Genomic DNA, 144,179 nt, shown 5'->3' on the forward strand with positions numbered 1-144,179 from the left:
TTACAGACCACCGTCATATAGCTGTAATAATGTAAGTGGGGCCTGTCCGGTCTGTTACATTTGACCACTTCCTAAATGGCATTGTGTGTTCATAGCTTTCTGCCATGGGAGCTGTGCCACTTTACACTTGTCAGGGGGGTACACAAAGTACGTAATCTAGACTACCAGTTGTCGGACTTTCATTTTTGTGGAAGCCTCGGTGGCCGAGTGGGTTAGATCGCTGACTTTGTATGCTGGCGATTAGGTGCCTCAATCTGGCAGTGTGTGTTCGAATCCCGATCTGTTTCATTTGACCACTTTCTAAATGATACCCATCTTCCCGAGGCAAGAGAGATAACTGACTTTCAAAGTCCAGTTTCCACCCTTGCCGAACTAGGCTGGATTTACTTGGCTCGATCGCTGCTCCGCCAGTGGCTATTACGAGTTATGTTTCTTCAAAGCCTCTCCTATGAACCAATCAGATTCCACCTCTCGTATCACTAGCGTTTGCTTCACACAAAATGGTGGCGCCCAGTCAGGACGATCTGATCGATAATCAAGATCTATATTGTGATAAAAGGGGTCTTACATCGCGAAATGCATCACATCACGTGAGCAACTTGATTAAAAACATGAAAAGATTCGGAAAATATCTGCTGACAACGAGTTGGCGATGCACATGCTTTGCAAATCTTGCAATCGACCGAAATCTGCACGACAGTTTACGAACCGGATTTCGATTTCGATGTGCGATTTTGATTGGACTATGCGTAGACTCGTTAGTCCAGCCAAAATGTAACTCCATAATACCAGCCTAGTTCTGCAAGGGTGAAAACTGAACTTTTATAGTCAGTTAACTCTCTTGCCTCGGGAAGATGAATGGCACCATACCCATGCACAATTGTCTCACCAAAGTGATAAAAGTCTTAGACCTGCATCACTTCAGGTTTTCCCCACATTAACGTGTATGAATATTTACATGACTGGTGTCTTCCTAGAATAAGTACAATGTGTGAAGCATTTCTGGTGTCCCCCGTCGTGATATTGCCAAAAGCAGGGTAAAACCATACTCACTCACAAGTAGATCGTATTATTTACCCAGTAGGAGTAAAGTTGGGCCATTATTTCAGTTAATGGTTTCCAAAAACACGTTCCACGGTCGAAGTTAAAATTAATAACTATATTGAATTTCTTTTTCAACACTGAATTTACTTAACAGAGGATTTTCTTTTACATCTGTGAGTAGTTGTAAGTGAAAAACGCCTTGAAAGGGATGGCTGTCCTGGCATCACCAGTGACGTATATTCTAGAAGACGACGTACGCCGTTGCGAGTTGGAGGCCAGCTGCGTTAGAGGCGTCGTACTGTTTTATCCTGAACTGGTTGCCATTGAGACTGAAGTCACACTCCGAATTGGGTTGGGTGAGGAAGCACACGGTGCCTAGAGCCATGTCGAACACCGGACTGGAGCCAACGATGAAGGAGTTGGTGTCTTTGTAGTGGCCGTTCCAGGTGAATGGGAATTTTACCATTTGTTGCTGCAAAGGTATAATCAATGGGATGAGTGAGTGATAGAGTGAGGGATAGAGTGAGTGAGTGGAGGCTCTCGGGTTATCGTATTCCACAGCTAAATTACCAGTAGTCTAAGGCGCCGCGATTCGCTGTGCAGAGTTGCGTCCCTTGGGCGCGCCAGAAACCTATGATTGTGGGTTCGAATCCCGGTTCGCCCCGATTATGTTTCGAGGTTTGGCAGCACCATACCCGTGCTCTTGGGTTTCACCGAAGTGGTAAACGTCTGAGACCTGCATCACTTCGGGCTTTCTTCCCACATTAAGCTGACACGCCGCGATATAACTGGAATACTGTTAAAAGCGGCGTTAAACCCAACTCACTCACTCACAGCTAGATTAATGTTTATATGAATTACATGTATATGTTAAAAGTGTTTATGTCTGAGCTGGTGTTGAATCAAATCTGTCTCTCGATCCATCACTGTGACTGAGTGGGTTTAACACGGCTTTGGAAAATACGTCAGCTATAACACCGCGTGTCAGCTTCCTATAGGAAGACACCCGAAGTGATGCAGGTCTTAGACGTTTACCATTTTGTCGATACCCACAGGCAGCGTTATGGTGCTGACAAACCTAGAAACATAACCGGGGCCCACGATCATAGGTTTCTGGCATCTTTAGTAAGTGAATATGGTTTCACGCAATATTAGCAATATTCCAGCAATATTACGGCAGGGGAACCAGAAACGGGCTTCACATATTGTACCCATGTGGGAACCGAACCCGGACGTTCAGCGAACGCTCTAACCACCAGACTACCCAACCATCCCCTGGCATGCTTAAGGGACGCTTGCATCGGAGTAATATTTGTTCGTTTCATGATGACCATAGCAATAACAAATGTGACCAAAATGTCCCCTTCCCCGTTTAAATTAATTCACTAATCAAACAAGAACCGGCCAACCGATGCATCAGAAGTACTTACCCCCCTATATTTGCTATACCCGAGGTAGTTGATATGGCCAGCCTTCTCCTCAGAGTAGAAGCGCACCCAGCTGTGGAGCCCCTCGGTTTTCGTGCCCTTATATTCTCCTATAAAGACGTGTTCAAAGGCGCTGCTGTCGCGGGGTTTTCCTTTAGACCTCGAATAGGGTTCGAACCACAGTGAAAATATCTTCTTCCTGAAGGCTGCCATGTCACCAGTATATAGCCCTAGAATAAAGATAGGGCATTATTAACAAGCAGTAACTGTATATCGGATAGTATCTATCAAAGACAGCTAGCATCGCCTGTGGGGATTCCGGGTAAGACCGTATATATTATGTTTCTGGTAAGAGGCGATTGAATGGAGGTAGTAAGGTTATGTAAGTTGGTTTACTGCACTCACGATGGTTGATGTCAACCACGGAAAATTGTAGAATTCATCGTTTGTTGGATTTCCAGCAGGATAACCCTTCCAGCAGATAACAGTTCTTCAGCAACCCATGCTTGTCGTCAGGCGACTATGCTTGTCGTAAGAGGCGACTTACGGGATCGGGTGGTCAGGATCGCTGACTTGGTTGATGCATGTCATCGTATCCAAATTGTGTGGATCGATGCTCATCATACTCATGGTGTCAATCACTGGATTGTCTGGTCCAGACTAGATTATTTACAGACCGCTGTCATATAGCTGGAATATTGCTGAGTGTAGCGTCAAACAACAAACAAACAAACAAACACAACTGTGAAAATTGGAACATCCATGCAGCTATTTGTAAATGTCATGAATTCAACTTGCCATGGTCCACGAGGTACGTGTGCGTCTCCTTTATCACCGGAGAGGCCATGACGACATCCAGAAAGTGACCGATCTCCACCTTGTCCGACGCACCCAGAGGATCAGACACACCCAACTGGGGCTGGTAGTTGTTGTACAGGGCGAACAGAGTCGTGTAAAGCGGCCGAGCCAGCAGGTTGGTGTTCACACTTGTGAACAACCTGGAAGTGAACGATCGACCATAAAATCAGCTGGAGGAATTGATAATAAGATATGTCTTGTCTTTATGTAATGTCTTATGTCTTATGTAACTTAGCAATGTCCGAGTTTGTGAAATTCCGCAGAACACATATGAACAGCACACACACATCATGTCACATTGGTAGGTTATAACATACAGGGGTTACCTTATCCATAAATAATTTAATTTTGGAAACTTTAACACAAATTGAGGTTGATATTTCCAAGTTCTTAGCGGACACTCTTAGTCAGATAGGGGCGGTCGGGTAGCCTAGTGGTTAAAGCGTTCGCTCGTCAGGCCGAAGACCCGGGTTCGATTCCCGACATGGGTACAATGTGTGAAGCCCATTTCCGGTGTCCCCCGCCGTGATATTGCTGGAATATTGCTAAAAGCGGCGTAAAACCATACTCACTCACTCACTCACTTAGTCAGATATGACACTTTCGGTTGTTCAAACGACCATAGGGATATCTCTAAAAGCCATCATCACCACATTTAATTAAGGATTGACTGTGTATATCTTTCGGTTCATTGTGGTATGAATCGAAAAACCGATGTGCAAACTGTCTTAATCCGCGTAATTAATGATCTATCAACCACCATCGCCCACATTAAATGCTTATCCGAAATATCGGGTTTAAGGTATAAAGAAAATTGACATAATATGACTTTTGGAAAACGTCAAATAATCGGGATTTGACAGAGCCTGATGAACGATAGATGGTAATCTGGTTCTATAGTTTTGTCCACTCACGGTAACGGGGATCTGTCTTGGGTGTTACCGGCGTAGGTGTGACCGCCGAGGTTGAGATGGACGTCTTGGGTGTCGAACTTGTCTGGGTCCAGAGTCCACAGTCTGTCCGCCAGGGTGGCCTGGGTGATGGAGGTGTGGGATGTCGAGCTGCCACCTTCATGGTTGTGGATTAAATAATTATCCATGGTGCAATATTTTGTAAAATACATTAAAACTTTGAATTTGATCGCCCAAGGGATGTTGATTCTCAATGACATCAATGACAATGACACCATACACCAGTGACAATGCTCAGCAATACTTACTAAGAACGGCTAAGTGGGTGAGTTGGGTTTAACGCCGATTTGAACATGGTTTCAATTATCGAATAGAGGTGGGTGAAGTGAAATGAGCTTAATGTCACGTTCTAGACTTTTGCATGCACGTGTGTGTGTGGCTACTTGTACTTGTCCCGACTGATGTCGGTTTTATAGTGCTAACCCCATGCCGTAGTTTAACATGGATACCCATTCAGACACATAATATAATTAAAATTCCGAGCCGACCAGAGAAGTATAGTCTAAGTGAGCAGGAACTTTTTTTGGTTGAGGGAGGTTGAGGGAAAAAAGGGAAAATAGGGAAGGTGATTGGCTGATCCAAGTCACGTGATCGGATAGGATGACTCATGCATCAACAGCGCGTCACAGGTGAGGGGGAATGAAAGGTGTGTGTTTATAAGGCAGAAAAGAATTCATAAGAAAACAAAAGTAAAGGGTTATGAATAGAGCTATGTGTATAGCGTGCTGCCCTAAATAGACACACCGTACCCGTCAGCCCAGTTTGAATTGAGCGCGCTTGACAACTCACGTGGCCTCGTCGTTTCAAATAACCCGCGCTCGCTAGAGCGTGCGACCTGGTTTGATGAATTCAGGGTGTGTGTTGAAAGTACATCATACCACAATAGAGACGGGTTGTGTCAACATGATATACGCCGGGTAATGTAGGAATAAAAAATAAATGTACGTCTAGCTGGATCAAATTCATCTTGTACGGTCTACACGTTGTACACAATGAACGTTAGACAACTTATATAGAAATTAAAAAAAAATATAGACAAAATAGATAAGACTACACAATCAGCAAGCTAGCAGTGTAGTTTACATTTAGCGCGCAACAACGAGGTAGTCACGTCACCCTGCATTGACTATAACGCTGAAGGCAGCCGGATTTCGAATCACCCGCGCTGCGTACTATTGTGAACCATTTGTATAGAAGGCGTTGACTTATTCAACCCTATCCTGACTTGCATAGTTGATGTTTCAATGCTAGCTTTTCCATTTAACGCGATGACAAATAAGCCCTACGGTTTGAGTTTTAACCGTGTAACATGATGTGCACAGTTTTACTTCAGAACGTGCTATTTTGAAAATAGATAGAAAACTGATAAGTACGTGTACCAGTGTGACGGCACGAAGCTAGGTTTGTTGGGAAAGTGATGGAAGCAATCTATAGGACATTTTCATGTTTACAATAATCACACTTAATTTCAAGAGAGAACAGAGTTTATCATGGAAAATTGTTTGACGAGGAAAATGTTTTATTGGAAATATATGTCGAAGCTAGGTTTATAAACACACACCTTTCACTCCCCCCCTTTCCCGACGCGCTGTTGATGCATGAGTCATCCTATCCGATCACGTGACTTGGGTCAGGCAGTCACCTTCCCTATTTTCCCACAACCTCCCTCAACCAAAAAAGGTTCCTGCTCACTTAGACTATACTACTGACCAGAACTTGTTTTAGTCCCTCTTAATTAAGGGTTGGTGAAGACCAATTCTGACCCGGACCTTCACCAGGGGAGACAAGCATGGGTTGGTGTAGACCAATTTTAACAGACCAATCTTCAAAGGAGTCACGTCAAGTGAACCATACTGTATAACTTACCCAGGTTATCTATAAAGCCATTAGAAATATATCGTTTCTCTTTCCAGTTCTTGACAAGGCCACATGATAAAATATATGTTTCTCGGTCACATACTTCTCACAAGTTATGAGGGACGAACACTTTTCACTACACCAAGCACACCTAAAATCACATCTGGGCACACAATGAACTCAGCTCTTTGATGAAATGTCAGTTTCCAGCATGGATCACAGTGCTTCATTTAGAAATTCTATTTTTATTTATTTATTTATTTATTTAAAAAAAAAAAAAAAAAAAAAAAATTTGAGGGGGAGATGACACGCCAATAACCGAGACACAATTTCTTATTTTTGTTAGCCTCCTGAGAGTCTGTCTCGTGGTCTACCTCCGCACGCAGTGGAGAAGTCGCTGCAGCAGTTGGAGTAACTGGAGCAGGCGCTGTTACACTGACACGTGGCGCTGGGGTCATAGTTAGACAGACACCGGCTGACACATGACTTGTCGCCACCTGCATAGCAATAATGATGATGATAATGATCGTATTAATAATATAAACAGACACATTGATAATAATAAAAAATAATACTTAACAAAAAGTATGAGGAACTGTCATAGCAGTTATTACCCAGATAGCATTCAGACGTTGGCCCAACGTCGGCAATGGTTGGCAGTATCGCGGTCGGATTTTATACGTTTCCCCAACGTTGTTACAACGTCAGGACGCATTTCGGAAATTATTTCCAAGGGGCGCTACTCTTAATTGACAGTTTCTCATAGAGGGCGCTGCGGGTTTTTTCGCCTCTATACGAGCAGACGACGCGACACAAGCACGATCATCGGAATACATGTACTTTTTCTTCGAATATATATAGAGGTAAGTGTTCAATTAATGTCTTGTTATAATGTTCAAATAGTACCCGAGAAAAAACAACCATTGTTCTTTCAGAAATATCAACACGAGTAATTATTTTCCAGAAATTGAAAACACCACGTTCACTAACGTATGACCGAAGCCGAATAGGAATAGGCCTATGTCACTCCGATTACTTGCAAATATAGCATACTATTACTAGCATACCCAAATAGTCGAGCCGGTCAGTATCATAAAGTGTGTCATGATCGTGAGGACAAGTTAGTGCAAAGAAATGTGCACCGTATCGCGTAAGTTGCAGTGTCGATCTTAGCTAGTTCTATTGGAGGTCACCGGACAGCGAGCGACCACATGACGACCTAAAAAATACTGACTATGGTATTTGTAAATGAATACTGGTTGTTTCTATTCTCGCGTATGTTTAAAAATAACAAGCAAAATCAACTGAAAAGGTCAAATTCGTTCTCGTTTGTTACAACTTTACGGTCAAAAAGATCAATTAAACTGAACAATTGAGAACGAGGCTTCTAAAACTCAAAGCGAACACTTTAACCACTAGGCTACCCGACCGCCCCCTTTATAATACAGATATCTTGCAGCACCCAATTGTTTATGATAACGGTAACCATGGAGCGTTCATTCAAAGCGCTGCTTTATCGATAAACGAGACTTAAATTAATGTGCTCTATAGTGTCATGTGGATGTCGACCCACAAGTCCTTGTTTTACGACATTCGTCACCACTCGCCCCTTTCCGTAACCTGCAAGAAGGCTTATCCCGGAATAACACGAGTTGGTCACGAATGGTTTTACGAGGCACGTTCAATCAAGATGTGATAAAACTAGTGTCGTGTGCACAATGGCGATTCCACTGTGACGTGTTAAGGTCTTCGAATCGCGTCTTTGGGTATAGGTTAGACTAACATTTAGTCTCTGAAATCTTATATTACACAATATCCTTCTTGACTCTAAATAAATTCCCTATGCTGATTTCAGAGCTAGTTTGAGCTGGCTAGACTTGCTTTTGTATGCATTTCTAGATCATTATTTTTTTCATAAAATAAATATCGTATATTCCACGATCCTGGTGCAGGACTAGGTATCGCTCGATGCCTTAAATTCATATTAAACATTTTTGTATGCCAGTTTTGCTACCGAATCAAATTTTATTGATATATTCCATAAAGAAGTGACATTTCACTGTTTGACGGAAATGCCGAAATTTGCTGTGCAGAGTTGCATCCCTTGGGAACCACACCATGATCGTGGGTTCGAATCCCGGTTCGCCCCGATTATATTTCTAGGTTTGTCAGCACCATACCCGTGCTCGTGGGTTTCACCAAAGTGGTAAACCTCTTGACACCTGCGTCACTCCGGGCTTTCCTCCCATATTAAAATGACACGGCGTGATATTACTGGGGAACTGTTCAAAGCGGCGTTTAAGTAACGGACTCCTGACCCAAACACAAACCTTACCCTCACATGCCAGGTGGAAGTCAGGGCAACAGTTGCCGTGCTGGTCGCATTCGACGTTGCACTGGCAGATGAGAGACGGGGTGTACGCCTGGAGGCATCGCTTCTGGCACGACCCTGACACTGAGCAGAGAAACAAATATGTTGATGAAAAACACTTCTCAGTTTTGGTGTGGATTGTGGACCCTCCGTGTCCGGAATCAAAAACGAAATACCGAGGGGAAATTTTTATCAGAGATCCAGGAACGGGTACAATAAGCCATTTTCCAGTTTCGCGAAATGAGTCCATTAAAGCTCTGCACGCTAACGTCGAACCCATTCGACAGAGGTGTCCATCCCCGTGCATCTGATGTCGAACCCATTCGACAGGCGAATAGCATAACAACACCCCAAAATAAAACTCGCTATATCTATTTACCAAGAAGGCTTTGCGTAACATTTAAATTACGTATGACATGCATAAATGCTCAGCTTGCTCAATATCAAAACGTTCAGTCATTTATTTACCTCAAAAAGAAAATATCGCGAGTTAAAAAAGTTTCGGCCAAACTTCTCGGCACACATCTACCAGGAACGGCCATTGTTGACTTTTGGCACTTCACGTTGAGCGGCATGCAGTCCGATATTTTCTTTATAATTTCATCATTTTCCCTATTCGATCATAATTTTTTGTTTGCTGACGAAAGGAAAACACTCATGTTCCTTTATTTCTAAAAATTAGCAACTTTCGGTGTAATTAATTGTAAACAAAAACAATCTGAATCGTAACATCATCGATTGGATGGAACTTGTACGATCATGGCAACGGCGGTAAACAAACAACTCCACATGCATAGTTATCCCGTTAGACTATTACAATCATTTTGTTACATCTAACTTAATTTTCTAGAATTATTGACACGCATGTATAAATCTTTGTAAAAAGAATTTCATTTTTAAAGAGTTTGCAAATGATTTCGTTTGATAAACTTTCCGACACATTGCCAAGCCGACAAACGTCAGTGATACGTTTGGGCGTGGCCTAACTCGCGATTTGTTGAGTCGAACAAAGTCAACAAACACTGCGAAAAATGACAAATATTGGATGACACGCAAAATCTGAACTGATATACATTCTAGGTAAACCATTCAATAGCAAAATAATGCATTTTACGAGAAATAATCAAAATACTTGCAATTTTAGCTATCATTTCTGAAACCGGAAGCACGTACCGCATGTGACACATGGAAGCAAAATATGCAAAAGTTGGTAAGCTATCATAAAGAAATTCCGAAATAGATTCAAATTCAAAAGAAAATACATAATTTACTATTTTTCGTCAACTATTTACTATTTATTGATCTGGAGAGCAGTCTTCACTCTTATTTGTTTCATATTTCTTCGTGATTGTCGCCATAAAATGTGTAAGTCTAAATCCGAAACCGTAATGGATTTCACGCTCGATGATTTTAATTTTAAAATATTTTCTATAAACGAGCGCAACGGAGAGCTATCCAACGTATTGATATGCCATAATAATAACATAATATTGTTATTGGTCTAACATTACAAAAAGAACAATTTAAATATTAAAGATGTTGTTGAAAACTTTCTGAGAACCTCCCGTCCTCTGAACCGATAACATTTTGGTACACAACGAGGTAGAGTAAATATATATAGATTCCAGGCTCCTATTTATATATATGTGTGATTTTGTACCCAAAACAAATTAAATTGTACCCAAAATACTTTGTGAATTTGTACCTAAGAAAATAAGACAATAGATCTATAATTATATTTATGTTTTAATGTAGATGAACAGAACACATAATAAAATATTTCATCAAGTTCCAAATATGATTATGTCTGTGATCCTTGAAATTGATTTTAAATTGTTTAGTTTTGAGAGAAAATTGACGTCTTGTCACTGAAGGAGAGGCCAGTTAAGTTGGTTAAACCTAAGTTAGAATGAATTGTTTTGATAGGAAAGTGATATTATGTTAAGTTTAAGACACCAAATTAATGTATATCTTTGAAATAATTCTAGGTAGATCTACAAAATCACATACCCATTTGGGTAACAAATTACTAGAAATTTTGGGTACAAAAGTCACCACTGTACATTTCAACTGATTTTCGTGAATCAATGGGATAAAAAAAATTCGTCTAAATGATTCCTTTTCTCATTTTTTAAGACAAGAATTTGTTTTACATAACAAAACAGGCAGATCTACACGGATCACGTTTAGTCCTAAAAATGTGAAAAATATGGACACCTCAGAAATGAGGGCTTATAAGGTTATAATTTTACCTAATTTTACCATTTCTGGCACTTAGACAAAGAGTATTCAAGGAAAGACAGATATGTTTTTGAATGAAAATATGACTTTCCTTTATAATTCTTTTTTCATGATGACAGGGGAACTTTTATACACACCAGCTGAGGAAGTTGTGATACTGTGATTGCATACAAAGAAAAAACAGTTTGGAAGCAGTACCTGTATGTATAAAATAGACCACATAAGGTGAACAAAGGTAATGGATTGGCTGACTGGAAAAAATACATCTGGCTAGGGTAAACATGTACATAGGCATGTTTCTTTTCATTCCAACCAGAAGACTGAGATAGCATTTTCTAAGAAACCTATGGCAAACTAACCAGCTTATGTGCCACCATGGTTCTTGTGATTAAACAAACAAAAATGTCATGTACTGTTACAAGTACTGTTACTGTAATTAAATTAAATTAATTCCTATTAAATTTTATTTCAGAATTGTTTTATTTGGAAACAAACCACATAATGCGCAAAATTAATGTCCATATGAGTTTAGTATGTATATGTTAAGGATCTGATTTAATCATTATTCATGGAATACTAAAATTAAAATGATGACATCAGAGAGTTACTTATTCACATAGTTGATTTTCAGAGTGCAAGATAATAATTGTTGAATAAATATGTTTAAACTAAAGATAATAATTGAAGTTTGATCAGTTACACTGTGCTGATGCAAAGACTAATATTTACTGTCCCCACACACCATCATTGTGGGAAAAATAACTATCAAATATAACTTAAAATTTTAAAACCTGTAAAAAGCTGTAAATAATTAAACAATTACAAATCTATCATCAATGCGCAATCATGGTGGTCTTCATATTTTTGGAATAAATTTAGAAATCCTTCGTGAAACTGTTCTAAAATCATGCTAGAATCTATGAATGTATTCCCGAAAGGAAAACTATCCTAAATGTAATGTGGAACTAACACCGAAAATATGTACGTAGAATTTTATTGCTTATATATACCCTATCATTTTCAGCAACGCGGGGATGTTATTTTGAAACACGTTTTGTCAAGCCCATTTTCGCGCACCTGTTGTTGAGGGTGATCTTGCTGATCGACGATATCCATAGACGTATTACGTGGGATACACTTGTTGTAGTGAAACTTATCAGCATGTACATCGCAGAAATATGAATCATGTCCCATTTATATTCACAACATTGAATGGTGATTCTTAAATATCAACAGAAGTTCAAATAAAAGATACCGAGAAACTTGCATGTGGCATGTTGATTTATCGTCTACCGTTTCCGGGTCACGGGAGCATGCAAGGTCAAACGGATTAACTAATACGCGAATTATATCGTCAAAGTCACATTTTTATTTCATGTTAGTGGTGATTACTGATACTGTGTATCGACTTATATTTTTGCTGTATGTGATAGGCGAACTATTTCAAAATTTACTGTAATTGTTTTGTTTCGAAAGCTTATCAGCATACTACCCCTGTCTGTGACATCACATCCGGTGACCTTTGCACTAATTGAAATAGTGCTGTCAGAATTCACGATCTTTATTTCCATTTTTCTCTCGTCATATTTATTGGAATATGACGAATAAAACATTCTTCGATTGAGAAGATCGTCAACTTTCGCAAAGTTATATTTATAAAGGCAATGTAAACTTTGTTGATATTAAAATAGCAATAAGTTATGCGGAGGTCGGGCGAAGCGCGCCATGTTTGATTTTAGGACGTCTGCTAGCATCATGACACGGGTTGTTTATTTTTGTATATCGAAAATATTCAATCAAAACGCTTGAAATTAGGATTGGTGAATATTTATAAGTCATTAATTGTTTCCTGCAAATTTTATAACATGACACGTCAGATTAACCCGAATATTCGTATTTCTGCAACCGACATGATGACCTCGAAAATTTAGTTATTTTTCTGTTTAACGTTTAGATAATAAATTCACTGAAATGGTTCATAATTTACCATTGCGCTGATATATGCCGATTATAAATCCCGAATTTTTACTCAATTAAAATTATGACATCGGAGATATGATTATTGAAATCAATTTGCAAAAATGTTACGATATAAGAGGGTTCCTAGCATGAAATGCAAACCACCTTCAATAACGCAATTCAGGTAAGTTCAAGAAAATTAACAAATTTTGTGTTCGCTTTGGTCTTAACCTTGGTATGATTGAAAACACCAGGATATTTTTATATAGAATTGTGTAGTTTTCTATCAGGAATAAATGTGCAAAATATTTCTTCAATTGGCCCTTGTTTAATGAGGCACCGACTGTTTGAAATCACCCACCCTCTTTAGAGCGCCTTATGCTAAAATTAATCCAGCAGGCAGGGGTAAGAAGTGTGAAAATAATTCAGCAGGCTAAAGGTTAAGAGTGAGGTCTCTTTGCAAAACTATCAGGGGCAGATAACTCTAAAACGGGAAAACGGCTTACCGTATTCGACGTTATCTCAAAATTAGAAATACGGGACTCTTATTAGAATATAATTTTAGTGAAAACAAATCAGATTTGAAAGGTCGTAAATTTCGTGGTTGATGCTGACAGCCTGAAATGATACAAAAGAAAAAATGTCTGTGCGTATTATACACGACAGATATATTTTTCCAGAATTTAATTGCCCGTTATAAAGGGTGCATATAAACACACGAGTGCGTATTATAGTGATAAATAAGTCTTGTGTACATTGATCAATCGGAAGGGATGCTAATTGCAATCGTTTACAAGCCAATGTATTATCAAAAATCGCTGTGGGAGCTTCTTAGAGCGGGGCGCTTATTACGTCGGATATTTAAAGATATGTTAAAGTATATATGACAGGTATAATGGTGGTATACTGATTACCCGAGACCAAGCAGAGAACAGTGAACAGGTTATAGAATGTGTATAATCACCTTTCACCGGACATCAGGATAAGATTTATAAAATTTATAAACTAACAAGGCAAGCGACAATGAAGTACGGTTCAAGTCCCAATCATCATTAATAGAGGTCATCATACGAACATAAGAAACATATGAACATGTTTCTAGATGACGTAACGCAAATGACGTAAGACATGGCACGTGACCAATGGATCCAAAGGTTCTGTGGGGCAGATAGGACAAGACAGAGGCATTTGCAACTGGGTTGATTTGAAATACAAACAACAATGAAACGTTTCCTCATTAGGATCAAAGTTTATTCATGTTTTTTTCACAAGAGGTTGGTACACTGGTTAGTACAAACAGAGATAAAAGTAAATTGATGAGATTGACTAACACATTTTTTATTACCATGGCCATTTTGACTGTTTGGATGTGACCGTTATGTTTTTTTTGTTTGGGCTACAAAACGAATGTTGGTTGTAGCCGTTTTGATTATACCATTCTGACACGAAGCCGTTTTATTCGCTCCCTTGATGAAGCATACATGCCCACTTATATTAATTACGTCTAGCCGCCATAACTGCATCTCTGTTCAAACGATTTTGAATTTGACTTCGCGCTTCACAGATTCCCACTCGGAATTCACTGACAGAAATAGTAAAGTTTGCTGAGTATGAGTAAATTGTCACGAAAACATGTAAGTGGACTTAATTGACCAGTCAGCATATTTTTTTACAAATTAGACTAGTAGATGACCCGTCGTAAATTAGTACAAATTACTAATCAGTTAGTAGAGATTACTATCCGTCCTTCAAAGACTTACTAGTTTAAGTCGTAGATTATTAGGACGATACACTAACTGTGCGATCTGATACGTTTCACGATACTTGCATGTGCTCTTATCTATGATGGGTAAGCCTTCTTTTTCATAAACAGGATGGACAAATACCTGGCACACTAACGATTTACAGTTGGCAGTGTCAAGTATGGTGCAATGGATGAAAAATGTTTACATTTACACTACTCATTTTTATTAGTAATAAGTGTTTGGTGTAACATTTATTAAATAATACATTTAAGGTAAGAATCTATACTTTTGAAAGTGAAAAATTGCAAAGCATCGGTGTATTGTCCCACTATTTTAAATTATATAACTTAATAAGTGCTATTTACTTATCATCTTCACATAATTTACAACCTGCAATAATATATATTTACATATCGTATAGTAAGTTTTACTATACTATCATGAAGGCAGTTGATATCGCCTGAACACAGTGGCAAATAAGTAAATAACAAATGACAAGCAATACAGGTCAAAGATAACATATAATGACTTTCCCTGAAATTTTAAGTTTAATTTCACAATACTACAAAAAGTAATTTACACATCATCATCAAAATATTATTTTTACAAAGCCAGTTCATACCAGTCAGACTCAATCCCCAAGGGATAGCTTTATCTACTTGTGGAAAAGTGAACAAGGTGTGTGTGTGTGTGTGTGTGTGTGTGTGTGTGTGTGTGTGTGTGTGTGTGTGTGTGTGTGTGTGTGTGTTGTTTAACTCCGCACTCAGCAGTATTCCAGCAATATGACGGCGGTCTGTGAATAATCAAATCTGGACCAGACAATCCAGTGATTTACATCATGAGCATCAATCCAAGCAATTGGGATCGATGACATGCATCAACCAATCTGTGAGCCTGACCACCCGATCCCGTTCCGACAAGCATAGTTGCCTCTTACGGTAAGCATTGGTTGGTGAAGACCTTTTCTACCCCGGATCTTCACGGCTCTGAACAAGGTGAAAAAATAAACACATTTACATGTATAGAATAATGTGAATGTCCAAACATTGACCTTGCTAATAGAAAACAAGAGTCATCAGAAGCTGACAAATCTTTGGCAACACCATTAAAATGCCTTTCATAAGACCTAACACATCCATGAATCATGTCAATGTTTGTTTTGTTTGTTTGTTGTTAAACACCACACTCCGCAATATTCCCCACCTATATGACAATGGTCTGTAAACAAATGAGTCTGAACCAGACAATCCAGTGATTGACATCATGAGCAGCGATCTACACAATTAAGATAAGATGACATGCATCAACCAAGTCACCGAACCTGACCACCTGATCACTTTAGACGCCTCTTACAACAAGCATGGGTAGCTGAGGACCATTTCTATCCCGGATTTTCCCGGATGCATCCTATCAATGACAGTTACCATTATGGACTAATAAAATGAAATTTCTAGTTTCGTGTTTGCAAAATGTTTAAAAATATAAACAAAAGTATCCAAAAATATGTAGGGTCACGATAATTCTTTATCATACATTTAGATATGATAATATATAAAATCAACTCTAACAAAATATATTCTTAAAAACTTGGAGACTGCAGTTTAAAGCGAAAGAATAACACACTGGTCAAGTAACAAAAATGGTGCATTGCGAAACAAACAGTCTCAATTGACGAGTTAAATGAGAAATTTACAGTTTATAATGAAACATTTTCAGCGTCAGTAATTAGTACTAGTTCTGTAGTCCTTGCAAAACTGCCCAATAATTGAGATATCATATATAAAGGACTAGTAGAAATTTGCCTTTCTTAAGGCCTAGGGTTTTGCTATATGTTATCATTGTAAGGACTTGTGGACTAAAAATGTTAGTTTCTACTGCTGATTTTCGAGAGAATAACAAACAACAAGAAGTAATATTAACTCCATAAATTACCATCTGCCATTATTTTGCCATGTCACTGTGGAACTAGTGTAAATAGGACGTCAATGTTTTGTGTAGGGGCTAGACACTTATGATAAAGGGAGACAGTTTAAGGGGAAGTAACTCTTGTATGACAATATATCCGTGTCATGTTCACAGCAGTGAAATATCAAGTGGTATGTTCACTGCAATGAAAATATAACTTTTCTCAAAATCAGAAAAGTCAGTCTTTCACACTGAAGTATATAATAAATAGAAGATATTTCATGTGTTGAGTGAAATATCATGTTTCCCCCATCTCGTGACAGGGGGGAAAAGGAGACATTTTCACGAGTGGCATAGCCAATAGTTCCCTCAAAGTGCTATATGCACTGCAGTGAAATATCAAGTGTTATGTTCACTGCAATTGAAAATATCACTTTTCTCAACCTCGAACAACTCAGTCTTTCACACTGAAGTATATAATAAAACCCATTTCTCCAAATTATTATACAAGTACATTGATAAGCGTAAGTGTTACTATGATCATGATTATACATATGATAATGTTTAATATAGCTTAATCAAGCCCTGCAAGATTAGCAAAATGCTGCAAAGACACCTGTGTTTATTCATATTTTAAGTCAACAGCAACAAAATAAGCTTGTTTTTCTTTGTGTATAAATATATCAGAAACTGGATGCCACGATCACTTACAAAAGGATCAGTATCCAGGAATTTATCTAGACTTGCTAAGAGGCTGATATTCGGTCCCGAGTGTGCAGCAAATGGTTGAAGTGTTCGCCATCACGTCAAAGACTCAGGGTCGATTCCCCACATGGATACAATGTGTAAAGTCCATTTGTGGTGTCCCCTGCCATGATATTGCTAGGATATTTCTTAAACGGATAAACGATACTACCAAACTCACTTTGTATAGTAATGATACAAAATGTACACTTTCAAGGACTTAACAGAAATGTTAAACCTGCAAACAGAAAACTACATAGATGAAAATACCTTATAGATACAGACTTCAGAAAAAACATCAAATAAACAAAATTATGTTCATAGGTCATGATTCAATGAAAAACATGTCAATGACTTACACCATCCATTTACTTTCAAAAGGTTCTGTCATCAATATGGGCAGTTGGGTAGCCTATTGGTTAAATCTTTCGCTCGTCACGCCAAAGACCCGGGTTCCATTCCTCAAGAGGGTACAATGTGTGAAGCCCATTTCTGGTGTTCCCTGCCATGATATGGCTGGAATATTGCTAAAAGCGGCGTAAAACCGAACACACTCACTCACTCACTCACTCACCCTGTCATCAATAAATATTATCAAAGCTGATATCGCATCATGAAGGATACACTCTGGTGTCTGTTTATTTGGAATTGTTTCTTTCTTTCTGGATTTGGGCAAGGACTGACACTATCCTCTTGTCAACTTGCTCATCATCTGCCAGTCTCAGTACAATTTTCTGAATAAAAAGGAAAGTTTTCTCACATTCTTTTGGATAAGCAAGATTGAAGGTGTAGATTGCCGCCATGAGACCTGCTACAGCCTGCATGAATGTGTCCCCTACAAACACGAGGTGGCCTTCTAGGTGGACTTGGAAGGCTCCACTGGAGGTAGTAGAGATTTTGTCCAATGCAATAAGCTGGATAGCCATCTCGCCATCAGGAGTGTCCTTGACCTTCACGACCTTCTCCATCTTCTCCTTGAAGAGGGTCCCTAGTCCCAACACCGCCGCACACTGACTTGAATCTGTTAAAACATACACAACAAGTCTTTAAACATTACTTACAGACAAACAACAATGCTTCTTAAATGAATAAAAATTTAAAAAAACAAAACAAAAAAAACAATGCTTCTTAAGTTCTAACATGTTCACAGACTTGGTTTTTAATAAACATCCTCGCCTACTGTGTTTTTGAGCCTGTAAGAAGTATTTTTCATTTCATGTCTAATAAAACAATTGCAAAACATTAAAATTAAGTCTTATCTTTGAGAACATTTATTTCTGTTAACAACTGAAGAGTCAAATGACCATATCTTGTCAATTTCATCGTGATAATGCCTCTCCAAGCGAGACGAGTCAATCAGGCGCTATCTCGTTACCGTCACATGATTTCGAGCCCTGCCATGACAGTCAAGTTAAAAATAGATGCACAACATGATCAGTCACATGACATGACAGACAGGAAATTTACAATCAGCAGCCAATACAGCATTTGTGCATACGATTATTCTGTTGCAAAATTATCGTCAGATCAAGTTTGATTAAAATGAGCATAAGTGCAATCTCATTAAAATCAGATCTTAGTTCTCGCTACCGCTAAACAAGGATCTGAGGGCATCCCATTATTTGACTGACCAATGGAAAGACCAATCAGAAGGCAGCTTTCTCGTGCTTTACGGCACTAATTTCAAATTGGCAAATTTTGACAAATTCTCGATTACAAATTTGAAACCTTAACAAAAGAACATTCTCGAATGGCTAATATATGGTCTAGATTGTATGGATTCAGTCGTTAAACCCGTAACCATCGTTCGGAATACCCCGTGTTAAAGTTTTCGAGGTTGTATGATTAGAAATCACATTCCGACTGTCACTTTCATGATCTGGTAAGCGACGCTCTGATTGGTTGGATGAAAGGTCGTTCTGACGTGACCCCTAATGGGATGTCTTCAGACCTTTGTTTAGCGGTAGCAAGAACTAAGGTCTGATTTTAATGAGATTGAGCATAAGTGAAAAAGGGAAGTTTTGAGGCATGTTTTCTTACTTATTCAATATCTTACCTCGTGCAGCTTAATGCGTAACATAACTTCAGTGACAAGTGCATTGAAGAGCTTTGAAGTGTCTACCTTGATTAGGTCATCACGCGCATGGTTACCATGGTTACATATTTTGTAGGGGCTTGAAAAGGGGTGAGGCTCGAAAACATGTTACATGGGGATATATATGTCTTACACTTTCGTTGGGAGTCAATTCTTAGAAGCAGCATTTCTTCGTAGAAGTCCCGCTGGAACCTGGGCATCTTCCTTCCCTTGGCGAGACGAGTGATGGAATCGTGGTACTTGCTGAAGCCATCCATCAACAGGTCGTCCATGTTCTGGCAAGCTGTGTTCGGCTCAAGTCGGCTGAACTCCGTCAGCAACTGTGACACAAGGTGTTGAATACTGTAAAACGCGAAATTAATGCGTCTCCAAAAGAATGCGACCGCTGGCCCCTAGCCAAAAATGCGACTCAATATGAATGCGACACCACCTACTCTCAAGCATCAGTGGATTTATATCTAAACAAAATGTCCTCTGTCAGGTTTACAGGAGAATCCTCACCTTAATCCAACCTTACATTAATCCAATCACACACCAAATAGCACCGCTTATTAGCGCTGAATAGAGTACTTCAACTTAAACAATACGTGCACGCTGGCTCGTGTCGGCCTTTGACGCAGTCCCTAAGAGCAAAGACACAGTGTTTGGTGGCGTCTGTCTGGACTTGCAGGTGTGATCAGTGATGACATGAGTGAGTAGAACGCTTGTCTTGACCCCAGCAGTGACAATTCACAGGATGTAATTAGTGTTTGAATGACATTGTTTATATACTTGTAACAAGTGCTGCTCAGTAAACAGTGATGTGGAATACATAGTTGCTTGTTTTCAGCGTATGTCTAAGTTGGTATTTCTGCTATCCAAAATGTCTTATTGTTGAAATAAATGCGATGTTTAATAATGCAAGCAAAGACCACTTGCATTTTTTGCATTTAATTCACGCTCGATTTACAGTATATGAATACTTGTTGTTTAGGCCGCCTCCTGGGTCTAGAGGTAGAGCGTCCGCCTGGAGAGCGGAAGGTTCGGGTTTCGATCCCCGGCCACGTCATACCAAAAGACTTTATAAGTTGGTACTTGTTGTTATCCTGCCTGCCGCTCGGCATTAAGGGGCTAAAACAAGGACTGGTCGGCTCGGAGTCAGTATACTGTGTCTGAGTGGGGTATTCATGTTAAACTGCGGCATGGTATCTCAGTGGGCTAGCACTATAAATCGGCATCAATTTGGACTAGTACAAGCAGCCACACACACAAACACGTGCATGCACGTTTCTATGAAAGTGAAATAATCTTCGACGAGACGTTAAAACCCATTTCACCTCATCTCACCTCACTTGCTGTTTAAGAGAGACAGGCAAAAGTTAAAGCTTGACAAACAATGACCATTCTTATTCTAGGCATGTAAAATAACCAAATGAAATTAATTTAGCTGCTGTCATACGGAATAATAAAATGATGCATGCAGGCACACAAACAAAGGGAATGAGGCAAGTTAGCCCAAACTGTAAAATCATTCTAGGAATAAAAACAATGTACTTAATGACCTCACCTGTTCTCTTTGATGTAACCATGGATACTTCAGCAGAAGGTCACCGACGCCAAGACCCTGTGTAATTACATTCCTCCGTCTTTCGGGAAAGGTGAGGTTCATCTTCAGGTATACTTTTGGCATACATGGAGCTGTCTTCTTGAACTCCCTCTGGAGCCAGTCGACGTGTGCTTCGATGGATTCACTATCCTCAGACGGAAGTGGAGGAGGCAGGAAATTGGCCAATCCCCAAGTGAGGTTGACTCTCTTGGAAGCAGGTTCCTCGGAAGGTTCTGATTTTCTTTTTCGTGTTCTTGCCTGAACTTCCGGCCGATCCCTGTCCCTCACCTTCCTCTCATTGCCCCATTTCTGTTTCAGCTTTTCTCTCCAGTACACCTGTACCGAACAAAAGGGGTAACAAGTCACGTTATAACACCATGGCAGAACAATGAGTGAGTGAGTGAGTGAGTGAGTGAGTGAGTGAGTTGTTTTTAATAGTATTCAAGGATTTATCTAGCATTCGATATGAAGAGTCCTTGTCAGCTAACTTGGGAAAAAAACATTTTTTTATTCGAATTTTGGATTATTTCAAATGTTAAATGTTCTTAGCACCATTTACTGTCGCTGCTATAACAGATTAGTTCTGCCATTTTAAACGTAAGTATCCACCTAATAATAATGGAAGTGGAAACAGCACAAGTGGATGCAGAAAACCAAGTGGAGAGAGATAATACAGAATATATTTTTTTAATTTGGTTGATAGGTTACCATGGTTACTTAAAGAATTACACAGTAATAGGAATTTTCAAGGAAAGCATGTAAAACCTCACAATTTTGTGTAAAGGTGTTAACGTCTTGACACATCCTGATATAAATCTAAGTGGATTGGCGTCATAACCCCATCATTTTTTAAACTCAGAAGTATTTTAACATAGCACTTTAACACTGCATTCAATGGAGTAACATGGTAATTTTGCATAAAAGGCTCTGCCTGTTTACTGGTCCTGTTGTCAGTGAAATACAATCCTTCTAAAACCTAAATGAACATGAATTGGGAAAACTTAAATTCCAATCAGGGAATGTTACTGACATTTGTTGCAAATTTGGGCCTGTATTAGGGCCTCTGATCACGTCGAGACCAAGACATGGTATTCCAGTTATATCACAGCGTGTCAGCTTAATGTGGGACGAAGGCCTGAAGGGGTGCAGGTCTCAGACATTTAACGCTTTGGTGAAACCCATGAGCACAGGTACGGTGCTGACAAACCTAGACACATAATCGGGGCGAACTGGGATTCGAAACCCACAATCATAGGTTTCTGACATGCCCAAGGGACGCAACTCTGCACAGCGAATTGCAGTGCCTCAGACGACTTGGCCACTGTGTCTCACCACCCCTGGCATAACGCATAACAATAACCAGTACAAAAACTACATGCATTTATGACAGTCTTTGTGCTATTCTAGTAATGGGACGATGCGCCGATGCATCAGTAGATCGCGATTTTTTACTTCTCGATATAAGTATCGATTACAATGGCACGCAATGTCAAAAATATTGATTCATACCTTTAAAGTTTGCTTTAATAACTGTTACACCAACCACCACTTAGTAGTGAAAAATAGTAGTGAAAACGTACATATTTTCACCCATTGTGCCATACTTGACACTGCCAACTGTAAATCGTCAGGGTGGCAGGCATTTGGTCATCCTGTCTGTATAAAAATGGCGTATCAGATCATGAGAAAAGTAACATGGTCTGTTTTGGATCACAGTTGGTATATCGTGCCAGCCCTCATCTTCCCGAGGCAAGTGAGTTAACTGACTATAAAAGTCCAGTTTCCACCCTTGCCGAACTAGGCTGGTATTATGGAGTTACATTTTGGCTGGACTAACGAGTCTATGCATAGTCCATTCAAAATCGAAATCCAGTTCGTACAGTGTCATGCAGATTTCGGATGACTGCAGGATTTGCAAAACATGTGCACCGCTAACTCGTTGTCAACAGATATTTTCTAAATCTTTTCATGTTTTTAATCAAGGTGCTCAAGTGATTTGATGCACTTCGCGATGTAAGACTCGTTTTATCACAATATAGATCTTGATTATCGATCAGATCGTCTTGACTGGGCGCCACCGTTTTGTTTGAAACAAATGCAAGTGACACGAGAGGTTGAATCTGATTGGTCAATAGGAGAGGCATAGAAAGGCATAACTGGTAATAGCCACTGGTGGCGCTACGATCGAGCCCAGGAATTCCAGCCTAGTTCGGCAAGGGTGGAAACTGGACTTTTAAAGTCAGTTAACTCTCTTGCCTCGGGAAGATGGCCAGCCCTATATTAAACACATCACTGCATCAACAAACACACGAACCAGGTCAACTTACCCTGACTAGGTGAAGGGGCATGTCTTCACCCTGCTTGGCCAGATACGGGAATGTGCTGAGGATGGTATCCACCAGCAAACTGTATCGTTCCACAGATGGGTACCTACAAATGGAGAGCTGATCAAATCATACAAGTCAAGTTAAAGTGAGCGAGTGAGTGAGTTGGGTTTAATGCCGCTTTTAACAGTATTCCAGTTATATCACGGCGTGTCAGCTTAATGTGGGAGGAAAGCCTGAAGTGATGCAGGTATGCATTTACCCCTTCGGTGAAACCCACGAGCACGGGTTTTGTGCTGACAGACCTAGAAACATAATTGGGGCGAACCGGGATTCGAACCCACAATCACAGGTTTCTGGTGTGCCCATATTATACATATACAACCATGATAACTTGCAAATATAATAATTTCTAAAACAAAACACTGCCGTAAAAGGTGACTATGCTTGTCGTAAAAGGCGACTAACTAGATCGGGTGGTCAGGCTCGCTAACTTGGTCGATGCATGTCATCGATACCAATTGCGTGGATCGATGCTCATGATATCAATCACTGGATTGTCTGGTCCAGACTCGATTATTTACAGACCGCCGTCATATAGCTGGAATATTGCTGAGTGCGGTGTTAAGCAACAAACCAACCAACCAATCACTTATTTGTCTATTGTTGTACCATCTTCCCCAGGCAAGGGAGTTAACTGACTTTAGAAGTCCAGTTTCCACCCTTTCTGAACCAGGCTGTAATTATGGCGTTACATTTTGGCTGCATTGATGAGACTATGCATAGTCCAATGAAAATCATGTAACAAAGTCGACATCCAGTAAGTTATCTTCTGTGCGGCCGATTTCCAACTGGGCATCAAGAGATATTTTCCAAATCTCACTTGATGCACTTTGTGAAGTGAGACCTGTTTTATCCCAACATAGATATTGAAATCGATCAGATCATCTTGACTGGACGCTACCATTTGTTTGAAGCAAATGCAAGTGGTATGAGGGGTGGAATCCAATTGGTCAATAGGAGGGACACAGTTCATAATAGCCACTGGTGGAACTACAATTAAGTCCAGAAATTCTAGTCTAGCTCTCAAGGGTGGAAACTGGACTTATACAGTCAGTTAACTCCCTTGCCTGGGGAAGATGGTATGTACTGATAACAAGGATTATAAGAAATATTAGCCGAGTGTGTTTCCACATCGTAAATATAACATTACTAGGAATACATACTTTATATTCCTAATGTATGGTATTTATATTCCTAATGTATGATATTTATATTCCAAATGTATATTTACAATTTGAAAACACACAAGGGTCATAATCTATTTTAAATAGGGCTGCAACAAATACATTATTAGGCGAATACCATTTGTATCATGAATATAGGGTAACGAATATGAATAATCATTCACAAATACAATAACAAGTCAGCAGTTGATGTATCATTTGTCATATTCAGAATGTTCAGTGAGGCAACAACAACATAAATTATTTGACATGGTTTGTTAATTTTTAATATATTATTAAATATATAATTCATTTATATACTGCATTGATCCAGGTACTAGTATCTGCACAAATGCAACAATGACCAGTGACCACAATACTGTCAAATTAAATAGTATAAGAGTGTTGCCTTATGAAGAAATCTATGCATAAAATATGTTCTTATGGGTATTTTTTTTATGTAAATGCATATGCTTGCATATTCATAAATATTCAATTCTAGTGGCCACAAATAACGAATTCAATTCATGAATGGATAAGGTTCGATTCACCAAATATGTGAGTGAATCGTAACAGCCCTAATTTTTAATATGTCTTTTTAAAAATAATCAAAGTATATCTTCATTCACTTCAGGAAACTTTAGAAATGGAACAGGAATACAAAGCCTGAGCAAACTGACCCATTTATTATAAAGTGCCAAACAGTTTTCGGCCATGTTTATTTACATCGGGAAACCTATCTATTGTGGAAAGTTTTGCAAAGGTTTTGCTGCAAATTAGCATCGCATCAATGTATATAGTTTTATGGAAAGTAGTTCCAACCAGATAATCTCATTTGCATATTTATCAGATTGGTTTATTGCATTGATACACTATCCATTATAAGATAAACTACATTATAATACTCACAGTCCCCCTTCGTACAATGAGGCATCCTTGTATAAGATGTCTTTGAGGAGGCTGATGTCCCGTTTTTCCAAAGGTTCCTGTGTTTCCAGCTTCTGCAGCAGAGACCTGGGGCAGGCTGCAGATGGGAAGACATAGGTCTTCGGCCATGGCTTTCTTCACAAAAAAGTAAGGTTACATATTAATTCAAGCAAAATTGGATGTTGGATAAAAAAGACAAAGGTAAATAAATGAGGATATTTCATCCAAAAATTCCTCACAATCATGTATTTCATGTCATCATATCATACATAATCTGTTACTAAAACCCCCTTACCATGCTTAAAGGTGACTATGCTTGTCCTAAAAGGCTACTATGCTTGTTGTAAAAGGCGACTTTATGGCATCGGGTGGTCAGGCTCGCTGACTTGGATGATGCATGTCATTGATCCCAATTGCGAGGATCGATGCTCATGATATAAATCACTGGATTGTCTGGTCCAGACTCGATTATTTACGCACTGCCGTCATGTAGCTGGAATATTGCTGAGTGCGGCGTTAAACAACAAACCAAACCAAAAAATACAGCATGTACATTCAGGCCTCAAAGTTGCGACTAAAATGGTCGTCAATTCGACCTAAATTTCAATTTGTCTACTGTCTAAAATTCAGAGGTAGCCAAATGACTACCGTGAAAAATATTTTGTGGCAACTAAATTCTATTGCTTCACATTTGAAGACACAAAATAGATACTAGCTGATTGTGGAAAACATGTCTGCTAATAATTGTACTTGCGTATAATTCCTCCTTAAGTCGACAATAAACAGAAATACATAAATATTAATGTAATTAGTATTTATTTTAGTTGTCAATGCTCATTGGATAAGCAAGGATATATCTCAATAATCTGGTAACATAAATTGCATCATTGTTCGAGTCACAAATAACAAAAATCAAGTAGTTTCCACTAATATACAATTTCAAGACAAGTAATATGACTTGTACATATTATAGTAGTTATTTGATAAAAGACAACTTCAGATTTTTGGCTACCGACAATATTGGCTTGACTTCTTGATTTTAATACTGGCTACCTAGAAAAAAATACTTGTAGCCATATGGCTACTTGGTAAATATTTAAACTTTTGAGGCCTGACATTTAAAAATGTAAACAAGATAAGAACTGTCTCATCTACACACAGATGTTTCGTTTCCAGCTATTTCACACTGCAATTCTTTGAATAATTAACAGGCATGAAATACTCCTATCACACCAATATGACATGTCTGGATAGTTGTGCGCAAGATAATAGCCCTCCGGAAACGAGCACTACCTCCATTTTCAGTCTAAGTCGTTGCAATGGAAACTAGAAAAAATAATTTTTTCCAAAACCCCAAACTATCAAAATGCACCAGTTTACTGCTTCACCTATCTATGTGCCAAGTTTGGTGCAGAAATATTGGAAGGTTTTCAAGATCTGCTCCGAAAAGGAGCACTACTGCCACGTTCAGGCTTAGTCAAAGTTGTTGCCATTGAAACTTGAATAATAAACCCCCAAACTATGAAAAGGCACCAGTTCACCACTAGGCCTGTTGATGTGCCAAGTTTGGTTAAGATATCTCTCATGTTTTTTGAGTTCTGCTCCAGAAACGAAATGTGACGGATATGTGGACAGAAGGCACCATCCCAATATCCCACCTTCATTTCGTGGCAATCTCATTAAAATCAGATCTTAGTTCTCGCTATCGCTAAACAAAGATCTGAGGACATCCCATTACGGGTCACGTCAGAATGACCTTTCATCTGACCAATCAAAGTGTCGCTTACCAGATCATGAAAGTGACAGTTTTCTGATCATGCAACCTCAAAAAAGTTAACATGGGGTATTCCGAATGACAGTTACGGCCCGTACGACTGATTCCATCAAAATTATCACCTATCTCTCGCTTCCGTGGGATAAACATTTGAACAGAGGAGGTGTTTCCACGTATGTGGGAAGAACTGCCATACAATCGCAACCATATATAAGACATTCCAGAATGTTTTTTTTTTAGTTTTAAAAATTTTAATCGAGAACTGTGTCAACATATTTTTCAAGCTTAGTCTGAAATGGAAGTCGCCATCTTGAAACGAGTGCCGTAAAGCTCGAGAAAGCTGCTTTTTAATTGGCTGATGTTGACTTCTTGTTCGGTCAAAGTTCGCGAAAGGTCGTTCTGACGTGAACCGTAATGGGATGTCCTCACATCTTTGTTAAGCGGCAGCAAGAACTTAGATCTGATTTTTATGAGATTGACTTCGTGGTGGGGGATAAAAATATGCATCAATACACTAACAAATCACCTGTGCCTTGTCAGAGTAACTACGCAGTATAGAGAAATTACAGGCTTACCTGTTGGGAAGTTCATGGGCAGACTCCAATCTGCCGTCATCAGCTGGTGTCATGCATCCTTGGCTGTTTGGAGGTGCTTCCTCACTGGTTCTCGGTGCATCCGTCTCCATCTTCACCTGCTGTACCTCAACCAGCATCCCAGAGGATGGCTGGACCTCATCTCTTGGGGGCTCTCTATGCTCTCGTTCTTGGTTAAGTGTGGTAACCATGGTAACGCCAGCCACTTCAGCATTTGGATTGGGAAAAACCCTCACTTTAATTACTCTGTCCTCTTGAAGATCCTCTATGGAAGATTCTTCCAAATCTACAAAGTCTTCTACATCCTTGTCCCAGTACTTAGCAGTGAAACTTGTTATTCTGAACTTAGCCCTGATATTTTCAGAAACTAAATTGAGGGTGAGAGCTCCACTGAAAACGACCTTCTTCGAGGAGTTATAATATTGAAGTAGCAGAAATCTCTTCTCCATGATGAGTAACGTTTGGAGCTGAAAAATAATATTAAAACATAAAGTAGTTTTAGTGTCACAAAACACCATGCATGTTTGTTTGTTTGTTGTTTAATGCCACTGTCAGCAATATTCCAACTAAATGATGGCGGTCTGTAAATAATAGAGTCTGGACCAGATAATCCAGTAATTGACATCATAAGCATCGATCCATGCAATTGGGAAACGATGACAAGCATCAACCAAGTCAGCAAGCCTGAACATCCGATCCCGCTAGTCGCCTTTTACGACAAGCAATAAGTTCAAGCATAGTCGCCTTTTATGGTTAGCATGGGCTGCTGAAGACCTATTCTACCCCAGATCCTCACGGGTCCAATGATCATGTGCACAGTAGTCATGACCCATAACTGCTCGATACGCCGTAGATACAATGACGATTATTGTGCGTCTTTCAGGATGCAGCATATTTTCTCTTTACGTCCATTTTTCTACATTTGAGCGTACTTGACACACATTAGTGTGTCGCATAATCCCTGAATAAAACACCTTGTAATTTGAAGACATCAGTGAAATCTCAAGGCGGAACGTCATTAAAGAATTACCTCCCTTCCGAGTTAACGTTCTTTTCGCACGTCAAATAAACCTCGACAAGCTCTAAACACCATGTAATCTGAGTGCAGAATTGAAATTTATGTACGCCTTGAAATCTGTTGCTGAGTCCGAACCCGGTCAACTGTGGTGGGAAGTCTCCATCTCTATGTTACGTTACTCTATATGTTTCATGAAGAGGCATGTACTGATACATGCTGTTTCTTCAGTATACCCTGTGCATGAAGATCATACTCAACAGATGTTACATTGCCAAAGTGATCCTTAATATACTTATTTATTTGGTGAGGTGAGGCGAAATTGGGTTTACCGTTGCGTCCAAGATTATTGCACTTGTTTTGTGATGTGGATGTACTTGCGTGTAGCTGTTTGTACTAGTCCAGACTTTATAGTGCTAGCCTACAGAGATACCATGCCACAGTTCAACATAAATACCCCACTCACAGAATACTGACTCCAAGCGGACCAGTCCTTGTTTTAGCCCCTTAATTTCGAGCACCAGACAGGGTAACAACAAGTACCATCTTTTAACGTCTTTTAGTACGACGCGACCGGGGATCGAACCTTGTGCCTTCGGCTCTCCGGGCGGACGGACGCTCTACCATTAGATCATGGAGGCCGTCTATTTTTTGGGTACTCAGTATCTAGAGCATTGCAAGCATCTTCAACTTGTGAAGGATGATTGAATATATGGTTGGCTCTACTCACTCGTCATCTGATCCATTTTCAACCAGAAATCATCTCATCTTCTTACTGAGTGAGTGAATACAGTTTTATGCCACTTTCAGCAATAATCCAGCAATATCATGATTTGGGACACCAGAGTGAGTGAGTGAGTATGGTTTTACGCCGCTTTTAGCAATATTCCAGCAATATCACGGCGGGGGACACCAGGAATGGGCTTCACATATTGTACCCATGTCGGGAATCGAACCCGGGTCTTCAGCGTGACAAGCAAACGCTTTAACCACTTGGCTACCCGACCGCCCCTTGGGACACCAGAAATGAGCTTCAAACATTTGCAACCCAGACCTTCAGAGTAATGAGTGAACGCTTTACCCCAAGGCTATTCCACCGCCACTGAGTTCCGCATCATGTTTACCAACCAGACATATCAATTTCTGCAAAACTTTTCATATAACCATGATAACATGGGTGGTTCTTTTGATTCCTCCGTTAAACTAGCCCCAGTGGTCAAGTGGTAGAGCTTCCGTACAGAGAGGGGAAGGTCCAGGGTTTGTTCCCCATCTTTTAACATACCAAAAGATGTTAAAAGATGGTACTTCTTGTTACCCTGTCTGGCGCTTGACAATAAGGGGCGAAAACAAGGACTGGTTGGCTCGGTATACTGTGTCTGAGTAGGGCATTCATGTTAAACTGAGGCATGGTATCTCAGTGTGCTAGCACTATAAAATTGGCATCAGTCCATATGAGTACAAGCAGACACACATACACACATACACGTCCCTATATTCTGTATTCAACATAATAAGTGCCCCGCTCTAATAAGCGCCCACGGCGATATTTGCTGATACATTGGCAAGTGAACAATCCCAATAAGCCCCCCTTCCGATTTATCAATGTACACAAGACTTATTTATTCGTGTATAATACGCACTCGTGTGTTATATGCACCCTTAATTATGGGCAATTAAATTCTGGAAAAATGTATCTGTCGTATATAAACAGTTCAGACTGTCAGCATAAACCACGAAATTTATCTTTCAACTCTGTTTTTTTCACCAAAGTAATAGTCTAATAAGAGCCACCTATTTCTAATTTTGAGAGCCCCCTGGGCGCTTATTACATCGAATACGGTAAGTGCAGAACGAGTTTCTTGCTCAATGCTTAGTGTTATGTTCACTTACTTCATTCACAGAACAAGAGAGCATACAATCTCAGTCTGGTACACAAGCTTATAGTGTAAAAGTAGTTATGGCAGGTGTCTGCTTTGAAAATGACACTCAACACATGGATACATATCTTATTCCAGTTGCTCAAGAAATTATTAACTATAACCGATGATCAGATAATGTGCTGTTACACAATATGGATCATTAAGCACCATTCCAAAATTACCATATTCGACGGAATAAGCGCCCAGGGCGCTCTCAAAATTAGAAAAAGGGGGCTCTTATTAGAATATTATTTTGATGAAAAATAAGGGAACATTGATTATTCGGAAGGGTGCCAATTGGGATTGTTCACTAGCCAATATATTAGCAATTATCGCCGTGGGCGCTTATTAGAGCGGGGCGCATATTACGTCGAATACGGTATGTTTAATTTGGCAGACAGCCCCTGGTAATCCAGTCTTGAAAAAATCTGATGTATCACTATCAGGTACATAGAAACTTGAATGATTGTTTGTTTTATAAAAGTATGTTCAGGTCACATTCACATGTGCCATTTCAATGCGTATGCACATACTATCACTTGTTTAGCTGAACCCATATATGTCACCTACATAATTTCCAGCATCAACATATTTTACCATGTCGTGTAACTGTTAAAATTGTAAACTCATTCTTATGTATGCTGTAAAATAATCATGTCATATTATGCTGTCCCATTGTTACATCCTAACAAATGAAATACATTATAATTCATTAATGTCTTATCCCAAAATACTACAATTAGCCAAACCAAATTGCTTTTGATAATTATTCAGAATGAATTTTGAGAATATGCATGAAAAATAATGATCATGAAAAAGAATTCCTCATACCCGGAACTGCAAATTATTTTAATGGAGCTGTCTCAAAGTAATAGAAATATATGCCCAGGTGTTTAATTGAGGAAATACGGTACAATAAATGGATAAGACTATGATTGTTCATGACTTGGAACCATGAAAAATAAGGTTTTTTTTCGGTGATTTCATTGAAGATAACATCTGGGAAAGAAAACAATAACAAGAAAATGTTCAATAAATTTTAATGTTTGGGTTGTCTTTTTTTTAATTTTCGAGAAAGAAGGAATTTTGTGCCTCTTGAAAAGGTCTATAAATAAGGACTGACGTGCATACACAATATCATTTACCTGATACCACATATGAAGTTATTTTACATGCTGAGACTGAAATATATATATCCTTCACTCATTATATCAAATGGGTCTATTTCTTATGCCGTGCTAGATTCATTATTTGTTTCGAAATGAACAAGTAATCGGCACCTCACTTAAACATTATTAGAGTTCTGGCACAGAACAATAATAGGACCTACTGTCCAGCTTGAATACTGTCCACAACAGCATTGTTTACCGTTAGATGCAACCCATGTTGTCCCACTTAGCTGTACTGTTTTGTTAGAGTTACCCGCCCTTGATTAACAAGAAGACATGTAAAATCACCAGGGTGCATTAAAAGAGCATTGCATACAAAGAACACGAAGAAATATCAAGGAAGAAAAAAGTTACAAGAAATGATATTGATGGTTCCATAAATTACTAATCTCCAGAGGTCTAAATGTGAAGTTTGAGAGCGTGAAACACGAGATATCTAATGGTAACAGTGCATATCGTTGAGGCTAAGAATAGCAACAACCAGTATGAAGACGAACATTTGTGATCAATATGAAATGTCTTACCTGGAGTTCGATAGATTGATTATTTCTCAGCAGCTCCTCTGTCTCCTCAAAATGCCGAGCGTGACACTGCCCAGGGCGGAAGTGAGCAATGTTATCAGGTCTTGGCACCGAAACTGAAATATGATAGCCTCGTCTACCATTCTCATCACCGCCGCCGCGGGCAATCGAGCCTAGACCTACCAGACACGAGAGTAGATTCGCTGTTTACTAACCCCCTGGCTCCTGTTACTAATTAAGTTAGAAGAAAGCACAAGGCTGTCTTTAGCAGTGAACATACCGCACTAACAACCCTGCCATGATATGTTACATGAATGGTAATCCCACGAAAACTGCAACACGATTCGCTTAAAAAAACACTAGCCTTCAAATATGTGACCAGCGGAGCGACCTGGTTTCGCAGTTGACCGCTGAACCCCGTTATAGCGCGCACGCGATAGCGTCTCGTTTTATTTTTCCTTTGTTTCCGGCGCTAGCCCGATTCTATTTCCGTGTATTAACGAGTGACCACGGGAACTAGAGAAGTTTTACTCTTGACGCGGTTTCATGAGAGAGAAATATTTATCATATAATGGGTAGGTTTCTCGGCAGGATAAAGCCAACGGATAAAAACGATATCCGTTGGGGTCATATGCGGATAGAGATGCAAATATCAAAGGTCAAGTAGGGACTACTTTCAATGTTTATAAACATACATGGCGCCGCACTTGTCATTCGGCGATCGAGTCATCCTGAATGTGGATAAACTACAGGGATAATTGCTATAATTATAAAAAAAACCAGTCTTATCTACTGAAAATCAGTGTCTATCTGCGACGTAACTAAGGCATTTTATAAGTTTTGGCAACTTTGGAGATATAAATTTTGAAACAATTTTGCGAGGGCACTAGGCCTAGTCAAGCGGGATCAGTAGCCATATCTGTGCTTGTAGACCTCTGCGGCTTGAAACCTTTTCCACAAATATAAATAGTTGGATTTAGGCGAAATATGTATGAATTGTTACCTCGTTTCGTTTTGGCGCTGTGTGTACATCTGACTGAACTTCTTAACGTTTTGACAGAACAGGCCGACTGTCAACAACGTCTGAACGTGGTCGTGACGTCTCATAGACTAGGGTTAGAGTAGCTTCCCTTTGACAAAGGGCAGTTACTCTAGCGGACAGACCGATGGATTGCCGCGAAAGGCAAGTAAAAACAATTGTTGTTTTGCGTATATGTTGCTTCGCCAATGTATAAGAAACAGATTTTACTTGGAACTATATTGGCTACTGTCATTGTCCGACTGACACATCACTTACCCTGTGACGTAATAAATATTAATGCGCGAATTCCAGGAAAACTCGCAATGTTTAGGTAATGTTTGTGAGTGAGGGGGAGCGATTTTCAAGAACAGAATTGAAGAATGACATTATATAAAAAGAGTTTATCACGCTTGTGTGTTTAGGGATGGTAAATATCCTGTATTAGGAATAAACACTATGTATTTAGCTCGCCAAGGCTCGCTAAATACAATGTTTATTCCTAATGCAGGATATTTACCATCACCAAACACACTCGCGTGATAACCTCTATTTATCCGAAAATGATAAAGAAAACTTACTCTAAAAATTGTTAGGTATTATTAAAACACACCCCATGCATATATATTTAAGCACCTTGCTTAAATACGTTGGAAAAGACACCCGGACAGTGTCACGTAACTAACTCCCGCCTGAACAAAATTCCAACAACACGATTCTGCACATTAATTTCTGACGTTACTTTCTCAAAATGTAATTCTAAAACCTCATTTAGCTCTTTTTCCGAAAATGCATAAACTGTATATAAATCGACCCATAGTTCATAGATATTTTCAAATTGATAAAAGCATATCTTTAAATTTTTTACAGAGAAATAATTATAAAAAAGCCGAGGTATGTATTGTGATGTGCTCAGTAACAAGATGTGCTCCTTCCCGAGGCAAGCGAGGTAACTGTTAACTCGGGAAGATGCAAGATGTGAAGAATCCATTAAATAATATCATCATAACCCCGGATACCCTTTCATTGCTCTATCATATATATCCATCGGGTACCGGGTACACACTCACTGCTGTTACAGTAATATAGGGTACGAATTCACTGCTGTGTCGACCCGTGAAGATCCGGGGTAGAATAGATCTTCAGCAACCCATGCTTGCCGTAAAAGGCGACTATGCTTGTCGTAAGAGGCGAGTAACGGGATCGAGTGGTCAGGCTCGCTGACTTGGTTGATACATGTCATCGTATCCCAATTGTGTGGATCGATGCTCATGATGTCAATCACTGAATTGTCTGGTCCAGACCCGATTAGACTCATTAGTTACAGATGGCCTTCATTTTGCTGGAATATTGCTGACTGCGGCGTGAAACAACAAACAAACAAACACTGCAGTGTCATAACCATATCGTCCCCTGGATGCCATATCATTACTCCATCATATCATCACATCCTACCAGCTTCCCAATAAATCCCGTATCTTCACTATTTCATCCTACCAGCCTCCAAACAGTGATCTATCGGAACTACCCCATCCTATCGAGTACCCTATCACAGCTGCATCATTACCATTTCATCCTCCCGGGTACCCATTCACAACTGAAAGTAATGGTGATTTCCAACACGTCAGCCATTACACTCAACTAACACTCAAGCGACAACAGACAGTGCTAAGAAAGTGAACGTTATTAAAGTTCATGCGTTACTTACGTAGGAATCCCTCGACGACCTTCAGTACCAGAACACTAACCAGCAAGTCTGTACTGCCCTTCATGTGTGCAGTCTCTCAACATTATGATCTTACAGATGTTTCGTAACTGCAGGAGTGAATATCTGCCGATTTCTTATCTCCCTACAATAGTCGTTATCTTGGTCAGGACAAAATGACATGTTGTGTCACTCAGACCTGAATATACATTATAATACTCAGGCATGGTGACATCCTAGAAACATGTCAAACTTTGACATACATTTAGACCACTCGTTATACATGCTTGCCGTAAAAGGCGACTATGCTTGTAAAAGGCGACTAACGGGATCGGGTGGTCAGGCTCGCTGACTTGGTTGATGCATGTCATCGTATCCCAATTGCGTGGATCGATGCTCATGATATTAATCACTGGATTGTCTGGTCCAGACTCGATTATTTACAGACCGCCGTCATATAGCTGGAATATTGCTGAGTGCGGCGTTAAACAACAGACAAACAAACAAACAAAACATTTCTGGTGGGGGAATAAAAATGCCCATTGTTTTTCAAACCAACCAACCACTTGTTATAATCAACTGCAGTGAAAAGAGTTGTGTTACTTGTATATTGAAAAGCGATCGTAAACAGTGTCAAAATGAGAAATTGTGACGTAATTACTGTGTGGCCTCATTACACATCAGGCTGACAGTGATGTCGGTATGACTTCGACAATGGTGTGAGCTTTGATTTGTTTGTTTATTTGTTTGTTGTTTAACGCCGCACTCAGCAATATTCCAGCTATATGACGGCGGTCTGTAAATAATCGAGTCTGGACCAGACAATCCAGTGATTGACTTCACGAGCATCGATCCACGCAATTGGGATACGATGACATGCATCAACCAAGTCAGCGAGCCTGACCACCCGATCCCTTTAGTCGACTCTTACGACAAGCATAGTCAGCTTTTACGGCAAGCATGGGTTGCTGAAGACCTATTCTACTCTGGATCTGTGAGTGCTTTGAAATACGTATGACAGGTATGTGCCATATTGATAGTTATTGATTCCTTCATCCTGAAAAATATATATGAACTGAACTGCAAAAGAAACTTTGCACATTTGAAAATAATATGATTTTAAATTAGTTGTACTTGTTAAAACCCATATAGGCATAACACATCGCCCAAACACATCGTTGTTGTATCTATACTTTTACTGGGAATGCGCACATGTTTTCGAGAAAATGCGAAAAATGTAAAATCACGTGATGTAATTGCTGGTAGAATCGCACGTACCACAGGGGTGTAAAAACTGCACAGTAGCAATGTCAAAAATCCATATTGTAAAAATAAAAGTTCATATTTGAAATGCCAAGACTAATATCAGAACAGCGTGAGTCGTTCCTTACAGTGGAGGTGGCGTTATGGTGTGGGGTGGAGGCCAGTCAACGCCCCTCGTCGTCATCAATGGAAACCTCAATGCGCTACGCTGTAGAGATGACATCCTCCGTCCAGTAGTGCTGCCCTACCTCCAGCAACAACCCCGATGTGTTCTGTACCAACACGACAACGCCGGGCCCCACACAGCTCGTATCGTAGTGGACTCCCTTGCCAACAACGTCAACGTCTTACCATGGCCTGCATGTTCTCCTGACTTATCACCCGTAGAACACCCCTGGGACGTCTTGGACAGGCGAGTCCGACCACACCCTCCCGCCAACACGCAATAGTTGACACCAGCTCTACACCAAATGAATGGAACCGCTTGCCACGTGACCTCATCAGACGTTTGACGTTTTCCGTCCGACGCTGAGTCTCTGCATGTACATGTATGGAGGCACGGGGTGGCCACATTCTGTATTCAAGTGGCAAACTTTGTTTCTGTGGTCACTTTCCGTGTTCGAATGAATTGTGGTAAAAATCTGGACAACTGAATTTTCAACTCCCACTGATTTTGTTTATCTGGTGTACAAAGTTAACCGCAAAATGTCAAGTTTGAGTTGTTCAATACTTTGTGGAAATGCTGGTGTATTAAATATACTTTAATTCAAACTTTTTGTTATTTTTAGTTTATCAATTACAGTCACTTCAATCTGGTGCAAAGTGTATTTTGCCGTTCAGTTTATATATTACATGGAGCTGTTGAGGTCATTGATTGATGTCTTGAAAAGCAAACATTTTTTATATGAGTACGGTACAGTAGTTTAGCTCCACTTTCCTGGGATAAGTACTCTGCACCCACTCAGTATCATTGCTTCGTGTTAAATGGCGTTTCAAGGCTAAAAATAGCTGTCCAATCAAATCACACCTGTAATATTAGAATCGGTCTTCAGCAACCCATGCTTGCTGTAAATGCGACAATGCTTTGAGAAGCATGCTTCGACAAGAGGCGATTATGGGATCGGGTGGTCAGGCTCGCTAACTTGGTTTATGCATGTCATCGTATCCCAATTGCGTGGATCGATGCTCATGATATCGATCACCGGATTGCCTGGACCAGCCTTGATAATTTAGAGACCGCCGTCATATAGCTGTAATATTGCTGAAAACGGTGTTAAACAGCAAACAAACAAACACTATTATTATGATTACGTGTTCAGTTACTCCAAACGTGTAAACAATGTCATTCTTCTCCAAATGACAGTTACGAAGATATATCATACATAACACACACTTGAATCTTTTATTGAGACAGAAATACGTACATGTATCCGTTGTGGACTAATCGACAGTTTGACACGTACAAGTACGAACACGTAAAAATGCACATAAAAATATCATACACTTTGTATAACCCTGAATTCCGGTCTTTCAACCAAATCCTAAATCATTATATTGTGGAACCTGGCTAAAGCGTAACTCGCACTTACTTCTTATTCCGGAGTTTCTCTAATCCATGCACATCTTATAATACCAAACCATGCTGTTAAAGAGGTCCCAGAATAATAATATAGAATATACCCGTCAAATATACACACTACTCACTCACTCAATAGTCGAGGTATGCTGGAATATAGCTGACTGCGGCGTCAAAACAAAATCTATTCACTCAATCACTCACACCATTAACGTTACATAAAGGCGAGGGGTCACATTGTGTTTAGAACACAGTATAGGCAGTGGCGAGCTGTACCCCGGACGTGTGGGCCTCGTCGTACTGCTGGATGTGGAAGCTGTGGCCGTTGAGGGTGAAAGGACAAGAAGAGCTTGGTCTGGTCAGTATACAGATTGTCCCCAGGGCCATGTCGAACGCTGGACTCGACCCGATGATGAAGGAGTCGATCTTCTTGAAGTGACCGTTCCAGGTGAACGTGAACTCAAGCATCTGTGGCTGAAGAAGAAATCAACAGAAGGTTTGTTTTGTTGTTGTCTGTTTGTTGTTGATTGTTCGTTTTTTATCGCCGTGCTCAGCAATATTCCACCAATAAGACAGCGGTCTGTAATCTGTCTGCTAATCCAGTGACAGACATCATGAGCATCGACATGTACATACGCAATTGAAATACAAAGAAGATCAGTGCATCATGTAACATGGAGATTCATAAGCATGTCAACCATTGCAAGCGTTGTCCTCGAGGAATATGATCTGCACCAGAGAGCTACACACCGAGACGACCCGTGAAGATCCGGGCAAGAATAGGTCTTCAGCAACCCAGGCTTGCCGTAAAAGGCGACTATGCTTGTCGTAAGAGGCGACTAACTGGATCTGGTGGTCAGGCTCGCTGACTTGGTTGATGCATGTCATCGTATTCCAATTGCCGAGATAGATGCTCATGATGACAATCACTGGATTTTCTGGTCCAGACCCGATTATTTACAGACCGCCGCCACATAGCTGGCATTTTGCTGAGTGCAGCGTTAAACAACAAACAAACAAACACAAAACCTACGAAAGATCAGTGTATCATGTAATATGGAGATTCACAAGCATGTATACCATTGCAAGCGTCGCCCGCGAATAATGTGATCGTGGACACCCTGCACCAGAGAGCAACACACCCAGACGCAACCTACCCCGACTTGCTTGAGGTACCCGAGATAGTTGGCGTGTCCAGCTTGTTCCTCCTTGTAAAAGCGCAACCAGTTATGAAATCCTTCCACTATGGACGACTTGTACTCGCCGACAAACACGTGTTCGAACCCGCTGCTGTCCTTTGACGACCCGCCAGATCGGGAGTAGGGTTGAAACCAGAGGGAGTAGATTTTGTCTCGCAATGCTGTCTTACTTCCGCTATATATATCTAAAATAGATAAGAATATATCTCAAATGTCAAAAATATATTTCAAATATATGTTGAATGCTGTAGACACTATTGCTTCTGTCGCTCGATGGTTCATTAAACTTTGAGACTTGGCCAGGCAGATGAGGGGTTTATAGCAAAGATGACACACATCCAGATCCTCCCCTGTCGCTTCTACCATATGCATGGTGCACACAGGACCTTTTAAAGCCAAGTATCCCACTTGAAGAGGTAACTTGTGATAGTGAGTGGGTTGGATTTAACGCCGCTTTTAACAGAATTCCAGTTACATCGCGGCGTGTCAGCTTAATGTGGGAGGAAAGCCCGAAGTGATGCAGGTCTCAGGCGTTTACCACTTCGGTGAAACCCACGAGCACGGGTATGGTGCTGACAAACCTAGAAACATAATCGGGGCGAACCGGGATTCGAACCCACAATCATAGGTCTCTGGCGTGACCAAGGGACGCAACTCCGCAGAGCGCCTTAGACGAGTGGGCCACCCGTGCCCCCTAACTTGTGATAAGTTGTGTTTCAACGAAATCATTATCGTGCGAATGGATTGTCTGGTCAAGACTCGATTGTTTAGAAGCCGCCGTTGTATGAGTGAGTGAGTTGGGGTTTACACCGCCTTCAGCAATATTCCAGCGATATCACCGCGGGGGACACCAGAAATGGGCTTCACACTTTGTACCCAAGTGAGGAATCGAACCCGGCGTGACGAGCGAATGCTTTAACCACTTGGCTACCCCACTGTCCCGACCGTCGAACGGCGTTAGGCAACCATAACTTACTTTTTTTCATGCAATTTGTGTGAGTTGCGGGTGCTACCGGTAGGGCAGGCCATGAGTACCCTTTTCGCGAACACCTGGTGTCATCACTGATTTTCAGTGATCCATTCATAAAAATTTCACCACTATTCTGCCTTTTACGTCCAATGGAATCTGTTTCAGTGGATAATCGAGACTGGTTATTTTCTGGTGTTGACGTTTTATATCTAACTTATATTTAACTGTTGGGACTATAAATTTAGTTCGAGACAACCGGGAAGTCGACACAAACTTGGATGTTGTGCAAAAAATGTGTTGTGACACCCACCCTTCTCACATTAAAAAACCCCAACAACCTTTGTATCTCTTGTATGGTAATATTATATGGTAAGTCCGGTATGTCAGGCACTCCTGTAAATGCAGACCAAGCGTTAAGCGTAACGTCATGTTGCGTAACGCCCGCTACATCAGTACGTACGCTGGTCGACGAGGTAGTTGTATGTTGTCTCCATGACAGGAGAAGCCATGACAATGTCAAGGAAGTTGTTGATTTCAGCTTTGTCGGCGGCGGTTACTGGGTCTGCGGACCCTCTCGTGGGGTTGTAGTTGTCCCAGAGCGCCATCAACGCCTGGTACATTGGCTTCCTTAATGGCGCAGCGTTCACATTACTGAACAAGCTGAAACAGACAAAGAACATTCATGAACGTGGTAAGAGGTGACGCCTATGTCGGCAACATTCCAACTGTATCACGAAGGCCTGTATGGAAATTCTGAAGTCGGGACCAGGTCATGATAGCATGAAAAACGAACCACGACATCAGATTATGACTACCAATTCAACATATATTTTATAATGTGAAGTTTACACGATATACACCTTTTTCAATGGACGAGCGGTCACATGACCGCGAAATTGACGTTCACAAATGTATGAACGACAAAACATTCATAAGTTTTTCACGAGACCATATTCTTGAAATGACCTACCACAGACGGACTACTTCCACATTCTTTGGGAAAGCCTTGAGAATTCCCTCGCACGAATACATACAGAAGCGCTGATTCTGATCATTTGGACCCTATAATCTCAGCATACATTGATAAATTGAGAGATTGACTGCATAATCGTTTACAAATATCCCCACAACGAATACAATACATATCGATGAATAATGAATACATAATGTTATCATAATGACCTTGGTTATGGAAACCATTATTTATTTCTATGTGACTATTTTGACAATATTAGTACACATAGTCTCAAGCTTTCAGCCTCTCTGCCTGGAGATAGCTTGAGAATTTGTATATTTATGTATTTATTTAAATTCCCCATTGAGAAGGACCTCAAATGAAGATTTAATTTGACGCCATTAGGAATTCTTACATACCTGGATATTTAGGAAAAGAACATTTATGTATGTTTTGTAATTCCTTATGGCAGTCCCACAGTGTTCTTAAGAAACCTCAATTTCAGTGGAATGATTGTAACAAAGGTGAACTAGTCGCCATCAAAAACAAATATGCTAGTCTCCTAACCTCAACATACTTAACTGATGTCCTAAAGAAATCTTAGAAAAAATGAAATTGCAAAAGATTTAAAAACACAAATTCAAACTAAATCATTGCAAAACACATCGTCCAAATACAACAACACTCTATGCAGGGACTTTTTTGTCTCCGAAAAAGTGAAAAACCCGTGCCAACAGTATATCAATGATACGCACGGCATGTTAGACACACACACAGATATAAAAAAAAAAAGCAACAGAAATGGCACGACTGACACCCGAAAAACGCGAGCGGGCCCTCGGTATGATACAGATTGCTAGAACCTTTGGTTGCTCCCTTGTTGCTGTAACTAACCTGATGCAGTGTTACAGACAGATTGGGCAGACACCAGACAGGCCACGAACAGGCAAACTCAGGGTCATTACGCCCAATGAAGATGGTACTTGGGTACTTGGCATCTCTGGAATCGATACCTGACAGTGACGTCATCAGCGAACGAACGGCGGCATGTTGCGTCCAGGAGGTCGTGCAGTATGGTGGAGCGGGTGTTAAGGTGTGGGGAGGAATTTGTGGGCAGGAAAGAACACCAGTGGTAATCGCAAATGGATATTTGAGATCACAGCGTTACATGGATAACATTCTTCGCCAGACTGTCCTACCATTCCTACAGCAGCTGCCACGTGGTATCCTTTATCAGCATGATAACGCCAGACCCCATACAGTTCGAATCGTACAGAACTTCCTTGCAGCCAACAACGTCAACGTGTTGCCGTGGCCTGCATGATCCCCAGGCATTTCCCCCATAGAATACCTCTGGGATGTCATGGATCGTCGTGTTCGACAGCCACCACGTGCACACTTCCAGCCAAGAACTGATCGAGGCCCTTCAAGATGAATGGCGACATACCCCACGGGATGTGTCATCAGACAACTGACCTTTTCTCTTGCATGTCTTGTAGCAAGTGGTGGTCATGCACTCTGTTTATGTGACGTGTCATTAAACTTGAGCGATTTATAGATGTGTGTGCCCTTTGTCCATTAAGTTGAAAGCTTGTTTTTCTTACCCCACCTCAATATGGGCAACTGTCATGCCAATATCGGATGCTGTATGACTATCATTTAAATTGTTGATTTCCTTTAGATTTGGGTCTTTCCAATACATTTCACTTCATGCATCTATCTTTTGTAGTTTTTAAACAAGAGTGATTTAAAACTATGGTACAGTTTCTTTTGGCCGTCAGTTTATGTACATAGTTTTAAGTGAAATTGGGGGCACGGGTTCCCTCGTACTCTCAGGCCCCACAATTTGCTGTGCAGAGTTGCGTCCCTTGGTAGCGCCAGAAACCTATGATTGTGGGTTTGAATCCCGGTTCGCCCCGATTATGTTTCTTTGCTTGTCAGCACCATACCTGTGCTCGAGGGTTTCACCGATGTGGTGGACCTGAGGATAATTCAAAGAACTGCAGATCCACTTTCGTGAAACACAGGAGCAATGGTGTGGTACTAACAAATCGAGCGTCATAATCGATCCTTGTTGCTGAGGAAACAAGTTGTGGCCTCCTCTAATTTTCCACTCCCACACCCGAGCTGTTCGAAATGTTGTGCAATGTTGACAGAACCCTGCTTCAACGAGCCAGAGCATCGCTAATCTGATCACGTTTCCCTGGGGATTCCGGGGTTGAACTGCTTCCCAGGAACCTATGCTAGTCGTACGAAGTGAAGGATCGGTGGACCGCTTCGGTGACCTGGTTGAGTGCGCGTCATCGTACCCTGACGTCAGAAGTTGCTGATTATCAGTCACTGGAATCTGGTTTATACTTGGTCATTAACAGACCACCGACATCTGGCTGCAACATCGCGGCATTAACAAAATAATATGACTTGGCAAGTTACGGTCCGAGACAAAATAAAATACACCAATTAGGAGGACAATTATGATTTGCTGTCCAGGGACTCGCGGAGACATGGGAACGGTGGGGAACGGCGTTTTGCTGTCACGTTGCCTAGCCAAAAGCAAGCTGTGCTCATCGTAGATGGACTGAGTGAGTGAGTGAGTATGGTTTTACGCCGCTTTTAGCAATATTCCAGCAATATCACGGCGGGGAACACCAGAAACGGGCTTCGCACATTGTACCCATGTCGGGAATCGAACCCGGGTCTTCGGCGTGACGAGCGAACGCTTTAACCACTAGGGTACCCGACCGCCCCGTAGATGGACTGAAGGAGTTGGTATTGATTTCCGTATTTTTAGGTTTCAGTACATTAATATATGGTACCAGCATTGCAATGAATGTTTCCAACTGACTACTTGTTTCAGCTATAAACACATAAATCGCCAAGAAGTACCATCAAAGCTCATTTAAACCAAACGACTTGAGGACATGTCAAAGTGTTCCGTCGTTGACGTTACATGATGTGTCGTTTGTTTAGCTTGCTGATCTAAAAGTTTAGAATTTGTTTGCGTATTTTTTTTTAACGCCGTACTTAGCAATATTCCAGCAATTTGACGTCGATGTGTAAATAATCGAGTCTGGGCCACACAATCAAGTGATTGACATCATGAGCATCGATCCATGCAGTTGGGATACGGTGACATGCATCAACCAAGGTAGCGAGCCTGATCACCCGATCCCGTTAGTCGCATGCATGGGTTGCTGGACCCATGAGAGAGACCTCTTATAAGCAGCGCACCGATCACGCCCTCGTACGTCAGTGGTAATACTTAAAGCTATTTGTTTCCTTTCTGATCAATAAATCGAAGATGTACTTAGAAAATCAATACAACGTCACGTCAACTATCGCGTTCAAAAGTGGGCCATGTCACCTGTTGAATTTCCCAATCGAATCCATATTTGGTTCATCCTTATATGGTCATCACATGATCTAATCTCGCGACAAATAAAGGTCAAACTTCAGAAAGTAGGTCAAGGGATCGGTACAACGGGATTGCTTTTTTATTTAGATACACACATTGAAATACAATCTTTAAGATTGGCATAATTTGTAGCATTGAGAACAGAGATGAGTGGAACGGACGATGATTTTTTTAATCTAGACATGGTCAATGGGGTAGCCAAGTTTTTAAAGCGTTCGCTCGTCTCGACGAAGGTCCGGGTTCGAATCTTCACATGAGTACATGCGAAGCCTATTTCTGGTCTCTCCGGCCGTGATGTTGCTGGAAAAATGCAAAATGCGGCGTATCCCTAATTCACTCAAACTAGGCGCCACGTCAGCTCTTCTTCGCCACAGAAAGTCCATGGCCTCGTCTGTAGCTTTATCCATGAAGGGACTGGGACCTTGGCCATGTCGATAACGGTTAACAATATTCTGACATTGGTTCTGAGTTAACATTTCACAAACCGGTTTGGATTGTTGCGTCACAATAACAAACACGAACTGTAGTACGTAATACCCGGGGTTGAAGGAAGTTAAAAAGATAAGTGAAGTCAAGTCAACTTACTTGTTCTTGGAGACGTCCGTTGTCTTTCCACTAGTAGCGTGACGGCCGATGTTAATGGTGATGTCGGCCATATCAACCTTATCAGGGTCAACCTGCCAGAGAGCATCTGCAATGTTGTGACTGCTCACTGGGGTGTGGGGTCCCTGTGTGTGGGGTGCCTGTGTGTGGGGTGGTGCTGTACTCGCCCCAGTCTGACTTGTGGGGTGGGTGCCTGTATATACAACGGAAGAGTGGGTGAGTATGGTTTTACGCCGCGTTTAACAGTATCGCAGCGACAACATGACAGTGACACAAGCAATAGGTTCCACACATCATTTTCCTCATAGAGAATCGAACCCAGCCTATCCTTCGGCCCTTAACTATGTGTCTATCACTCGAGCTTAACAACGTGTCTGTTCGCTGGCCTTACCTTTGTGTTTGCAGGCGTAGTCGAAGTCGTTGCAGCAGTCGCCGTATTTGTGACAGATGTAGTTGCACTGGCAGCCTTGAGCGTTATCCAGGTGTGTGTAGCATCGACCCAAACAGCTGTTGTCGTCAGATACTGGCACAGAAACATGAGCCATTGAATAATGTTGATTCTCTCGTCTACAGTAAAACAATAAAGTGTTTAATTCAATTTGGTGGCTACACATCCGGTATGTCATGTGAAAGAGCGTTTTTGTAAAAGCTGAGGAAAATAATCCCAGAACTCTCGTGAACCATCTATTTTATTTTGAAAAGTCCCCAATATTTTTTTTCAGGACATCTAGCAATATTCGTCGCCAAAAATATTCTTTTCCTGTATAATATCGATCTGAGTAGGTTAGAGCGGGTAACAAGTGGTCAATGATTTGTGCACAGCTTCCCTCATTCATGTGCACGACGTCACTCATTCATGTGCACGACGTCACCCATTCATGTGCACGACGTCACTCATTCATGTGCACGACGTCACCCATTCATGTGCACAACGTCATGTCGCCACGTCACTTCACCAGCCACGTTAGTTCCAGTAGTTCTTCATCAACCATCACCTTACCTATCTCAATACATGTGCAGTATTGGCCACTGAGGAAATGATGGACAAGATCTCTGTGAACCAGTCAATTTAAATGTTGAACAATTCATAAAACAAAATCAGGAAATTTGACATCTTTCGGCTTGTGCGTGGGGCAATCTGATTGCTTGGAAAACGTTAATTAAATTGTTTTTTATAAGGATTTTTTTCTCAATACCAAATTTTAGAAAACATGACATCCGGCTTTGCTTGACCTGCTTCACTTTACTCCGCATTCTGTTTTATAGGCAGGTTCGGCTTTTAGAGCAGCATATGACGTCACCTATACCGAGTGTCATCACTGATGTTTTGGAGGACAATCGAGAGTGATTATTGCCTGGCGTTGACGTTATATGCATGTATTTATGACAAAATAAATTTATGACAAATCAAAGAGTTGGAAACAAATTAAGACTAGTATGGAATATACCAGGTGATGTGAACGTAAGACACCGGGTGTTCTACAAGTACGGCAGAACCAAGGCTGCCATGTCTGGAAGTGAGACCACCAGAGACGCTATCTATGTCGGAATGTCCACCGAGTTCCATAAGGTCAGTCAAGTGGACCGCACCTCTGATTGTTGTACTGGATACTCCGTGGACAGATAAGGTCACCGCGGATAAATCTGTTTGAACCATTCTACACTTATCCGTAACACAAAATCACTTATGATCCTGAGGAGACATTAGTGACCAACTCGAATAGCGACTCGTGTCCCTCTCTTGCGACCGGGTTCCGTCTTAGCGCAAACGGGCATACCTAAAACAATTGTCAACTCGTTGCGAAATGGTTCACATTTATTTCCCCATATCTTATATAAATTTCAGATGCAATTTAAAGCACAACGGGACATGCGGAATTGTACAGTATGAATGAACACATTTAACTGTGTCTTGGGTATATTTCTAGATGCAAGACATATGTAAAATCAAAACTTTTTTCGGAGGGATTCTTTGACGAAGAACTTGAAATCATACGCGCATTCTAATTGGTTTGTCGTATTTTCGCATATAACATTCATCGATAGGGGGACGAGTCTTCTTGCAGGTTACGGAAATGGGCGAGTTGTGACGAATGCCTAAGGACAGTCAATGTCCCAGCCAATGGGCAGTCGTTCAAAATCATTTAAAACTTTATCTCGAGTGTCACGATTCAAATCAGTTTATCCGTTTCTATAGATTGCCACAAGGAAAAATATCAGGTAGATAAGTCGAAAAGATAAAAATATAAAACTTTCATATTTCAATTTTTTATTTTCATAAAGGGTTCTGTAGGTACCATAAAAAGTAGGCGCGGGAAGAATAGGGAACGAAACAAGCTTAGAGTTGACATCCCTTCCGTTTAAGACACGGATATATCGAAGTTCGTCATAATTCATTGTGTTTTGAAGTTTCTAAGATCAATTTTCTACAGGTTTTAATAACAGTATTTTAAGTTTTAAAATATTTATATTGATAGTGACAGTACATGAGTGTGTCTTTTTACATTTTACTTCGGGGGTCGGGGGAATAAAAATACCCATTGTTTTTCATTTTATTTTTTTGCATTTCAATTTCGGGGGATTCGTAAAACCAAGTGTTATGAAAGTTCTGACCCAAGAGCACATAGCCCACATATTAGTTTCACACAGGGTATGTCTGGACGTCGGCTGGACATGGACCGCACAGCATTGTCTAACGTTCATCTGTCATGTCCGTGCTCGTGGATTTGACCAAGTGCATCACTTCGGGCTATCCTCCCACACTTAACCGACACGTCGTCAGGTAACTGGAATATTGTTCAAGGCGGCGTTAAACCCAACTCCCTCAAGTCTTTGAACGGCCGGGTTTTCTTTCTAGCAACTTCAAAGTCTGTCTGTTTGCCAACTCAGTTAGCCCCGACGTGTACCTCGCAGTTGGCGAGTATTCTAATTCCACAGACACAATGTACCGGTTGCACACACGCCATTCATTGCAAAGTCTGTTCAAGAATGGATAAAGGGAAACAACAGTTGCATCACCCCCTTTAAGAAATGCGTATGTTGAGCGTATGGGGGTTACTAGACCGATGAAATAACTCATGCCTGGTTCGTACTGAATCATGAATGCCAGTATAAATCGTGCTAATGTCTGTTGCAGATTGTAATGATTGTTTTGATGAGTGAAGTTTTAGAGGACAGCAATTTTAAGTGTGATGGTAGCGAAACCATGAACCACATTATTTAATAAATCACTTTTAGACGTTTACACATTCATACAGTTAAAATTATGTAAGTAGATCGGAGATTCAAATCTCTCAACGTGTGTTGGAATATAAGAACAATTTTACATATTATGAACTGATTATTAACAATCCAACGTATCAGCAGATGGGGACTAACGCTTAAAGGGCCAGAAGCTAATTGCATCGGTTCATTTTCATAAAGTGTCCCTTTAATTAAGATTCATGAATCAATTGAAAGATGTGGGCTTCATGGAGTATGTTTAGTACACACTGGTAACCTAATTCCATAATGCTGCGGGGTTCAGAACTGCTTACTAAAGTAAAACAAGCTCCATTGTGGAGGATCAAGAAGAAGAAGAAGAAGGTTATTCATGAATGAAGGCCACATGGCCCAGTGTTCATTTACATGAATAATTATATGCTTTGCACATGCATATCTTTTCTTCTCCATTGTGGTGGATTAGACATTGAATGAAAGGTTCTGGCAAGGTTCGTTTTTTTGCAGGTTTTGTTTGTAGTATCAATAACGAATCTGAATGAAGATGCGAAATGAAAATATCTGAATAATCACAAATGTCTGTCATTTAATGTGTCTCTGCTTATCGTATCGCATATATTCTTCAGAAAATATATTTTTTTAAACGTTCAACTTGGAAACATGAATTTGTGCCAGGGGATCGTGTATGTCGCTGTCATTATAAGTTGATGGGAAAAGGTTACATATTTTGTCAAGAAAAAGCGGTTCAATCAGTCCAACGGTTTAACCTGATCTTATTGCCGGATATGTGGGTACTTTAAAATGTGTGTCGGAAGTATGTCAAATCAATATATCACCAAGTGAAACGAATCTTTATCAGTACATTCTATGCGTTTGCTCATTAATGATACACACAATTCCACGTGCACTATTCAACATATTAATGACAAACTCTCATCCGTTCTAACTCTCTTAACAGTTCGCCATCTAGAAGGTCGACAAATCATTTTGTTTTGTTTTGATTTCTACCATCATATAAATATATGCTTCATATTTCTCTGAAACTAATACGCAAATAGTTCATTTACACGTCATTTGATGTAATTCGATGTCTTTTGATGTAAGCTTTAAAACAAAAAGTTACAAAGCCCAAGTTCACGCAATACTTAATAAAGTCCTCATATAATTATACAAAAAATACAATTATCTGATTAATATCCAAGTTATTATTCAAAACAGCCCAACGCCCTTTTAGAATATAAATATTTGCATGAACAAAATGCTTAGCGCTTAATTGCAGCTACCAACAAGTAACCAGACAAAACAAGTCAAAGTTACACATGCAGAATGAGATACTCACAGATGAAGGCAGTAGCTATGTGGAGTCCCAGAAGGGAGGAGGCGATGGCGGTGAAGACGTTCATGCCGCGGGTTCCGTCAAAGACTGACCTCAACTCTACTCTGTCCGACTTCTTATCACGCCCCCATACACTCCCTCAGCGTTTTGTAGTACACTGTATGGCGTTTGATAAAAAGCAAACAAGGCAAGAAACACGACGCGTTCTTTGGTATTTCCAGTGACGAGTGGTTAGAAGCATGCATTTTTGTAAAAAGTCGTAGCCCTTGCATATTTCGGATAATAAATCAGATGGAAAATAGAAAGCCATGTCACAAACTTTGCGATTATTATTATGATGATGACGATGATGATTATAATTATTATTTACAGATTAAAATAAAAAATGCAGGAAAGAGGGTTTGGGTGATCCTGGCACAGTCAGGCGGGTTAGGCTCATCATCAACTCAGGGCCCTTGCCCCCTCCACACGCAGCCCAGACAGCGAATGTGACTTCTCCCAGGAAGCGCTGCCTAGTCAAACCCATCCAGAACTTTTCGGAGAAGGTGAAGACTCCCCAACACTGCAGCCTTCTGCATTACCCAGATTGTCAGAAGAGCTGTATTCCTGGTAGAAAACCCGAATACTCTTCCAAAGTCAGTCAACAGATTGGGAGGTACCAAACCTGAGGCACCGAGAACAATGCCATGTTTTTCCCAATCTTGTCAATCACATTAGTGTCAAAAGGGACAGAACATTCAATAATATAAATGATTTCATTGGATTTATCAAAAAGGAAAAGATCAGGTTGTTTTGACTGCATACGTCTGAGGCTGTAAATGGGCCTATTTCAAAGTATTTTGTATTGATCATGACGCCCTCTACATATTTCGGGTCGTACCATGGATGGCACTCTGTGTCAAAACCACAAGCATTGCGAAGACGGTAATAAAATGATCGAGCCATTCCATCATGTCGCTTACGATACTGTGTTTGTGCCAAAGCGGGGCATCCACTGACAATGTGTTGAACAGTCTCGTTAAATTCATTACATAATCTACATTTCATATTCACATGTTGATGCAAACTCACACATTGACGGTTTCGAGTGAGAAGTGACTGGTCCTGAGCAGCAACCAGAAAGCCTTCTGTTTCATTTTTCAGGCCAGCCGACCTCATCCAAGCGACTCTTAAGGGTTGCTGACCTTCTCAACACACTGCAATATACTCAATGCAGTGTTCGTTCAGATAGCCTCTCTTTGAAAAACTGAGTCTTAAGTGCGTTCTCACGGTGCGATTTGTAGTAACAACTTGTAGCATACGATTTGTAGTGACAATAAAGATCGTAACAACTTTGGTTTTTGTGTAGTATTTTAAGTCGCATACAACTCGTATCTCGTGAGATTTTCATGCATTTCTCGGCAACATGGATTCATCAAGTGATGAAGAGACGCTAGCGTTGATATCCGTCTATCTATCACATTCACTCAAAAAGAAGAAAAGAAAACCTAAATCAGTGTGGGTTCGCAACTGGATTCTCAGACGAAACACGACTGGTGCGTATAATTCGCTGCTTCGAGAGCTTGAACACGAAGATCCCAGATCACTGAAGAATTTCCTTCGTATGGACAAAACAAACTTTGACATTTTGTTGGAGAAAGTTTCGCCGTTTATCCAGAAGAAATGTACTCCCATGAGAAACAGTATTCCCGCAGGAGAGAAACTGGCACTCACCTTACGATATTTGGCTAGCGGTAAGTTAGGTGGTGTGTAAATGAAGCACGGTTACTGTCGTTTCTTTTCGCGAAGAAAGTAAATTATACTGTGAGGTCCTAATTACGTATCAGTGCATAATATTGTCAAAAGATACGACAGTTTCCACTTCCGTGTATTGACCACCTTGAACTAAGAAAAGAGCACTCTGCATCAATATTAAGGGGAAATAATCAGTGTATCTTTTGGATAAAACGAAGCTTCATAAAATCAGTTGCTTTATTGCACATCTGGATTGAGAGTATTATAATGAGTACAATAAGTGCCGAAGTTATTTCAGCAAACTGAAATATTTCATAACCAAATGCGTTTTCACCAACTCATTTTTCAGTATATTTATAAATTATCAAAATGTTGATGAAAAGGAAAGAATTCTATCTTGGGAATTTCTCCTGAGTTTACATTCTGGCCTTGGCAGGAGACAGTTACAGTTCACTTGAGTTTCTTTTTTTTCTTTTTTTTTAAACATTTTATTTCACCTTTTCCCCGTTACATGAGGAGGATGGCCATCCAGGGCAATGGTCACCTCACGTTCTGAAGACAATGTATGTATACATTTGGGGAAATTAAATACAAGTATTGGAAATGGTGCCAAGGTGATTTTTAAGAAATATAACAAAACATACACACAGTCAAGCGTTCAAAATATTATTCAAACACTGATCCTGGCAAGAAACAAATGTGAGAAAGAGATACATATGTTATTGCTGCTCTGCTTCTTCAAACAATATGTGATAAAAGATCCATGATTTATAAAATGTAGCTACATTACCATTTGTAAAAGCTATATTCTTCTCAATTTGTATCTCAGACTAACATCTTTTTGAAATATTGCGAAGCAAAGATTTGTTTTTTTTAATCTGCAAAAATATATAAAAGATTTAGCTATTAAAATAAGAAGATCAAAAACTTTGTCAGTAACAATATTTTCTTTAACACCAAATAAAACAAGTTCAGCACTTAATTTCATATGATGTATATGGCTACATTTATTTATCCAATCTGAGAAGGTTTTCCAAAATACTTGTACAAGTTCACATTCCCAAAAGATGTGTACAATAGTTTCATCATAACATTTGCAAAAAGAACAAAGAGTGGTATCAGAAATATTCATTTTAAACAACACTTGAGTTTCTGTACTGGGTGCCAAGGAATACAATCTGCAACTTTGTTCCTGAGGTCTGTCAAGCTATCTATGATGTACTTCAAAAAGACTTTGTGCAGGTACTTAATTTTTTCTTATATAAATAGGTAATACCTCTTAATCAAAAGTGTAAGTATATACTTAAAATTTGTTGAAAAGACTGATATTTATAAATAAATGCCTGGAATTGCAAAATTTTCAGTTCTTGTCTCGTTGTTATCTTCTCAATTTTGAACTTTATATATGATTAAATGAGTTTAGCAAGACTCAGATTATGGTAATATATATTTTCAGGTTCCCACTACTGAACATGACTGGCAGAAAATACAGAACGATTTTATGGCAAAGTGGCAGTTCCCCTACTGCATTGGTGCAATTGATGGGAAGCATATTGCAATTAGGGCCCCAAGCAATTCAGGTTCTGAATTTTACAACTACAAAAAGTTTTTTAGCATAATTCTTTTGGCATTGGTTGATGCAAATTGCAAATTTATATTTGTAGATGTAGGATCCAATGGCAGAGCTGGAGATGCAGCTGTTTATGCTAATTCTCAGCTTTGCCATGCACTACAGCATAACACTCTAAACATTCCAGCACCCACCACCTTGGAGGGCCATCATGAATTAGTTCCCAGCGTTGTTGTGGGAGATGATGCCTTCCAACTAAAGCCTCACTTGATGAAGCCTTATCCCTTAAGGGATTTATCTTATGAGAAAAAAATCTTTAATTACAGGCTATCAAGGACAAGGAGAGTATCTGAAAATGCTTTTGGTTTTCTTGTCAGCAGATTCTGTGTATTTCAAAAACCACTACAAGAGTCACCAGAAGTAGCCAGTTCTGTTGTCTTGGCAAGCGTTGCTTTACATAACTTTCTTAAATCTAACTCTGATCCTATCTATAATAACCAGCATGATGCAGCTAATGATCAAGGTGTTGTGCAAGGTTTCATGCAGCAGGGTGGGACAGAAATGTCAGCAATGCAAGGGAAGTGCGAGATGAATTGGCTGATTATTTTATGACTGAAGGTCAAGTTGACTGACAGTGGGATATGGTTGTGTAAACATGTGGGGAGTGAAGTAATTTATGTGAAATGTAAATTTGGCTCTGGCACACATTTTAGCTGAGAGGTTTTTTTTGTCAAGGCTAACTATTAGTTTTCTACTTGACATACATTGTTTGAATAGCCACCATGATGGCTTGTATAAACATTTCAAGCAGTCAATACTTTTGTCAAAAACAGAGTACAATTTATTTGAACAAATAACAGTTATTTTATTTTCATTTACCAGAAGGTGGTGTGCATTACAAAATAAATGCATAATTTTTTTGTGAAAGTGTAAGAACCGGGGGAAAACATAAGAATTCAAAACCCCTTTATACATCATGGATACACATTCCATATATGGAATTAATAACAGACCACAGTACTAAACTCATAACATGTCAAATAATTGATGAAAGATAATTTCCATTGTATGCGAGTCATATACCTCACACATGATGTAATGATGAAATATGTATTTGCATTGGACTAATCATGTTCAGAATAATTGTGCCTCATTTTCAAACTGACAATACATCAATATTTGCTGTTTAGTGTTTACCCCCTTCACATAGAAAAATGAACATTTATATTTGAAACACAACTTGTGACAAGGTCATATTTCAGTTATCTGAAAATGAACAGATTTATAAAAACTGAATAATCTGTGAATTATGTTTCTTTCATTTTTATTTTTATCTGAAGGAGTAAATTATTTATTATAAAAGGAGCCTTGAAGAACTTTCAGATTTATAGTGAATCTAGACTTGCTAAACATAAAGATTTGTGAATCGCGGCAGACTACTAATCAATCAAAAGACAAAATTATTTATTGAACATGCAAGGTAAGTACTTTGAAATGAAATTGCTATGCCTCATTTTCAAACTGAAACTCCATTATTAGGGTTTAAATTCTTAATTTTAGTTCTTGTCTCCTTCTCAAGTTTTCTACTCTCTTTATTTCCAACCCAACTTGCTGTCCAAAAAGTAATTCAGGATCATTTAAAAAGTCATTCTTTTTCCTGTCTTATGTATAAGACTTTCCATGTCTGAACCTTCTGTTGACCTTCGCCTTTTTGACATGTTTCCTGCACTCTCAGGATGGCAAGAATTCTGCAAATACAGAAAAAATGCAGTTTGTGTTGTACATTAAAGTAAATCAATCTCACTCACTTTTGATCGTTTAGTTAAACATGTATCGTAAAAATTCCAAGTTTGGCTTGAATACTCTGGTACATATTTCAGGTCAGAATTTTGTATTGTCAAGGCCAAATAGTTGTTTTCAACTTGACATATATTGTTTGAATCTTTAATAAGTATATATTATATGTACAGATATAAGTATTTACAAATCACTCACTTTGTAACTTAATCTTGATATTGAAAACACTAACCACTTGACTGCAGCAATTGTCAGTGGAGTCTGTGGTGCATTCAGTGTTGGTGTCAGTATCAGCGTCATTGATGGCTGCTGCTCTGCTGGGAATGGAATGAGGTTCCCTCATCTGAATGAAATGTAAATCTAATTTAAATTAACACAAATGGTAATTGGCAACATGATGATTATTGTTATTCATGAACATGTCATACAGACCACATTCAAAGCTTCATAATCATTGTACATTGCAAGAAATAATACAATTAAAACCCATTTTGTTACTTGATGTGTTGTTTCTTATTTCATATTAGTTTTCAATTTGTCATGTGAACTCTATTTCCATATCTAATCAGAATAGATAAATATACTATCTTATTATTATATATAAATTCATCAAAACACCAGCCAATGTATAGTTACTTTCACTATTTATTCGACATTTATTCAGATGAATCAAGGCTCAGAAACAGAAAATCATAAGCACCTTAAATTTATTATAATTTGTATCATTGTTGCAAAATTTCAAGGCGTAGATCCATCATAATAACATAATTTTCGCCAAATCGAAATCGGTGACGTTTTGCTGAGGTGCCGGTTTTTAGCCTGCATATGCTATAGATCCATATGCTATGAAATAACTTTGGGAGACAACCAGATCACTGACAATTACCAGATTGTTAGCAGAAGGTCTTTGCTGCACATGGCATCTCAAGAATGGGTCGAGGACTGCGAAGAACTCCCACGGTGATTGATAAACGTCACCAGTTCCACTTTTCTCCGACTGGGTGATCTTACGTAGCTCACGGCCATAGTAAGTCCGAAGACTGGCAATTTTTGAAGCAACTTGTTCCACTGAAACACACATTGTCAGACATTAGGAGGGTAAAAGAGTTATTTACGGTTGTTAATTACTGCCCAAAATTTGTCATTATAATTTCATTACTCGTAGAGAAAACCTAAAACCTGCATGTAAACAAAACGCACATGTCGTCTGCTAGGTCAGTGTGACCGTGGCTGAACTCACCTGTCCTTTCTCTCCCGTGGCATGACATCTGCTGCGCGATCATTGACTGCGCAGCTAGCCTATTGTCCTGCTTGGAATAAGTGACATGTCGGACATTCCATAGGCATTCCTGGGACAAGTAAAAGCTGATAAACCGTTCAGTTTCTTCTCTGGAAAGATCAAGTTTCTTGGCAACACAAACAAAGGGACGTCACTCTGGGCGTCACAGATCTACGCGATGTGATTGGTGGAGAGCTTGCGACTTGTAGTAAGAATTAGGACAAGTTCTATGTCTTACAACTCGGCTTCAACTAGTTGTATCCGATTAAAATCGTTACGATTAGGGTGTTCAGACGTTGCAACTGTGTTGAATGCTACAAGTTGTTACTACAAATCGCACCGTGAGAGCCGACTTGATATGGCACTTTGCTTGGTTGACACCCATTTCTTTTCCGCCCAGCAGTATAGAACCATCAACAAAATCAACATTGACATTATGATTATGTCCCACATCCTTGGCTCGTTTAAGAAAACTGTGGAATGCCTTGTTTGCATCATGAGTCTTGACATGCTTCACAAGAGGATCATCAGACAAATAAATGTGTGCAAAAGTGCACAAAACAATTCTATGATGAAGAGCCTCCACGTCAATCAAACCACGCCCTCCCATTAAGATTGGTAGATATAAGCGATTGAGGGAAGAGCGAGGGTGGTGGGATCTATTGTCTGATATGATTCTTTGTGTGAGGGTGTCAATACCCATAATACTCATACTATTATTATTCATTTGACCGAAATCTCCACGTTGAAATTCATGTTATTTACAAACCGATTTTGCGCTTCGCAATTTTGATTGGGAGTACTGTGCATAGACTAGTCCAGCCAAAATGTAATTCCGGAATTCCAGCCTCGTTCGGCAAGGGTGGAAACTGGACTTTTATAGTCAGTTAACTCCCTTGCCACGAGAAGATGAGTTAACCATGATCAACCCTTATATAATCTAGTTAACCATTGCCTTCTTGTATTTAAGATAGTTAATAAATGTCAACCCTTATTTAACCTTGTCGACTCCTCCTATCTAACCCTGAAAACCATTGACAACCCTTTTTCAATCTTGACATTGCCTTCTCGTATGTAACATTGTAAATCAAAGTCAACCCTTATGTACCCTTGTCGACGATTGCCTTCTCTTTTTAACATACTTAATCAATGTCAACCCTTATCTTACCTAGTCAACCATTGACGACCCTTTATCTAACCATTTCCAACTATTTTATCTAACCTATTCTAGTATTGCAAAGCCGTATCTAACCTAGTCGACTACTGACAAGCCCCATCTAACCTCGCAACCATTGCCTTGTTTTATCTCACCTAGGTTGCCAAAACCAGCTGTAATCTAACTACCTTTGCCTTCTCTTTTCTAACCTCGTCAACCATTGTTCTCATTTTTGTTAACCAGTTAAACAATGGCAACCCTTATCCTACCTAGTTAACCATTGTCAAACCTTATCTAACCCAGTCAATCATTATCAACTCTCACCTACTCTAATCAACCATTGCCTTCTCTTATCTTACCTAGTTAACCAATGTCAAATTCATATTCTTTATTTCTCCATAGACCACCAACGGTGGTACAAGAGCATATATACACTACAGAAATAAATAGAATATGTACATCAAGAAGGCTGTGTGCATTTAGATTTAGCATTCAAAGTGGTAAATACAAATAATACATATTTTGATAGACGTTTAACCTCGTTTAGTTTATTTGTTGAAAATTGACTTTTTAATGAAAACACATTGGACCAAGATAAATATCTGCTAGGAATAAGTGCAAGTCTTTTGTTGTCAAAAGCATGACATCGTAATATATAATGGAATTTATTTGCTATTGACGGGAGTTACAGAGTGAACATAGACGTTGTTCTCTGGGTACATTATTCCGGCATCCAGTCTCGACTTGTAAATTGTGGTTTTTAGTTCGAAATTTTAAGAGCTGGTAATAAACCGATTTAGGTAGATGGAGATATTTTTCAAATAATGGCATTTCTTTAAGATATTTATAAAAGAAACCTTTTGAACTCGACAATATTGAACTTCTCCAGGATTGTGGAAAATGATCGGTCAAGCTAATACTTTTGGTGGATGACGTCAGGCTTGGAACGTATACTTCAGCTGCTGTATAGTAATTCTCAAACATCCTATCAAACGAAATTTGAACAAAAGCCATTTTTCTGGGACATACTGTGATCTTTATTCCAACATCACAAAGCAGGGTAAGCCTCGGTGAGCGCTATCCCTTGTCTGTGAGTCACGACACTGAACGGCGTGCTGTTGATGTTATAACTGCAGGTTCCTGTGGTATTGCTAAGGGCACAGATGCTGCTCAAGTTGATGTCAAACATAGGACTGCTCCCGAGGAAGAAGCTAGTGGCGACTGACCTGGTGTTACTGGGCATTGTAAACACTGCTTCAACCAGGAACTGCAACACAGAAGAAACTGTCATGTATTAAAACTGTAATCATAATGTTATTACTCGTGGTATACAACAAGAGCTAGGAGAGTTATGTCTCTTTGTAAAGTAGCCAGCAAGCTCCTTCCCAGCGCGTGACACCTTCCATCGTCGACTTCACACATTCATACACACACAGATTGATGGATTGTAAACTCAGTATTTTTCAATAATTATCGATTAAAGTATAAGATCTATTTCGTGACAACAACCTACGTCGGTTTTCTTTGTGTATCCCTCATAACTGATTCTGCCGGCTTTCTCTTCAAGATAGAATCGAACCCAGTTATGAGGCCCGAAGATTATGGAGCCTCCCTGTTGACCCAACACCATAGTTTGGAAGCCAGTTGTGTTAGACGTTGATCCACTGCTCGTGTAGGGTTTAAACCAGAGATTGGTGAGAGCGCGGCGGTAATCTGACAAGTTGCCTTTAATGTAATCTGAAAAGGAAACATAAGGTAAAACCTTCACACAGTAAACGTTTCTATACCATAAAGACATTACATTAAGTAAAAATACGTATATAGGAAGTTATTGTGACCACCCGATCCTGTTAGCCGCCTAACGACAAGTATAGTTACCTTTTACGGCAAGCATGGGTTGCTGAAGACCTATTCCACCCCGGATCCTCACGGGTCACGTGGTAACGACATCCATTTAGTGTACAGGTTTGCTCTGTTTGATACGCAAACACGCCTACATTCTATTCAGTTCATACGTCGTATACCGTGCCTTTGCATGTGTTTGTGACGGGTGCCACTTGCGTGACAGGATACGCTTACCTTCAGGCAAACACCTTGTATTATACTGATTCTGATTCAGTACTATATGATACTGATTCATAAACACATGCTATAGACATAGTCGGAATTGTACAACGGACTCTGCTTGCAGCGGGGCGGTCGGGTAGCCAAGTGATTAAAGCGTTCGGTCGTCACGCCGAAGACCCGGGTTCGATTCCCGACCTTGGTGCAATGTGTGAAGCCCATATCTGGTGTCCCCCGCCGTGATATTGCTGGAATATTGCTGAGAGCGGCGTAAAACCATACTCACTCACGCTGCTTCCAGCAGGTATTTCTTATAATTATGGAAATGGTTATGTCGAGCGTATATTTACTATACGATATCTCGAAGAAGTGATATTGGACCCTTCCCCCGTAAACCGCATGCAACCGATCCCTCCGCAGACAGCTGAACGTCGTGCACCAGATATGTCTTTTATGATTTAGAGACATGACGTTTACAATTTGATATCGAGCGAAATTTGCAAACGGAAAACGAAAACCGCTAGAATGTATTGGAATGTGGCAGTCACGTGAACCAGTGAAACTAGTGAAGGCGGTTCCAACATACAGATTCATTCAATGTTTTCCGATATTCATTCAATGTTGTGTGCGGGGCGGTTATCCATGGACAACTTACTGTTTTTAAGGAGATGCGCATGCGCTGTTCGTGTTACCTCCGACGTAAACAACGCATCTAAGAAAGCGTCGACCAGCGATTGGCTAGTTTGACCAGTTGGGGGGTCGTAGCTGTTTATAAGTGCGATAAACGTCTTGTATGAAGGATAAGTGAAACGACTTTCATCCACTTTGGTAAATAATCTGAAGAAAACATTCAATATTGTTAAAATAGTTCATAATATTTTTCCTAAATGATTCCTACCGCCTATTAGACGTGACATTACCATTTACGAGAGATGACTGACAAGTTCTGAGCCTAACTATGAAGGATGAATATTACACCCTTAACAAGTTGTATGCATTAGGTGAGGGGAAATTGGGTTTAACGTCGCGTCCAAGATTATTACACTTATAAAGCGACGTGCATGCACGTGTGTGTTTGTGGCTGCTTGTACTAGTCCGGACTGATTCTGATTTATAGTGCTAGCTCACTGAGATACCATGCCGCAATTTAACATGAATACCCCACTCAGACACAGTATACTGACTCCGAGCCGACCAGTCCTTGTTTTAGCCCCTTAATGCCGAGCGCCAGAATGAGTAACAACAAGTACCATCTTTTAACGTCTTTTGGTATGACGCGGCCGGGGATCGAAACCCGGACCTTGCGCTCTCCGATCGGACGCTCTACCACTAGACCACACACCACGTGTAACATAGCCAATACAGTAGACATCTCTCATGAAAGACTTCGGGACATTCTGAGGAATAAACTGGGTATGACAAAGGGTTTCAAAGCGTCTGACTCCTGATCAGCAACGCACCATGTTCACCATAACTCATTAGAATGTACGTTATGTTCAGTGAGTGAGTGAGTGAGTGAGTGAGTATGGTTTTACGCCGCTTTGAGCAATATTCCAGCAATATCACGGCGGGGGACACCAGAAATGGGCTTCACACATTGTACCCATGTCGGAAATCGAACCCGGGTCTTCGGCGTGACGAGCGAACGCTTTAACCACTAGGCTACCCGACCGCCCACGTTATCTTGAAGCAGACCCAGCTTAGTGGATTGCCGATGTGTAGCCATGGATGAGTCTTGGCTTCATCACTATCGGCCAGAGATTAAACGACAGTCAGAGCAGTGAAAACATCTAACGTATCCTCCACCCAAAAATTAATGTCTTTTCCACCAGCGGGCAAGGTGATAGTTTCGTTTTTTTGTGACTCGAAAGAAATCCTACTAGGGGACTACTTCCCGAAAGGTTAGATCATAAACTGTGTATGCCTTGTTTTCAAATCTGTTGGTGGTTTTAATGTAACTACAGTAAACTACGGTTATAACGAACCCGTTTATAACGAACTGACCTATATAACGAACTTATTTTTTAGTCCCGTCCATTTGTTGTTTATATGCTGTTTATATGCTTATAACTACGGTTATAACGAACCAAAATTAGTGGTCCCTTTGAGTTCGTTATAACCGTAGTTTACTGTATAAACTTACGGTTGTGATGTCTGGTTGAAACTTCCGTTAACGTCCACGTTTGGTCCGTAGTTGACTGTGATTTCGTCTGGTTCAAATCTGTCCACATCAATCTTCCACAACGTCTCTGCTATCAAATCTGAGGATGCTGAAGATCCCCCTAAGAATCAGAACAGGAAGACATCGCGCTCTGATCAAACGTATTCTGTCATCATACTTCCGTAATAGAAAATTATCTATTAATCAGTTTCGTCATATAGGGGGTATTCTGTCATGAAAGTGACGTCATACAGAGGGAATTCCGTCATCATAGTGACGACATACAGAGGGGATTCTGTCATAGTGACGTCATGTTGAGGTTGTTATTACGGTAACGTCGCATACATGGTAGTATCTCATCACAGTAAAGCCATTTATAAAATAGCTATGTGATAAATCGAAAAGAAAACTGAAGAACGAAGCATGGTTTATTTCGCGATAAAACATTGTTCTATCATGACGCCATTTCTTGAGATTCCAACGTACACTCGCAACTTGATGAGGATGTTATTTTGGAGTGGGGAGTATCTGTAAAAGTGGGGAGTATCTGTGGGGAGTATACAATAAAACACTGCAAGGGGAAAAATACTCGGAGCTGCGCCCCGCATGGTTTATTCTCCCTGTAGTGTTTTATTGTACGATAAACAACGAACACGAGTCCTTTATTTCTTAAATGGAGATTACTCCGTCATGAAAGCAACGCCATAAAGAGGGTAGGTTGTCGACATAGAAGCTCCAAATAGATGACTGTCTATCATTAACGTAACGTCATATAGAGGGTATTTTGACAAAGTTGTAATGCTATGTAGATGAGTGTCTATCTTTAAAGTAACGTCATACAAAGGGTATTTTGACAAAGTTGTAATGCTATGTAGATGAGTGTCTATCTTTAAAGTAACGTCATATAAAGGGTATTTTGTCAAAGTAGTAATGCTATGTAGATGAATGTCTATTATCCAATATATAGATTGTCAATGCAAGAGCATAATCAGTCCAGATTATCTGCTGAAACAGATTATAATTTAGCGAGGGCAAGATAGCTGTGACGTCATAGAGAGGTTATGTTATCTGTTTGTTATTAGATATCATAATATTCTGTAACTAATATTGAACAATGCATATTTTAATAATCGAAAAGAGATGGTGTCAAAATCCTTCTCCAGTCGCAGATGCAACAATGTGACGACTGCCAACAGAAATAGTACTCATGATTGAATGTTGTTTAACGCCGCAGTCGGCACTGATCCAGCTTCATTGCAACAACCTCTAGACAAATAAGCGAGTGCGTACCAGGAAAACCGGTGTCTGAAATCATGAGCGACAAACCTGTAGAGATGGACATATAACATTTTGCGCATTTTCTTCTGACTTGAAACAAACAGTAAATCCAATTAATACACAGATACGGGTATATTCCATGATTGTTGACTGATCTAATTACCTTAACAGTGAAACTCTTATCCCAATATATAAACCTTAAGATTAAAAGAGACTATACATTCTCGATTATCCGCCGAAACAGATTCCATTGGGCGTAAAAGGCAAATTTGCCGTTAATATTATATTATGACACCAGGTTTTTGCGAAAACTGCAAGCATGTCCTCTCCTACCGGTAGTAACCGCCTTTTACACAATGTGTATAAAAGTATGTGCTTGTTACCCGATGCCGCGCAAACAAACCAATCAAGTTGTGGACGAAAAAGTCCAGTGACACTTTAGCACATTTGTTGTTGTTGTTGAAACCGAAATGGTTGTACTAATTTTGAATTACGTCTGATGTGTTCAAGGGCAGATATTCTGCTGCTTGGAAGAATGGATGTAACACACGTCACCTTGAGGACATGCTGTCTTGTAGTCACCACAACAGTTGCTGTACTGGGAGCACAGGTCGTTACATTGACAGGGCAGTGCAGAGTCGTAGAAATTGTGGCACTTCCCGGCACATGTGCCTGTCGAACACACAGACACCTGCATTAAACTACAGAAACATAGAACACACGGAGACCTGCATTAAACTACAGAAACATAGAACACACGCAGACCTGCATGAAACTACAGGAACATAGAACACACGGAGACCTGCATGAAACTACAGAAACATGGAACACACGGAGACCTGCATCAAATTACAGAAACATGGAACACACACAGACCTGCATTAAATTACAGAAACATGGGACACACGGAGACCTGCATGAAACTACAGAAACATAGAACACACGCAGACACCTGCATTAAACTACAGAAACATAGAACACGCGGACACGTGCTTGAAACTACAGAAACATAGAACACACGCAGACCTGCATTAAATTACAGAAACATAGAACACACGGACACCTGCATTAAATTACAGAAACATGGAACACACGGAGACCTGCATGAAACCACAGAAACATGGAACACACGGAGACCTGCATGAAACCACAGAAACATGGAACACACGCAGACCTGCATTAAATTACAGAAACATAGAACACACGGAGACCTGCTTGAAACTACAGAAACATGGAACACACGCAGACCTGCATTAAATTACAGAAACATGGAACACACGGAGACCTGCATGAAACCACAGACACATGGAACACACGCAGACCTGCATTAAATTACAGAAACATAGAACACACGGAGACCTGCTTGAAACTACAGAAACATGGAACACACGCAGACCTGCATTAAATTACAGAAACATGGAACACACGCAGACCTGCATGAAACCACAGAAACATGGAACACACGCAGACCTGCATTAAATTACAGAAACATAGAACAGGCGGACACGTGCTTGAAACTAAAGAAACATGGAACACACGCAGACCTGCATTAAATTACAGAAACATAGAACACACGGACACCTGCATTAAACTACAGAAACATGGAACACACGGAGACCTGCATGAAACCACAGAAACATGGAACACACGCAGACCTGCATTAAATTACAGAAACATAGAACACACGGACACCTGCATTAAACTACAGAAACATGGAACACACGCAGACCTGCATTAAATTACAGAAACATAGAACACACGGAGACCTGCATGAAACCACAGAAACATGGAACACACGCAGACCTGCATTAAATTACAGAAACAGAACAGGCGGACACGTGCTTGAAACTACAGAAACATGGAACACACGCAGACCTGCATTAAATTACAGAAACATAGAACACACGGACACCTGCATTAAACTACAGAAACATAGAACACACGGAGACCTGCATGAAACTACAGAAACATGGAACACACGCAGACCTGCATTAAATTACAGAAACATGGAACACACGGAGACCTGCATGAAACTACAGAAACATGGAACACACGTAGACCTGCATTAAATTACAGAAACATAGAACACACGGAGACCTGCATGAAACTACAGAAACACGGAACACACGGAGACCTGCATGACACTACAGAAACATAGAACACACATAGAACAGCATTAAACTACAGAAACAGAAAAACAGAAACAACGCACGAAGACCTGAGGCTCGAACACTTCACCACCCCTTGTCCTATGGTGTCTGCCCTCTTACTCACCGCATTCCCGTTTGTAGTCAGAGCAACAGTCCCCAAACCAAGCACACTGGTCGTTACAGAAACATACGCTGTTGGCGACATACTTGTGGCATCGTCCCCGACACGACCCGTCAACTGCAACCACATGGAAACATGGGCCACAGATCTAGTGTAACCTTGTCGGAATGAGCTCGATTATCTCGACATACCCCAGTCTGCTTTTTTCGAACAACGGATACGTCGAAATACGTTCGAAGGTTATGCTAGATCTGTGAAAAAGTGAATGAGTGAGTGAGTGAGTGAGTATGGTTTTACGCCGCTTTTAGCAATATCCAGCAATAACATGGCATGGGACACCAGAAATGGGCTTCACACATTGTGCCCATGTCGGGAATGGAACCCGGGTCTTCGGCGTGACGAGCGAACGCTTTCACTCGGCTACCCGACCGCCCCGGTACAAAGTGCATACTGGAGATGACTCCTTGTGGTTACTTGTCAACAGGGGAGGTAATGTCCTTTTTCAGAATACTACTATCGAATAAATACCCGAACACACAATTCAAACATAAACAGGGTGCCGAGTCTAAGACTCCGCAATTCCCTGTGCAGGGTTGAGTCCCTTAGGTGTGCCCGAAAATCTACGAACGTATGTCCGAATCCCAGTTTCGTTACAAGGCCATGGTGTCTCATCAACGTCTTCACGACGTCATGATGTCTCGTCATCGTTGTCAGGACATCATAACCCAAGTTGGGTTTATTGATTTAGTTAAATCTGTTTTATTAGCTTTTCAGCCGAGCCCCCTCTTATACATTTGACATATTGTATAAAATTGCGACATGGATGATTTGACCATGAACATACCGACCTTTCAGGAACAATTCTTTAACTGGACACTATTCCCACCTATGGTGAATACAAGATACAACTTACACAGCAGTGTTGACACGAGTGGCACAGCAAGCAGCACGCACACGAAGCTTGTCGCCATGTTTATATGTGGCACGATAAGATAACGCATTCTGTGTCAAATTGAAGAAAGGCCAGATTTGAGTCCCTGCATTCATGCAGGTCATGTTCGTAAAGGCCTATGTTCTGGCTCCAACAATAAGATCACACGTATCTCATGAGGGTTTAAGAGTCGGGTTCGATTCCGCACATGGGTACAATGTGTGAAACCCATTCCTTGTGTCCCACGCCGTAATATTGCCAGAACAACTACAGGCATCAGGTGACATTAGTGATTGCCTCCCTTAGTTGCAAGGATCCGCTGATTGTCAGTTTGAACTCGAGATTCGTCCATATTATGGTTCTGGGTTGACAACGCAGCAAACTTCATCTTTGGGTTTTCTGTCCAGAATGTCTCGCGAAAACCAGATAATCAGATTATCTGGCGAAACAGATTCCATTGGCGTAAAAAGCACAATAGTGGTGAAAATGATATGACAGTGATATGACCACCAGGTGTCCACCAGCATGTCAAAACAAAAACAACAACAAAAAACGTGAACAACAGAATAATATTTTATTGGCAACTTCAGTACCATTTAGGAAAGATGAGTCTACATTAATCACAGCCTATATGTTTAAATTTCATAAATAGCACTTCATGGCTTTTGGGCATATACAGTAAACTACGTTTATAACGAAAACGCTTATAACGAACTGACCGATATAACGAACTTATTTTTTAGTCCGACCATTTGTTGTTTAAATGCTGTGTATATGCTTTTAACGAACTACGGTTATTACGAACTGAAAATAGAGGTCCCTTCGAGTTCGTTATAACCGTAGTTTACTCTATGAACAGAAAGCTATAATCTACATGTTTCGTGGCAAGATTGAAAGTGAAATGTTAATCTTATCCAAAATGTATGCAACTCCAGATAAGCTTGAGAAAACAAATAGAAGCTACAGACAAAACGATCTTACATTGACAGAACTTCGGTTCAAATTTCGAGCAAGTGAGTATGGTTTAACCCAGCCATTAGCAACATTCAAGCAATATCACGACGGGGGTTACGATGGGCCTCACAAATAGTACCCATGTGGGGAATCGAACCCGGGCCTTCGGCGTAACGAGTTTTTACCACTGGGCTACCCCACCGCCCCATGAGTTATTGTACATCTTCCCGAGGCAAGCGTGTCCACTTGACTACATCAATATTCCTAACGTCTAGTTTCGATAAAGGCAAGTGGACACTATTTCATCGGGTAGATGATACGTTCCTACAGCAGGCTTAGGGATAACAATTTACAGAATAATAAGCAAGAGAATTTATGGAAGTCAACGTCTTTAATATGAGGAACACAACGTTTCGGAGTATATGCTTACTCCTTCATCATGTGAATGCCTTTTAAAGACGTCTTACGGGATAATGCCTTTGACAATACCTAGTCCTGTTTTGGACTCTTTGATTTGAAACGCCCTCTTTGCATTGAGATAAGAAATCTATATTATTGTTTATAAATAATACAAACATGAATGTGGTTATATTGGTTGGTGCTTTGAAATAGTGTCGTTGTGGTTCCAAAGTGTCTGTAACTACCTGTGATATCATGCGATATGTGTGATCCAGTTTGTACCTCCATGTCAGAATGAAGAGATCTGATTGGTCAACGTGATCTTGATAAAAAACGATGGATCTCGCCTAAGAAGGGAATCAATTTCTCAGCTTATTTCTGTAAGCTTATGTATTAAAGTAAAAGTGTATGATGACCGCTGTAACAATACAGTGCACGACATTATAACTGTATGCTAACATGAATAACCATATCTTATATATTTATAACCATATCATCACATGAAGCTGTTCGTTGTCCACATAAAACTTCGATACACAGCTTACCTGAATAAAACAAAATACAAAGACACAAATATATAAACGAAATATTCTAAAATACTGAAGTTTCTTCAATCTAATATAGATATTTCGTCGATAATGTGGACAGATACATCAGCACAAATATATTCTAACTATTATAGTATTGTCATGGCAACCAGAGTATACATGTAATCAATATTTTGGCAATTGTAAGTAGACAAGCAGAACACTTTCAAACATATAAACATTGACACACGTGTATATTTGCATCTTAATGCCGTAAGTGTTTACGAGAAAAAGTCACAATAGCACAATTATAATAGTAACAAACTTTAAAAATAAATGGATTTTGGTAACAACACACAAGCACTTTCTGTTTACAATGGAAACGTGTAAGAAAAAAAGTCAGCTTTTACTATATGAATACAAATTAACTGACAACAGGAATATCGATATCACGATGAAGTGAATCTGTTTTCCTGATGCTAACAACCCGCAATCTTTTGCATTTTACTACCGCTTCACTCCGTGTACATGAAGAGTAAGTAGGTGAGTGAGTGAGTATGGTTTGACGCCGCTTTTAGAGATTGTCCCGCAATATCACGGCGGGGGACACCGGAAATTGACGTCACACATTGTACCTATGAGGGGAATAGAACCCGGGTCTTCGGCGTGACGTGCCAACGCTTAACTGGGATAAATAGCCTTGACCCATTCGTCACCATCTCGTCTTCTCTACATATCAAATTAGCACAGATGTTCTCTCACGTATTTGATTGGTCGGCTACATTTAGCGGATATTCCTATGGCTAAGGGACATAACTCTGTACGTAGATAATTGGCGTGTATTGGAATTTACAGCCATGAAATACGTGAAATGTCAAAAGGTGGAGTTTAACCACATGGCAATTTATCATAAAGCAATGATATCTACTTACCCCTCGCTATCCTTGTCAATGGCAATAGATATGAAAGAAAATCATCAAACATTAAAATTGGTCTTCAGCAACCAATGCTTGTCGAAAGGGGGTACTAACGGGATCGGGAGGTCAGGCTCACTGCAAGTCATCGTATCCCAATGCGTTGATCGATTCTCATGATGTCAGTCACTGGATTGTCTGGTCCAGAATCGATTATCTTAATACCGCCGTCATACAACTGGAATATGCTGAGAGCGGCGTTAAACAAAACAAACAAACAAACAATCAAACAAAAGGGAGAAGCTAAAGCATCGGGTGAACTTCTGCACCAAATAAGCACCGAAATAAGACTGAACAGGACATTCATATGTATAGCGGATACAGTTACAATGGATAGTGAGCAAGATGACAGTGGATAGTGCGTAGAATGATAGTGAATATGGGATAAAATGATAGAGGGCAAAACGACAGCGGATAGTGACTCTTTCGACAGTATGTGTACCCTGTGGATGATAGCGTTCACAAAAAACAGCCTATCCACGTGATCATGAGATGATTAATTGAACACAACACACACTCCGTGGGTTATTCAAGTACAATGTAAATTAAATACTTTGCGGTAAAATGCCGACCGAACACTGTTGTTTCTAATTGAGAGCATATTCCATATTCGTTAGAAATCTCTGCAAAAACCAAAGTCGATTGTACCATTCCGGCTCTATCATAAGCATGTGTTTAGGAATCACTGTCAAATGGTGATGGTACCAAGCGCTCCCCTGAAAAACAAGGAAATTAGCATGTTCTACATTTCAATGTCACATATACCAACCTGCCTGTAAGTGAGTGAGTATGGTTTACGCCGCTTTTAGCAATATTCCAGAAAAATCACGGCGGGGGACACCAGAAATGGGTTTCACACATAGTACCCATGTGGTGACAAGCGAACGCTTTAACCACTTGGCTTTGTTTCCTCTTTAGCGATAAAATACATTTCGTATATTTCAAAACACATTAAAACACCAAAACGGAAGGTAGTGACCTATTTCATAGGTAAAACATTGAACACATAATTATATATGTCACAGCACGAAAACATGAATTTTATAACTATAAAATATAATTAATGCAATCTCATATTCAATCATCCAATGAATATTAATTAATTGTAAAGATTGTTGAATGGCAGACAGTTTAACGTGACGTAACACGTGGTAATGCTGACACGGAAATGCTGAAGTAATGTTGGAATAATGCTGAAATATTTTTGAATCAAGCTTCTGGTAGCTTAACGTCATCTTCTGTCTGTGCAACAGAGTTGTCTCCCTTGGATACTTCTTTTGATGCGAATTCTTCCGCTGCACTATTATCTCTTATGCCATCATCAGCAGTGTCATTTTCATCACACACCGACGCTTCTTCAACAGTTAGAGCGGGTATGGTCATGCTAGTAGCGTTACCCAGTACTGGCCTTGTATCCTGGGTTTCCACGGATGTGTTGATGACGTCACAGTCACCATCCGGGCCCTTTTTGTTCTGGCCATTCTCTGTTAAGAAGAACGCAACACTGGCATCATTGATGGGACCCGTAACAGGGGGACTACTTTCCTGCGCAACCTCTTCCTTGGACGGTGTGATGGGGCCTTCAACGACTTCGTCGACGTCTGGCGTCATATCTTGCTCACTCATCTGTAACGGCTCCATTGAGGCTCCATCCGTGACGCTCGGGAGTTCAATGTCCAAGTCCTTGGATGCCAAATGTTCCTCGCCAGCCATAGGTTCATCACGTGGTACATCATGTTCCTCTGTAGGTTCTTCCTTTGGGTTTTCCAATATTTTCTCTTTAATTTCTTCTGTTTCCCTCTGTATGGTAACACTTTTAACACTCCCGGGCTGAGATCTTGTTTGCGGAACTGCGTGTGCGTTGATTATAAGCGGTTCGTCGTTCCAGTGATTTGAATCACCGGACACTGAAGGTACATTTACCGATCTGTCCACCAAGATCGGCTTCGGTTTCCGGGGTTTGATTACCGGCTCCTTCCGTGGTTCCTCATCGTCCTTCACCTTCTCTTCTGTCACGTGATTCGATTTATCCCCTCCATCCTTGGCCGACATGGCATTTGGTGTTGGAGGAGGCTGATTGATCAACGATGTTTCCTCAACAGGGTCACGTGACTTCCGGATTCGCTCCATCGATATTCCTTGCACGGACGGTAATCGGGAGTTCAGCTTTGGCATGCTGTTAGCTCGGTTCAATGTGACACCCATTCCTCGACCTGAAATATAGGCCATGTTTCTTCGTTTCTTCGGAATTATAGATAGACAGATTTCACAAACATATCATGATTATATGACCACAATTAACCCATTTAAATAGTAGATTATCTTAATTCCTACAAAGAAACATTTTGTTTTCATTGGATTGTCATTTGATAAGACCAAAACTGCTTTTCATAATATGTTTTACTGGAGAATTATCTATTATTTGATTTGAAATGCATTTTTATTGAAACTGTTGCAGATGATGCTATTTAATTTCTTCAGCGTCACAATTATTTACCGTTTAACCCATTTGGCGAAAAGACATTTTTTAAACGAAGATTTTTTTTATACTGCTTTGATTATTTATTACAGCTTGTGTATATATATTCTTTCAGGAGAATACTGACCTTTCACGTTTAATCCACTTGGCCAGAATATCAACTCTTCATAAACTCTCTCGTCGCCATGTTTGTCAGCCTCGTTCCCGTGACTGTCGCCCCAGGCCTGTTTTGGTTGGCTGGTAGCCGGAGTAGGTCTTCGGCCATATCCGGGAGCTGTCTTTGGTCTTCGGGGAGTCATCGGGGAGGAAACCTCATCAACGTCAGAGCGGGGTGAGTCTGTGTGAGCAATGAGTGAACGAGCAAAGGAAGGAGGGAGAACTACAGTAAACTACGGTTATAACGAACTCAAAGGGACCACTAAGTTAAGTCCGTAATAACCGAAGTTCGTTATAAGCATATATACAGTAAATGGCCGGGACAAAAATAACCCAGTTCGTTATATCCGTAAGTTCGTCGTAACCGTGTTCGTTATAAACGTAGTTTGCTGCGTCAATATACGTGACTATCTTGCTTTTATTTGAAGTTGTGAGCGGTTTGGGAATAAATGAATTAATATGTTTAACGTCGCTTTGAATAGCACTTCAGTTACATAATTACGAGTCAGCTTGGTGTTGAAGGGCGCATGAATGTGTTATAGGCGAGAATCTCTTTTGGGATGATCAACGATCGTCATGGGAACAATCTCTACGTAGGGAAGATGTGAGTGGGTGAGTTGGGTTTAACGCAGTATTTAACATTATTCCAGTTATATCACGGCGTGTCAGCTTAATGTGGGAGGAAAGACCGAAGTGATGCAGGTCTCAGACGTTTACCACTTCGGTGAAACCCACGAGCACGGGTATGGTGCTGACAAACCTACAAACATAACTGGGGCGAACCGGGCACTAAACGCATCCCTCCACACAGTCGGGCTATGACGAAATACTTGTTTCTCCAAACAAACATATATCATTGATATGAAACGGGGAAAGTATAACGGTACTGTTGAGTCTTGATATGTCGAATACCTACCCGGAGGGGCACACGGAGTGTCGAATACATCCTTCAGCTTGTGAGTGACAAAACACGCTGTAGGATTGGTCCTCGGCATGTAGACGCCATACATCGTCAAACTCTTGGAATCTAAACAGTGGGCCCTGGAATTAGAAAGACGCTTGGTGTGAAATTTATTCGCAATGAAGATATTTGTGACCCCCCAGGAGAAAGGATACAATTTTTCTGTGACGTCATAAAGAACGTCATTTTTTCCCCGTATAAATCGCGATGTGTTCGGATCGTACAAAAATATCATACTCCTCTCTCGTTAATTCGTAATGTAATAAAAAAGACATTATTACAAAACATTTCAGCAAACATGTCTACTTTCAAATAATGAGACAACTATCCGAAAACTGCAATTATCACATAAACAGTCATAAGCCTGAGATGGGACTTTGCAGAAAGTCCAAATGTTTGGTGCCATGTATCTTTGTAATAAATATGAGTGAGTGAGTGAGTGAGTGAGCTTTTAGCAATATTCCAGCAATATAACGGCGGCGGACACCAGAAATGGGCTTCACACATTGTACCCATGTCGGGAATCGAACCCGGGTCTTCGGCGTGACGATCGAACGCTTTAACCACTAGGCCACCCGACCACCCCTGTAATAAATATGAATTGAAGGTTATGAAGTGTATTTCTGTGGTCCTAGGGTACTGTAGGTTTAATATATAATAAGTCACGATGTGATTTGTCACCCAGAAGGTCCTTGTCTCATGGTTGGTCACGTATCATGTTTTCTACACCCATGATAAAATATGAAGCGCTTTTTGCATTTTGCCTAGGACATGGGGAGGGTCATTCGAAAATATGGCCAGCATAGAGGAAGGATAATTTCTTCAGTACACTAGCGCATCTTAAACCTCTGACCTACCAACCCCTGTAATAAATGACCGGTCCATTGTGTCGCGACGTGTCATATTGATGACACTGATGTTGGAGGAAAGCCCGTGTACAGATCTAGAACGTTTGAAAGGCTCAGACGACTAGGGCACACACGACGGATAATCCGAGCTGAGCAGGAAAACGGTGAGAACAACACTTGGTGTGCTTCCCGATACTACATGGACAGTAGTCTTGATGTCCTGGAGCTAGGGTGAGATGAGGTGAAATTAGGTTTAACGTCGCATCCAAGATTATTGCACTTATATAGCGCCGTGTGTGCACGTGTGTGTGTGTGGCTGCTTGTACCAGTCCGGACTGATGCCGATTTATAGTGCTAGCCTACTGAAATACCATGCCGCAGTTTAACATGAATACCCAACTCAGACACAGTATACTGACTCCGAGCCGACCGGTCCTGTCTTAGCCCCTTAATGCCGAGCGCCAGACAGGGTAACAACAAGTACCATATTTTAACGTCTTTTGGTATGACGCGGCCGGGATCGAACCCCGGACCTTCCTCTCTCCTGGCGGACGCTCTACCACTAGACCACGGAGGCGGTCTCCTGGAGCTAGGGAAATTCAAAAGACTGTCGCATAACAAAGTTGTCACTGTCTGTCATACAGAACCTGAAACAACTATGTCCAATACAGAAGACAGATGTCCAATGCAAGTCTTTAATATGTGGCAAGTGTAGATTACCGCAGACCGAAAATGAAGAAAGTCTCAGGGCTCCTTTTTATTATATTTTATAACTATGCTCTAACAACTGTTTTTTTCTGAAAAATATGTTCATTTCAGAGACTAGATGTTAGTCTATATATAGAGTGACCGTACTTCCCTTACAATACATTCTCTCTCTCTCTCTCTCTCTCTCTCTCTCTCTCTCTCTCGCGTAGAACTATACGGGAAAGCTCACGTGCTGTTTTACGTTCTGACCATGCTGCAAAGTGTGCTAAGACACGAAGGATATTATCCTTGATAACCGTGCTGATACCAACGAGAGTAAATAAACACAGTGAATTTGCAGCGCCAGTTGGGATTACCTCCCTTGGGTTAACCTGCGTGCGCACCAAACTGAGGCGAAGCGTGGACATGTGCACAGTGACCAATTTCATTGATCTCTTCTTGTTCGATTCGATACATCTCCTCGTCAAGATCTTATAAACCCTGGTGTGTGGTGCTGAGAAACTAACAAACATAATCAGGGCGAATCTGACATTCGAACCCACGATCAAATGTTTCTGGCACGCCTAATGGACGAAAATACACAGCGAATTGCGGCGCCTTAGACGACTTGGCGACCAGCTTCCCCAACTCGACGTGACGTGATGCGTGTGTGATGATGTATGTGCAGTCGCTGCTGTTGATGTGCAGTTGAACCACACCTACATTCTAATAAAGTATATAATTAGTGTCATTTTAAAATTTTATTGTTCCAAAATATGAGGCTACTAACCCGTCTATTGGTACGCGGGTCTATTTAGAAGGAAATCGGGACTTTGGACCGCGGGACGCAAATAAAACAGTATTTGCTCCTCATATTCAACATTTAAAAATAATAACCGTGTACGCAAAACTCTCCTCTAAAATATCTTATTTTTGATATTTTTTCAGTCATGTAACTTCAAATCGCACCCTTTTCTCAGTGCTTTTGCAGTTTGTGTTAAGTAGTATTAGGGATTCAGGGGTGAGAAATTAGCCCCAGAGTGAGAAATTAGATCGTATCTGGGATTCAGTGGAGGAGTGGGATGGCACCCTCGCATATCCAGTTGTTCCGTCTCACCTGTTGTAGCGTGCTCCGGTTATGAAGGAATGGAAAGACTCGCCATTGGTTGCGTGGAGTTCTTGAAAGAATCTGTGGTAACAAACGATGTGGGGTAAAGGATCCAAATAAAGTTACGTCTACATCGCCAAGAAATGGTGAAAATTGTTCGAAATTCTGAAGAGAATTATCTTTTTAATGTTTGTTGGTTGTTTAACGCCGCACTCAGAAATACTACAGCTGTATGACGGCGGTCTGTAAATAATCGAGTCTGGACCATACAATCCAGTGACTGATATCATGAGCATCTGTCCACGTTATAAGGTTGTTGTTATTAATGGTGATAACAGTACTAAATTGGACATGGTTTATGAACGAATCTCGCTCATTATCAATAATCTGCACAGTTAATCAGGGTTTGACAAATGTCGTATCTACACACTAGCCCACTGGTCCAGTAAGAAATAAAAACTACTGGCCCAGATATTAAGTTACAAGTCCAACAGAAATTCTGAAATAATAGAGAGCAAACACTTGTCAATATTGTTAAAGTCATTTTATTCATGACTTTACTGACTTTGTTTATTTCATGCACTTCTAACAATGGAAATTTGAGCTTCCACGACTGTTGGAATGTCCTTCCCCTCTTTCTTACACTTTGTGTTGGTTCACAGGGCTTTTCAATTTGCCACAGTGGCTCTACAAAACTCCACGAGGCGGTTCCGGCCGTAACGGCCATTACAGAATACCGGTATGTGAAGCGTAGAAAGTAGCATTAATTTGATTGGTCACATTAATCACTTCCTGTTTGCTACGATGGAATTTATTGGTTATTAACAACTGGGGTCTCACTTTACTATTATATGTAGAGTTGTTATCACAGCATGTGCATGCCACACGGACATAAATAGCCAGTTTACAGGTATTTTATACATCGTGTTACGGTCTCGGTAAGGGAGGTAACTAAGATTGATAGTTGGCAGGGACAAGTTGATGTACGGCTTTTGTTGACTGAATCGAGTGATTTGTAGCCTAACTTAAAGCGATTGGTACACCATATTATTTCAATAGCCAGCTGGTCCAGTATAAATATAAAATTACTGGCCCAGATCAAGTTTCACTAGCATTTGTCTAGTTGGCCGGCGTATTTGTCGAACCCTATACTTACTCTTTGGGGTTTGTGTATGCAGAGCCTGTTTTAATCTCGCCCTCCCCTGAAACAAACATATGTATACTTTTTTTATAATTCCAAAACATGATAGACACAATTTTTTTTTTTTAATATTTTTTTTAAATTTTTTTATTTTATTTTTATGGATAACAACTTCTTTAATACTGTAAAAGGCGACGTTTCGGTATAGATCCTTATACCGTTGTCCTTGCTTGACAACGGTATAAGGATCTATACCGAAACGTCGCCTTTTACAGTATTAAAGAAGTTGTTATCCAAAAAAAACACAAAAAAAACAAACAAATTGTGTCTATCTTGTCATCCGTCAACTTCTAAGTAATGCCTGTCAAACAATTCCAAAACATGATCAATATGTAATTCTAATGAAGTCAATGGTATATTGTTAAGGGTGGTCTCGTCCAACTCAGATGGCTCATTTTGACGATCGGGTTCTGGGTATATTAATCTACCCAGTGACGCATTGATCAGTGGATGGGGACACGGTGTATAGTCAAATTTGAAATTATTAACTACAGTATATGTGTAGGTTGGTTTGTTTTTAGTTTTTTGACGCCACACTCTGCAACATTCCAGCTACATGAAGGCGGTCTGCAAATAATTGAGTATGGACCAGACGATCCAGTGATTGATATTATGAGCATCGCCCCACGCTGTCGGGTACGTTACACGCCAATCCATGTAGTCGCCATTTAGAACTACGACGTATCACAGATAGCTCTCATTGAACTGTATAACCGAAGGACAACGAGAGGGTAGCACCATTCCTTAAATACATCTATTCGTGAGAAAGGTAAACGGATTAAATAGTTACGTTTCATTGTCTCTCGTCGAATTTCGTAGGAGTTGACGGGTGCTGAGTTTGTTCGTTGTCGTGCCCGGAGTAACCTGCAACATAGGGACACAAACTAACCTTGGATTTTGTGTCCATAAGTGAGTGAGTGTAGGTATATGTTTACGCCGCTTTTAGCAGTATTCCTGCAGTATCACGGCGGTGGATACCACAAATGGGCTCCACACATTGTACCCATGAGGGCAATTCCCCTGGGTTTTCGGCGTCATGGGTGAACGCTTTAACCACTAGGCTATCCCTACGCCCCTGGTTGCATATGTAGAAGTATAGATACGTATATAAAGTAAGATTTTATATTATTAGTTATGGTGTCTTAAGTTGAAGTATACCTTGTCATATCAGGTTCGCAGAAAAATATTCGGCGAGGCGTGAGTCGAGCCCAATATTTTTGTGCTAACCTAATATGACACCGTATACGGCAACTAAAGACACCCTAACGAATTTATTATGTCTAAAAGTTTACACTCTCTGGTATCCATATCGCACGTGTCATGGCAAAATGAAAATTAAGTCTTGACACTTACAACCGTACGTTGACGTGAAGGGTCAAAGGGAGACTACTCTTCAAACCTTAGAGGCCAAACCTTGTTGAAAATTTTAACTATTATCTTTATCAAAACAGATTTTTTTAGGGTCAGCGGATTTCGTAAAAGTACGGCAGGTATACAGTAGTTCTATTCGGACTCCGAATACACTCACAGAGGGTAAACTAAAATCCACCCGTTTACATTTTGAACATCCTCCAACATTAAGTTGAAAAAAACTCACATGATTTGTATGACAGAAATAAAGTGTAAAAAGAGAAGAAAAAGTCATTTGGACCAAGTGTCGCTTTCTCACGTCCTTGTATTACAGCCAAGTTCGACATTGTCCCCTTTACCACCCCATAGTATCACGTCTTTTCTATTTCAACTCACGTCGTTCTGGTTGGTCGGCCATACTTCAGGTTGACCTCGTTTTGGCTCTGGTCCTTCAGTTCTGTGGCTGTGAGGTACTGGTGGGTTCTGTTCGGCCGGTAGTACGTGACGCCGTCCCGGGACAGGGGAGGCTGACATTTGTTGGGGTTCAACACTGCTGACTTGCTGAGCCGAATGTACTGGTGTTCCTCCTGAAACAAGGAGCATGTTGTGTTATACCAGTGGCTCAGTGAGTTGAAACTTTACTTGTCATCGATCGGCAGACTTGTCTTCTTGGCTGGTTGCATAGTTTCTCACTCAGCAATATTCCAGTTATATGACGCTGGTCTGTAAGTAATCGAGTCTGGACCAGACTATCCAGCGATTGACATCATGAGCATCGATCTACACAATTGAGATACGATGACATGCTTGACCTCCCGATCCGTTAGTATGACAAGTATGGTTCTAACTCGGATAATTACAGATCGCATCGGCCGAACTTCAAGATATTAATAGGACTGTAGAATCTAAAATGTTTGAGTATCACCATAGTGACAACTCTCAGTAAACATTGACCTATGTATGTGATGTATGTCGGTAAATATTAACCCATGGTGACGTCTGTAAGTAAACACTGACCAATAGTGAAGTCTGTCAGTAAACATTGACCCATGGGGACGAGAGTCAATACACATTGGCCCATGGTGACGAGAAGCAGTGTACATTGGCCCATGGGGACGAGGGTCAGTGTACATTGGCCCATGGTAACGAAAGGCAATATGCATTGGCCCATGGGGACGAGGGTCAGTGTACATTGGCCCATGGTAACGAAAAGCAATATGCATTGACCTAGGGTGACGAGGGTCAGTGTACAATGGCCCATGGGGACGAGGGTCAGTGTACAATGGCCAATGGTGACACCATTAACTATGGTGATGCGAATCAGAATGTACAAAAAGGTCATGTATTCACAAACTATGAGTGAGTGAGTGAGTTGGGTTTAACGCCGCTTTTTAACAGTATTCCAGTTATATCACGGCGTGTCAGCTTGATGTGGGAGGAAAACCAGAAGTGATGCAGGTCTCAGACGTTTACCACTTCAGTGAAACCCACGAGCACGGGTATGGCGCTGACAAACCTAGAAACATAATCGGGGCGAACGGGGACTCGAACCCACAATCATAGGTTTCTGGCGTGCCCAAGGGACGCAACCCTGCACAGTGAATTTCGGCGCCTTAGACGACTGGACCTCCAGGGCCCCCTCACAGACGATGACGATATCATTATGCATTAACCTACGTTGACTAAACCGATTAGACATTGCCCTGTGTTTCACTAATCACCAATCACACATTGTGGGATAACCGACCTTGACCGTTCGCTTACCTTAGAGGGGGACATAAACTTATGCAAGAAGAGCGGCGACTCTCCGCTGTGAGTGACCTCTTTGCTCGCTTCCACGCTCCATGTCGGAGACCCATGGACCTCAAGGAACTCCTCGTCAAACAGCTGGTCGATCTCCGCGCGCAACTTCCGGTGGTACTCCCGGCTCTTCTCCTGAGATAAGGGCGTGGGCGGATGTTTCGAACATCCTGCAACAGACGCAGTCGGCGCTTAGTTCAGTTACTTGGTTGTTTTATCAAATTACGTTTTTTTCAAAATCACTTACATGTATATCTGGTAACCTTTAAAATATCTGCAGTCTGACATCTTACAACTAAAGTCCCATGAAATACGGTTTAATCAAGGTCCCGTCAGACATATCTGAAATTATCCGTTGTTACAGACTTGTAAGGCGATATTTCAAATACTATCAATAACTCTGCAGGACCATTGAATCACTCTGTCTCTGACAATACAATAAACTACGGTTATAACGAACTCAAAGGGACCACTAATTTTAGTTCTTTATAACCGTAGTTGGTTATAAGCATATATAGAGCATAACTACAGCAAATAGTCGGGACAAAAAAGTAAGTTCGTTATATCCGTCTGTTCGTTATAAGCGTGTTCGTTATAAACGTAGTTCGTGTCATCAGGTTTATTTTCCAACATACAAAATGCGGTAATGGCAGCAAACATACAAGTCAAGCTGAGGTGGTACAACATGAATTCACAGGCAAAAGAATTGACAATTTGCCCTTGAATTGTCCCTGTTCTGACATTTGTATATTCAGCCGATTATGTCGAACCTCGTGCTGTGGAATAGAATCAGTACATGGAGGAAAGTAGGCTAACGCTTAGTCTCCCAAAATACACAAGTTTGATTGAGCAAGCCACTACATGTCAATTGAAAAGTAGCCCCAGGGAGTTGGTAGATTCAGAACGGGCTTCATTTAGGACTATAGAATAACAGTTCTGTAGGAAAGGGCTGTAGGAAAGGGCAAATGATATGGCAAATGATATGGCTCAGGTCTGTTATTAACACAAATATGTGTGTACAAAGGGTGAAAATCGTAAGGTCAGACTGTTTAGTTGAAGGTTGCTATGCACGAAACCCACCTTCCCCTGCTCTGTGAGAATACTGGTTAGAACAGGTTCTCGGGAACCCATGGGTCGTGCGAGGCGGTCAGATGGATTGGTCCGGTGAAGGTTCTGGGTTCAGTAAACAATGCTTGTCGTAAGAAATGACTAACGGGATCGGGTGGTCAGGCTTGCTGACTTGGTTGATGCATGTCATTGTATCCAAATTGCGTAGATCAATGCTCATGATATCAATCACTGGATCGTTTGGTCCAGATTCGATTATTTACAGACCGCAGTCATATAGCTGGAATATTGCTGAGTGAGGCGTTAGGCAACAAACAAACAAACAGATCAGATGGATCGAGTGGTCTGACTTTCCTTGCGTTCTCTTGCGTTCCCCTACCGAGGACCCGGGGTAGGAGCGTGGGGTGGGGTGGGGGGCGGGGGGAGGGGCTGGGATTGACCTTTACTTGTCGAGGTGACATATGGTTAAGGAGGTCACGTTCGATGACTTGGAGTGAGTGAGTGAGTGAGTGATTGTAGTTTTACGCCGCAATATTCCGGTAATATCGCGGCGGGGGGACACCAGAAATGGGCTTCACACATAGTACCCATGTGGGGAATCGAACCTGAGCCTTCGGCGTGACGAGCGAACGTTTGAACCACTAGGCTACCCGACAGCCATTGGTTGACTTGGTTGATTGTGCGTCTTCGTACCACAATGTCAATCACTATGCATGTGTTACTGGCGAGGCAACTCACGCTCATCTGTCCTCATTATGTGTTGACGGTAAGATATTGAAATGACTTCGGCCTTTGGCCTTCAGGGCATAATTGTTTTATAATGAACATATACTCAACAAAAATATTAGCGATCATGACTTTTTTCGGGGATATTTTCATAAAATTGTGTGTTGAATCTTTACAACAAATAACTATCCTCCAAATATTCATGATCTCTAACGTTTGTAGTAGATCCTTAATCGGTTATGTCGCTGATCCATTTTCGAATCATACAGTACATTAAGCTGGAGGTACAATAGCGTATTTAATCTTCATTCACAGAGGAGCAAACCACAGCCTGCATGGGGATATTACAGCAGTACAGGGATATTAGGAGGGACCTGGTGGCACATTGGATTGAGCAGAGTTGCGTCCCTTCCCCACTTTCCGGATCCGTTGGTTGCGGGTTCGAATACTGAATTCGACCCAATTATATAAAAGATCCTTTTGTAATCTTGTATTATTACTATTGTTGTTGTTGTTGTTGTTGTTGTCATTATTATTATTATTATCATTATTATTATTGTTGTTGTTGTTGTTGTTGTTATTATTATTAACTGCATTACCCAGATTGTCAGAAGGGCTGTATTCCGGGTAGCAAACCCTGGTACTCCCCCAATGTCAGTCAACAGATTGGGAGGCACCAAACCTAAAGCACCGAAGACAATGGGGAGTAGTAGTAGTAGTAGTAGTAGTAGTAGTAGTAGTAGTAGTAGTTGTGGTAGTAGTAGTTGTGGTAGTAGTAGTTGTGGTAGTAGTACTACAAAAATATATTACACTGATTGACTCGGTCATCAGGATATGTGTTTTGTTCCATCAATTTTGTAAACGTCTAAGATCCACACAACTTCCGGTTCACCTTCCATGTGACACGCCGTGACATTACCGAAACCAACTCACAGCAGGCGTGAGTACACCAGTCCTCGCATCACAAACTTTAACGAGACCCTTTCATGCTTTTTTAAAGTGAAAGCGTTCTCCTGTATGTGCTCAGAGACCTTCGCGTGAAGACAAAGACTTTAGCGCAATATTACACCGAGGAGTAGATAATGCACGCGATATTGCGCAGCAGCATATTAAGGACATATTGTTAAGAACGTGTTCTTACCAATTTGCCGGGATACGTAATATTTCTTCAAAGAATTCCCACTTTTGAATGCACCAGGTGCGTGTTGACAAAACACCTTATGTGCATTAAGGCATTAGCGGGAGATCACAAAAGGTGCATTGACAACAAACGGAACGAAATCTATGCAACAAGCTCTATTCACGGAGTAAGGTAGCCCGAATACTATAAAAGAGCTTTTCAGAAGACCTTAGCAATTCATGTACGTCGTTTAAAGTGATCTGAATAGCTTTGGAGATACACGAAATGTAGGTAACATTTACTTAAAGGCCTTGCCCTTTCTGACACAGCCGAAGGAAAGCGGTTTTAAATTATGAGCATTTAACACAGGACTACGAACAGACAATTTGAATACATGACATGGTCATGTTCGCCGATAAGTGTCAAGTTGCGTTCACAGACGTCTGAACTAAGGTGACGCATGATTGACAAACTCTTTATTCCTTGCTGAATGCTACGCTGAGTAAGACAGGTCATACTGTGTGAGATGCGAAAAGTGTTTTGAAACTTAAAATAATATTTGCGTCGTGTTGCGAATTTTTGTTGTTGTTTTATTATGATGGTCGACTGAAGGATTTTAGCTATATTACGATGGGCTGGAAGTAATCGAGTTTAGATCTGGAACAGGAACACCAGTGACAGATCTCCGCCATCGTGGTACGTTGACGCGCAATCAGCCAGGTCACCCGACCACTCCATTCCCAATATTCTGGTTAGTTACTGGGCCCTTTAGTAACGCGAATGGGTGTCGGGGGAGCCTCGTGGTTAGATTGCTCGCTCGCCACGCTGAAGGCCCGGTTTCCATTCACCACATGTGTGCAACGTGTGAAGCCCATTTCGGGTGTCATCCGCCGATGAATTATGCTGAGATTAGTGATGAATTATGCTGAGATTAGTGATGAATTATGATGAGATAAGTTATGAATTATGCTGAGATTAGTGCTGAATTAAGCTGAGATTAGTGATGAATTATGCTGAGATTAGTGATGAGTTATGATGAGATAAGTTATGAATTATGCTGAGATTAGTGATGATTTTTGCTGAGATATGTTATGAATTATGCTGAGATTAGTGATGAATTATGGTGAGGTTAGTGATGAATAATGTTGAGATTAGTGATGAATTATGCTGAGATAAGTGACGAATAATGTTGAGATTAGTGATGAATTATGCTGAGATGAGTGATGAATAGTATTAAGATTAGTGATGAATTATGTTGAGATTAGTGAAGAATTATGCTGAGATTAGTGATGAATAATATTAAGATTAGTGATGAATAATATTAAGATTAGTGATGAATTATGCTGAGATTAGTGATGAATTATGCTGAGATAAGTGATGAATTATGCCGAATGATTTCACGTCGTGATGCTGTATCCGAGCATCTTAAACTTCATCAAGACAGCCAGTGGTCAGCAGTGGGGTCAGTGATACATGCATGCACTGACACGACAATACTCTAGTGACCATACCACTTCTACTCATATAACACGGCCATTGTGACCACTCAAAACCCACGGGCTACTGATGACAAATGCTGCATTGGAGCGTGTTACATGGGACTTCAGACAGCTATTCCAGTTCGGAGACAACAGTATTAACCAACTACCGATGTAATAAACTAACAGACAGCATATAAGGTACCTAATTTAAGACGGTTAATTAGAAATTAACGACCTTCATTAGAAGTGTTTTTTTCACGTGAAATCCCCATCAGCGTGCCGTATACAGGCAATCAATCAGTCGACCTTTTCCCCCCAAAACAACCAGAATGGCTTTACTTGATTATGTGTCATTTGAATTACAGCCATCAATGTCAGCAATCGACATTGGTGCAGTTATTGAACCTTATTTACGTTTCCTTTTTATCAAGCCATTGATTTCATGTCCGCCATACATCGTTAACGTGTGTGCGTGGTCGCCCACGATGTCTGGTGTCGTGCATGGTGGCCTTGCGAACAAAGGCCAACTTCTATTTATGTGTGATGGAATTATTTTTGATTTTTGTTTCTTTGTTTGTTTGCACTCAGCAATAGTCCAGCTATGTGACGGTGGTCTGTAAATAAGCGAGCCTGAACCAGACAATAAAGTGATTGACATCATGAGCATCGATCCATGCAATTGGGATGAATGACATCAACCAAGTCCGCGAGCCTGACCACCCGATCCCGTTAGTCGCCTCTTTCGACAAGCATTGTCGCCTCTTACGACAAGCATTGTCGCCTTTTACGGCAAGCATGGGTTGCTGAAGACCTATTCTATACCCCGGATCTTCGCGGGTCCCATTATGTGATGAAAATATGAATATACCATGGGAGATAGAATAAAGACGTCGTCGATACATGTAGCAACAATGACCAGATTCTATTCATGGTGTCTTTCAATGGGAGGTGGGCATTCCTGGCCCCAGTGTCTGTCAACAGCTGCGACGGTCAAGAGCCTCCAGTGTTATTGTCAGTGTCAGTGTCGAAAGCAGTACCTACACGTTTAAATCGGGTCCTCAGATATCACATAAATCATATGGTCAGAAGTACGGTAAATATCCATGATTCATAGAATCAATGTGTTCAAGAGGGCAGACCCCCAACCTCCTTCCAGAATAATAAATGTAGGATTTGTTAAGCTTGTAGCGTTTGCATCAGTGAAAAAAGCCGTAACGTGTGGTGCTATTATGACATTATTAATGCTGGCATTAAAGCGAGGTTTGACTGAACTTGAATAAATTAGTTGCATAGCCGTCCGGAGCCATAATCTCCCAGTTCATTATTAGCGCTGGTGCTAAGACCAGATATATAAATTAGAGTCATTTATCAAACAGACGTCATGTAATCATATAGAAAACATTCTTATCAATCATTGCTCGCGACATCCCGTCAATACATGGACATTAGAACGTGAACAGTCGGCTTGACCTCCTGAGACATGTTGTGCAAGAACCCAAGCCTAATGTAAATAATGTTAAGAGCTTCAAACGATATGCATAAAAAGCCTGATTGAACACGTGCTATTCGCGATCAGGGTAACACAAGGCTCAAAGTAATAAAATGATAATAATATACGCAATGAATTTAATGAGACTGTTCAACGCAAAGTCAGTGGATGCCCAGCTTTGGCCCAAACACAGTATCTTAAGCGACATGATAGTGTAGCTCTATCATTTTATTACCGTCTTCGCCATGCTTGTGGTTTTGACACAGGGGTCCACCCATGGTACGACCCAAATATGTAGAGGGCTTCATGGAAAATGATAAATTCAAAATCCTTTGGAATAGCCCGTTTATAGCCTCAGACGTGTCCAGGCCAACAAACCTGATCTTGTCCTTTTTGATAAATCCAATGAAAACATTTATATTACATAATTTTCTGTCCCTTTTGACACTAATGTGATTTACAAGATTGGGGAAAAACATGGCAAATATGCGGACCTTGCTTTCGAAATGTCACGCTTGCAACCCATGTACCAAGTTGTCCTACTCCCCATTGTTCTCGGTGCCTTAGGTTTGGTACCTCCCAGTCTGATGACTGACATTGGGAGAGTACCCGGGTTTGCTACCAGGAATACAGCCCTTCTGACAATCTGGGTAATGCAGAAGGCTGCAGTGTTGGGTAGTCTTCACATTCTCCGAAAAGTTCTAGGTGGGTTCGACTAGACACTGCTTCCTGGGAGAAGACCCATTCGCTGGGCTGCGTGTAGAGGGGGCAAGGGCCCTGAGCTGATGATAAGCCTAACCAGCCTGACTGTGCCAGGATCACCCAAACCCTCGTTGCTGCATTTTTTATTTTAGTTTGTACATTAGATTAATACAGAGCCCTTAGTCATGTGATCTTTTGAAGAAAGCCAACGTGTGCAAAAGTAATATTAATTATTTCGATATGTAATATCTAATACACCACGATGATGCACCTAGACACGTACATGCCTGCTTTTCCTTGAACCATAAAATACAATTATCTGATGGTGTTTCGATGTAAACTCTAGGAGCCCTTTGAAAATACGAAATAGCCAAAAATCGCGACATGAGCCCGTTTTCAAATTATTTCTAACTACAATATACGCATAAAATGGGTTTTTAATTCAGTTATTTTAAACGAATAATCTTATTCCCCCTATTCCCCTCATCATCGGTTTCTGGGCACGCCAGAAACCTATGATTGTGGGTTCGAATCCCGGTTCGCCCCAATTATGTTTCTAGGTTTGTCAAAACCATACCCGTACTCATGTGTTTCACCGAAGTGGTAAACGTCTGAGACCTGCATCACTTCGGGCTTTCCTCCCACATCAAGCTGACACACCGCGATATAACTGGAATACTGTTAAAAGCGGCGTTAAACCCAACTCACTCACTCACTCACTCACTCATCATAGGTTTCAAGTGTACAATTGATGAGACATAGACACACGTTACAGTACACATATAACAGTACGACTGATGAAGTTTGAAATATCTTATTTCACTATTCCGAACATGAATCTATATGTGTAATTGATTCTTAGAGAGTTTCAGATATGGTCGTCAAATGGGTTCGACATATCCGACTTGAATATATCCAGACTTGACTGTTTCAGATAAGGTGAAGTGAGTGAGGGAGTTGGGTTTAACGCCGAGTGGAATACAACTGCAGTGTTTCGAGATCACGGCCTGTCAAGGTGATACGGGATTAAAACCGGAAGTGGTGCAGGTCGTTGACGTTTACCCCGGTATGATGCTGACACAAACCAAGAAATATAGACAGGGCGAATCTAGGACTTGAACCTACGATCATAGGCTTCTGGCACGCCCAAGGTACGCAACTCTGCACACAGCGAATATCGCGCCTTGGGCGACCATACCCCATAAGTGTTCCTAGCCGACGGTTTACATTGAATACAACCGAAATTCGGGAAGCCAGATATCACATAAAGGTCGACTGTCCACATTGCAAGACAGGTGTATTACCGAAAGATTCAATTGAGATGAATGGATAAACGGTTAAGATGAACTCAGGCAGTGTTGAAACTTTGAAAACAGTCCAGGCGCTTATAGATAAACCAGCCCTCGTTTGTTGTTTCTTTGTTGTTTAACGCCGCATCCAGCAATATTCCAGCTGCATGACGATTCCAGCTATGATATGTCAATAATCAGGTCATTGAGATCAGGCGCATCCATCTACGGAATTGGGATACGAAGACATGCATCAACAAGTCAGCGACCACCCGATCCCGTTAGTCGCCTCTTACGACAAGCATAATTGCCTTTCACGGCAAGCATGGATTGCTGAAGACCTGTTCTACCTCTTATGAATAGGCTAGCGCCATTGAGAGTACCCCGAGGAGTACCCATGCCTGTCGTTGTGAAAAGACAATGAATGCTCGGTGAGCCCGATATATCACCGTTAATGCTGACTCGATTTTTCATTGGCCATTCGACTATTGCTGGTTGCGGCGTTAAACAACATACACTGTAGCATGCAAAACGACACTCTGGGATAACAAGTTATTAAGTTTGATTAGTAACATGATTTATCCTTTTCATTCGTGGCGTTGTAACAACTGGAGCGGCGTTGTAACAGATACAATTGTACTAAGTGGCGTTGTAACAGGATACAATTTTACTAAGTGGCGTTGTAACAGGATACAATTTTACTAAGTGGCGTTGTAACAGGATACAATATCATAACAGATACAATTGTACTAAGTGGCGTTGTAACAGATACAATCATACTGAGTGGCGTTGAAACAGATACGATTGTATTTAGTGGCGGTGTAAGAAATACATTTGTTCTTAATGGCGTAACAGCTACAATTGGAGCGGCATTGTAAAAGATACAATTGGAGCGGCATTGTAACAGATACAATTGTACTTAGTGGCGTTGTAACATATACAATTGTACTAAGTGGCGTTGTAACAGATACAATTGGAGTGACGTTGTAACATACAATTGTGCTTAGTGGCGTTGTAACAGATACAAAAATTATTGTACTTAGGGGCGTTGTAAAAGATACAATTAGAGCGGCGTTGTAACAGATACAATTGTACTTAGCGGCGTTGTAACAGATACAATTGTACTTAGTGGCGTTGTAACAGATACAATTGGAGTGACGTTGTAACATACAATTGTACTTTGTGGCGTTGTCAAAGATACAATTGGAGTGACATTATAAAAGATTGTAACAGATACAATTGTGCTTAGTGGCGTTAAAGATACAATTGGTGTGGCGTTGTAACAGATACATTTGGAGTGGCGTTGTAACAGATACAATTGTGCTTAGTGGCGTAAAAGATACAATTGGAGTGGCGTTGTAACAAATACAGTTGGAGTGACGTTGTAACAGATACAATTGTGCTTAGTGGCATAAAAGATACAAATGGAGTGGCGTTGTAACAGATACAATTGGAGTGACAATGTAACAGATACAATTGTGCTTAGTGGCGTAAACGATACAAATGGAGTGGCGTTGTAACAGATACAATTGGAGTGACAATGTAACAGATACAATTGTGCTTAGTGGCGTAAAAGATACAAATGGAGTGGCGTTGTAACAGGTGAGGTGAGGTGAAATTGGGTTTAACGTCGCGTCCAAGATTATTGCACTTATATAGCGACGTGCATGCATGTGTATGTGTGTGTGTGGCTGCTTGTACTAGTCCGGGCTGATGCCGATTTATAGTGCTAGCTCACTGAGATACCATGCCGCAGTTTAACATGAATACCCCACTCAGACACAGTATACTGACTCCGAGCCGACCAGTCCTTGTTTTAGCCCCTTAATGCCGAGCGCCAGACAGGGTAACAACAAGTACAATCTTTTAACGTCTTTTTGTATGACGCGGCCCGGGATCGAACCCTCGACCTTCCGCTCTCCGGGCGGACGCTCTACCACAGGACCACGGAGGCGGTCGCGTTGTAACAGATACAATTGGAGTGACAATGTAACAGATACAATTGTGCTTAGTGGCGTAAAAGATACAAATGGAGTGGCGTTGTAACAGATACAAATGGAGTGGCGTTGTAACAGATACAATTGTGCTTAGTGGCGTAAAAGATACAAATGGAGTGGCGTTGTAACAGATACAGTTGTGCTTAGTGGCGTTGTCAAAGATACAATTGTGCTTAGTGGCGTAAAAGATACAAATGGAGTGGCGTTGTAACAGATACAATTGTGCTTAGTAGCGTAAAAGATACAATTGGAGTGGCGTTGTAACAGATACAATTGGAGTGGCGTTGTAACAGATACAATTGTGCTTAGTGGCTTAAAAGATACAATTGGAGTGGCGTTGTAACAGATACAATTGTGCTTAGTGGCGTAAAAGATACAAATGGAGTGGCGTTGTAACAGATACAGTTGTGCTTAGTGGCGTTGTCAAAGATACAATTGTGCTTAGTGGCGTAAAAGATACAAATGGAGTGGCGTTGTAACAGATACAATTGTGCTTAGTAGCGTAAAAGATACAATTGGAGTGGCGTTGTAACAGATACAATTGGAGTGGCGTTGTAACAGATACAATTGTGCTTAGTGGCTTAAAAGATACAATTGGAGTGGCGTTGTATCAGATACAATTGGAATCTTGTTGAAGCAAAGTACTACCTCTGATAACCGGTTATTTGCGGTAAATGTCGCAAGTGTTTGTCAATGAATCGATAATTATACTTTTCTATTTATAAACATGCACTGTTTGTATCAATCGTTAATCTGTAATCACAAAATATGTACTGCTATCGTCCTATTGGTAAGCATTTAATATCGTTATAACTGGGCGATGGTTGGTTACGGGGGAAATACACCGACCATAGAAGTTAAGTATTTAGGTGTTCCCAGATAAACACACACCATTATAGAACCATACAATTTGTTTATTCGCCATTTCTTGCCGATAAAGGGTTTTTGTGTTCAAGGACAACCCCCTGCACACGCACTCTCACTGGGGAGACTTGTGAAAATGGGTGTTCTTTGTTGAGACCGCAAAATTGTATTTGCCATTGGGTGTAGGCTAGCATAGAAATAGATAGACACGAGTATGTTATTGCCTGTTTAGGGCCATAACCAGGCGACTATTGACATCTTCTACTATCTGGCAGAACAAATGATAAATAAAAGTGTAAGATATCCAGAATACTTAAGTGAAAATTGAAGACACCGTGCTTCAATACTACTACTACTACTACTACTACTACTACTACTACTACTACTACTACTACTACTACTACTTCTACTACTACTAGTGGTAGTAATAAAGATAATGATAGTGGAAGTAGTAGTGCTAGACCCGTGAAGATTCCGGGGTAGAATAGGTCTTCAGCAACCCATGCTTGCCGTAAAAGATGACTATGCTTGTCGTAAAAGGCGACTTACGGGATCGGGTGGTCAGGCTTGGTTGATGCATGTCATGGATCCCAATTGCGTGGATCGATGCTCATGATATTAATCACTGGATTGTCTGGACCAGACTCGATTATTTACAGACCGCCGTCATATAGCTGGATTTTGCTGAGTGCGGCGTTAAACAACCAACCAACCAACCAACCAACTACTACTGATAATAATAATCCTCTTATTTAGACGCGCATGAGCGAAATCCAGCGTAAGCGCAGAACGTGAGTGAGTGAGTATGGTGTTTCGCCGCTTTTAGCAATACTCCAGCAATGTCACGGCTGCGGACATCAGACATTGGCTCCTCATCTTGTACCTATGTTGGGAATCGAACCCGAGCCTTCGGCGTAACGGGCGAAGTCTTTAACCACTAGGCTACCCCAGCGCCTCTTAAACATTAAAAGTACACCTCGAGACCAGAGACTGTGACAGGCTCGGTGACTTGGTTGATGCAATCATCGTATCCCGATTGCATTGATCGTGCTCATAATGTCATTCACTTGATTGTCTGGCCTAGACTCGATTATTTACAGACCGCCGTCATTTCGCTGGATTGTTGTTCGGCGTTAAAAACAAACAAACAAAACATCACAGCAGGACATTTCTCATTGAGAATAGCGTAAATCATGAAATTACTGCATCACCAAGTAAATACGAGTACCGTCTTGTAAACTAAGAAAAGAGTATTTGAAACGTAGAATCCTTCTTGCCACTTACAAATCACAACCGCTAGTACTATGTGACGTAATTATACAATGACGCAACACACACGCACAAATCACAACCGCTAGTACTATGTGACGTAATTATACAATGACGCAACACACACGTACAAATCACAACCGCTAGTACTATGTGACGTAATTATACCATGACGCAACACACACGTTCAAATCACAACCAGTCCTGTTTAGAGTACGATAACATGGCCAATATATCAAACAGATCACACAACGTGTTCTCAAGTGAGCGACAACCCTGACCTGTGTGATGGCTGTTTGCACCAAGATGGTCATGTCAGCCCGTGAAAGGTTAATATCAATAAATCAATTCTTCACTGCCCAAGTAATACTCTTGATCCCCTAATATGCTTATGACCCCACGGCACACTGCCCCGAACCGGCAACCGTACGAGTCGTCCGTCAGTTCACATGGCTGGGTAGTTGTACAGTGATCTGTACCTTCTGCCGGCCATATACTTCCCTGTAGATTACGCTATGCAAGAACGTCGTCATCACACAAAACCCTGTTGTCTGAACTGTGTGTATCTTTGGGTGTATCTCCATGTGACTATCAAGGTGCATCTCCATGTGTCTATCAAGGTGTATCTCCATGTGTCTATCAAGGTGTATCTCCATGTGACTATCAAGGTGTATTTCAATGTGACTATCAAGATGTATTTCCATGTGTCTATCAAGGTTTATCTCCATGTGTCTATCGAGGTGTATTTCCATGTGTCTATCTATGTGTATCCCCATGTGTCTATCAAGGTGTATCACCATGTGTCTATCGAGGTGTATCTCCATGTGTCTATCAAGGGGTATTTCCATGTGTCTATCAAGGTGTATCTCCATGTGTCTATCAAGGTGTATCTCCATGTGTCTATCGAGGTGTATTTCCATGTGACTATCAAGGTGTATCTCCATGTGACTATCAAGGTGTATCTCCATGTGTCTATCAAGGTGTATCTCCATGTGTCTATCAAGGTCTATCTCCAAGTGTCCATCAAGGTGTATCTCCATGTGTCTATCAAGGTGTATCTCCATGTGTCTATCAAGGTGTATTTCCATGTGTCTATCAAGGTGTACATGTATCTCCATGTGACTATCAAGGTGTATCTCCATGTGTCTATCAAGGTGAATCTCCATGTGACTATCAAGGTGTATCTCCATGTGACTATCAAGGTGTATCTCCACGTGTCTATCAAGTTGTATCTCCATGTGTCTATCAAGGTGTATCTCCATGTGTCTATCAAGGTGTATTTCCATGTGTCTATCAAGGTGTATCTCCATGTGACTATCAAGGTGTATCTTCATGTGTCTATCAAGGTGTATCTCCATGTGTCTATCAAGGTGTATTTCCATGTGTCTATCAAGGTGTATTTCCATGTGACTATCAAGGTGTATTTCCATGTGTCTATCAAGGTGTATTTCCATGTGTCTATCAGGGTGTATCTCCATGTGTCTATCAAGGTGTACATGTATCTCCATGTGACTATCAAGATGTATCTCATTGTGTCTATCAAGGTGTATCTCCATGTGTCTATCAAGGTGCATCTCCATGTGTCTATCAAGGTGTATCTCCATGTGTCTATCAAGGTGTATCTCCATGTGTCTATCAAGGTGTATCTCCATGTGTCTATCAAGGTGTATCTCCATGTGTCTATCAAGGTGTATCTCCATGTGTCTATCGAGGTGTATCTCCATGTGACTATCAAGGTGTATCTCCATGTGTCTATCAAGGTGTATCTCCATGTGTCTATCAAGGTGTATCTCCATGTGACTATCAAGGTGTATCTCCATGTGACTATCAAGGCGTATCTCCATGTGTCTATCAAGGTGTATCTCAATGTGACTATCAAGGTGTATTTCCATGTGTCTATCAAGGTGTACATGTATCTCCATGTGACTATCAAGGTGTATCTCCATGTGTCTATCAAGGTGAATCTCCATGTGACTATCAAGGTGTATCTCCATGTGACTATCAAGGTGTCTCCATGTGACTATCAAGGTGTATCTCCACGTGTCTATCAAGGTGTATCTCCATGTGTCTATCAAGGTGTATCTCCATGTGTCTATCAAGGTGTATTTCCATGTGTCTATCAAGGTGTATCTCCATGTGACTATCAAGGTGTATCTTCATGTGTCTATCAAGGTGTATCTCCATGTGTCTATCAAGGTGTATCTCCATGTGTCTATCAAGGTGCATTTCCATGTGACTATCAAGGTGTATTTCCATGTGTCTATCAAGGTGTATTTCCATGTGTCTATCAAGGTGTATCTCCATGTGTCTATCAAGGTGTACATGTATCTCCATGTGTCTATCAAGGTGTATCTCATTGTGTCTATCAAGGTGTATCTCCATGTGTCTATCAAGGTGCATCTCCATGTGTCTATCGAGGTGTATCTCCATGTGTCTATCAAGGTGTATCTCCATGTGTCTATCAAGGTGTACATGTATCTCCATGTGACTATCAAGATGTATCTCATTGTGTCTATCAAGGTGTATCTCCATGTGTCTATCAAGGTGCATCTCCATGTGTCTATCAAGGTGTATCTCCATGTGTCTATCAAGGTGTATCTCCATGTGTCTATCAAGGTGTATCTCCATGTGTCTATCAAGGTGTATCTCCATGTGTCTATCAAGGTGTATCTCCATGTGTCTATCGAGGTGTATCTCCATGTGACTATCAAGGTGTATCTCCATGTGTCTATCAAGGTGTATCTCCATGTGTCTATCAAGGTGTATCTCCATGTGACTATCAAGGTGTATCTCCATGTGACTATCAAGGCGTATCTCCATGTGTCTATCAAGGTGTATCTCAATGTGACTATCAAGGTGTATTTCCATGTGTCTATCAAGGTGTACATGTATCTCCATGTGACTATCAAGGTGTATCTCCATGTGTCTATCAAGGTGAATCTCCATGTGACTATCAAGGTGTATCTCCATGTGACTATCAAGGTGTCTCCATGTGACTATCAAGGTGTATCTCCACGTGTCTATCAAGGTGTATCTCCATGTATCTATCAAGGTGTATCTCCATGTGTCTATCAAGGTGTATTTCCATGTGTCTATCAAGGTGTATCTCCATGTGACTATCAAGGTGTATCTTCATGTGTCTATCAAGGTGTATTTCCATGTGTCTATCAAGGTGTATCTCCATGTGTCTATCAAGGTGCATTTCCATGTGACTATCAAGGTGTATTTCCATGTGTCTATCAAGGTGTATTTCCATGTGTCTATCAGGGTGTATCTCCATGTGTCTATCAAGGTGTACATGTATCTCCATGTGTCTATCAAGGTGTATCTCATTGTGTCTATCAAGGTGTATCTCCATGTGTCTATCAAGGTGCATCTCCATGTGTCTATCGAGGTGTATCTCCATGTGTCTATCAAGGTGTATCTCCATGTGTCTATCAAGGTGTATCTCCATGTGTCTATCAAGGTGTATATCCATGTGTCTATCAAGGTGTATCTCCATGTGTCTATCGAGGTGTATCTCCATGTGACTATCAAGGTGTATCTCCATGTGTCTATCAAGGTGTATCTCCATGTGTCTATCAAGGTGAATCTCCATGTGACTATAAAGGTGTATCTCCATGTGACTATCAAGGTGTATCTCCATGTGTCTATCAAGGTGTATCTCCATGTGACTATCAAGGTGTATCTCCATGTGTCTATCAAGGTGTATCTCCATGTGTCTATCAAGGTGTATCTCCATGTGTCTATCAAGGTGTATCTCCATGTGACTATCAAGGTGTATCTCCATGTGTCTATCAAGGTGTATCTCCACGTGTCTATCGAGGTGTATTTCCATGTGTCTCTCAAGGTGTATCTCCATGTGACTATCAAGGTGTATCTCCATGTGTCTATCAAGGTGTATCTCCATGTGTCTATCAAGGTATATCTCCATGTGTCTATCAAGGTGTATCTCCATGTGTCTATCAAGGTGTATCTCAATGTGACTATCAAGGTGTATCTCCATGTGTCTATCAAGGTGTATCTCAATGTGACTATCAAGGTGTATTTCCATGTGTCTATCAAGGTGTATCTCCATGTGTCTATCAAGGTGTATCTCCATGTGTCTATCAAGGTGTATTTCCATGTGTCTATCAAGGTGTATTTCCATGTGTCTATCAAGGTGTATCTCCATGTGTCTATCAATGTGTATTTCCATGTGTCTATCAGGGTGTATCTCCATGTGTCTATCAAGGTGTACATGTATCTCCATGTGACTATCAAAGTGGATCTCCATGTGTCTATCAAGGTGTATCTCCATGTGTCTATCAAGGTGTATCTCCATGTGTCTATCAAGGTGTATCTCCATGTGTCTATCAAGGTGTATCTCCATGTGTCTATGAAGGTGTATCTCCATGTGTCTATGAAGGTGTATCTCCATGTGTCTATCGAGGTGTATCTCCATGTGTCTATCAAGGTGTATCTCCATGTGACTATCAAGGTGTATCTCGATATGTCTATCAAGGTGTATCTCCATGTGTCTATCAAGGTGTATCTCCATGTGTCTATCGAGGTGTATCTCCATGTGACTATCAAGGTGTATCTCCATGTGTCTATCAAGGTGTATCTCCATGTGACTATCAAGGTGTATCTCCATGTGTCTATCAAGGTGTATCTCCATGTGTCTATCAAGGTGTATCTCCATGTGTTTATCCAGGTGTATCACGCCGTGTGTATATGCCAGTATGTCTCTATATATATACAGTAAATTACGGTTATAACGAACACGCTTATAACGAACTGACGGATATAACGAACTTACCATTTGGTCCCGACTATTTGCTTTAGTTATGCTGTATATATGCTTATAACGAACTACGGTTATAACGAACTAAAATTAGTAGTCCCCTTGAGTTTGTTATACCCGTACTTTACTGTATGTGTCTATGTGTTGACTATGTGTCTCTCTATGTCCATCTCCGTGTGTTTCTCTGTTTGTTTACCTTGGTTACTGCCTGTTTGCCTACATATGTCTGGTGGTTCGTATATCTGTACCTTCTGTCATACTGTCTGCCCTTTGTCTGAGCATGTGTCTGTATTTCTCTGAATGTCTAATGTAGGTTAACATAGTGTCTTCCATTGTGTCCGATTGATTCAGAATCTCGTGTCACCAGTGACTCCACCGTACACTGCACCCCAACGTACGTGGCTGCTGTAACACGCGACTCTTCTGTAGCTATTACCCATGACGCCAATGATACCACAATACGCTACAGCTATTACCCAGGACGCCATTGACACCACTTTACACTACAGCTATTACCCAGGACGCCATTGACACCACTGAACACTACATCTATTACCCAGGACGCCATTGACGCCACTTTACACTACAGCTATTACCCAGGACGCCAACGATACCACTTTATACTACAGCTATTACCCAGGACGCCATTGACACCACTTTACACTACAGCTATTACCCAGGACGCCAATGACACCACTGTACACTACATATATTACCCAGGACACCATTGACACCACTTTACACTACAGCTATTACCCAGGACGCCTATGACACCACTGAACACTACAGCTATTACCCGGGACGCCAATGACACCACTGAACACTACAGCTATTACCTACCCGGGACGCCAATGACACCACTGAACACTACAGCTATTACCCAGGACGCCAATGACACCACTGAACGCTACAGCTATTACCCAGAACGCCAATGACACCACCTTCGGCTACGGCTATTACCAAGGACGCCATTGACACCACTTTACGCTATATCTATTACCCAGGACGCAAATGACACCACTGAACACTACAGCTATTACCCAGGACGCAAGTGACACCACTGTACACTGCAGCTATTACCCAGGACGCCAATGTCACCACTGTACACTACATATATTACCCAGGACGCCAATGACACCACTTTACACTACATCTATTACCCAGGACGCCAATGACACCACTTTACACTACAGCTATTACCCAGGACGCCAATGACACCACTGAACACTACATCTATTACCCAGGACGCCAATGACACGACTATAAAGGTCAGCAGAAGCCTACTTCACACAGCCTACCAAGATTACTAAACAAAAGACTTGACTGTGGTTATTGTTATTAGTATGACCTTCGCTGGTTTATCGCTATCATCTTTTCTCACTGGGATCTTGTTGCGTGTCAAACACTTGACGTGGAGTCGGTGCGTGTGTTGTGTAAAGCATATAGGATAACTTGTTACAGTCGATATCAGTCTGTCTGGCGATCAATGTTTGTTGTAATCCAAAGATTGGCAGATCAAGCGTACAAGAAAGATATACATGGATGTGTGTTGATCATTGTATATTTATAGAGCATGGTTTGGAGTCCTCGATTAATATCACATTTAAAACATTGTTATCTATCTTATTCGGTCATATTAAAAATGTACGCTTGCTAATCCGAGTGAGTGAGTGAGTGAGTGAGTGAGTGAGTGAGTGAGTGAGTGAGCGAGCGAGCGAGTGAGTGACCAAGTAAGTGTCTGAGAGTGAGTAGGTGATAGTAAGTGGTTGGGAGTGGCGGAGTTAATGGCTGATTAGACAATTAACTAGCGGGGTGCTTCTTGCCGTCTGTACCACTAAACAAATATTCCCAAACCAGACAACTACAGTAGACAAAATAATTATGAAGTCGAGCCGGTGTCTACAGTCACTCATATTACCCACGTTCCTTAAAAGCCTCGAAACGCCACGTCCATAGCACGGCTGAGACCCTAGCGTATCAGTCCATCTATAAATAACAATCTGGGTAAGTTAACCTCCACGTTATCTGTCTCCTGTCGCTACACATACCCATGGGAAGATACAGAAACACGTCTACTGTCGCTACACATACCCATGGGAAGATACAGAAACACGTCTACTGTCGCTATACATACCCATTGGAAGATACAGAAACACGTCTGCTGTCACTACACATACCCATGGGAAGATACAGAAACACGTCTCCTGTCGCTACACATGCCCATGGAGAGATACAGAAACACGTCTACTGTCGCTACACATACCCATGGGAAGATACAGAAACACGTCTGCTGTCGCTACACATACCCATGGGAAGATACAGATACACGTCTACTGTCGCTACACATACCCATGGGAAGATACAGAAACACGTCTGCTGTCGCTACACATATCCATGGGAAGATACAGAAACACGTCTGCTGGTCGCTACACATACCCATGGGAAGATACAGAAACACGTCTACTGTCGCTACACATACCCATGGGAAGATACAGAAACACGTCTCCTGTCGCTACACATACCCATTGGAAGATACAGAAACACGTCTGCTGGTCGGGCACATTTCTCACCAGGCAAATCAAACTGTTATTACAGCAAACCGAAGTTAATTAGCTCAACGATATATATAATTGCAAACAATATGTATTCATTTTCATCTCATATGAGGCATCACCAATTATGCTTTAAAAAGTCGGACTCGAACCCGGTCCGTGTGCTTGGGGAACGGACCATTTAACCGCTTATTAAAAATGCGTTTCCGAAGCAAAGCCTCTCTATCTAGTCAAAAATTAATTTGTAGAATGGTACCAAGTGTTTAAAATTTAAAATAAGTTACACGAGGTGAAAACAGTTGTTAAGTTTCTTATTGTACTTCGCCCGACCGCTCTCCTTTTGGGTGAGGCTGGAGATGAGAAACGCTTAAAAAATGTGGATGGCATAATATTGGTAAGACTAATGCAATACTACTGCGAAGGGACCCGTGAAGATTCCGGGGTAGAATAGGTCTTCAGCAAACCATGCTTGCCGTAAAAAGAGACTATGCTTGTCGTAAGAGGCAACTAACGGGATCTGGTGGTCAGACTCGTTTACTTGGTTGATGCATGTCGTGGATCCAAATTGCGTGGATCGATGCTCATGACATTAATCACTGGATTGTCTGGTCGAGACTCGATTATTTACTGAACGCCTTCATATAGCTGGAATATTGCTGAGTGCGGCGTTAAACAACAAACAAACCAACTGCGAGGGTTTGTTCAACGCGTGCAGCGTCCTACAGTATAATACCATTGTATAATTCGACATGACTAAGCCTAACACGCTATGTCCAAGATTCAGCAGCTGGTTTGGGATGCTCAGTTGTTAACAGTAAGGCCCCCCTGATAATTGTCTGACAAGACACTGATAATAATACCAACAATGATATTGATACCAACGTGTCTCTTCAAACAAGTTGTATTTGGGCCCAAGCGACTGGGAAAGTCAACGATTAACAGTGTGCTTGTCATACTATCATATTTCCGATACTTACTAACTTTTGATGTTAACTTGTGCTATATGTTAACTTTATCCACGTTTTGACATCGGACCATGGACAAATGCGATAAATCGTTAGTCCGACAGGGATGTATCCAGGAGATCTCAGAGACAGATATTCGTCCCCAAGTAAACAACCAATGTCAGTCACAAACTCCATAATTGGAATTTAAAAAATCTCCATTCATAATATTACAGTTATGACCAAAGATACCTGATTAAAATGACTTTGTTGAGGCTACCTGTACGTCACTGAGGGCCAATAAAAGGATCGTAGAGTCTTGAATGCAACGTTAAAATACCTCCTAATTTGAAAAATAAATACTTTAACAAAATTCCGAAATTATGTTAAAATATATATTTTTTCCCCAAAATTGCCTAAGTTCAGAGCCCAAGAGTCCCTGCTACGATCAATCATTCCAACCCGTTATGCGCAAAGTACAGGCGTCTTCGTATTCGTCAGTCCAACTGTACCATGAAAAAGATATATTTGAAAAGATATATATACACTAATATGTGTAATATCCACTTATATCATTACCTGGATAAAAGCTAACATCAATTATGTATCGGAAGAATCTCACACTGTTGACAATGTAACTATGAGCCGTGTACAACACGCATGGCACACTGAACTAGCGTTCACGTCATACAGGACAACTCAGCATTGATTATGAAATGTAATAAATTGTTTATTAATTATTAACTGAGATGTAAGTTGAAACACTGACAACAGCAAAGGTAAATGAGTTTATATTGTCAATTATTTACACGTGCATTTATGTTCCTTATTACATGATAATATATTTTCGTCGAAATGTTTTTTAGAAAGGTTGGTAAAACTTAAAATTTAGTTTTAGGGCTTGAATACTACTCAACATTTGCTGAGGACAAAGCCATCTTTTGTCAACGATGTGATCCTTAGCAAATGTCGAGTGGTATACATAAAGGAGTATTGGAAGGTGGGATAGCCAAGTGATCAAGGGTGTGATCGCCATGCTGAAGCCCAACATGGCCACTAAATATTCCCTGATGTTCCCCTGACAGCTGAAATATTGCTGAAACCCCTACTCCATACCTAGTGTAAGTACACCATGCATGCTAAAGTGTGTCCATCCTCATTAAAGTACGTGATGCACGCTAAGTGTATATCCCTAGTATAAGTACATAATGCATGCTAAAGTGTGTTCTAAGTGTGTGCTAAATAAAACAGGGGCGGTCGGGTAGCCTAGTGGTTAAAGCGTTCGCTCGACACGCCGAAGTCCCGGGTTCGATTCCCGACATGGGTGCAATGTGTGAAGCCCATTTCTGGTGTCCCCCGCCGTGATATTGGAACATTGCTAAAAAGCGGCGTTAAACCATACTCACTCACTCACTCAATTTACACAGGTACTTGCAGATGTTGAGTACAATTGTGGTAAATGAAAACTACTTATGTTTTATCGAAGGTATTTTAATCCAACTGGACAAAAGAAGAAGACTCTTAAAAACAAAAAAAAACTAGACAATAGAGCACTGATGAAACTAAATCAAGTATTATTCCTGTTAATATGCTTCGAATACATAAGGGATAGCTAAACAGCACCACGGCCAAATAATTCACCAATAACTAATGCAAGCAATCTGCCAACAAAATACATACAACTCTAAAGAAGTTAAAGAACTATCGATTTTGTCACATGGCAATAGTTCATCTGTCATGGCCAACTCCATGGCCACAGCAGACTAGCTTTAGTCATATGAAATACCGGGATTTCTCCAACTCCATGGTCCTGGCAGACCAACTATAGTCATATAAACTATCGGGATTTCTCCAACTCCATGGCCACAGCAGACTAACTATAATCCTATGAGACTATCGGGATTTCTCCAACTCCATGGTCCTGGCAGACTGACTATAGTCATATAAACTATCAGGATTTCTAAAACTCCATGCCCACAGCAGACTAACCCTTGTCATACGAAACTACCGGGATTTCTCCCACTCCATGGTCCTGGCAGACTAACTATAGTCGTGTAAAATATCGGGATTTCTCCAACTCCATAGTCCTGGCAGACTAACTATAGACGTGTAAAATATCGGGATTTCTCCAACTGCATGGCCACAGCAGACTAAATATAGTCAGATAAAATATCGGGATTTCTCTAAGTCCATAGTCCTGGCAGATTAACTGTAGTCATATGAAACTGTCGGGATATAAACTATTTTAACAATTGGGCGTTCTTTAACTTTTTTTCAGGAGTATATGTTGCTTAATCGAACGTTAATATAATCACTCAGTTCGCTTTGCCCAATATGTCAGTACATAAGTACACAATGGCAGCATTATATAACACGACATGCCCTATTGTTACTGTTCAAACAATATTACTGGCCGTTTCAGGAAGTCCACCTGAACATATATGGCACGGGACAATTTATACCTCCTTATAGATAAGCTTCCGGGTCTATAATAACGCTTTCTTTGTGGTTTAGTTAGGGTGTTATTTATTCATATATTCGAACTTATATTGGTGGAATGTGGTAAAGTTTGGAATTCATCAATCGGGAACTTGTCCTTTCCGGACAGTTGTACTATCTGGGCACTGTTTGAAGGATTTACTCTTCGCTATTTACATGGAGCTGGATACGTGACACTCCATCACTTTTATAATTTTGAAAACGAGGTTTTTCTCTACTCCTGGTATTCTTCACTTGACAAACTCGTTTATCCGGACACATACTCGGATTAACCAGGTTTGACTGATCATGTTTGGCTAACATGTACAAAGCGTCAGAACACATTTCCGAAACATGATTTCTTTTAACTTAAGTCTTGTTCATTAAAAGGAAATCATTAATAGCTGTAGTGAATGAACAGTGCCAAACACGATTGTTGTGAAATATAAGCTGATATATCATGTGTAAGAGAGTATATATGTTGTTTTACGCTGCTGTTATAAACATTCACGAAATATATCACGGTGGACACCACATAGGGACCTCGCACATCATGTACCCATGTAGGGAGTCGAACCAAGATCTGAAGCGTGACCAGCAAACACATTAACCACGAGGCTGCCCCACCACCTCTCTGGTGAATACAAGGATCAAGGTACACGGGAGAGAGAGAGAGAGAGAGAGAGAGAGAGAGAGAGAGAGAGAGAGAGAGAGAGAGAGAGAGAGAGGAGGAAATAATGTTTATGATAGTGTCACATGCTATAGCCTACGAGACACTAGGTATAAATAACAGCATATGTATGACGTCATGATCAGGATAAGATACATATAGACATATACCAACACGATGATTGAAGTAAGGTTAAGTTAGGATATTCGTTGAACACATATACGCACAGGCACACGCACACACACACACACACGCCAAATTACTTACACAGTCACGCACGCACGCAATCAAACACAAACACATAGACACATACACAGGCACACTTGGGAACATGCATACTGTCAGAATCATAATCACATACACCCCTACACCACATGCCTTCCGACCACACCCCTCCCTCACTCCCTACACGCGGTCGGGTAGCCGAGTGGTTAAAGCGTTCGCTCGTAACGCCGAAGACCCGGGTTCGATTCCCGACATGGGTACAATGTGTGAAGCCCATTTCTGGTGTCCCCCGCCGTGATATTGCTGGAATTTTGCTAAAAGCGGCGTAAAACCATACTCACTCACTCACCCCTACATACACATATAACAGATGGTCTTGCAAACTTAGTACATATACCCCAACACATACATGTGTAGGTAACAAAATGTATGTATCAATCCTCCGATCATAACAAACACTATGTACCAAATGCTACTGATTGTACAATAGCCCAGTTGAGATCCAGGTTAGAATTGATCTTCTGTAACCCATGCTTGTCGTAGGAGGCGACTAACGGGATCGGGTGGTCAGCCTAGCTGATTTGGTTGGTGCATATCATCGTACCCCAATTGTGTAGATTGATGCTCACGATGTCAATCACTGAATTGTCTGGTCCAGATTCGCTTATTTACAATTCCAGCCAGCTGTGTAATTTCATATGTAGGACAGATAACGCGGTTTCTGTTTTGTAAAAAAAGTTAGTGAGTTAGACTTTATGCCATTTTATCTATATTCCAACAGCATAATAGCGGTGACACCACGACTGAGCTTCAAACAGTGTACCCATGCGAGAAAGCGTTAACCGGCCGTAACAGCAAAGAGCGTACGATCCACTAAAAAGATTAAAGTGCGATACATGTTAATATTTACTACGCTATTCAAGCCAACGTATATAAACTTATATCTATACGCTATCTACTTAGTGGACAGTCTATCACAACGTACAACGCTTGTCATCACACATGTTCTGATGTTTGAGTTTATTGCACTGTTGACTTTCCACACACTAACTATACGGTTACCTTTGTAGCCCCCGTGTGGTCGTCTCCCGTTACTGATGCCGGCGCGATGAGCCGGGTCACGTCCTTCAAAAGACAAGTCCAGATATCGCAGCCTTGGCTTCTTGGCACACTTGTTCTTGTTGGTCATTTTGGGAGAAATAACGTCATTTTGCGAGACAGAGGCATTTAACTCCAGGCGCCGTCACATTCTTGCGGCGATCAGTCGGCGACTTGCCTCGACTGTAGCGGGGAGCTGATTGAGCGATTACTCAGCCGCCATGTTGTTTACTGGTTGTCAATGGTAATGGCTTTACCCGGACGGGGGACAAAAACCAGCTGGTTCTATTGACAAAGCCCTAAGCGCTCACAAACTGAGATCAGTGGCACGGTACTGCCTGCCGGGCTTGGTAAGTCACTTACCGCAAAATTGGCCGTTCCTTATCGCTGGTGTTATGCGGTGTAAATGCCCTTCCGACCAGGTAAGCCTGTAGGTATAGATCGTTGTTGGGACATTGCGCTGGCTGAATATACGGAGATATATCATTCGGATCCGTGTCACATGCTAAGATCTGCCACTGAGGTGACGCTTTGTAAAGAAATGCTGGAATCTCTGGGAAATTCCACAACTCATGTACTATTGGATTTACAAGTTGACTATAGAGTGGATTTTATGAGACCGCATGAATGTTGAGTTATCTTTTGGCATTTGGACAGGGTTACTTCATAAAAGTAATTTATATAAATCCACATGAAATTTATCATTTGAGGGGGTGTATTTAAATTTTGAAAAATTAATTTCTCATATGGATTAAATCGAATTAAGAAGTAAATATGTCTCTGTGTTGATGTATCTGCTTGTTGTTCTAGGTTGAATGCAATAATGTTTGTTTGTTGTTTAACGCCCCACTCAATATTGCACCGATATGACAGCGGCATGTAACTAATCGAGTCTGAACCAGACAACCCAGTGACTGACATCATGAGCATCGAGCCACACCGTCGGGATACGATAACACACAATCAATTCACCAAGTCAACAAGCCTGACCACCCTATCGGTTTAGTCACATCTTACAACCAGCAAAGGTTTCAGGGGACCTAGATTCCTACATGGAATCCCCTCGAGTCACAGAATAATGATTTACCCATGCATATACAATTATGATAAAGAAAATGTGATTTTCTGATTTTTAGAACTTTGATGGTGTTTTGTTTTTCACAGGTTATTTGGTAGTTCATTATGAAATGCATCTGTAAAATAATCGAGTCTGGACCAGACAATCCAGTGATTGACATCACGAGCATCGATCTACGCAATTGGGATACGACGACATGCATCAACTAAGTCAACGAGCCTGACCACCTGATCCCATTAGTCGCCTCTTACAACAAGCACAGTCGCCTCTTACGACAAGCATGGGTTGCTGAAGACCTATTCTACCCTGGATCTTCACGGGTCCTTTACGTTTTTAGTTATGATTAGATGCACTATGATGGCTACTCTTTGAAAAGGCTTGAACTCTCTCCTCCCATGTAACTAGCCAACGGAATAAGCTCAGCGCGACCACGCAGCTTTCTGTTCTTTGGGGGTGCTAGAGTAACCTCCCTTCGGAAACGATAAGCACACGTACGGTGGGCGCAGGTTTGGGAGAGGTTTTTGGAGGAACTTTCCAACTTCATTCAAACATCCGCTCCATATTTTGCAACTTTCATTGTGACCATGTCGGCTATCGATATTTCGAGGTACGCGCGCAATGTTTCCCAGGTAGGTGAAGCGCACTACAATCACAGTAACACGCCATGCCCTTGGATGTTCCGAGCTTTGCCGGGTTTGTGTGTTGATTGAAAATGGAGACTCCTTCAAAACCACTCAGCAATATTCCAGCTATATGGCGGCGGTCTGTACATAATTGAGTCTGGACCAGACAATCCAGTGATTTATATCATGAGCATCGATCCACGCAATTGGGATAGATGACATGTATCAACCAAGTCAGCGAGCCTGACCACCCGATCCCGTTAGTGCCTTTTACGACAAGTTTAGTCACCATTTACGACAAGCATGGGTTGCTGAAGATCTACTCTACCCCGGATCTTCACGGGTCTCAACTCCAGGTAGGACACCCAGGACTTAAGAACCAATAGCACAGGCGTCACTTCATACACTGAGATCCATTCAAATCTGCAGGGATCTCTGAGGTGAAGTATCATAAATGTCTGTTCATAATAAACTGACCCCCTATATCAGTAAGGGAAGCACCTGTAGCTATGGTGTCACACTCACACCACCATTGGTCTCATGGGCGGATACAGCTGTTTTGAAAAGATTAAGATCTATTTATTGTCTTTGGTGGTAATTTATACAGTAAAGATTTTTTTCGAAATAAAAAGGGGGGTGGATCCGAACTGGATATCATACTGAAGCTCGTGCAGGCTGCATTTGGGTGAACGTTAACTTAGCCGAGAACACTTTAATTGGTGATGTACAATTTAAAAAGCATGGAACATGCTTATGCAGTTCAGTGTTCTCCCTGTTTTCGACCGCCTCCATGATTTCGTGAGTTTTTTGTTGTTGTTGTTTTACGCCGCACTCAGCAATATTCCAGCTATATATGACGGCGGTCTGTAAATAATCGAGTCTGAACCAGACAATCCAGTGATTGATATCATGAGCATCAATCCATGCAAATTGGGATATGATGACATGTATCAACCAAGTCAGCGAGCCTGACCACCCGATCACGTTAGTCGCCTCTTACGACAAGCATGGGTTGCTGAAGACCAATTCTACCCCGGATCTTCACGGGTTCCAGGGTTTAGTAGTGTAGCATGTCCCCTGATGGCGGAACAACCGTAGATCCCCGGCCGTTTCATACCAAAATTGTTCAAAATACCTGGCACTCAGAATTAAGGTGATAAAACAAGGGCTGGTCGGCTCGGCGTCTGCATCTGAGTCGGGTATCCATGAAATGCGCCAATGCATCTCACTTGCCTAGCAATATAATACGCTGCTTAAATTACCTTCTCCCATGATCTAACGTATCCATGGTAACACTGTTCTATCATGACTATCAATCAAGATGGCGCATCCTCATCAATTAACGACTGTCGAAATTAAACTTGTCGAATAATTGAATTTTATTCCCTGGGAAGAAATATGGCAAGGTGGTTTCTTCCATCTCTCAAGGCGGGGTTTTGCCAACATAAATGTATTTAAACCGCAGTGTACAATGCCACAGCAGCACCAAGTTGTCGGTGGGTGTTGGTGCTCTCAGGCCTAGTGTATGAGACCGCCTCCGGGGTCTAGTGGTAGAGCGTCCGCCCGGAGAGCGGAAGGTCCGGGGTTCGATCCCCGACCGCGTCATACCAAAAGACGTTAAAAGATGGTACTTGTTGTTACCCTGTCTGGCGCTCGGCATTAAGGGGCTAAAACAAGGACTGGTCGGCTCGGAGTCAGTATACTGTGTCTGAGTGGGGTATTCATGTTAAACTGCGGCATAGTATCTCAGTGGGCTAGCACTATAAATCGGCATCAGTCCGGACTAGTACAAGCAGCCACACACACGCACGTGCATGCACGTCGCTATATAAGTGCAATAATCTTGGACGCGACGTTAAACCCAATTTCACCTCACCTCACCTCACCTCACCTCACCTTGTGTGTCATGCAGGATCACATTTAGGATTCTACCTGGTTGTGATCTGATCTTTCGCAATCTACTGATGGGCGAAACTACATTTCCGAAACGAATTCTACTGTTATCACGGAAATATGTCATAACAGCTGAACTCAGCCTTGCCAGAAAGATGTGTGATTGCTATGGATAATACCTCTAATCATAGCTGCATGGAGTAAAACTGCCCCCAAAATGCGTCAGGAAAAGGCGATATGGACAACTGGTTTAAAGATAATGGTACTGACCTTCACGTCAAAGCTATTAGACCAATTTATACAAGATCCTTTTTGCAAAAAAACCTCTTCATTCTACCAAAATTACACCATGTTAATAGAGAACGGACAAGAAGTGATCCGTCTTCTGTCGTACAACTGTGATCTAATTCCAACTGAACTAATTTAGGGACATATTAAGAGATAATGTATCAGTGAAAAACATATTTTAAGTAGCGGATGTGCACCGACTTGCTAATAATGAGCTTGCCGATGTAAGCCAATTCCACTGGCAGAACTGCGTCAACCATTCACTGAATATTGAAAATGAATACTGGCAAAAAATGATCTGCAGAGGATAATGATAATCACCGAGGCATTGATTTTGATGTAAACTGTCGGCCAAAAGAACGTAATCACTTGGATTTTTAACTTAAATGTTAGTTTTTCACGTCGGATTCCGACTTTTGGCACATCATGGCAAATGAAGTCATGTGTTAAACTGACAGGCAGGAAATATCCAACCATGATGGCTTAGAAATGAAACAGGTTAGAAATGGTTATTCGATGGTGAATTATTTGATACGGGTATCATAGTGGTGGTTTGGCCTTTAAGTTTGCAATGTTTCGGCGAATGTTGTCAGCCTGTAGTAACTTTTGTAAATCCAGATACAAAAGAACTAAGTCTTACTCAATCCGCTGCTCGTTAATCTGACAAAAATTAAACGTGAAACGGTACCGTTCTGATTAACGGCAAGTCGTTACATTCATTGGGATACTCCCATATCGCCACTGAGTATGTGTTTATGAATCACTATCAAATAGTAAATTAATGATACCAGGTGTTCGCAAAAAGGTGAGCGTATCCTGCACCATCGGTAGAACCCGTTACCATCACAAACACAAGTGCAGTAATCATGAACGCGACGTTAAGCCCCACCTCACCTTACCTCGCCTTAGATCGGACGCTAATAAATCGCGCCCAACCTTATGCGGACACTGAATCCTCAGATCTCGCTCATTAGTTATATCCCTGATGACACTCTAGTAAATGTTCCACGCTGCAGTATGACAACTCCTTAGCCTGGTTCCTGTATCTCTGTGCGCAGCAACACTTTTTATATGTATTTTCCCCATCCGTTTTGAAATTATACATTATGTTTTGAGGTCTTCCTGTGTTGGGATGAATCGGTGTTGAGTGTAATTGGTAAAATATTAATTCCATTATTCGTGTCACAGATTTTAAGTACATGTCAAACTCGACAGTGCCGACCCCTTTTGTATACTACCCAAAACAAATTAAAGAACGCCCACACTTGCAAGGCTGTGTGTTGCAATACCCACCAGCCATAACAGATTAACCATAGTCATATGAAGAAATAAGTTTTCCTCAACTTCTGTTGAGTAGAATATTAATCTCGAATAGCCATATCTTCGAGATAACCAATGTGTACCAAAACATATGTCACTTCTTACAGGAAAACATTTTCGTCTCTGAAATTTTAAATGAACGAAGCAATTCTAATTGAACAGACAACACTTATTTCGAACGCCGGATGCGTCATACCAAGAAACATTAAAAAATGGTACTTGTTGTTACCCTGTCTGGCGCTCGGCATTAATTAAGTATACTGTGTCTGATTGGGGTATTCATGTTAAACTGCGGCATGGTATCTCAGCACTATAAATCGGCATCAGTCCGGACTAGCTGCCTGATGAGACTATATATATGCAATAATCTTGGACGCGACGTTAAACCCCATTTCACCTCACCTATTTCGGAACAGATGTATAAAAAAGATATGAGGTGTAAAGTCTCAGCTTCACCAACGAGAATGAGTATTAATTATGTAATGAACGTGCATACTGTGATGATGATGTGAACTTGATGTGATAACTGTGTGTAGATGATATTCAGAAGTAAGATACATAATTATGATAATATTTGTAAAACAAATATCTCCAGATATGTTTTCTTGACACATGACTTACTTAGCATTTATCGTCAGTCGGGGATGAATTTACTATAATTACCATTGGACGATGACATGTTCGCGTTTAAAAACGGGTTAATAATGGGCAAAGAAACATGTAGTCTGTGAAATGTGCGCCGTGATTTTAACACGAACGTTTCTTATCGATCATAATTTAAAGTTGTACCTCTGTTAAAAAAATCCTTTACATGGGTAGTATTTGGTCTATCAGTTGAGATGTGTTTACACAATATGTCGCAGGGAAGGTGTGTGTGTTGCTTGTGTGTGGAAGGGGGGGGGGGGGGGGAGAGTGTTTGTGTTGTCTGTGTGCGGAGGAATAGCTAGAGTACGAAAGTCTGAGACGTAGAATGAGAGAGAGAGTGAGAGAGAGAGAGAGAGAGAGTGAGAGAGAGAGAGAGAGAGAGAGAGAGAGAGAGAGAGAGCGAGAGAGTGAAAAGATGAGACACTGAGGGAGGGAGAGAGTGTGAGAAAGTCTAAGATGGAGAGTCAGAGAGGAAAAATAAGAGAGAGAGATGTGTGGGAGAGCGTGTCTGTGTGGTCTGTGTGTGTGTGTGTGTGAGAGAGAGAGAGAGAGAGAGAGAGAGAGAGAGAGATGTGTGGGAGAGCATGTCTGTGTGGTCTGTGTGCGCGCGTGTGTGTGTGTGTGAGAGAGAGAGAGAGATGTGTGGGAGAGCGTGTCTGTGTGGTCTGTGTGCACGTGTGTGTGTGTGTGTGTGTGAGAGAGAGAGATGTGTGGGAGAGCGTGTCTGTGTGGTCTGTGTGCACGTGTGTGTGTGTGTGTGTGAGAGAGAGAGATGGGTGGGAGAGCGTGTCTGTATGGTCTGTGTGTGTGTGTGTGTGAGAGAGAGAGAGAGAGAGAGAGAGAGAGAGAGAGAGAGAGAGAGAGAGTTGTGCGTGTAACCATCACTCCAAGCAGTGCCGTATTTCCACTTCCCATCACACTGCACCTGGACACAAAACATTCCAACCCGTATTTCGCTTTGTGATAATCATAATATTGTAACTGCTGTTTTTCTTGCGTAAAGGGCATAGTTCATGGTAAATCTTGGAATTAAATCGCATGGAAACTAGTTGTGACAGTTAATGGTAAATATAAATACTATTTGTTCAAAGAAAAAATCCAAGGGAATCTGAAGGCGATTCTGAAAAGGTTATATGTTTGAAAGAAAATATAACTGTAGTTTTTTTTACAAAAGATTGCTAATAATTGTCACCAAATCCATCTGGTGTTATATATATCAGGGGACACTATCATGTTCAACCGTTGTGTTTTCAGATATACTATATCTGCCTCAGGTTTAAAAAATCGGGTAAAATATTTCTCCAAGCTTAAGGTGACACCACAATACGTAAATTATTTAGATATTACAAAGAACGATCCAAATCACTCAGCCTGACCACCCAATCCATCTCGTTGCCTTTCACGAGAAGAATATGTCGCTGGGGACCATTCTGACCCGAACTCCCAATCGGTTTGTCCTTAATTACTTACAGACATGAAAACAGCAATGTCTGGTCCGTTCTTTACCTTGGTGAAATATCAGCATACCAAACCCAACAAAACATTTCGACTACATGCGAATCACATCCTTCGACAGTTAATGTAAGATATGTAAATAATTTAAAACACTCAGCTTTTTCATACATAAAGATATGATCCCCCCCGACACACACTTCTGACAAATAATACGAGTTTATATATTATGGCATAAATAACACATCTGGGCTTGAAGCATTAACTCACCCAATTATTTTGTGTATGGTTGGACGATTGGTGAAGAAAGTGAAGAACAATCGCCTTGAACAACGCGTTTGAAAGTAGGCGTTCTGCTTGCAACGGAAGGACCCATTTCCATTGAACAGTGGACTATACGAGATGTTCATGATCCACGTGTATTCTTTAATGAGCCACATGGTCTACACAGGTGTACTGAAGCTAACGAGAGCAAACCAGCTGTCCTGTTGTTGTCAGCTACATGGATTATGGAGATTCGCTGGTTCAAATGTATCTTTGAATGACCTGAGTCAACCGTGGCTACAACATTTCCGGCATCTAGGGTTGACGAGATTCAACCTGGGTTCTTCAGTGTAGTGAGTGAGTGAGTTGGGTCTAACGCCACTTTTAACAGTATTCCAGTCGCGGCGTGTCAGCTTAAGGAGGAAAAGCCCGAAGTGATGCAGGTCTCAGACGTTTACCACTTTGGTGAAACCCACGGGCACGGGTATGGTGCTGACAAACCTAGAAACATAATCATCAAATTTCCATTATTGATTCAAAAGCATTTATGTAAGCAATCAAAAGTAACATTTCTCTGACGCTTATCAACACATGGCTAATTAAATTTTGTAAAATGCTTTTAGTCATGACTGAATCATTTAACTTTAACTATGACGTCACCTTGAAACTGCTAACCAGAGAACCGAACCCCAGGGATTCAGCAGCTATGGGCAACTTAGCTCAACCGAAGTACAGTAAACTACGGTTATAACGAACTCAAAGGTACTACTAATTTTAGTTCGTTATAACCGTAGTTCGTTATAAGCGTGTTCGTTATAACCGTAGTTTACTGTATGACAAAAGCAGTGAACATTGGTAAACAAAGGTTAACCTTGGTTATGCCCCTTTCAACATGGGTCTACCTGCGTCGTCCAGGCTTTTGAAATTGAAGGTAAACCATTTGCGTGTGATGAAAAGATGTACTTCACACTGTTAGTAATATGTCAATTATTCGTGACAAACACATAAAAAACCATGTCCGTGTATTAATTCAAACAATTTTAATCGTTATCAGAGTGTCATTTTCAATTTGACTAAATTCAATATCTTCCTCTGTTTCACAGTGGGCGAATTGAGCAATGGTGTATTAATAATAATCCATCCCAAACATTGTCATTTTCAATTTGACTAAATTCAATATCTTCCTCTGTTTCACAGTGGGCGAATTGAGCAATGGTGTATTAATAATAATCCATCCCAAACATTGTCATTTTCAGTTTGACTACATTCAATATCTTCCTCTGTTTCACAGTGGGCGAATTGAGCAATGCTGTATTAATAATAATCCATCCCAAACATTGTCATTTTCAGTTTGACTACATTCAATATCTTCCTCTGTTTCACAGTGGGCGAATTGAGCAATGCTGTATTAATAATAATCCATCCCAAACATTGTCATTTTCAGTTTGACTACATTCAATATCTTCCTCTGTTTCACAGTGGGCGAATTGAGCAATGCTGTTTTAGTATCCCAAATCCATCCCAAACATCAGTTGATACCTGGTCAGCAGGTGGCATTCCATAGCACAAGCTCTGTGTATTCCCACGTGTCGTGACGTTGAAGTTCATACGTGTCAATCACCACACGTGTGTGCACAAAGAAAAGTCAGATGCTATTAACAACCTTTTCCAGTATCTGTTTCATCAATTGCGTCTTCAGTTGCATGACCTTTCCGATGTCTGAAATACACGCGATGTAGGACGCCGGCACTCACGGCTGCCACTGACGCCTTGCCGTAGCAGAGATGTCCTTCTTTATGTTGAAGTGTCTTTTTTGTCGATGACATACTTTGGTCTAGAGTTTATGAAGTCAGTATGAGGAAGCGGCTGACGCGACATACAATCTTTCTGACATGTCAACGCAATGGTTCATCTTTTTAGTTCTTATGTCATCATGATACATTGCGAGATAGCGTTGGTTTCAAAGTTTTCATTTTTAGACAATTGTCAGTAAAAGAATTCGCCTTTGCGATGTACAAATCTTAAACTGAATTAAGGTATGAAGTTACGAGTGTTGACTCAGCGCCTGGACGGGTCACGTTTTGGATATGAATTTGCTATCTTAAAATATTTTCAATAGAAAATCAAACATGTGATAAAATCAACTGAAATGTGTAGTTTCTTTCGCTCCTCAGATTACGCTCATCCATTTTTCAGCTCTTCGGGGAACTTGTACACAATATTTTCGGGGACCATGTTAGGTGAGGTGAGGTGAGGTGAGGTGAGGTGAGGTGAGGTGAGGTGAGGTGAGGTGCGTGTGTGTGTGTGCGTGCGTGCGTGCGTGCGTGCGTGCGTGCGTGTGTGTGTGTGTGCGTGCGGCTTCTTGTACTAGTCCGGACTGATGCCGATTAATAGTGCTAGCCCACTGAGATACCTTGCCGCAGTTCAACTTTAAAACCCCATTCAGAACATTTGAATTTTGTATGTGATTTAAACCTTACATTTGCGTTATATGATTGAACCGCGGTTTATAGCACCTATCTGACTTCTTCTTTCCTTTAAATGTCATGTCTCGTTCCATTAAAATAAACATTAACAACGCCAAAGAATATAACTATTAGTCGTGTATTTTTTTCCTTCCCTATTATCTCCCTCCATCAGAAATTGTACTGACAAAAATTGGCCCGTTTTCCTGATGTTTGAAGAATTGATCTACATACACCGGGCGTGGGAACGACATGAGATTGATGTACAAACGTTTAACATTTGTGATTGTATAATACATAACTTGAAGCCTCACTGGCAAGCTTTGTCTGCAACAGACCAAGAATTCAACAGAGCCAGCTTTCCACTGAAATGAATGACCCATAGTGTCTGGCGCGGGATGACCTTCGTGTCGACAAGTCCGGCGATGGCGAGTTTTATTTGTCTTAATGTGGCGCACTTGCCAAGTTTTAAATAAAAAATATTTCGATCCAATTATTTTCCTTTATTTACGAGATGTTCTGGCCTGACAGGATCAGCCGGCGGACTGTCAGGAAAGAGACACCGGTTAATGAAACTGTCTTTCATGTTGGCATTGATCTAAGACGTGAAACCCATCTTTTAACTTCTACCCCAAATAGACAATAACACCACTTGTTTCCAGTCACAGGAGAGTGTACCATTAAAAAGCATTTCATCAACAGGAAAATGGTTTTATCTGATCTTAGCTTTTGCTTTCGAAATCTAGCACCAAGAAAAGACTCTCAATTGCCGTCTTGGAAACAGATAAATGAGTAGGTGTGTGTTGCAATGTTGGAAAACGTTAGGAAATGGGATTCAGATCCGGAAATCCTTTAGGCTTCATCGCATGTGATATATTTTCCTTTTGATCACAGTCATAAATTGAACAGGAATCCACATGTCCATGGAGAGTGAACATACACAATCATCATACATCTCTGACACGGTGAAACAATCACATGTCCATGGAGAGTGAACATACACAACCATCATACATCTCTGACACGGTGAAACAATCACATGTCCATGGAGAGTGAACATACACAACCATCATACATCTCTGACACGGTGAAACAATCACATGTCCGTGGAGAGTGAACATACACAATCATCATACATCTCTGTCACGGTGAAACAATCACATGTCCATGGAGAGTGAACATACACAATCACCATACATCTCTGATACGGTGAAACAATCACATGTCCATGGAGAGTGAACATACACAATCATCATACATCTCTGATACGGTGACAACAATCCCATGTCCATGGAGAGTGAACATACACAACCATCATACATCTCTGACACGGTGAAACAATCACATGTCCATGGAGAGTGAACATACACAACCATCATACATCTCTGACACGGTGAAACAATCACATGTCAACTTCTTGCATCCATTTGAGAATATAATAAGTTTTTTTGGACACGGAGAATGAGCAAACATTCCTTTTGTCCAAATTAGGACGTGCTTAGATCTAAACATACTTAATCAAATGGCATTGTGTATTCATAAACTTGCTTAGGATTGTGTTTTTACAGCTAAACGTGGGAAAGACCCGTATCCACCCTTGAACTACATTGTAGGTAATGTAACAAAATTAAATGGGGTGGTCGGGGGTGACTTAAAAAGTTAGGGGTCTATCGTAGTCATCATACATACTTTTCATTATCAGCATTGTCAGACAACAGATTTATGAAAACATTTCTCTCAAAAACATTGAGGTGTATGAACTTGCAGGCTCTTTGCTCTTGCCTGCCACCTGTGCTACGGAGATGTCATACATGTATTATTTTCTTTCCAGCTACCATTATCGTAGCGTGGTTTATTTGTACATCGTTGTGTTAATATTGTGCTAATGTTGTTGTAAGTCCGTGGCGGTATATGGGTTATGCAAGTGTCCCTGACTCTGACTTGAACATCTAATTTTACTATGTATCATACATCAAATCCATATCTAACTTAATGAGGGCGCTGGGGTAGGCTGTTGGTTAAAGCGTTCGCTCGTCACGCCGAAGGCCCGGGTTCGATTCCCCACATTTCTGATGTCCCCCGCCGTGATATTGCGGGAATATTGCTAAAGGCGGCGTAAAACCTCTCTCACTCTAACTTAATGGCCAATGACTTGTACTGTTTTTAATTTACCATGTTTAGGTTATTAGGATACACATTGATACTCACTTTGTCGTAAATATGTTTAAATTGTAAACATGTTTAGATTCATGGGATGTTTTTTTGTTAATCTTAATATGTCGTTAATGTGTTTACATCCAACATACGGCCCGTGAAGTTCCGGGGTAGAATAGGTCTTCAGCAACACATGCTTGCCGTAAATGTCGACTATGATTGTCGTAAGAGGCGACTAACGGGATCGGGTGGTCAGGCGCACAGGCTTGGTTGATGTATGTCATTGATACCAATTGCGTGGATCGATGCTCATGTTTTCAATCACTGGATTGTCTGTTCCTGACTCGATTACTATTTCGGCACTATTTCCCCGACGGACGACAAACAAGAAACAGATATTGCCACATTATCCACAATTATTTTTCACATCTAAGTTTCACCTCAGGGCATCATGGGGTTTCTCAAGAATATTAGGGGCGGTCGGGTAGCCTATTGGTTAACGTGTTCTCTCGTCACGCCGAAGTCCCGGGTTCGATTCCCCATATGGATACAATGTGTGAAGCCCATTTCTGGTGTCCCCTGCCGTGATATTGCTGGAATATTGCTAAAAGCGGCGTAAAACCATACTCGCTCACTCAAGAATATTATGCAAGAATTAGATCTTTCCTCGGCGGTTGTTCCCGGGAAGAAAGCACCGTGTGCTTTCTTGTAAAATAGAATCTGTTATTCAGTATTGAGGCAGGGCCGAAAGACATCAAATTAATTCATAAAGAAGTGAATGATTTCTCCTCCTTGGACAGTACAGATATTTTCTTTATCATTTATGGCTATTATTTTTTCTATAAAAGCTTCACAGCGGAAAAAATAGTGGATTTCATCTGTAATGGTTGGCGAGTTACAGAGTGAGTGAGTAAGTGAGTGAGTGAGTGAGTTGGGTTTAACGCCGCTTTTAACAGTATATCGCGGCGTGTCAGCTTAATGTGTGAGGAAAGCCCGAAGTAATGCAGGTCTAGGACGTTTCGGTGAAACCCTCGAGAACGAGTAAGGGATTGACAAACCTAGAAACATAATCGGGGCGAACCGGGATTCGAACCCACAATTACAGGGACGCAACTCTGCACAGCGAATCGTGGCGCCTTAGACGACTGGGCCCCCCGTGTCCCCGTCCAGCTACTAGTCTCAGTAGGGAAACTAGGATTCTACATTTAAAAAATGGGTATGATACTGATTGTGGTAACAGAAGATACTTTTCGAAATATCGCATCTGCTTTAAATATTCTTAGAGCCTGATGCCACTATATTTCAAGAAGTTTGGAAGAAGTTATCTTTCATTGTTCTCTTAACCTTTGATGCGAGCCAGTTTCTGTTAACACATTTCGGTGAATTGGATACGGCAGTTAAACCATGAAGCTAAGAACACGTTAAACGAAAAAGGGCCGCTAAAACACAATATATCTGGAAAAGGCCTTGGCTCATGATTCAATATTTCTGCTTTATTCTTTTAGTAGGTTATGAATTTATAAAAGTAATCTCGATTCTAACTGCCGGGCAAAAGATGCATACACTTGAAAATTGGATTTGAGAAAAAAAATGAAACAACTACTAAGGTCATGCTATAAACTGCCAGGCAAGAGAAATGATACATCCGTAGTGGCTAAATTGTAACAAACCAGGTTCGTTGGTTTGTTGGTTATTTAACGACGCACTCAGCAATATTCCAGCTATATGACGGCGGTCTGTAAATAATCGAGTCTGGACCAGACAATCCAATGATTGACATAATGAAAATCGATCCACGCAATTGGGATACGATGACATGCATCAACCAAGTCAGAGAGCCTGTCCACCCGATCCCGTTAGTCGCATCTTACGACAAGCATAGTCGCATTTTAGGACAAGCAAGGGTTGCTGACGAACAAACAAGGAATGGTTATTCAATGGTGATGTATTTGACATGGGTTTCAAGTTCGTAGAGTTTCGGCGACTGTTTTTTTAGCCTGGTAACGTTTTGAAAATGTTTGTAGTTTTTTTGTAAAAAAGATAACATCGATATCACTCCAGTCGTTACTCGTTAATCTGACAAACTAGTTAATCCAGAGGATTAAACGTCGAACGGTTCGGTCCGGATTAGGGGTTCTCATTTCACATCAGAGTCGTGACATTTTCAGTGGAAAGGTTCCCAAGCCCGTTGAGTCGTGGCCATGACGACGTTGGGGTGAAGGCTGTGTCTGTTACATGGAAGCCTCACCAACGACGTTTATCTAATAATAGGTTGTTGATCTTCGTTGTTGATGAAATGATATTATTTACACTGATTCACAGTGATGAAACAAAAGAAGCCGTACATGTTTCGCAGGATCACATTTCATTTGTGTTACTTTCTGTTCGTTGTAAGAGGCCCTAGGCGTGGTCGGGTAGCCTGGTGGTTAAAGCGTTCGCTCGTCACGCCGAAGACCCGGGTTCGATTCCCGACATGGGTACATCGTGTGAAGCCCATGTCTGGTGTCCCCCGCCGTGATATTGCTGGAATATTGCTAAAAGCGGCGTAAAACCATACTCACTCACTCACTGCTCAGGATTTCACAATTTCAGAATGCAGAATTATACAATTTTACGGAAACCCGACAAGTGTCGTTACTCGTCCAATTTAGGAACTCGTGGGTGAAAATTCATGCAAAACCAAGTACTTGGACATGAAATATTTCCGGATGAAAATGCGTTATAGCTTCATAAGATACTTTGTTTATTTAGTATTGATATATCTTCAAACTAACATTGAAAACATGATGTCTTCGTGGGTCCAAAGCTATTTATTTCAAACTTAAAAAGCGTATATACCTGGAAAGGAATTAAGCCCGCCAGCTAACATCCCCACCCCAAAACACACACAACCCCAAAACCCGTCAACGCCGTTTATTTATTTCTTACAACATATCACTCGTGTCTAGTCTACATTATTATGAAAAGAAAATTTCATCTGGAAGATGAGACTCTTGACTGGTTAAAGCACAGGAAATGATGAAAATGATCATATTTTTATTGCGTAACAGTTTCGGCAGTACAGTAATTGAGTCAGAAATGAGTGCCACATAACTATGGATGTGGAGAGTTGTCATCTTCTCTGGGCATCAGAGTTAACTGACTATAAAAATTGTCAGGTCCATCCTTGCCGAACTTGGCTGGAATTTCGTGGCCCAATCGTAGCGACACCTGTGGCCATTACGAGTTATGTCCCTTCTATGTTCTGCTATAGACCAATCGGATTCCACCTCTCATATCACTTAAGCATTTGCTTTAAAAAAATGGCGGTCACAAATCTGGATTTTATTGTAATTAAGCGTGTCTAACCTCGCGGAGTGCATCAAATCACTTGAGAACGTTGATTAAAAACATGAAAAGGTTTGGAAAATATCTGTCGATGCCCAGTTGGCGGTTAACATGTTTTGCAAATCCTGCAATCGACCGAAATCTGCACGGCAGGCGCCATGTTGTTTACGAACCGCATGTCGATTTCGTTACGCGATTTCCATTGGACTGTGCATAGACTCGATAGTCCAGCCAAAAAACAACTCAGAAAAAGGGTAGAAACTAGGCTGACAGTTAACCCTCTTGCCTCCGGAAGCTTTTAGACGGAGAGTTTTAAGCTCGGGTATAAATGGTCATTGCTGTCGGAAAACGGTCATTGTAATCTATTCGTTTTCCATAGCCTATTTATTTGCTTTATTATGTAAGAAAATATCGAATAAACGCATGTTTTGCCATGCCCAATCTACGCGCGTAGGCGCATTATGCGGACACTGAATCCTCAGAGCGCGCTCATATCAGGGTCCATCCTATCTATATCAATGAAAAGAAGCAATATAGGAATTAACGTAAGCACTATCGTATGTATAGCTCCTGAGCGGAAAGGAATAGTTTCAAATGCGATATAAATGCAGTAACTATCGTCGTAATAGCGGTTCTCATCGGAATCACCACACAGCCGGTATTGGAACCGACAACCAAAATCGGCCACATCGGTTAAATTCCGCATATCGCCAAAATATAACAACACTTGCTGTCGCCAATGCGCGCGAAACATGGCTGACAGTATCAGAGAAGAGAAACGGGGAAGTGTTTTAATCAACTCATATTTCCATTATAATCCCTTCAAAACAGATTATTCATTTTCAGCAAATACCGATGCAATTTTATGGGAGTCGAATGGAAAACTTATCAGTAATGGAGGCATAGATAAAATACTTCACCCAAAATGTCATTCACTGTTTACGTCTTAGAGCTGGATCTAGTATTTGACCAATAATTGTTGATATGACAGGGCTAATACAAACATCTGTCAGTCAATGCCAACAGTACGGAATTCGTCTGTGACTGATTGGCACTTAAACAGTAATATTAATTGATATGTATGTCATTAACATACACCATTATCAGATCCCGATGTCTATTTCGGCTTCCACACAGTTGCCAAGATCCCTGTGAGCTGGTTGGGGGAAGGACGAGATGTCAGAGACACCTTCAGCGTGTTCGGAGACCGTGCAATATCAATGCCCCTTTATTTGCGACAACTGATACAAGAAAACACGTCTCCCACTTCAGATAACACATTCTGGTGCATATGGATACTAGTTGCTAAATGACATGGATTCTTTTCCTGCATAGTCAAGACCTGGTGTCGCTTGTCGCTTATTTGTTGATCGCCGCCATTTCTCGTACACTGTTTTTCCGACAGCGATCGACTTTTGACGAATGCAACCTGATTTGTTCCGCTGCATTTGACCGAGTTTCACATCGCGGTTGCGCACGTATTCCGCTAACGACCGATGTCAAATTCGATAGTGTTTCCTTTCCTTCGCAAAATAATTGTATTCTGTTCCAATACGGAAGCCTTGCTGCCAATACGCCTTCATTTTAAACCCATTCGACGATTTTCATTCAAAGGTAGGAGTGTCTGCATAAGTGATATCTCTGACGACAGTCGCATAAATGTTCCACGCGCTGCATTATGCCTCCAATTATGTAACCTGGTTCCTGTGTCTCTGTGCGCTGCGACATTGTTATATGTATTTTCCCCATCCGATTCTGGTGATCTATGTATCCAACATATCAGTTGTGTTTAAAACCGCCCCTTTCTAATACACGTAGCTGTTTTGTAAATTGAACGCCTTGTCCCTTGTTGTGATTGACCGGTATTGAGTTTAATTTAATTTAGTAAAATATTTATTCCACTGTACGTGTCAAAGATGTTACAGAGGTATCGAAAACAACTGTGTGCACCCTATTGCATATTACTCAAAACAAGTTGAGGAACACCTACATGTAGCCATGACACTCACAGTGGTCATTAACTACTTTGGAGTTAAATATTTATCTCGAAACTCTCTCTTCGAGATAATCGATGTGTACAAAATGTAGACAGAATATTGTCTACTTTAAGGAAAACCTTCTGTCTCTGAAAACCATCAAACAAAATTGTTTGGACAATCAACACCTAATTGTTTTATTCTACTATTTCTGTCACAACTAAGTATTCTAGGACAATCGAGATCATCAAATGGTCGATTCCATATTTAATCGATTATATTGATTTATTGATTAGCTTTGGTTGGTTGGTTTGTTGTTTAACGCCGCACTCAGCAATATTCCAGCCATATGACGGCGGTCTGTAAATAATCGAGTCTGGACCAGACAATCCAGTGATTGACATCATGAGCATCGATCCACGCAATATGATGACCATCTTCCCGAGGCAAGAGAGTTAAGTGACTTTAAAAGTCCAGTTTCCAATGGCTATTACCAGTTATGTCCCTTCTAAGCCTCTCCTATGGAACAATCAGATTCCACCTCTCGTATCACTTGCATTTGTTTCACTCAAAATGGTGGCGCCCAGTCAGGACGATCTGATCCATAACCAAGATCTATATTGTGATAAAACGGGTCTTACATCGCGAAGTGCATCAAATCAAGTGAGCGCCTTGATAAAAAACATGAAAAGATTTTGAAAATATCTGCTGACAACGAGTTGGCGGTGCACATGCTTTGCAAATCCTGCAATCGACCGAAATCTGCACGACAGTTTACGAACCGGATTTCGATTTCGGTGCGCGATTTTGATTGTGGACTATGCATACACTCGTTAGCCCAGCCACAATGTAACTCCATAATACCAGCCTAGTTCGGCAAGTGTGGAAACTGGACTTATATAGTCAGTTAACTCTCTTACCTCGGGAAGATGTACGATGACATCCATCAACCAAGTCAGCGAGCCTGACCACCCGATCCCGTTAGTAGCAGCAGTTACTGTCTGCTATTGATTAGCATTGTATACAAATCTTCACGGGTCTTGATTTCATGAATACCATCAGGTGTGTGAACAACATATCTCTTTCTGACAGTTTCAAGTTGTCAAAACGTATACAATGCTAGTCAAAATGTATTGATTAGCATTGTATACATTTTGAAAATCCGGGGTAGAATGGGTCTTCAGCAACCCACGCTTGCCGTAAAAGGCGACTATATGTGCTTGTTGTAAGAGGCGACTAACGGGGTCGGGTGGTAGGGCTAGCTGACTTGGTTGAGGCATGTCATCGAATCCCAATTGCGTGGATCGATGTTCATGATATCAATCACTGGATTGTCTGGTCCAGACTCGATTATTTACAGACCGCCGTCATATAGCGGGAATATTGCTGAGTACGGCGTTAAACAACAAACCAAACAACCAAATCATAACATCAAGTTAATGCCGACTATTCAGAACGTCAGGAACCCTAAAACCATTTAAACCAGATTTACAGATAAGAAAATAATTATTATGGCGTTTAATATATAGGAACTAAGAAATAGTGTCCTTGTTTGTTTGCTTTTTTGCTTGTTTGTTGTTTAACGCCGCATTCAGCAATATTCCAGCTATATGACGGCGGTCTGTAACATAATCGAGTCTTGACGAGACAATCCAGTGATTGATATCATGAGCATCGACCTTTGCAATTGAGATCGATGACATGCATCAACCAAGTCAGCGAGCCTGACCACCCGATCCCGTTAGTCGCCTCTTACGACAAGCATAGGTCTGTGACCTTTTTCAATAATATGGTACACAGTATCAAACTGTACATTGAGCACGATTAGTAAACCAATCTCAACATGGCGGCTAGAGCACGTTTAAGTGTAGGATCTTGAACAGATGTACATGCAGCGCTGCTGATGATGTCAGAATGGGGCCAAACACGAGGGAGTTATTGTCGTGTCTGCTGACGTTACAGAAACGTGAAGCTTTGTCATCAGCATTGGCATAGAAACACACCACCTCTCACTGCCGGCAACGAAAGTGTATTGTTCTACAAAGAAACACGCATATCAGTATCGTTTATTTCGGAACAACTCTCTTTAAAAATTAGTTCACAGTTGTGAGGCGAAAAGCCACCCACAGCCCTCTGCTCACAGCCCCACCAGCGATAATGAGTATTCATTGTCACGCAGTTTTCACGTCATGAAGGTGCTTGCTGTGGTCGTAACGGCATGTAGGATGATATTAAAAACATGGAGAAAGGTAATATGATATAAATAGATTATTATGTTAATATTCGTGAAACAAAAACTTACCTGGTATTGAATGTCAGTCGGGGTTGAACTTACTGTCATTATCATTGAAGAATGTCACACTTTCCTTTTAAAACGGGTTAACATTCCAGTCTGAATGTGCGCTGTGATCTTAACACGAACTTTTCTTATCACGGCTGCTAACGATGTTAATTTACCGTTGTACTTCTTTTAACAACATATTTTACATGGGAAGTATTTGGTATTGATGAATATATCAGTTGAGAATTATTTTAACAATATGTGGCAGGCAAAGGAAATGTCGATATTTGTGTGGTGTGTTTGTGTGTACGTTTGTGTGGTGCGTGCGTGCGCGCGTGCGCGCGTGTGTCACCATCACCCAAAGCAGTGCTGAATTCCCGACATCAACCGACGCTTTATGTTTTTAGGTTTGTCAGCACCATACCCGTTCTCGTTTCACCGAAGTGGTAAACGTCTGAGACCTGCATCACTTCAGGCTTTCCTCCCACATTAAGCTGACACGCCGCGATATAACTGTAATAGTGTTAAAAGCGGCGCTAAACCCAACTCACTCACTCACTCACTCACTCACTCAACCTATACGCGTCCCTTTGTGGTAATCACACGGCTGTTTTTGTTGTGGACAAGGAACGTTTCAGAATAAATCTTGACCTTAAATCGCATGAAAATGTGTTGTGACAGTTGACGGCAAATAAAAATAAATACTTTTCGTTCAAAGAAAACCTCCTAGGGAATCGGAGCGAGTGAGTGAGTATTCCAGTTATATCACGGCGTGTCAGCTTAAACCCACGAGCAAGGGTATGGTGCTGACAAACCTAGAAACATAATCGGGGCGAACCGGGATTCGAACCCATAATCATAGGTTTCTGGCGTGCCCAAGGGACGCAACACTGCACAGCGAATCTCGGCGCCTTAGATGACTGGGCCACCCGTGCCCCCCCCCCCCCCCCCCCCCCCCCCCCCCCCACCCCCCCACCCCCTCACCCCCCACCCACCCGAATTCGGAAGAAGGAGGATCTGAAAAAGGAGGAACCGTTAATAAATGCAAGGAGATGTAATGGTCTGAGGTTTTCAATAAACTGTTTAAAAACATAGCCAATAAATGTCCTTAAATCTCTCAAGAGCTATGTCAGGGGACAGTTTAATATTCAGCCTTCGTGTTCACAGATCCAGTGTGCCTAGGGTTTCAATAATCGGATGCACTATTTCACCAAGGTGAGTCCGTTAGACGGTAATTAGAAGATTTAACTCCGCCACATTCCAGCTTTATGACAGCGGCCTGTACATAATCGAATCTGGACAAGACAATCCAGTCATTGATAAATTCAATGAGGCTGTCCTTAAGTACTTGCAGACAAGAGAACACACACTTTTGACAAAAATAATATTTCATATATTTTGGCATAAATAACACATCTTGGCTTGAAACATTAGCTCACCCAATTATTTCGTTTAAGGCCGGGCGACTGCTAAACAAATTTAACATTAATCAACATGAACGAAGCGTTTAAAAATGGGGGTTGTGCATGCAATGGCAGAATCCATTTCCATTGAACAGTGGACTGCACGTGAGAATGATGTACGTGTATTCGTTAATGAGCCTCATGGAGTCCACAAGTCCACTGAAGCCAACGAGAGCAAACCTTCTATTTTGTTTGTTTGTTGTTTAACGCCACACTCAGCAATATTCCAGCTATATAACGGCGGTCTGTAAATAATCGAATTAAAACCAGACAATCCAGTGATTGACATCATGAGCATCGATCCACGAAATTGGGATATGATGACATGTATCAACCAAGTCAGCGAACCTGACCACCTGATCCAGTTAAGACACCTCTTCGACAAGCATAGTCGCCTTTTACGTCAAGCATGGATTATGGAAGACCTATTCTACCCCGGATCCTCACTGGCCAGCAAACTTTCTAACCTGTTGTTGTTATCGACTGCACAGATTATTTTGATTCGCTGGTTCAAATATCAGGTCATGATGTTTCGTGGGTTGATTTTGTATTGTTAACTTGTATTTGTCATGTATTGTTATAACACACAACTATGAGATGTTAGCAAGTGTTTCATTGCTTGATAAATCTGCCATTGCATCTGTTCTTTTAAATCCATGTAAAACTACACGACAGTTCAAAATAACGCGTAGAATATCAAACAGTACGTTCGTTCGATTAGTATAACTTGCATTGTGTGAGTCAACCGAGGTTATCATATTTCCGGCAACCATGGTTTGACAGGATTCACCCTGGATTACCAGCGTCAATCAAGGAAGAATCCGAAATAAAACGCATAAAATGCAATCTTAGATCAATAAGGATGGCTGCAAGAAGACGGGGAAACACAACTGCCCTGCACTACAACACTCCAGGGGTGGTCGGGTAGCCTAGTGGTTAAAGCTTTCGCTCGTCACGCCGAAGACCCAGGTTCCATTCCCGACATGGGTACAATGTGTGAAGCCCATTTCTGTTGTCCCCCGCCGTGATATTGCTGGAATATTGCTAAAAGCGGCGTAAAACCATACTCACTCACTCATTACAACACACAACTATGACAGGTCAACAAGTTTTTCATTGCGTCACAGAGGTGCCATAAAACATTTTGTGTCTAATGCATATAAAATGACAAGAATCTCCAAAATAACGCTTATAAAATCAAAAGCATGCAAAATCATCATTAAATATGCATTATGTATTCTAAAAAAATACCGTAAATCTTGAAAATAATGCGTCTCCAAATTAATACGACTGCTCACCCCTAATATGTAATTGATAGTTACATTTCACTGACGCAACTGAGAATAAACATACTCCATCATTACCTATTTAATTATCTTCATTAAAATGTGTTTCTTAATGATTGAATCAATAAATGAAACTAATTATCTTTAACGATGACGTCACTTGGAGGCGGCGGCTAACGCCTTTGTTTCAGTAGGTATTGGCTACTTAGGTCAGCCGAAGTATAGTGTAAGTTAACATGACATTGGTCAACCAAGGTTAACATTGTCAGCAACGGTTCACAAATTCTTGGGTTTTCAAATCAAACACAAGCACTGATGCAAAATCCCTGTCTGTTTCGTGTAAATAATGTCATTGGAAGCGCAGTATGATGACACAAGATCTGTAAGACACCCTGTACATATTTTGTACTGTGTATTCAGACAAATAATGGGGCGAAAGTTGTAAAGGTCAGTCAAATCACCTTTCTTTGGGAAAAGAATTGTTCTCCTTTTGCACAACCAAGGCGGATCATTTCCTGTATCCGCCAGGGAATTTAAACAGCCAAGTAATGGTGTTTGGCTACATGCCAACAGTTTCTAAACCCGGTTCCGAAATACTACCAGGCCCTGGCGTCGTATTAGACTTTTTAATAACCCTTTCCAGGCAATCAGGTGTAATGAAACACAACAATGGTGTCCTTATTTTGTCATGTACACTATTATTGTACTCCTCTACCCATGGTTCCTCCAGTTGCCCGGTATTTACCACAACTGTTTCCAAAACCTTACACTGGAATCCATGTGAGTCTTTTCTCATTACTGCCATTGACTGTATTTAATTGCCTGCAAAACTGTTTTTTTATTCCAATTTCTTTTTCTTTCTGTCCAAACCATTAACTTTGCCTTCAGAGACTCAAGATTTGATGCAGAATTTTCTCTTTTGTTGACTTGTATTTTGTTTTTATTTTTTTCTAAATTGAATTTTGGCATTTTGAAATTGATTGCCCTGAGGAACGTAATTTCAAGCCCAGTTGCATACAGATTATATTTCCTTGTTTCATCTGGTTTTATTTCGAACAAGTTTTTTGTGTGTTTTTTTATGATTTTGTTTATCACCTGTTTGTGGTCTTTGGAAACAGTATGTAGTTCCCCCAGTATTCTAGCAGCAGCATACACGCAATACTTAATGTCATGCAAAGAACAGTCGACCCGTGCGAATCCGGGGTAGAATAGGTCTTCAGCAACCTTGCCGTAAGAGGCGACTAACGGGATCGGGTGGTCAGTCACGCTGACTTGGTTCATGCACGTCATCGATCCCAAATGCCTGGATCGATGCTCATGATGTCAATCACTGGATTGTCTGGTCCAGACTCGATTATTAACAGACCTCTGTCATATAGCTGGAATATTGCTGAGTGCAGCGTTAAACAACCAACCAAATCATGACATCAAGCTAATTCCGACTATTCAGGACGTTAGGAACCCTAAAACCATTTAAAACCAGATTTATGGATCTGACAATAATTATCTAATATAGACCGCCGTAATATAGCTGGAATATTGCCGAGCGCGGCGTTAAACAACAAACAAACAATGACCAGTCCACATTAAGTGTGACTGAAATATCATTAATTTATCAAGTTGATGCTGTGGGAATGATTGGTTAGATTGTTTAATTGACCTCTTTTCTGGATCGGTAAATCACAGATTTTATTATAGAATGACATAAACAAAATAAACAACAGATCATCAGAAACATCATTGACAAAGGGGTCGGAATCTTCGAGGCCACCATCGGGAATTTCATGTTGTAAGCTCATGTGTGGGTCATCAGTACCAACTGCATAATTTTGGGAGAATAATGCGAACGTTCATTTGCAATTTTGGACCTGCTACTGTTGGAGTGAGTGAGTGAGTATGGTTTTACGCCGCTTTTAGCAATATTCCAGCAATATGACGGCTGGAGACACCAGAAATGGGCTTCACACATTGCACCCACGTTGGGAATCGAACCAGGGTCTTCGGCGAGACGAGCGAACGCTTTAACCACGAAGCTACCCGACTGCCCCGCTACTGTTGGAACAGAGGGTTCATGCAAAGGCGCCTGACGAGCGTTGGCTGCAAGCTTACCAGGTTCACGGGGCATATTTAATTTTAGTCGCCGGAACTGGTCACGGATGTTTTGTTCTGTGATATGTGCATACTTTGGCATAGCTTTGTCCCAATGCTGTTTCAATAATTTGCCATTTCCTCGAGGTATTTCTGGCCAACCTGTTGCTTTTGCACACTCAAGAAGTGTGGACTTCAGACTTCAGCGTCCAACATATTCTTGGATGGGTTCTGTGTCTCCCCCTGGGGCAAGTCCCATCTCCAGGTTAGTAAGTTTGTATACTGGAGGGAGGCTGACTGGGTTGCGGAGTTAAAAGAACGATTGGACGAAACAATTAATTTAGGGTATGGACACCCTCACATGAAGAATCTTGTCACGTAATAGATCCAACCACTCTCGCTTTTCCCCTGAATCGCTTATATTTACCAATCATAATGGGAGGGCGTGGTTTGATTAACGTTGGGGCTCGTCATGACAGAATTTATTTTGTGCACTTTTGCCCACATTTATTTGTCTGATTATTCTCTTGTGAAGCATGTCAAGACTCATGATGAAAACAAGGCATTCCACAGTTTTATAAAACGAGCCATTGATGTGGGACATGATCTCAATTTCAGTGTTGATTTTGTTGATGGTTCTGTACTGCTGGACGGTACAGAAATGAATGTCAACCAATCGAAGTGCCATATCAAATCGGCCCAGTTTTGTAAGGAGAGCCTATATGAACGACGACTACATCGAGTTTTTGTGGAGTGTGTTGAAAACATAAGCAACCCTGGATGAAGTCGTCTGGCCTGAAAAACGAAACAGAATGCTTTCTGTTTGCTGCTCAGGACCAGTCACTTCCCACTCGAAACAGACGATGTGTGATTTTGCATCAAAATATATACTGAACCGCAACAGAAACGTCACCCCAAGTAACATTGCATGAAAAGTTGTCATTTAAATATCTGGGTAATTTTTTTCAAAGTTTCTAAAATTTAACATTACCTTGTCCGGAAAAATAAAATTTGATGATGAAAAAGCAAATCAGATGACAATAAAGCCGATCGCCCAAACGCATCACGGCAACGGCCATGGTACCCCGATGCACGTGAGTTCCGTACAAATTGAAATGCACATGCGTTCCCCTATTCTTGCCCTATAAAAATCCACCCAGATCGGATAACATTCATTTGTTATTGAATTGCTTCCACATGCCAAGATTGACGAGAAATCAGCGACACCAAGCCTCTGGACGATTGCAAGCTGGACAAAACGCCCGGCAAGAAGCCAATGCATTTCACGTCCACGTAAGGAGCATATACAGGCTCCAGTAACGGTACCAGACCACCAACGGTACAGATGACCGACCACGTAGTGGAAGACCAGGGGTCACCACCCGAAGTCAGGATCGTCAGATAGTGCGACAGCATCTTCATGATCGCTTTGTTACTGCTGCGGAAACTGCTCGACAGACCATGGGGACACCCCAGCGACACATTAGAGCGGACACCGTGCGTCAATGGTTGACGAGCAGACATCTCCACTGTCACAAGCCAAACCGAGGACCCATTCTGACACCACGTCATCGCCAGGACGAATGTCCATTTCTATTTCTATAATAAATCAGAAGAGGATGGGGCGACGCCGTGGGGGACATTATTCGGATACTTGTGTTGTTGAGGGAGACTCGTGGGGTGGTCCGAGCATCATGGTTGTGTGGTGGAATTTGTCTTGCACAGAGGGTCGTCCCTGTGGTCTTCCAGAACATCGGTCCAGGGAGAGGCAATGGTGTCACAGCAGCTTGGTACATTGATCAAGTCTTGAGACCACATGCCATACCTCATTTGCCACGTCGCCGCAACCACGAGTTTCGTGCCAACGCAGCGAGAGCAACAAGAGACTTCCTCCAGCAGAATGGCATCAGAACCTTTCAGTGGCCTGCCCTCAGTCCTGATTTAAATCCCATTGAGCACCTGTAGGACGAGATTCAAAGACGGCTGAATGACCAAGGCCGACAACAGCAGCTGAGCTGCGTCAGGTGTTCCTCGGAGTGTGGGCTCAAGTGCCTATGGCCTTCATCAACTGCCTCATCTATTCCATGTATCGACGTTGCACGGCAGTCATCAATGCACATAGCGGACACACGAGATATGGACTTGTGATGCCATTTTCTCAGTGACTAGTGTTGTGTTTCACTTTAAGAACATTTGGCACTTTAATTTCAACCTTGGTGATCAATTTTGCCAAATTTAATCTTTTTAATATGTCTCAAAGTATGTTTACAGTGTTTGGACAAATAAGGTTTCTCATATATCTATCAATGGTGAGGTTTCTTTTGCAGTTCAGTATAAATATGAAATATAGATTATACAATGAGACTGCCCAACACATTGTAAGTGGATGCCAAACTTTGGAACAAACTAAGTATCTTAAGCGGCATGATGGAGTGGCTAGATCCTTTTATTCTTCGCAGTGCCACCAGAGGTCCATCCATAGTACGACCCAGAATATGTAGAGGGCGTCATGGAATATGACAAATACAAAATTCTTTGGAATAGGCCCGTATACAGCCTCAGACGTATCAAGGCCTGGTCTTTTTGATAAGTCCAATGAAATCATTTATATTATTGAATTTTGTCCCTTTTGACACTAATGTGATTGACAAGATTCAAGAAAACATGGCAAATATGCAGACCTCGCTTTCGAAATGTCACGCTTGCATCCCAAATACCAAGTCGTTTGACTCACCAGGGTGTCACACAGCTTTTACGTTTGCTCTGAATTAAATATCCTCCTCTGTTCAACTGTGGGTGAATTGAGCAATGCTGTATTGGTAATAGTCTATCACATCACTTCATGCTCGGCAAGCAGGCTGCACGCCATTAGCATTGTTATTCCCCCGTGTGGTGATGTTGAAATTCACGCGTGTCAATCACCACACGTGTGTAAACAATGAAAAGTCCAATGCTGTTAACAACCTTTTCAATATCTTTTCAATTGTCTGACCTTTCAGATCACAGAAATCCACATGGGGGATGATGCCAGCAATTACGGCGACCACTGACGCCCAGTCGAGGACAAGAATCCTTTCATGTTCAGATGCCTTTTATATCCATGACATACAACGTGTCCAGAGTTGATGAAGTGAATAAAAGGACGCGACCCACGAGACGTGCAATGGTTCTCACAATCAATACAATGGTTCATTTCATAAAACTTTAAACATTCAAAATACATTGCGAAAAAGGGAAAATGTGCTTTTGAAGAAAACGTAAGTCAATCGAATCGCCTTCCCAATATACCAATGTATCTTAAGCAGAAATGAATTATGAAATTACGCCACAAAACGCTAAAAACCACACTCCTATTTCTCGTGGTGATTATGATGATCCTATATACTTCATTTTGGGTTTTCGCTTCATATAAAAGAGACGTGGCTTCAAATGACCGATTGGGGAGGTGAAATGGGGTTTAGCGTCGAGTTTAAGGTTACTTCACTCATAGAGAGACGTGCATGCACGTGTGTGTGTGCGTGCGTGCGTGCGTGTGCATGTGCGTGCGTACGTGTGTGACTGCTTTCACTTTTCCCGTCACAGAGATACCATGCCACAGATTTAACACTCAGAATCATAAAGCTTACTCCGAGCCTACGAGTCCTCAATGTCGAGTGCCAGGCAGGGTAACATAAAGTACCTCCTTAACGTTTTGTAAACTACCGACAAAAAAATAAAGGACATAATGATTTGAATGTAGTTGTGGTTGGAGTGTTCATTTACAATAACGTGGGTTTGCCTCTCAACGCAACATCTAGTTACAATTAAATTTCACATCATGCACGATGTGCACACAGAAGCCATGGTGTGTGCGCCACTTATGCCATTGAGCTAATCACGCACTAGAGAATGCCTCCGAGACAATACCTCAATGAACAGATAAAATGGCGAAGTGTGGATACGATAAGGGGGTGGCTGGGGGGACGTCAACACCCCAAGTTGGACATTGGACTGTCCCGCTTCATCCCCTGGTGTGTCCCCAATTGCGTCGGTCGATGCGCATGATGTCAATCACTGGATTGTCTGGTCTCGTTGATACAGTCCGCGGGATGATTCTTGGGGTCGTAAATCTGGTAAAGGAGGGGAACTAATTGGATCGAATTTTTTTGGAACAAGACGGATGCGTTACACAAAGACAAATAAAACTCAATACGCTATCGCCGGACTGGTCGACACGAAGGTCATCCCGCGCCAGACAGTATGGGTCATTCATTTCAGTGGAAAGCTGGGTCTGTTGAATTCTTGGTCTATTGCAGACAAAACTTGTCAGTGAAGCTTGAAGTTATGTATTATACCATCACAAACGTTAATGCGCACATCAATCTCATAACGACAAATGTTTCAAACATCAGGAAACGGGTCCGGAAGTTGAATCTTTTGCCATTCCCAATTCTGAGGAAGATGATAATACGGCATGAAAAAAAACACGAACAGTAGTTGTAATTCTTGGCGTTGTTAGTTCTATTCAATGGATTGAGATATAAAAATAAAATGAAGGGAACTGTCAGATACGTTCCATGAACCACGTGTCAATAATATTACCCAATATGTATTAATGTAAGGTTTAATCACATACGGTGTTGAGATGTCATCGTGACAGTGTTGGAGTGAAATAGGAAACACGAGTAGACCGATAGGATGTGGTAATATTCACTTGCTTGTGATATATGTCAAGGCATGGTGTTGGTGTGGGCGAGTATGTACAAGCAGTGGTAGGTGTGGTACTGGTACAATCACGTTGACGGCTAAGAAGGACAGACGGTCGTGGGAGAGAAAAAAGAGGAGACTAGGAGTGGAGATGTCAAAGATAGACTAGCTCTTGGTCTCTGAAAATATAACTACAGTTAAATTGAAAAGGAGCCCCAGTGAGATGGGAGATTCAGAACCTAGGGAAATCTTGATTTGCTTCATTAGGACAATAGCATTAGAGCTGGTCGGAAGGGAAAATATAATGGTTGAGGGACTGTGTGACAGACTAGTGTAGGGAATGGAGTTTGTGGGTAGACAAGAGTAGGGTGGAGTGGAGAGGAAGTCAAGAGCAGACGAGGTGGGGGAATGGGCTTTTAAGCACGAGAGTGGGGTGGGTAAAATATGTTTTAAGAGCTAGAGAAGTGAGTGAGTGAGCATGGTTGTACGCCGCATTTCGCAATATTCCAGCAATATCACGGCGGAGGACACAAGAAATGGGCTTCACACATTGTCGGGAATCGAACCAGGGTCTTCGGCGTGACAAGCGAACGCTTTAACCACGAGGCTACCCGACTGCCCCGCTACTGTTGGAACAGAGGGTTCATGCAAAGGCGCCTGACGAGCGTTGGCTGCAAGCTTACCAGGTTCACGGGGCATATTTAATTTTAGTCGCCGGAGCTGGTCACGGATGTTTTGTTCTGTGATATGTGCATACTTTGGCATAGCTTTGTCCCAATGCTGCTTCAATAATTTTCCATTTCCTCGAGGTATTTCTGGCCAACCTGTTGCTTTTGCACACTCAAGAAGTGTGGACTTCAGACTTCCCGACCGTCCTAGAGAAATGAGAGATGTTTGTTTGTTCTGTAACGCCGCACACGGCAGCCTGTATATGATGTTGACCATTCAAACCAATGACTGATGGCATGAACAACGGCTTAACAACACTGTCAACCCGAGAAAATGAAAAATACTGTTATTTACATGTAAATATTACACATAAATAAATATAGTATTACCCATATGACTAATGGTGATTTTCGCTTTTGCAGTGGCAGTTTCATCCAGTTCCAGGTGATACCGACGAGCACGGGTATGGTGCTGACAAATCAAAAAAGATAATCGGGGCGAATCTGGATTCGAACCCACGATCATAGGTTTCTGGCTAGTCCCACGTACGCAACTCTGCATAGCGAATTGCGGTGCCTCAGACGACTGGGCCACCCGTGCCCCCTACTCAGAAAGAAATTGAGCCGACTCATAGATCTACGTCAAAAACAAAGGCAATCCCTCCGATCATTATCTCTACGTTGTCAGATGACAATATGTTGGTGTCGGCCTGATATGGAGACAAACTGATTTTGGTAGTGCCGAACGTAGGCAAACGCAGAAACACATGGAGCGCCGGTTTGGTTTGGTTTGTTTGTTTAAGGCAGCTCTCAGCACTATATGACGGCGGTCTGTAAATAATCGAGTCTGGACCAGACAATCCAGTGATTGACATCATGAGCATCGATCCATGCAATTGGGATCGATGACATGCATCAACCAAGTCAGCGAGCCTGACCACCCGATCCTGTTAGTCGCCTCTCACGACAAGCACAGTCGCTTTTTACGGCAAGCATGAAGACCTATTCTACGCCGGATCTTCACGGGTCCGTTAAACCTTGCATCAGTTTATTGTAAACTAACCTCACTGCAAAATGGCAGCTGCTCAAGTCCAAATTATATACCACCGACAAATATAAAGGAAATGATGAATTATAAGTGAGGGTGATATGATGATAAATGTATGTAAAATAAAGTTGGGTGTAATTAATATCTCGTGTGTCCAACATATTGAGCGATACATGCACGACATTTTGATGGCACACTGTTGATTAATGTATGCATGGTTGCCCTTGGTATTGTCCGCCTTTCCGCTTAAAGAGCTTCCCAAAGCTGGGCCATGTTAGTGAGTGCTGTGTCTCTCGTACCCTCTCCGCCCGAGAACATCACATAGATGCTCTGTTGGGTTTGGTTTGGTTTGTTTGTTGCTTAACGCCGCGCTCAGCAATATTCCAGCTATTATTGGACCAGACAATTCAATGATTGATATTATGAGCATTGATCCACGCTATTGGGATAAGATGACATGCATCAACCAAGTCAGCGAGCCTGACCACCCGATCCCGTTAGTCGCCTCTTAAGACATGCATAGTCGCCTTTAACGCCAAGCATGGGTTGCTGAAGACCTATTCTATCCCGGATCTTCACGGGTATCCGACGGGCTAACAGGAAAGAGACACCGGTTAATGAAACTGTCTTTCATGTTGGCATTGATCTAATACGTGAGACCCATCTTTTAAGTTCTACCCTCAGCAGACAATAACACCACTTGTTTCAAGTCACAGAGAGTGTACCATTAAAAGGCATTTCATCAACAGGAAAATGATTTTATCTGAACTTAGCCTTTGCTGTTCAAATTGAGCAGTAAAGCAGCTCTCACACTTTGCCGAGGTGGTTGCCGAGCTCTCCCCAGCTTAACTCGGTTAGAACTTGGGAAGAGACTACATATATACGAGTATCAAACGAGAACGCTACGAGTGTGTTACGAGCCTCATAGGAGTCTAATAAGAGTCCAATAGGAGTCTATTAAGAGTTGCATACGAGCACAACGATCTCGATACGAGTTTGGTACGACTTTGGTACGAGGTGGATACGAGCTGCTAAATAATTCGGCGAGATTAGACTCGGTCAACTCGGCAATACATTTTGCAGACGATTGTCATACGAGTTCTGTACGAGCACCACGAAGTCGCCACGAGGGTACTACGAGTAGGACGAGTGTGTTACGAGTTTGTTACGAGTTTCTTAGGAGTTGGCTCTTGTTCTCTTGTACATCAGTACGAGGCATCCCGAGTTACCCCGAGTTTAGTACGACCTCGCTACGAGCTCCATACGAGTACCTCCGAGTCAGCTCGGGTCCATACTCGGTACGCAAGTCGGCAAAGTGTGAGAGCCCCAAAAGAACCCTGAATGCCACAGAGACATATATGTCCCTCTTTTACAACCCTCACTTTTAAGTCGAATAAAATTTAACATACATCACCCACACAGACACACTTCAGAGTTTTGAATCAGGTGGGAAATTCCCTGTTCTTTGATATCATTCACTGGCATTTTAGACCAACCAAAAGTACTGAAAATGACCTCTGAAAATTAGGTACGACGTAAAAGGCGCCATTTTTTACACATCGCAAGCTCGGAGGTTCACACAGTTTAACAGTTTAACAAGCGCTTTTTAATCGTTCACATTTCAATGAACCAATCCGAACTGACGTTCAATTCTTAAATATTATCAAAATTAAAGTTCATATAACCAATGGCCACGAATAGCCGTTTCATTTTATTTTATAACTGAAACTGAATATATTACTTTAACAAAATGGATAATATTTTTCGTTAAAAAATATGCATGCAATTCCTGAGAGAATTGTATTGATCATGGAATTGTTTTTATTTCGTTTGATACACAGAACAGATACGCCAGGTGCGCGTTAGCCACAAGCAATTTACGAATTATTCCTCTCGTTTTCAATTATATAATCAATGGGTTCATTCTTCTTTCAATATTGTGATCACATGATATGAAACTGTTTACTTTATTTCTCCGGGAATTGTAAAAAGTTAAAATTAAAACCCATGCCATGTACCCCTTTGGTTCAACCATATACGATTATCCTGATTATTCTATGCCAATAGAACTTTCTTCGCATCTTTTAGTGTGTAATTCTGAGACGAGATGAAGAGAAATAATAACATGATAATGAACAAATATATGTCCAATATTGAATATAATTTTGGTTGTTTTGAAATATACTTTTGGGTATTTCACTACGTAATTTGATGCCAAATAGGTGTGTGTCTTGTCCTATTAAGATACACGATAAACTATCTAATTGTTTACATATTCAATACATTATTTACTTGGTGAAAGCAGTCATTTTTTGCTGTGTCGAAAAAGCATCAAATTCAGTTTTACACATCGAGATTTTCCATGCCATGAACGAAAATATGGGAAGATATATTAATCAAAATACCAGTGTCGTCTTTCTCCGACGTTATCAAAGATATAAAACCAGCCATGACGTCAAAAAGAATGGTGTTATGTTTTGGTATTTCATTACATTTGATGATAAGGCTAGTGCTCCATTAATACCATTAGTCAAAGTACACTTACACATTCAGGAGAATGTTGGAATCTAAGGACTAAGTTATAGGTTAGATAGGGCCATCCATTTCTCTATTACCTCTTTTTTTTATGAAGTACGATTTCATCATTTCTTATGGGATTTTTTATAACTAAACGTATGCAGTTTCAATATCGATATTTGTGTTGGAATAGTTTGGTTCCTCGTGAACAAAACACCACGAAAATATATTGTCCTCACCCACAGTTAATTCTCACCAAGTGACCTGAGTTACAATAAACTAGTGCTAAGCATATCGGAGTTATGTCCCCTTTTCTTTGTACGCGTGTAACCTCTCTGTCGCCTTTTGACGTGATAGAGAAAAATCGTCATTTACGGCATGCTATTTTTTGCATTGAATGTATGTCGTTATACATACGCATGCAACTCCATTTGTTATATAGTTATGTCGTTCAGATATTAGGCAGTATTTTGTTCACTCAGTTTCCGTAAAGCTTCTAAATAAAAAAAACGTCGCACAGTACTTTTGTCGGTGTATGACTGTTTTTCAACGCAGAATACATTTTCGGACAACACTTAGAAGTGTCTTTTTTAAAACCGGTTTAACATTTGCAGTTAAATTGACACCATCAAATAGGAAATGTAACATTCTCCACCCCTGCGTAATTTTATAGCCAGAGATAGATCCAGTGCAACGTGAGCGCAATTCTCGCACAACCTTCACTTTTCAGATCTTTGGAAAATGTGCGTCAGAAAAGAAACTCGGCACCCAGAGGGTTAAGAAAAGCTCCCGAATCGCTGTGGTGGAAAGGGCAAAACGAGTGTGCGTGCGTCGCAATGTTGGAAAACGTTAGGAAATTAAGAAATAGGGTTCACTGAGATGCTGAAATCTTTTAAACATGTGAATATTTTCCTTTGGATCGCAGTCATAAATTGAAAAGGAGTTCACATTTCCAACCAAGCATCATTTTGGAGAATGTAATGTGTTTCATTTGAAGATGGAGAATGAAGCTACACAAGCATCATACATCTCCTACACTGTGAAAGAAATCTACACCATTATGGAGAGCATATATGACGCAATGGTAGATTTTCACGATATAAAGAATGCGTTTGACATTACACGTTGTGTTGACATCCACGTATGTCTCCCGACCTGATTATCAGTTGCCTTCATATGATATATTCACTTTACATATAATAAAGTTCTTTTGTCAGAGACTGAATATTTTCTGTCACTGCTCCAATACATACATTTGTTTTCTCATAAAGAGAAGACATACTATAATTCTCGTGAATAGGTATTAGTATTGTTTAAACACTTGATGCAAAGTCATATTTATCAAATTATTTATCCCGTTGTGGTCAAAGCATTTGCAGGTCTCGTCGTGTGAGATACTCCCACTCCATAAATTGATAATATAATTCAAAAAAGACTTTCCATAACCATACTCTGTACAACATGTGTTTGCTTCCTGAGCGATCCTTGTCCGATAATGTTGACGCGTTAGGGACTAAACATACGTATGATTGATAGATAGCGATAGATAGATCTTCTTATTCCTCCATTTCATGAAGAGTACATGTGACTATGCTTGTTGAAAGAGGCGACTAACGGGATCCGGTGGTCAGGCTCGCTGACATGGTTGATGCATGTCATTGATCCCAATTGCGTGGATCGATGCTCATGATGTCAATCACTGGATTGTCAGGTCAAGACTCGATTATTTCCAGACCGCCGTCATATAGCTGGAATATTGCTGAGAGCGGCGGTAAACAACAAACAATCAAACGAACTTTGAATTTCAAGTAAAAAGAGCATGCTCGAAAGTTTTGGAAATGTAAATACAAAAGGCTGGGAGAATATTGCTGGACATTAAGCTGGACATTTTACGCCAAACAATCTTTCTTCTAACGTTCTTTAAAGATTTTTAAGGAATCTACAGCTATTTTGTACACGTATGGTGGAAAGTCGTTTTTCGCTTTGTTTGTAATTTGTCAAATATTCATGACAAACATAAACAACCTAGGCCGGGTTAAATGATTAAAACAACAATTAATCGTCATTTAGCTTTTACGTTTGTACTGCATTGAATATCCTCCTCTCTTCAACTTCGGGTGAATTGAGCAATGATGTATTGGTAATAGTGCATCACACCACCTCATACTCGGCAAGCAGGCTGCGCGCCATTCGCATTGCTATTCCCACGTGTCGTGATGTTGAAATTCACACGTGTCAATCACCACACGTGTGTACACAATGAAAAGTCCAATGCTGTTAACAACCTTTTCAATATCTTTAATTGTCTGACGTTCCAGATCACTGAAGTCCACGCGGGGGAGGGTGTCAGCAATTACGACGACCACTGACGCCCTGTTGTAGAAAAAGATGTCCTATTTTATGTCGAGTTGCTCTTTGTGTCTGTGACATACATTGTGTCTTGAGTTGATGAAGTGAATAACAGGGCGCGACCCACGCGACGTGTAATAGTTCTCACATATCAGCACAATGGATAATTTCTTTAAACGTATAATGTATTCATGTTACATTGTGAGAGGGCGTTAGTTTTAAAATGTACATTTCTTGAAAATGTAAGAACAAAGATCGCCTTTGCGATTTAAAAATGTATGTAAGCCAAATTAAGTTATGAAATTCTGTCATCAAGGAATTGTATGAATGTTTGCTTTAGAAATGGTAAGTCGTCTGTTCTATTCTATGATCTGTGGTTTGCCCAAACCACATTCGTTCTCGTGGTATTTATCTAGGTGATATATACTTTACTATTGTTTGTCTCTCCTATAAAAGAGACACGGATTGTAATGCCCGATTCGTGAGGTGGAATGGGGCTTAGCATCAATTTCAAGACTATTGCACGCATATAGTGACGTGCATGCACGTGTATGTGTGAGCGTGTGCGTGTGGTCGTAGGTGTGTGTGCCAGTATAATGGGCACTAGCCCACTGAGATACCATGCCACATTTGTATCATGGATACCCCCCTCAGAATTATTATGCTGTCTCCGAGCCGACGATGTGGCAGTGGAACATGTACCATCTTTAACGTCTTTTGGTATGGCACAGTCATGGTCTCGACCCACCGTCCACTCTTCGGGCAGACGATCTATCCACAGATGAATAATTTGTACTTATAAATATGAAATATGTAGCAGTTTGGACACATAGTGTTTTCTTATGGATTTCTGAAGGGATACGCGTTTTGTCGCTTGTACTTCAGACTTTATGTAGATGCCATCTCGCAATGAGGTCGGTGAGGTGAAATGGGGTTTAACGTCGGGTCCAAGATTATTGCACTTATATAGCGACGTGCATGTACGTGTGTGTGTGTGTGGCTGCTTGTACCAGTCCGGACTGATGCCGATTTATAGTGCTAGCTGACTGAGATACCATGCCGCAGTTTAACATGAATACCCCACTCAGACACAGTATACTGACTCCGAGCCGACCAGTCCTTGTTTTAGCCCCAGACAGCATAACAACAAGTACCAACTTTTAACGTCTTTTGGTATGACGCGTCGGGGATCGAACCCCGGACCTTCCGCTCTACGGGCGGACGCTCTACCATTAGACCATGGAGGCGGTCTCGCAATGAGGTAATTAACAGTACACTGATTCAAGGTATTGTATATTGAGCCTTCATTGGTTTAATTTACGAACGTAACGAACAGAGTAAAGAAATAATAGAAACAAATTTCCGTGTGTAAGGTGAGCTTACGGTTTAAGAATAAAACCATTTAGAAGTAGTCTTTTGGTGCTGACTAACAGCCAGTACAGTTCATCCTTTGGATATAACATCGCTAACTTATTTCAGTTTAAAATCAAACCTATAAAATCGAACTCAGTTCGTAATAACCGTAGTTCGTTATAAGCATATATACAGCATATATGTAACTAATGACCGGGACTACAAATATTCGTTGTATCGGTCAGTTCAGTATAAGCGTGTTCGTTATACTGTAGTATATTTCTCTCCTTGGTTGAGTGTCATTCTTTTGCCAGTTCTTGGGGGAACTGTTCTAATTTAACCTTATAATTACATATGTCGCGGGCCATATGTGTGAAGCACATTCAGGCTTAGCTGTAATGTCTATGGAATTCAATTTGCAACATGTGTTGTAGAACCGTATTCACGGTAAAGAGGTTAATTCTGTACACATCTGAAAACGAAATGCCGTTGCTTTCAACTTCAATATAGTGAAACCCTGTGTGTCAGGAATTCCTGCATTCTGGAAGTCGACATCGTTCTTCGTACCAATCCGTTATCCCGCCATATTTTACTGAAACTGGACACTGAAACTGCTCCGTCTTGTTGGAGTTGGTTATTATATTTATTTACATGTCATATTTCGTATAAGAATAACGTTGTTTACAAGTCCGATGGTAATATGTTTGACAGTGTTTTAAGTAGTTGTTCATGCCATCAATCATTGGTCTGTTTGGTCAGATTATTTACATGCTGCCGTGTTCGTCGTTAAAGAACAAACATCTACATGTCTCATTCAACACCCTATTTCTATCACTTTTCTCTTGTTTAAAGGCCCAGTCTCCCTCCTCGTATGGTCGACCATGGTTGTCGTAAGAGACGACTACCGGGATCGGGTGGTCAGGCTCGCTGACTTGGTTGATGCATGTCATCGATCCCAATTGCGTGGATGGATGCTCATAATATCAATCACTGGATTGTGTTGCCCAGACTCGAATATTTACAGACCGCCGTCATATAGCTGGAATATTGCTGAGTGTTGCGTTAAACAACAAACAAACCAACCAACCCTCCTCGTCTCCTGTTGTCTTCCATCAACGCCCGTCCCTACTACCCCTCCACTCCTTCCTACCCCTCTACCCATCTCAACTCCTTGTCCGCTCTTGTCTATGCCCTTACGCTCTACCACAACCCCCTGGTTCCTTCTTTGCTCTTTGCTCTCTGGGGCGGTAGGGTAGCCTAGTGGTTAAAGCGTTCGCTCGTCACGGTTCGATTCCCGACATGGGTACAATGTGTGAAGCCCATTTCTGGTGACCCCCGCCGTGATATTGCAGGAATAGTGCTAAAAGCGGCGTAAAACCATACTCACTCACTCAGCCACTGTTTGTACACACTCGCCCACACCAACACCCTTCATAACTGACACGTAACACAAGCAAGCCAATATTCCAACACCATTATCGCTCTACTGGGTTTTTCTATTTCATTCCAAGACTGTCACGATAATTTCTGAATATAGTACATGTATGTTCTTTAATCCTTCCATTTGCGTAATATGATTGACACGTGAATCATGGCATCTATTTCTTTTCAATATATTTTTATATCTCGTTCCATTAAATATAACTCACGTGTCAAGGAATGTGACTATTTTTCGTGTTTTTTTCATTCCGTTTTATCTCTCTCCCTCAGAAATGGGAATGAAAAAAAGTTCGACCTCCGGACCTGTTTTCTGATCTTTGGAACATTTATCAGAATTTATCTGAATGCACTGGACTTGGGAGAGATATGAAATTGGTGTGCGCATTGTTAACGTTTGTGATTGTATAAATACAGAACCTGAAACTTCACTGACAAATTTTATCAGCAATAGACCAAGAATTCAACAGACCCAGCTTTCCACTGAAATGAATGACCAATACTGTCTGGCGGGGTATGACCTTCGTGCCGAACAGTCCGACGATGGCGTATTGAGTTTTATTTGTCTTTGTGTGACGCACCCGCCGAGTTTTAAATCTAAGTTTTTCGTTTCAATTATTTCCCCCATTGACGAGATTTACGGGCCTCACAGAATCAGCCGGCGGACTGACAGGAAAGAGACACCGGTTAATGAAACTGTCTTTCATGTTGGCATTGATCTAAGACGTGAAACTCATCTTTTAAGTTCTACCCCCCAATAGACAATCAGACCACTTGTTTCAAGTCCCGGGAGAGTGTACCATAAAAAGGCATTTCATCAACAGGAAAACGATTTTATCTGAACTCAGCCTTGTCTGTCCAAATCTAGCACCAAGAAAAGCCTCTCAATTGCTGTCCTGTAAATTCGAAAACTAGATAGGAGGTGTTGCAATGTTGGAAAACGTTAGGAAACGGGATTCAGATCCGGACATCCTTCAGGCTACATCTCATGTGAATATTTTCCCTTTAACCGCAGTCATAAATTGAAAAGGAATCCACATATCACATCCTTGCATCATTTGGGAGAACATAATATGTTATATTTGGACACACAGTATGAACATATAAGCTTCTTCATTCATCATACATCTCTGACACTGTGATAATGTTTTATGAAGTGTTTTTGTTTGAAATTAGGCTTTTGGGCTTTTTTAACATCTAGGTTTGTTTCGCGACCTGCATCCGAAAGATTATCAGTTAACATATCACATGTGAATATTTTCCTTTTTTGATCACAGTCGTATATTGATGAGGGATCCACAGGTCCAATCTGGCATCAAATTTGAGAACGTAATATGTGTTATTTGAGAAAGTGAGTTGGGTTTAACGCCGCGTTTAACAGTATTCCAGTATATCACGGCGTGTCAGCATAATGTGGGAGGAAAGCCCGAAGTGATGCAGGTCTCAGACGTTTACCACTTCTGTGAAACCCACGAACACGGGTATGGTGCTGACAAATCGGAAACGTAACCGGGGCGAACAAGGATTCGAACCCACAATCATTGGT

The 144,179-nt window shown here is 41.1% G+C and overlaps 5 protein-coding genes across 6 annotated transcripts; all 5 read right to left on the minus strand.

Annotated features, from left to right (window-relative positions):
* Positions 1 to 1,186: 1,186 nt before the first annotated feature.
* On the minus strand, positions 1,187 to 35,124 carry LOC139448188 (uridylate-specific endoribonuclease-like). 2 transcript variants are annotated; one of them, XM_071229709.1, is made up of 7 exons: positions 34,997 to 35,124; positions 8,493 to 8,612; positions 6,532 to 6,654; positions 4,244 to 4,397; positions 3,270 to 3,469; positions 2,475 to 2,701; positions 1,187 to 1,516 (listed from the first exon to the last, which is right to left on the minus strand). In XM_071229709.1, exons 1-7 carry the CDS (start codon positions 35,058 to 35,060, stop codon positions 1,286 to 1,288), a joined length of 1,119 nt encoding a protein of 372 aa, XP_071085810.1. In that variant the 5' UTR covers positions 35,061 to 35,124; the 3' UTR covers positions 1,187 to 1,285. The 2 variants fall into 2 exon arrangements, with proteins under 2 accessions (XP_071085810.1, XP_071085811.1); XM_071229710.1 differs by lacking the exon at positions 6,532 to 6,654.
* Positions 17,680 to 28,095, minus strand: LOC139448560 (sterile alpha motif domain-containing protein 3-like). The gene is made up of 6 exons (XM_071230129.1): positions 27,629 to 28,095; positions 25,262 to 25,414; positions 23,130 to 23,232; positions 20,764 to 21,138; positions 19,351 to 19,537; positions 17,680 to 18,143 (listed from the first exon to the last, which is right to left on the minus strand). Exons 1-6 carry the CDS (start codon positions 28,093 to 28,095, stop codon positions 17,761 to 17,763), a joined length of 1,668 nt encoding a protein of 555 aa, XP_071086230.1. The 3' UTR covers positions 17,680 to 17,760.
* A 2,951-nt stretch (positions 35,125 to 38,075) lies between the features above and the next one.
* Positions 38,076 to 49,596, minus strand: LOC139448191 (uridylate-specific endoribonuclease-like). The gene is made up of 6 exons (XM_071229713.1): positions 49,533 to 49,596; positions 45,366 to 45,497; positions 44,957 to 45,167; positions 40,462 to 40,661; positions 38,990 to 39,216; positions 38,076 to 38,306 (listed from the first exon to the last, which is right to left on the minus strand). The coding sequence occupies exons 1-6, from the start codon at positions 49,594 to 49,596 to the stop codon at positions 38,076 to 38,078; spliced, it is 1,065 nt and encodes a 354-aa protein (XP_071085814.1).
* An 8,495-nt stretch (positions 49,597 to 58,091) lies between these two features.
* LOC139448192 (uridylate-specific endoribonuclease-like) lies at positions 58,092 to 65,840 on the minus strand. The gene is made up of 7 exons (XM_071229714.1): positions 65,753 to 65,840; positions 64,843 to 64,956; positions 63,124 to 63,240; positions 61,273 to 61,411; positions 59,785 to 59,966; positions 58,579 to 58,802; positions 58,092 to 58,332 (listed from the first exon to the last, which is right to left on the minus strand). The coding sequence occupies exons 1-7, from the start codon at positions 65,838 to 65,840 to the stop codon at positions 58,114 to 58,116; spliced, it is 1,083 nt and encodes a 360-aa protein (XP_071085815.1). The 3' UTR covers positions 58,092 to 58,113.
* Positions 65,841 to 69,751: 3,911 nt separating this feature from the next.
* On the minus strand, positions 69,752 to 104,243 carry LOC139448083 (uncharacterized). Its single transcript, XM_071229593.1, has 9 exons — positions 103,937 to 104,243; positions 79,179 to 79,384; positions 77,811 to 78,001; positions 76,855 to 76,928; positions 76,020 to 76,065; positions 74,873 to 74,944; positions 72,176 to 72,300; positions 71,231 to 71,440; positions 69,752 to 70,837 (listed from the first exon to the last, which is right to left on the minus strand). Exons 1-9 carry the CDS (start codon positions 104,061 to 104,063, stop codon positions 69,834 to 69,836), a joined length of 2,055 nt encoding a protein of 684 aa, XP_071085694.1. The 5' UTR covers positions 104,064 to 104,243; the 3' UTR covers positions 69,752 to 69,833.
* Between the last annotated feature and the right edge of the window lie 39,936 nt (positions 104,244 to 144,179).

Source organism: Haliotis cracherodii, unplaced genomic scaffold (assembly GCF_022045235.1).
Source record: "Haliotis cracherodii isolate W230 unplaced genomic scaffold, xgHalCrac1.p SCAF_7, whole genome shotgun sequence".
NCBI lineage: Eukaryota > Metazoa > Mollusca > Gastropoda > Lepetellida > Haliotidae > Haliotis > Haliotis cracherodii.

What these genes read in the sequence shown, in the direction of transcription:
- LOC139448083 (XM_071229593.1), bottom strand. Translation starts at nt 104,063, where the DNA reads ATGACCAACAAGAACAAGTGTGCCAAGAAGCCAAGGCTGCGATATCTG. An exon ending in GGCCGACCAACCAGAACGAC is followed by an intron (nt 76,929 to 77,810) that starts GTGAGTTGAAAT and finishes CCTATGTTGCAG; the next exon opens with GTTACTCCGGGCACGACAAC. An exon ending in GCATACACAAACCCCAAAGA is followed by an intron (nt 74,945 to 76,019) that starts GTAAGTATAGGG and finishes TTGTTACCACAG; the next exon opens with ATTCTTTCAAGAACTCCACG.
- LOC139448188 (XM_071229709.1), bottom strand. Translation starts at nt 35,060, where the DNA reads ATGAAGGGCAGTACAGACTTGCTGGTTAGTGTTCTGGTACTGAAGGTC. An exon ending in CAAGACAGATCCCCGTTACC is followed by an intron (nt 3,470 to 4,243) that starts GTGAGTGGACAA and finishes GTTCACTTCCAG; the next exon opens with GTTGTTCACAAGTGTGAACA. An exon ending in GGTATAGCAAATATAGGGGG is followed by an intron (nt 1,517 to 2,474) that starts GTAAGTACTTCT and finishes ATACCTTTGCAG; the next exon opens with CAACAAATGGTAAAATTCCC.
- LOC139448191 (XM_071229713.1), bottom strand. Translation starts at nt 49,596, where the DNA reads ATGAACGTCTTCACCGCCATCGCCTCCTCCCTTCTGGGACTCCACATA. An exon ending in CATAGCTACTGCCTTCATCT is followed by an intron (nt 45,498 to 49,532) that starts GTGAGTATCTCA and finishes TTTCTGTGCCAG; the next exon opens with TATCTGACGACAACAGCTGT. An exon ending in GGTACCTCAAGCAAGTCGGG is followed by an intron (nt 38,307 to 38,989) that starts GTAGGTTGCGTC and finishes TTTCTTCTTCAG; the next exon opens with CCACAGATGCTTGAGTTCAC.
- LOC139448560 (XM_071230129.1), bottom strand. Translation starts at nt 28,095, where the DNA reads ATGGAGAAGAGATTTCTGCTACTTCAATATTATAACTCCTCGAAGAAG. An exon ending in TCATTGTACGAAGGGGGACT is followed by an intron (nt 23,233 to 25,261) that starts GTGAGTATTATA and finishes CTCCATTTGTAG; the next exon opens with GTACCCATCTGTGGAACGAT. An exon ending in GGTTACATCAAAGAGAACAG is followed by an intron (nt 19,538 to 20,763) that starts GTGAGGTCATTA and finishes CTTGTGTCACAG; the next exon opens with TTGCTGACGGAGTTCAGCCG.
- LOC139448192 (XM_071229714.1), bottom strand. Translation starts at nt 65,840, where the DNA reads ATGCGTTATCTTATCGTGCCACATATAAACATGGCGACAAGCTTCGTG. An exon ending in TGACTACAAACGGGAATGCG is followed by an intron (nt 63,241 to 64,842) that starts GTGAGTAAGAGG and finishes TGTGTTCGACAG; the next exon opens with GCACATGTGCCGGGAAGTGC. An exon ending in CAAGACAGCATGTCCTCAAG is followed by an intron (nt 61,412 to 63,123) that starts GTGACGTGTGTT and finishes TCTGATTCTTAG; the next exon opens with GGGGATCTTCAGCATCCTCA.